Source organism: Diceros bicornis, chromosome 32 (assembly GCF_020826845.1).
Source record: "Diceros bicornis minor isolate mBicDic1 chromosome 32, mDicBic1.mat.cur, whole genome shotgun sequence".
In the NCBI taxonomy this organism is placed as follows: domain Eukaryota; kingdom Metazoa; phylum Chordata; class Mammalia; order Perissodactyla; family Rhinocerotidae; genus Diceros; species Diceros bicornis.
Genome location: NC_080771.1, coordinates 9,993,321 through 10,136,209, shown reverse-complemented (window position 1 = coordinate 10,136,209; position 142,889 = coordinate 9,993,321). Strand labels below are relative to the sequence as shown.

The 142,889-nt window shown below is 43.7% G+C and overlaps 4 protein-coding genes and 1 long non-coding RNA gene across 6 annotated transcripts; 2 read left to right on the top strand and 3 right to left on the bottom strand.

Annotated features, from left to right (window-relative positions):
* Positions 1-440: 440 nt before the first annotated feature.
* On the bottom strand, positions 441-1,362 carry LOC131396354 (metallothionein-1B). The gene is made up of 3 exons (XM_058528615.1): positions 1,255-1,362; positions 882-947; positions 441-671 (listed from the first exon to the last, which is right to left on the bottom strand). The coding sequence occupies exons 1-3, from the start codon at positions 1,280-1,282 to the stop codon at positions 580-582; spliced, it is 186 nt and encodes a 61-aa protein (XP_058384598.1). The 5' UTR covers positions 1,283-1,362; the 3' UTR covers positions 441-579.
* A 10,938-nt stretch (positions 1,363-12,300) lies between these two features.
* On the bottom strand, positions 12,301-13,878 carry LOC131396017 (uncharacterized). Its single transcript, XR_009216417.1, has 3 exons — positions 13,690-13,878; positions 13,383-13,448; positions 12,301-12,541 (listed from the first exon to the last, which is right to left on the bottom strand). It is a non-coding gene; the product is annotated as an uncharacterized LOC131396017 (long non-coding RNA).
* A 54,833-nt stretch (positions 13,879-68,711) lies between these two features.
* Positions 68,712-94,936, top strand: BBS2 (Bardet-Biedl syndrome 2). Of its 2 annotated transcripts, XM_058527852.1 has the most exons (17): positions 68,712-68,912; positions 73,782-74,009; positions 78,742-78,867; positions 79,163-79,225; positions 80,271-80,348; positions 83,110-83,214; positions 83,298-83,384; positions 86,360-86,495; positions 86,740-86,879; positions 87,764-87,908; positions 87,996-88,167; positions 88,801-88,930; positions 89,882-90,013; positions 90,501-90,638; positions 91,319-91,431; positions 93,590-93,738; positions 94,450-94,936. In XM_058527852.1, exons 1-17 carry the CDS (start codon positions 68,796-68,798, stop codon positions 94,554-94,556), a joined length of 2,166 nt encoding a protein of 721 aa, XP_058383835.1. In that variant the 5' UTR covers positions 68,712-68,795; the 3' UTR covers positions 94,557-94,936. The 2 variants fall into 2 exon arrangements, with proteins under 2 accessions (XP_058383835.1, XP_058383837.1); XM_058527854.1 differs by lacking the exon at positions 73,782-74,009.
* Positions 94,937-101,096: 6,160 nt separating this feature from the next.
* Positions 101,097-125,179, bottom strand: OGFOD1 (2-oxoglutarate and iron dependent oxygenase domain containing 1). Its single transcript, XM_058527855.1, has 13 exons — positions 125,011-125,179; positions 122,999-123,144; positions 119,249-119,295; positions 116,644-116,744; positions 113,174-113,290; positions 112,484-112,575; positions 112,157-112,285; positions 111,493-111,606; positions 110,023-110,102; positions 109,430-109,743; positions 102,502-102,624; positions 102,049-102,107; positions 101,097-101,558 (listed from the first exon to the last, which is right to left on the bottom strand). Exons 1-13 carry the CDS (start codon positions 125,162-125,164, stop codon positions 101,397-101,399), a joined length of 1,638 nt encoding a protein of 545 aa, XP_058383838.1. The 5' UTR covers positions 125,165-125,179; the 3' UTR covers positions 101,097-101,396.
* A 272-nt stretch (positions 125,180-125,451) lies between these two features.
* NUDT21 (nudix hydrolase 21) lies at positions 125,452-141,989 on the top strand. The gene is made up of 7 exons (XM_058527856.1): positions 125,452-125,681; positions 129,041-129,241; positions 130,105-130,168; positions 134,738-134,827; positions 139,552-139,627; positions 140,306-140,420; positions 141,714-141,989. Exons 1-7 carry the CDS (start codon positions 125,566-125,568, stop codon positions 141,733-141,735), a joined length of 684 nt encoding a protein of 227 aa, XP_058383839.1. The 5' UTR covers positions 125,452-125,565; the 3' UTR covers positions 141,736-141,989.
* The last annotated feature ends 900 nt before the right edge of the window (positions 141,990-142,889 follow it).

Below are 142,889 nucleotides of genomic sequence, written 5' to 3'. Positions count from 1 at the left end.
TAACAGCATCTTTCACCCCAGGGAGTTTGAGAACCCCAGGTAGCGAGTCCAGTAACTGTGGTGTTGGAGTCTACCCTCTTTAGATTCTATCAGGTCTGAACTCCATGAGGAACTTAAGTTGGCCTGGGAAATCAGAGTATGTAAAACGAGGGACTGAGAAGCTTCTGGTCCATCAACCCTTGACGTGAGATCAGAGGGGAACATGTTCGTTTGTGTTCTCTGGTGCCCAATGCCCTTATAGCATCTGGCTTAATACTCTTCCCTTTTACACATGAAGCTCGAGGAGGTAACCTGGCTTGCCTTAAGGCACTCAGTTTGTTTGAGACTAACATTTCAGTCCAGAACCCTGGTCTCTGCACTTCTAGTCCAATCTCCCACCCCAGCCCTGGTGGGCACAAAATCCCTTATTTCCGACGTACAGAAAAAAAAACCAGTCAGAATAAAGTCAACAACTTTTATTGTCACTCACGTATTTAATAGAAAAGGGAATGTAGCAATTGGGTCAGCATTGTATGAAAAAAGAAAAATGCAGTTTGCACACGTTGCTCTATTTACATGGGGGGCAGGCTCTCCCAGAAATCAGGCGCAGCAGCTGCACTTGTCCGATGCCCCTTTGCAGATGCAGCCCTGGGCACACCTGGCACAGCCCACGGGGCAGCAGGAGCAGCAGCCTGGGGAAGGGAAAAAGGCCGCAGAGATGAGCGCTTGGGACAAAAAAATGACTAAGGATTCCCTCCTCCCGACAAGGACCATGTGGAGGCGCCACCTTCCCTAAGAAAGGGGCGGCCACTGCCCCGTTTGAATTCTCTCAGGGTGGTGTGGAGGGTTGGGGAGGGAGGGGTTGGCGGTTAGGGGGTAGACCAAGAGGGGATTCCACTCACTCCTCTTGCAGGAGGTGCATTTGCACTGTTTGCATTTGCAGGAGGTGGCGCACGTGCAGGATTCCCCTACAAGGAGAAAAGGCAGACGTGAGAACGGTTCCTGGAGACTTGAACGGGAGAATAGGTGCTGGCAGCCAGGGTTCGAGTCCCAGTTCCATAACCGACTCCTGGGAACCTGGGCAAGCCATAAACCCTGATTTCCTTACCGGTAAAAGGGGGCCTCCGATTAATCTAGAGTAGAGGAAGGTACACCAAAACGCTTTGAAAAGGGGAAACAGTACCCTGAAGCTAAGTGATTAAGTAGCGGGAAGGGCCAGAAATTGCTTCCCCTAGTTCTACAAGAGACACCCAGTCCCAGCCCCAATCTCCTTACCGGTGACGCAGGAGCAGTTAGGATCCATGGCGAAGTGAAGCGGGGCCTGGAGTCTGGAGACCACGGCAAGACAAGCGACTGAAATCGGAGGAGGCGTGGCGGAGCGGAGAGCGCGGCGGGCCGCCTTTATAGCGGGACGGAGCCGGGACGAGTGCAAAAGCCCCCCACCCCGGGCGCCGCCTGCACACGCCCCGCGCTGAGTCACCGGCGGCCCGCGCGGCGCACGGGGCCGGGCGCACCGGCTGTGCACACGGGCCGCGGGGCTCCGGTTCGCAGAAACCGCCCCACGTGCGCCCGGGCGGCGCCTCGGCGCGGGAAGGGCCGGGTGCAGAGCGCGGACCCCGCGTGCCCGGCCGCCCGGGCTGAGTGCCGAGCGCCCTGCCCCCGCGCTCCGCTGTGTGCACAGCTCCCGCCCCCCGTGCCCTGTGCTTGACCCCGAGTGGTTAGAGAGCCGGTGTAAGCGGGTCCTGGGGATCCTGCTCGGTTGAAAAATCGGTTGGAAGTGAGGACAGATTATTAAAAACTCTGTACCTGTCAAGGCTTAATAATTGTGTAGCATGCTGTTAACCGCGGGGGGATGGTTGTTGATGCCGTATCCAGCCATTGTATATCGATTGCTTTTGTCTGCGATAGGGACTGTAGTAAGTCAATTATGTGCCAGATCTCATTTAATCCTGTAACCTGTGAGGTAAGGACTATCCCTTATCCCTTATTCCCATTTTAAAGAGGAGGAAATGGAGGCCCAGAGAGGTTAAGTAACTTGCCCAAGGTCACAGAACTGCTGAGTGGCAGAACCTGGTGATTCAAATCAGAGGGTCCAGCTGGTGCTGAAGGCCATCTAGGGGTAGACATTACTAATTAGGGCGGGGGCGGGGGCATTAAGGATCAAGAAGCCACAAGACTTGTGCCCAGGAAACTCGTAGTCATGGGGGCAGTCCCATGGGTACATAGGGAAAAGTGATAGCAGGGTCATGGCTAGGATGGGGGGTGCACCCAGGGGCAAGGAGAGCAGAGACGAGGAGACTCAGTGCAGCCTGGGAGGAGGTGGGCCGTCGCCTTGGGCCTGAGGGTGAGAAGGTCTTTGCCAGGCAGGGGAGGGGGGAGGGATCGTAGTCCAGCCTGCGGAGGAAGCAGCCGGCTGGAAAGCTGGCCTCGCGCTGGAACATTTGGAAGGGAAAATGCCACAAGAACTTTCTTCCAGTGGATGCTCAGGGGAGGAGCAGAGGGAGTGTCCCAATTCCTCTCTGGAGAGCCATATCCTGCTTCCCCACCTGCACGCATCTGGCCGCTGTGTAACGGGTCTTAGATCACCACCCTCGGAATGCCCAGAGTGTGTCATCGCAGGAGTGCGGGAAAGGATTACTGGAAGGTCCCTGGAGGGCTTGGGGGGTGCTGGTTGCTGCGGCGGGGAGTTGAGTGAGGAGGCAGGCAGAGGGCAGGCTGTTCTGGCTGCGTTTACTGTAAGGTCCTGTGGAAATGTCTCCAGAGCTCAGCTCAAGCGTCGCTTCCTCTGGAGAACACTTCCCAACCCCATGCTGGGTCAGGACGCCCTTGGAACGCACTGCTACACGTCCTGTGCTTTTCCTTCCTGGCACTTTCCATGTTTTTAATATGTAAGAACTTGTGTGATTCTTGGATTGAATCTGTGTCCCTCCCCAGCCCTGCCTGCCACTGAAAACTCCAAAGTCTTTGGCCCCAAAATGTGTCTCCAGCCCCTGGCACAATTTGCAGTCGGTGCTTAATAAATATTTGTCAAAGGAATGAATGAGGGTAATCCCCTCAATATCTCCTCCCTTCCTAGCCCCCACCTTGGGTTAGGGCAGATTGCAAAATGAAAGTAAAAAAACGTGATTTCACCTTGGGACCTGTGTGGTCACTCAAATAAAAACAACAAGCAGGAAGGGAGAGTTGAGCTGTGGGAGGGACTACATTCTAATGGTCACTTTGCTACCCTTTTGCTGAGTGACCTTGGGGCAGTTACATGTCAGGGCCCCTCTGAGCCTCAGTTTACCCATCTGTCGAATGATCAGATTGTACAAGAATTCAAGGGTTGCATGCAAACATACTCTGATTTTTACAGCTGAGGTCTCAGAAACCTCCCTGTGTCTGGCAGCCCTGTGGACTGAGAGCATTGAAGGTCTGCTCTCTGGCAGTGGGCAGATTTTGTTGTTGTTATTTGCATATACACACACATTATATGCAAAATTCCTGGTTTCTGTTAAATCAGATGGTCACTTGTCCACTCAGGGGAAACAATTCAACTCTGTGAAGAGATGATAGGGCTTGTTTTTGCCCTGAAAGTTTTGAATCTAACCCTGAGTTTGGGCCATCCGTGTTGGCAGTAAAAGTTGCTTCCAGGCCTCAGCTGTCTTTCTTGAATCATTTTGACTCTGCGAGGGGAGGGACGACCAATGAGCGAAGGTGAAGGGGGCCCGGTTCTGGTCTTGCTCATCAACATGCCCCTGAAAGCCTCGCTGCATTTGGGACAGAGGTGGAGAGGGAGGACTTTCTAATGTTGCATCCCTGCCATGGTAGAGGGTGAGGGAGGTGAAGCCAAGCAGCATTAGATGAGGAAAGACACCCCCCGGCAAATCTGATGTGAGTCATCAGTGTTACGGAATGATGTGGCCTAGCCTGCATTAATAGAAGTATGCCATCTAGAATGAGGGAGGTGATTTTTCACTTTCCTTTTAACTGCTGAGGTCCGTATTTATAGTTCTGCTGCCCAGCCGTCCATTCATCCTTCCCCTTAGTTTTCCTTTGTAGAATCACTCCTCTCGACTCTTAGTCCCTGTGGTTTGAATGGAATAGGCCCCACCTGTGGGCTCTCAGGCCATTCCACCCCCCTGGCTACAGTGATTGGCTCTGATTGGGTCATCCAGCCACAAACTAAAGAGAATCAATGAAAGTTTTGCTGGGAATACCAGGAAAATGACAGTTACTCTTTCCATCTAGCCTTGAAACTGAGAGGATGTGAAGCTGAGTTTCTAAAGCCTTTTGTCTTCATGAGAAGAGCCTGAAAATAAAGTCATCACAAAGGAAATGGAGCCCCGACAACATTATTGGAGCACCTGGATCCAGCTATGCCTGAAGCCACTGTGAGTCAATCATTTCTTTTTTGTTAAATCATTCTGGATAGAGCCCTAACTGGCTCAGTTGGGCAGACTGCCCTGAGGGCTGTGTTCAAAGCTGGACTTCCACTGTCCAGAAAACGGTAGATCACAATAGTCCTAAGACTCAAAATCCCATCGTGTGAGCAACAGCTGAGAGGGTGAGCAGGTTCAATCTGGAAGAAACAGTTACCTTCAAGTATCTGGACACTGGTTGCTCTGATTAGCTATAGCTATGCAACAAGTTGCCCAAAACTTAGCAACTTAAAACAACAACCATGTTACTGTCTCTCCTGGTTTTGTGGGCCAGGAATCAGAGCAGGGCTCATTCGGGTGATTCTTTTGTTTCGTGTACCATTGATGGGGGTCGCTTGGTGGCATTCAGTTGGTGGATGGGCTGGTCTGGAGGATCTAAGACAGCTTCACTCACTCGGATGGCTGGAGGGCTGAGCTCAGCTGGAACTATTGACCAGAGCCCCCAGGTGTGGCCTCTTCTGCATGATGACCTCGGGACAATTAGCTCAGGGCTCCAAAGGGAGAGCACCAAGAGACAGGAGTGGCAGCTGCAAGTCTCTTAAACCCTGGTGCCTGAAACTAGCACAGGTCACTTTCACCCCATTCTATTGGTCAAGCAGTCACAGAGCCTGCCCAGATTCAAGAGGAGATGACAAAGACCCCACGTCTTGATAGGAGGAATCAACAGATTTGCAGTCATCTCTAACCTGCCACAGTAGTCTTGAGGAATAATACTGAGGACCTGCTATGCACCAGGCCTTGTGCTCAAGACATTCTGAGTTTATTTCATTTCGACCTCAGCACAGCCCCAAAGGCAGATGCTGTTATTATCTCCATTTTCCAGATGAGGCAGTGAAGGGTTCCCTGGCCTGCTCAGGGTCACACAGCTGTAAGTGGCAGTGCTGAGATTTGATCCCAGGACCTTCTGACTCCACAACTACCCGTTCATGCCATGCTGAGAAGAATAAATTAGGCTCGTGCTCTGTGGTCCCCGGGGCAGAACCAGGCCGTGGGTGGGGGCTGCAGGGATAAAGATTCTGCTCCGGATGGGAGAGGCCTTCTTGCAATGGGAGATGGTTTCTCATCACCACAGCAATGGAAACAGAGGCTGGTGGGTTCCAGCATTAGATGGGGGATAGAAAGAGGTAGGTCCCTTCTTCCCGGGAGAGCCTGTGATTCTGTGGTTCTCATCACAGGTACGTCTGTCTGATCTTAGTTCTTCCTCCTCCTTCTACAGACCCTGCCTTCCTCCGGGGTGTGTTAGTTAGTTATGGCTGCACAACAAATGACCCCAAAACTCGCAGCTTAAGACAACACGCATGTATTATCTCGCAGTCTCTGTCTCTCAGGGTCTCTCACAGACAGCAAGTGAGGCGCGAGCCAGGGCTGCCGTCTCTCGGCGTGGACTGGGACGGGAGCTGCTTCCAAGCTCCCTCTTGTGGTTGTTGGCAGGTTTGGGTCCCTGTGAGCTATGGTACAGACGCCTCGGTTCCTCACACGCTGTTAGCCAGAGGCCTCCCTCGGATCCTTGCCATGTGGGCCTCTCCATAGAGCATTGCAACATGACAGTGATCAGGCAAGACGGCGAGAGGGAGTGTCAACAAAAGAGTGTGCACAAGACAGAAGTTACAGTTTGTCACCTAATCGTGGAAGTGACATCCCACCACTTTTGCAGTAGTCACAAGCCATGTAACAACGTTTAGGTCAATGGTGGACCACATGTATGACGGTGGTCCCATAAGGTTAGTACCATGTAGCCTAGGTGTGTAGTAGGCTGTACCATCTAGGTTTGTGTAAGTACGCTCCATGATGTTCGCACAATGACGAAATCGCCTAACGATGCATATCTCAGAACATATCCCGTCATTAAGCGACGCATGACTGTATTCTGTTCATTAGAAGCAAGTCACTGGTCCAGGCCACACGCAAGGGGAAGGGATTACACAGGGCACAGACAGCGAAGGCTGGGATCGCTGAGCACCATCTGAAAAGTCTGGCTACGTGGGGGCGAAGGCACTGGTATGTTGTCTGACTTCAGGCTCAGAATGCTCTCTCCACCTTTCTCTCCCCGTCATCTGTTGGGTGTCTGTTTAAAGGCCATTTCCTCAGAAAGCTTTCCTGTGCCCCAAAATAGGCTAAGTCTCTCTGTTACCAGCAAATGTACCCCTTGTCTGTAGCACTTATTACAATGGCCATTACTAGTAATAAAGCAGCGAGTATTTACATAGCTCATATCCTGTGCCAAGCCTTTAGTGCTTCTGACAGCCCTATAAGATAGGAACTGCTATCGTCCCCATTTTACAGAGGCAGAAACTGAGGCTCAGAGAGGTTAGGTAATACTCCTCAAAGCCACTTGGTAGTCAGGCACCAAGCCAGGCAGCCTAGCTCCAGATCCCCTTGCTTAGCCGCTCTGCTACGCAGCCTCTCCCGGCAGCTCATGCTGGATGTGGGTTTTTGTTTAATCCTTGGCTCCCCACCAGGCTGTGGGCTGTGTCTGTTGTGCTCACTGTCCTAGCTCTGGCACCTGGCACTGCGCCCAGCTCATGGTAGGTGCTTAATAATGCAGAGGCATGGAGAAAATTGAATCCTGCCAGCTGCCGGTTAGGAGGCTCCCTGAAGGGCGAGGCCTGCCTGGAGAGCCAGCTTTGAAAGCTCGCACTCAGGCAGAAGCTGAACCCCCTTTGGCATCACCTCCTTCTTACCAGTCTGGCCTCAACTTCCCTCTTCTCTCTCCAAGAACTTCTGCCCTAGGATCAGGGCATCCCATACCCTTCTCCAAACACTCTTGACACTTGAAACACCAGGTTTTTGCTCTCTCCTTACCATCCCCCAAAGCCCATTGCAAATGCTTCCTCCTCCAAGGAGTCTTCCCTGATGCCCCACCCTGGCAGGGTCTCTCTCTTTTTTTCTTTTGCCTGGGGAAGATTTGCCCTGAGTTAACATCCGTTGCCAAGCTTCCTCTTTTTTTGCTTGAGGAAGATTCACCCTGAGCTAACATCTGTGCCAGTCTTCCTCTACTTTGTATGTGGGTCACTGCCACAGCATGGCCACAGTCAAGTGGTGTAGGTCCGTGCCCGGGATCTGAACCCATGAACCTAGGCCACCAAAGTGGAGCGTGCCAAACTTAACCACTAGGCCATGGGGCCGGCCCTGTCTCTCCCTTCTTAAAGCTGCCAGAGCTTTTATTTGTACCTTCCCTCCCTCCCTGGGCCTCAGTCTCCCCATCTTCAAAACAAGGAGAGCCTGGGTGCCATGGTCTGTAAGTTTCTTCCAGCTCTAAAGCATCCAGGGTTCTACTCCGGATGTTCTTGCCATGGTTTTACCCTCCCCACCAGTCCATGAGCTCCTTGAAGGGCAGAGACCTTTTCTTTTCATCTCTCCTCAGTGTCTAGAACACAGCATGGTGATTTTTAGGCATCCATAAATATTTTTGCAATGAAATGGTTTGGAGGGCTGGGTTGAGATGGCAGACTCAGTGGAGATGTGTGTCTCCTGTGCCTGCTCCAGATCCCACAGAAAGACAGAAAAGATCATTCATTAAAAGGCCAAATGATGGAAAACAATAAGGAATACCACCAGAAAAAGAGCAAAGTAGGAGAACTTACACCATCCAATTTCAGAACTTACAATAAAGCCACAGTAATCAAGACTGTGGTGCAAAGATAGGCATATAGATCAACAGCCTCTCTGCTGTTTCTTGTATACGTATTAGACACACTCTTGCCTTAAGACACACACACACACGTATATATAACGTGGAGTTTTAATTTCCCTTTTTATGTAATTAGCATTATACTATATGTACTGTTCTACACCTTGGTTTTGTTTTTTTTTTTCCCCCACATAATGATAAGTTATGGCAGTCTTTCCATAGCAGTACCCAGAGCCTTACATCATTCTCTGTATTAGATGTTCATTATGACCATTTTTATACTTTCCTATTGAAGGATATTTAGCTTGTTTCCAGGCTTCTGCTGATACAAATGATGATGGTACAGTGAACTTCCTGGGTTGAAGGGATGTACATTTTAAATTTGAGTAACAACTGTTAAAATGCCCTCAAAAGGGGCTGTACCAGTTTACACTGCCTTCAGGAGGGGATGGGAGTTCATCACCATTCCCCTATCCTTCACTATCAATAAAAAGTAAGTCTTTTATCCTTTTGCCAAACTGGTGGGCAAAATGATATCTTAATTTGCACTTCCTTGATAGAAATGAAGTTGAATATTATTTCATTCATTCTTTGGCCTTTCGAGTTTATTTTTCCATGAATTGCTTATTTATATCTTTTGCACAATGTGTAAGTTGGGTTTTCCATTTCTTGTCAATCTGTACGAACTATTTATCTATTGTAGATATTGATCTTTTCTCGCTCTCTCTCTCTCTCTCTCTCTCTCTCTCTCACACACACACACACACACACACACAGTCTTAGTCAGCTCTGTCTGCCATAACAAAGGGTGGCTCAAACAACAGAAGTTTATTTTCTCACAGTCCTGGAGGGTAAATTCCCACATCAAGGTGCCAGCAGGGTTGGTTTCTGGTGAGAGCCCTCTCCCTGGCTTGTAGGAGCCACCATCTCACTGTGTGCTTACATAAGCTCTTCTTTCTGTGTGTTGAGGGGGGAGGGGCAAGAGAGAGCTCTCAGGTGTCTCTTATAAGGTGGCTGATCCTAATCCTACCCTATTAACGCCCCACCCTTATGATCTCAGTTAACCTTAATTATCTCCTTACAGGCCGCATCTCCAAATGCAGTCTTACTGGGGGTTAGGGCTTCAACACGTGAATTTGAGAGTGGACACAACTCAGTCCATAGCACACACATATAGCAAATATTTTCTATTACCATTTAGCTTTGTTTATTTTTATTTATTTTTAATCATGGTAAAATGCACATAACATAAATTTTACCATCTTAACCATTTTTAAGTGTAGAGTTCAGTGATGTTAAGGATATTCAAACTGTTGTGCAACCAATCTGCAGACCTCTTTTCATCTTGCAAAACTGAAACTCTGTACCCGTTAAACAATTTCCCATTCCCTCTCCCCCCAGCCCCTGATGAATACCATTCTACTCTCTGTCTCTATGGATTTGACTACTCTAGGTACCTCATATAAATGGATTCATACAGCATTTGTCTTTTTGTGATTGGCTTATTTCACTTAGCATCATGTCCTCAAAGTTCATCCATGTTGTAACGTGTCAGAATTTCCTTCCTTTTAATGTCTAAATAATATTCCATTGTATGAATATACCACATTTTGTTTATCCATTCATCTGTCAATGGATACCTAGATTGCTTCCACCTTTTGGCTATTGTGAAGAACGCTGCTATGAACATGGGTGCACAAATACCTCTTTGAGACTCTGCTTTCAATTCTTTTGCTTATGGTTAATTCTATTTTTAACTTTTTGAGGAACCATCGTACTGTTTCCATAGTGGCTGCACTATCTTATATCTCCGCCAATAGTGCGCAAGGGTTCCAATTTCTCCACATCCTTGCCGACACGTCATTTTCTGTGTTTTTGATAGTAGTCATCTGCTATGGTCTAAATGTTTGCATCCTCTGGGACCCTTGGGAGGTGCTTAGGTCAAGAGACCCCAAAGAGCTCCCTAGTCCCTTCCGCCACGTAAGGATACAACGAGACGTCTTCCACCCGGAGGAGGGCCTTCACCTGACCCTGCTGTCACCCTACTCTCAGCCTTCTAGCCTCCAGAACTGTGAGAAATAAATTTCTGCTGTTTATAAACTACCCAGTCTGTGGATTTTGTTACAGCAGCCCAAACGGACGAAAACTCCATCCTAGTGTATGTAAGATGATTCAGCTTTGTTTTGATGCTTTTTGTCACACGAGACAAGCCAGAAAGGAGAAAACAAGCGTGGTTAGGTTTAGGGTCTAGACTTTACTCAGAAAGCCTGGGTTCCAATCTGACTCTGCCATATTCTAGCCACGTGACCTGTTAAAAGCAAGACAACAGGCCCGAAATGGAGTCTTATGCTAAGCCCCACGTCACCAAACTGAGACTTAACTTAATTACAGTTTCGGCTCTCCTAGAAATAGAATCTTAAACCAGTCAATTAGGAATCACCTGACCAGACCAGTTAGGTTATCTGCCTGATAGACACCTGCCATTCCCTAAAGGAAAGTAACTTTGCAATAACCAATCTGTTTTCTTTGCCTAGTATAACTTCCTTGTTCCCACTCCCTTCTGTCTATAAAAATCTTTCATTTTGTGCAGCTCCTCGGAACTCCTTCCGTCTGCTAGATTGGAAGCTGCCCAGTTCAAATGGAGTTTTGCTTAAATAAACTCTTAATTTCAATATGCCTCAGTTTATCTTTGAACAGACCTCATACAAATTACCCTAAGAGCTATTGCCCCATCTGTAAAATGGGTGTAATAATCATACCATTCTTCTAGAGTTTAAGGATTAAGATAATGTACCTGAGAGGACTTAGCACAACAATCGCACATTTATCAATCTTTTCTCCTGTGTGTCTTACGTAAAAGAGTCACATCCACCCCAAAGTAATAAACATTCTCCTGTTTTCCTCTTCCAAATTCTTTTATAGCTTTGATTTTGCTCCTGGGTGTGTAAGTCAATTGAAAATTATTTTTTATGATATGCAAAGGGTAGCCGATTATTCCAACACTTTTCTCTGACTAGTGTATCGTTTCACCACTGAGCTGATCATCTCTTAAATCCAAAAACAGCCCCTGTGTAGCTGGACTCTCTCCCTGTCCAGTTGATCTCTTCCTGAGCCAATACCACTTCCTGGAGCTTTAGAACAAGTAGTGCTAGCAGGTTAGAACAAGCCTTTTTTGCTGTTCCTTTCAAAATTGGCTTGGCTTTTCTTGCAGTATATTTTTCTAAAATCAGCCTATTAGGTTTAAAAAAAAAAAATCCTGGGGGCCGGCACAGTGGCGCAGGCGGTTGGGTGCGCGCATTCGGCTGCGGTGGCCCGGGGTTTGCAGGTTTGGAACCCCGGGTGCGCGCAGGTGCACTGCCTGTGGAGCCATGCTGTGGCGGTGTCCCATATAAAGTGGAGGAAGATGGGCACGGATGTTGGCTCAGGGCCAATCTTCCTGGGGAGGGGTGGGGGGGGACAAAAAGGAAGGATTGGCATCAGATGTTAGCTCAGGGCTGATCTTCCTCACACACACACACAAAAAAATCCTGGTGGGCTTTTGAATGGACTGTCCTGAAAAACTAACTTGGAGGAAAACAGATGTGTTTAAAGCCTTGTGTCTTCACACTGGGAAACTTTTCTCTTCCAGAATCCTATTTCTCTCTTCTCAGCCAACCCAGGTATATCTGACAGTTCTCTTTCATCAAGGACTGGACCACAGCCCTCGAAGATAAAAGCTCTTATTATCCTACTTCCCTTTAAAGAAAGGAGCTGGAGACAAACTACCAAATGAGAAGGTTTGAAAAGGAGCTGAACAATGTGTTTCGGGGAGACAGGTTATTTAGAGCGGTGACCTTGGAAACGCAGCTGCCAGTTTGCCAAGACAGGCCCCCGGGCCTCCTGGACTCTCCTCTGATGACTAAAAACAGGCGGTTTTGCAGGAGCAACTAGACAATTCCAGAAACCACAGGGCTTTGGGGCTGGGGGCTGGTTTTAACTTCCCCCAACCCTATTGTACAAATGAAGAAAGTTGAGAGGTAGGAGAAAGGGACAAACCTCTGTGGATCTGGTTTCCCCTTTCTCCAGAGTTGAGCAGGAGGACCAAGTGCCATCTGAAGGTGAGGGGAGGATGTTCTCCAACCCCAGAGCTCCATCCCAGCCCCAAAGAGACCAGGGGCCAAGTCTCAGGATTTCACTTTTCAGCTGGGCAGTTCCCTCGGATTAGGCACCGCCTACCCCCCTCCCCCCACGTCCTTCCCCTTTAAGAAGAGACCAGTCCTTGGCTTATGCCATTCATAGGATTTATTGTCACTTGCCAGCGGCTAGCAGGGGAAGCGGACACACAGCCAAGCCTCACCATGGGGAGAGGTTGCCCGGGGCCAGCCAGCACTATTTACACACGTCACACAGAGGGCACGGGCACGTCCTCATTGGCAGCAGCTGCACTTCTCCGCCTCCGCCCCCTCTCCGCCTTTGCACACACAGTCCTTGGCGCATTTCTCACACTCTGCGGGGCAGCAGGAGCAGCAACCTGTAGATGAAATAGGGGGCACCCAGTCTGATGGCCTCCCTCCCCCTCTCTGTCCCCATCAGAAAGGAGAGGGAACAGGAAGGGTACTGGCAGCTGGTCACTGCCCTCATCCTAGTCTCACACCTGGTCTGACTCAGCATCTCTGGTGTGTCAGGTACATGCTGGGCTACCACAGGAGACAGGTACCCACTAACTAGCCCACAGCCCCTCGGTGAGTGCAGGGGAGTCCCAGGGATGGCGGGGTTAGGCTGCAGTAGTGCTGGGCCTTAAGGAGAATGCATCACAGGGTAAATGGCCTTGGAAAGGGCCTTGAAGGATAAACTTGGAGGAGCAGAGATGGTACAGGCATAGGGGGTCCAGGAGATGCGATGGGGGATCCACGCCTAGTCTTACACATCAGGGAAGAAGGGAGCCTTCCTCCCACCTCCTACTCCCCAGGCATATTACACTGCTTCTGGGGGGAATTGGGGGGAGGTCAAATTAAGGGGACCCACAAAGGCCTCAGAGGCGCCAAGGGACCCGAACTCCAGAGCTAACCCCCATCCTCACTAATGGCTTCCCCAGGCACTGGAGGTTTTGAGGGAAGGGGCTGGACCAAGGTCGCAGTTCTCAATCCCAGCTGCTCATTAGAATCTTCTGGGAATTGACAAAAACATCTTGCCCCAGGCCTATTGTATTAATCACTGGGGGTGGGGCCCAGGTGACTGTGTCTTAAGGCCTCCCCAGGTGGTTCTGTCCCAGCAGGAGTCAGAAGCAATGGAACAGGGGCCCTAGGGGTGTCTCTGTATTGTGCGGACAGGGGGTGACCAGGGGCAGAGGCCGAGGGGGTCCCCACACTCACTCTTCTTGCAGGAGGTGCATTTGCATCCCTCACACTTGCAGGAACCAGAGCAGGTGCAGGAACCACCTAGAGAGGGAGACGCCACAGGAAGGGTTAACGTGGTAAAGCACTAGGTCCCAGGCCTAAGAGGAGGAGGCGGATGCCAAATCTCCGCGCCGTGTGGGATGCAGCCATGCCCACCCTTCACGAGGTTAAAAATGGGAAATAAGTGTTCCTTCCCCCAACGTCCTTGAGCGCAGGCGTAGGGAGTAGGATTCTTTGCAAGTAAAGGGGCGCGCTGTGCCGCAGGATGGGGGCGGGGGCTCACCAGTAGGGCAGGGGCAGGTCTCTGAGTCCATGTCGAGAGGAGCTGCCGCTGGAGGAGGTGAGCTGACTTCTCCGGCAACTGGACGCACTAGTGGCAGCAGGTGGCGAGGCTTTTATAGCCCCAGGCGGGGGCGCGCATGCACAGCCCGCTCGGCGCACGGCGCCCCCTCTCTCCCTCTGGGCGCACAGCCCTGGGTGGCAGCGCGCATTGCGGCAGCGGTTCCCCCCTCCCCTGCCGTGTGCACGGCCGGGGGCGTCCCCCCAACTCCGCTGCCCTGTGCATCGCCGTGCGCGCGCAGCCACCCCTCTTCCCACCGTGTGCACAGGGCAGGACACTCGTCGCCCGCCCGTGTGTCCGCCGCCGTGTGCAGGGCTGGGGACGCGTGCCCCGCTGCAGCCGCCTCTGGCAGAAAAGCTCGCACTTCCCTCCTCTGAAAATGGAGGGAGAGAAAGGGGCTGTGTATTTCCCAGCCCTTCCCTGCCGCTCACCACCCCCCCTTATTCTAGGATTCTCGGGTGCGCCAGCTTCATCCACATGGGGTGCTGACCAGACTGCTGCTTTAGGACTCCGTTCCCTCATCTGTCAAATGGGAAGAAAAGCATACCACTGCTGGAAGGGCCTTGCAAACTGGCTTTGGGCGGGGCCTGCTCTGGGGGCCCTAAAGGACAGGGCTGGGGTGGCTAGTGGGAGTTAGGGGGTCGAGGAGGGGTGGTGGTGTTAGGTGGCTGTGTCCCAGCGTCAGAGGGAAACAGCTCTTCTTTGATCTGTTCCTTCTGCTGAGTTTCTCCGAGTCCCCTGTGGCTGTGGTAGGCCGAAAATGGCCCCCAAAAGGTATCCATATCAAATCCTGGAGATCGTGACTATTACCTTGTTTGGAAAAAGGGTCTTTTCAGATGTAATTAAATTAAGGATTTGGAGATGAGATCATCCTGGATTATCCAGATGGGACCTAAATCCAATGACGAGCGTCCTTATAAGAAACACAGAGAATAGAGAGGAAGAGGAGAGGGTGATGCAACCGCAGAGGCAGAGAGTGGAGTGATGCAGCTGGCAGCCACCAGAAGCTGGACACAGAACAGTTCACATTCTTCCTATAAACCTCGCCGTCCTCTCTCTGCAAATACAGACACTTAATCCCCAGGAAGCAGAGGCACAAAGGGAAAGCATTAGACAACTGGCCAAGGGCTCTAGAAGCAGAAGAAAGGATTGCTAATGGAGGCCTTTCAGACAGGCAGTTGCATGGTGACCCCCCTGGGGAGGCCTCACTTGCTTTTCCTGCTTGTGGTGCAAGCACTTTTCACATAGTTGCACTGGGCTTCATAGGGCCAAGGCTTATCTAGAGACAGAGTAAGAAAAAGAAAATACCTGCAGTAAAATGTCTGAAAGGTGGAGGTCAGAGGGGTTAGCTTCCGGCATTTGGTTGGAACACCCATTGCCTTCCCAAGAATGGAAGTTCCTCAACAAGCCCTCCCAAAGGGCTCCTGTCACCTCTCACACCCCAACATCCACTTCCCGTAAAGAGATAGCCCCTGGGACCTGCATCCCTCCCTCTTTGGAGGTGCTTCCAAGGCTGCCTCCCAAGGAAGGCAGGTCCGACATCTCCAGATGTTGGTTTTGCTGAGTGGGGGAGACTGAGCCTCGCAAGGAGCGACAGCACTGCTCCAGATTGTCCCCCATGCAGAGCTGAGCCTCTGTTTGCCATCTGAGCTGCACACGCGCTTTAAAATGTTGGCTGGAAACCCCCCTCCCCCAGAATATTAACTGCCCCGGGAGCCTCCAAATGGCCTCCACTGAGGGCTGGAGCTAGCTGATTTCTCCAGGTTCTTACAGGTTGCACCTGTGTTGGTCCATGAGTGTAAGTTTCAGTCAAGTTGAAGGAAAAGAAAAAAAGAGAAGACTCAAAGAGGAGACGATATCTAATATCTCAAGGTATTTAAACATGAAGTCCAAGTTGGTTCTTAACATTGGCTTATTCAGTTTCAGATTGCAGAGCTACTCTGCAATCTAGCGCTACTGTTTGTTTCTTGTTTGTTTATTTTCGTTTTGCCTAAGGGCGCTGTGGCCTCAGACATCTCTGGCCTGGGCCCTGAACTGCCCCTAGGCCTCAAGGCTTCATATCTATGATTTTCAGGGCCAAGTGAAGTGTGCACGCCAACACACTCTCCCGAAGCTGCCTCCCTCCATGCCCCCTCAGGCCTCTTAGATTTCCTTGGGATTGAGGCTTTCGAGCAGGGAAAGCAATCTCCCCCCACCCTATGTTGATGGGTAATTGTATGTGTCAACTTGACTGGGCAAAAGCGTGCTCGGATAGCTGGTAAGACATTATTTCTCAGTGTGTCTGTGAGGGTGTTTCCAGAAGAAAATAGCATTTGAATTGGTAGACTAACTAAAGAAGATGGCCCTTACCAGTGTGGGTGGGCATCACCAAATCTCTTGAGGGCCTGAATAGAACAAAAAGGCAGAGGGAGGGCGAATTTGCTGTCTGCCTGAGCTGAGACCTCCATCTTCTCCTGCCCTTGGACACTGGTGTTCCTGGTTCCCAGGCCTCTGGACTCAGACTGAATTATGCCACTGCTTTTCTGGGTCTCCAGCTTGCACACCACAGGTTGTGGGACTTAGCCTCCATAATCATGTGAGCCAATTCCTATAATATATATATGTTTACATATGTTTATTATATATATATATAACATATATATAATATATAGCTCATATCAAGATCCATCGATCGATCTATCTATCTATCTATCTATCTATCTATCTATCTACTGGTTCTAATTATCTGGAGAACCCTACTAACACCCCCCGACACACCCAAGGATGGACAGGATATTGAGGGATCTGAAAGGCACAACATCCCTCTGAACTGCCCCACGCCCTGTTCTTCACATGGCTGGGCCCCTCATCCTTCAGTTCTCAGCTTCTATGACCTCCGAAGCACATTTCATACAGGTGTGTCCCTCCTGAGGGTCCCCCTCACCCCCACCTTTATTCCCCTCTGACCCCTTGCTAATTCTCACAACCTAAAATTATTTTGTCCATGTCCCCTTGGCCTCTGATGCTCCTCCCCCAGATATCCACATGGCTCACTCCCTTCTTTGCTTCTGAGTCTTTGCTCAAATCTCACTGTCTCCATGAAGCCCACCGTGATCACGCTATTTAAAATCGCAACACACACTTCAAACCCCCAGGACTCCTGACCCCCATACCTTGCTCTATCTTTTCTTTTTTTCACAGCATTTAACACCTTCTAACACACTGAATAATTTACTTCTTTGTAAAGCTTATGTGCTCTCTCCCCCTGCTAGAATTTAAGCACCACGGTCCTATAAGGGACAATTGCTTTTGTTCACTGTCATAGCTGAAGTGCTTAGAATGGTGTCCCATAAATGAGAGGGATGCAGGACACATTTATTGAATGAATGAATGACTGAATGAATGAATGGCTCTCAAGTCAAGCTGGCTGGGTCCACAGTCTGACTGCCACTTACCGGTAACGTGACAAGCTACCAGCAAGTTGCTTAATATTTCTGTCCTTGGATAGCTCAAGGGTAAAATGGGAATAACAGTGGTTCCCACTTCCTAGGTTGTCAGGGGCTTACATGGGATGGGACTTGGAAGCACTCAGAGCAGGGCCCTGACCGTGTTGGCTTGTACCATTTACAAATGAGTCTGAGACTGGGGAGGTCAGGTGAGGACTCTGTGGCGAGCCTGGGATCCCTAACAGCTCCTGCCTGACACCAGCTCTGTCATCGGCCTCAGCTCTGTGCTTCCTGAGTCACACACACAGGACTGCAGGTGTCAGCCTGGACCAGCTGAGTCACAGCCATCGGTCCTCACCCGGGGCCCTGCACCCAAACCCAGTGCTTCTTGGGAGAAGGGAGTTCATGGAGACTTCTGTCTTTTCAACAGATTGGGGCCCGAAGGCAGGACCAGGTAGGCTGAGGGGTGAGATCACTCAGGGTCACACCAACTAATGGATGGAAAATCCCCAGATGACCTCAGAAAAAAGCAAGTAGCCCAGCAAGCCCTCCCCCCCGGCCCTGGTTGAACTTCCAGTGCCGGATTAAGACTGTTGCATTGCCCTCAAAGGCTTTCCCAATTTACTATCCTGGGCCTGAACGACTGGCCAGGAGTTTAGGAGCCTGGGTGAACAGTAGTGTACCAAAAGAGTTTGCAAATACACTTATCTGCAAATGAAGTCATTTCTTGGAAAGATCTGAATTTATTAGTAGAATGGATGTCGACTGGGCAATTTTGTCCAGGGGCAGTTGAGGCTGGAGAAGGGGCACTGGTCTAGGAGCCCCATGGTTTCCAGTTCCAGCTCTTCCAGTAAGTAGCTTTGTGAACTCAAGGAAGTCTCTCTCCGGTTTGTGCCCCACTGTTCACGTGGGTTGACTGGATGACTGCTAGTGGCTAATACGGATAACATCCACCACTTGCTGGGTGCACACTATGCACCAGGCACCATATTGAGCACCATGTGGATGGAGCTAAACACTCCACATATTATCGCACTGACTCCTTCCAATAACCCTCATGGCAGGCACCGTTAACCCATTTTGTGGGTGAGGAAACTGAGGCTCAGAGAGAGTAAGTGATTTGCCCTGGAGACAGAGCTAGGACTTGAATCTAAGCACAATTCTCTTCAACCTGCCCTGATACATTTAATTAAATTTGCCGTGAATTCCAGTTATTAGGAACCTCTTATGTTCCAGGCTCCTGGATAGCGATAATGCTGCGACACCCAAGCCAACTTTGTGGAATTGCAGAATCTTCAGGTCTGCAACAAAGAAAGTCATGCTGGCTTCTCTTTCTACCCACAAGGTAGGCCGAGGCCCCTGATAATGCCCCATTCAGGCCCTCCGTGACTTGCAGTGGCCCTGAGCCAGCCCCTAGCCTGGCCTGCAGTGCTGTAGGTAGTTTTCCACACCTGAGCACACTAGGAGGCTGTCAAAACCCTGACCCTAGACCTCCTAGTGAAGGTGGACTCTCCCTTGCCTGGACCCTTGCCTGGACCAGGTCCCACCCCTACAACATCAGGGGTCCCGGCTCTTATCTGCAGGGGACCAAATCTCTGAGTCTGGGGCAGTCATAGGGAACTGCAATAACTAGGTTCTAGGCGCCTAAAGTCTAGCCTTTTGTGACATCTGCTTCCCAAGTGCCACCGGACTATTGATGCCCTTGGGGTCTTACCCTTGATTTGGCTGAGTGCCCCTCCCCTCCCTGTCCTATCCTTGCCCCACTCACCCCAGGGTTTGAGCAGTGATTCTGAGACTCCTCCCAAAAACCTAGGCCATGGGTACCATTCTGCCTTCTTTTAACAGATGAGGAGACCCAGAGACAGCACGGGTCTTATCCCAAGTCACACAGCACAGTGGTAGTGAAGCCAGAATCTGAATGACGTCTCTTGACTCCAGGTCTGACTCCACTGGCCCAGCTGCCCAAAGTGAGATGATTTTATAAAATAACCTGAACTCACAGAATGACACGGTGACTGTCCTTTCCATTCTCTGTCAGTCTTCCTGATCACCTCCAGGAGACGCAGCCTGGCGCTAGGATGAATGCACTGCCTCTCCCCCATGTGCTCAGCTCTTCCTTTTTCACAGAGAGAAGGTAGGGAGTCAGGGAAAGGACGGGGGGCAGCCTCAGCGTGACACAGAACCTTCGCTAGAAATCTAACAACCATGCTTCATTTCCTCTCCGTCTCCATGGTTACCCCTGTTATGGCAAGTGATTCGGTTTCTCCCCTACGGCAGTGATACAAGATTTCCTTTTAAAATAGATTTAAGTATAATAATAGATGAGGTGATATGAGATTATGACTAAAATTGCACAGATGATTCTGGAAGGACAGCAGTCGGGGAAATATTGCCCTACACCAGGCTGACCCCCCCGAGTGCTCAAATCCAACTCGGCTGCTGGTTCTGTCTCCTCTCCCCTCCTGCGTCCTCCCTAACCAGGCATCAGTACCTTTGTGTGCGTTCTAAAGGCCACAGGAGATTTTGCTCTGCTCTTTGGCCGGTGGTGGGATGGGGGTGTTGGAGGAAGGAGGTGGGCCTCAGCAACCATGCCAATGTCTTGGTTTCCAGGGTTTACTCCTAGCTCTACGGCTCGTAACGTAGAGTTTTCCCCAAGGGGCTGAAGCTCCTGAATAGCATAGAGACACAGATGGTCTGCCGTCTCCTTTCAGTGAGGGGCGTGGGAGAGCAATCTTTAAACCCTGAGCGAGTCATGGGCTCAAGCTGAGGTGATTTGAGCATTGGTGGGTTGGGGTTCAAGGGCCCCCCTGTCATGGAAGTTCTTGTGCATGGCTGGGACAGGAGCTCTGTGACTTGGAGGGAGGGAGTTATGATGGGAGAAGGGTCCACTTTAGCTGGGGCACCCGAAGAAAGCCCTCAGGGCTCCTGAGCTGCTGGGACCACTCCAGGGTGTCTGCTGGTCTCCCACAACAGGAGCATAATGGGGGTCCCGCTCTGCCCACATTCCCCTAGACCACCCTGACATTACTGCCAGAGTCTTCTTCCTAAACGCAGTGAGTGGAGACAGAAGTTCTTAAGAGCAGCTGGCTTTGATGTCAGACAGACCTGAGTATGAATCACCCCAGTTTCCCTCCGCTATTTGATGGGGATAATCTGGTGACCATTAAATGAGATTCTTCGCGCAGATTACTTAACATGTAATAGGTGCTCAATAAAATGAACTCTTCTCTGTTCAGAAATCCTCCAGGACCTGGAACTAGCAAATGATGGCCTCCAGTTCCCCTTGGCTTACTTTTCCAAACTCTCCATGGTCTAGACCTCACCTACCCTGGCAACCAAATGTAATCCATGCTAACCCAGAAATATACCCCAAGCTGTCCTGCCTCCATGCTTCTGCTCATGCTGTTACTTCTTCTTAAAATGTCTTGCCTACAATGTCCACCTGCTTAAAATCCTATGTATCCTTTGAGGCCCTGCTCCAATGCTGCCTTCTCCAGGAAGTCTTCACTCCTGCCTACAGTCAGATGTAACCGCCTTCCTTGGAACTTCTATGGGGTTTTGTCTGGATATTTTCTTCACTGTAGGAGAGGGGACAGGGTAGTCTGACAGCCTCCCCGACAGACTCTGAGGTCCCCAAAGACAGGGGCTGAGAGAAGCCATTCCTTCCTCTCCCCCCTTCTGTGCTTAGCAAAGCTCCCTGCATCCCTGAAGTGTCTTCGAATGTTGGGTGCATGAATCAATGTGAGAACCAAGAGAGTCTGACTTTGAGCTCACTCTTGTGGGACCTCGTGAAGGCTGGGTCAGGAAAAGAGCCAGGCTGAATTAAATATGTATTGATGAAGTTACCCTGTGGCCCCCAGCACCGTGCTTTGCCTAATGAGTAACATGGGGGTGACTTCTCTCATCCCATACCACAAATATTTATGAGCACTGTGTCAGTCCAAACACTATGGAGGCAAAGATGAGTGGGACAATGTCCATCTTCTCCAAGAACCCGTAGTCTGGGCCAGGAGCCTTTTAATAAAAAATCAACACATAGTAAGATAAGTACTTCTAGAAGAGTGTGTGGAGTGGTAGCACTCATGCTTTTGTACGTAAACCAATCTCCCCTGTGTCCCTTCCTTATTAGATCCCCCTCCCCACCAGCCCAAGTCTGGGGACAGGCAGCATCGCCTTCTCCCTGGAACAACCCTGGGGCAGCTTGACCTAGCATCAAAGTTCCCTCTCACACCTCACCTTACTTCACTGGTCTCAGCTGTGGGCAATTTTGCCCCCCCCCCACGCCCGGGGACATATGGCAATGTCTGGAAACATTTTTGGTTGTCACCACCTGGCGAGGTGGGGAGGTGCTACTGGCATCTAATGGGTAGAGGCCAGGGATGCTGCTGAACATCTACAATAGACAGGACAACCTCCCAAAACAAAGGATTATCTGGCCCCAAATGTCAATAGTGCCGAGGTTGAGAAACCCTGCTTTACTTTATCCTATTAACAACCCTGAGATGAGTTTTAGCTGCTCAAACACTTAGGGAAGGGAGTCAGGGGAATCAAAAGACCTGCTTTCCAATCCCTTATCACCATCTTGCATCTTTGGACCTCTGGTGCATCCTCTGTCAAGTGTGTATGGTCATGGTAGCCCTGCCCCCTTGATGCAGGTGTTGGGTGAGTGAGGGAGGTGGGGGTAGGGGGTGGGGGCTGAATATAAGAAAGTGAGTGAGAGCAGTTGCCAGGGAAGGTGGATATTGAGGCTGGGCTTGGAGGGGGAGGGAAGCTTCCATTTAGCTGATGTCTATTGCAGTCACGTGGCTCAAATTTTCCAAGACAGTTTCAGTTTCAAGCATGCTGTCTTTTCCTTGTCTTCAAAAATAAATTGGACAATTCAGGACATCTGTGCCTTAGATTCAAAAACACCTGTGCCTAGCTCCCCCCCCACCTCCCCCTTCTTTCTTTGGTTATTGTAGAAATTTTTGGAAAATTTTAAAAAAACATATATAATCCTTTCAAATATAAAAATAGAAGCCTATGGTATACACTGACTTATAAATGACTTTTTCCTTGCTTATCAGTATATTATGAAATTAATGTCCATGAAATTAGTTTCACTTCTACAATTTCATTTTAGTAGATCCATTCCACAATTTATTTAACCAATCCCCTGCTTTGAGACATTCATGTCGTTTCCCAGTCTTCACTATTATAATCCATGCCGGGATAAACATCTTAGTAGCTTTTGTGTGTGCACATTCATGATTTTTTTCCTTAGGATACAACATGTCTTAAAGTAGAATTTCTGGCTCAAAGTATACATAATGTTTTCCTTTTCAAACATTATTTATTTATTTTTAAAAATGCTACTTCAGTAAATTTTGGAAAATTCAGAAAAATAGAAAGAAGGAAAAGTAAAAATTATCTTTTATCTATGATCTGAACACAACAACTGTGGACATTTTAGTATATTTCATTTCCATATTTTGTATTCTATGTGGCTCCTTTTTAAAAAAATTACTGCATAACTAATTTGTAGCCTAATATTGGTTTAAGATTTTACCATAATCATTTCCTGACTTTTGCATTTTTAATGGCTGTATCATATCCTGTTGTGTGCACAGGACGTAGCTTACTTCAACAATTTCACAGACTTAGATTTGAAGTTGTTTCCAGTTTTTCACAATTTTAAATAGTACCTCAACGAACCTTTTTGAGTGAGCGAGACTTTTTTTCCCCCTGAATTTGTGGTGAATTCCTTAGAATAGATTTCCAGACATGAAACTACTGGGCCAAATGGGAAGAACATTTTTATGGTTCTTTGATGTACATTGCCTAATTATTTTAAAAGCCTTATGCCCTGTGAATCTGGGTGGCTTACACATTGTGAAGGCCTTTTACACCTAAGGCCTAATCGGCCCTGGGAGAGCTGGTCCTGATTTATCCTCCCAGCAGCGGTGTCTGAGGGGTCTAGGCCTCTTCTGGGATCTCTTAGTCCCCAAACGCACACAGACTCAGGCGGGAACAGCCTCCTCAACCCACGTGCCATTCTCCGGGGCTCAGAGATTACTCCTGTGCATCTGCCTCTGGGCCTGGAGCGCCCCCTGCAGTCTACGCAAGGAACTTCCTTCCTCGTCCTATGACCTGCGCTCTATTTCTGCCCCACCAAGCCCTCCTCTGGTTTCCACCCGAGTTGGAGCATGGCCTGGGCAGTTACAGAGTCTGTCTCAGCCTCTCTGAGGTCTCTGTTGTTCCTTAGGCAACACAGGAACACAATCCATGATGTGTCAGCCTCCTGACACAGCGCTTTCCTGCTCCAGGTGGCTCTGCCCTGAGAAAGCTCTTCTTTTTCTTGACCTAAAATCTGTTTCCTTGGGGTTTTCTTGTACTGCTCGTTTTACCCCTCAGGGCCACAGGTAACCAGTCTGCTCACTTTTCTCTTCGGCCTTTTCCCCAGCTCGTGTTCCCTCATGGTCTTCAATCTCCTCTCGCAGCTAGTCCTGCCTGAGTTTGGGAAGAGATCCCTCACTTCTCTGAGCCTCAGTTTCCTCTCCTCCAGAATGGAGATAACAATCCCTATCCTGCAGGGTTGTTGCAAATGTTAAAAATAATAACAATGAAAAGTCTAGTCCAGTCTTTTGGCTCAAGACGGTAGGCCGCGCATATGCATTTACCTCTCTTTCCTCCTGGAAAATCCATTGAAAGAAACTAAAGAAAGACAGAGAGGGAAAATAAAAACTAATAAAAGAGCTGAGAATCGGAGTGGGGGAGGATGGCTTGGACAGCGCTTCAATGGAGCAGAGATTTTAACATTTTTCTGGAACACTGAAATGGGTCAAGTCACATTTATGGGTAAATGGGAGCAGAGAAAGCCACAGCTCAGAGCAAGAAGGAGAGAAGTCTGTGGGGCTTGTTTTATTCTGTTTTGTTTGGGATGGGGGCATCAGGCTGGGAGAGCAGAAGAGGAAGGAGGTGTGGAAACCAGGGTGGTGACTGCTGGAATGTATGGTAGTAGAACTGCCATGTGATCGTCAGGTGGGCCTCCTTCACCTCCACTTGCACAGCTCCACCATTTCCCCCTGGCTGAGACTGCGGGATGGTCTCCAAAGACACGGAGTAACCAGTCTAGGAAGGGCCAGGGCTCCCAGAGGAGGGTCAGAGGAGGGCCAGACCTGCCTGCCAGCTCCACGCATGGGCAGGCTAAAACCAAGCCTGCCGGTTAACAAGCCCCGCTCACACCCGCAGAGCCTGCTTTCAGCTCGAAGAAGCAGAAATAGTTCAAGAAGGAGAAAACGTAATAAAAATTAAAAATCCTTTAACTCATCAGGGAGATTCAGGAAATGACTCCATTCAAAAAATAAAAACAGGATATTATGATAAAGAAACATTCAGAGAAGAAGTTCTTATATATGAAAATACGACTGACAAAATTTAAAAAGATCTAGCCAGCCCTGATGGCCTAGTGGTTAAAGTTCTGTGCGCTCTGCTTTGGTGGCCCGGGTTCGGTTCCCAGGCATGGAACCATACCACTTGACTGTCAGTAGCCATGCTGTGGCGGCAGCTCACACAGAAGAACCAGAAGAATTTACAACTATACACAACTATGTACTGAGGCTTTGGGAGGGGGGGGGCAGGAAGAAAAAAGGAGGAAGATTGGCAACAAGATGTTAGGTTAGGGTGAATCTTTCCCTGCAAAAAAAAAAAAAAGAGCTCCTTCCAGCTCAGGCTGAGAACTGTATCTTAAAAAAAAAACTTTCAAAAGATCAATAAAAGGATTAGAAAAAGGCTGAGAAATTTCTCAGAAGCTTCCAATGAGAAATAAAGGGCGGGTTATGTTAGTGTTCATAGCAGCAGTGCTGAATGTTAGAAGACAGTGGAATAATGCCTTCAAAAGTGCTAAAAGAAAATCATATTGAACTTAAAATTTGATATCCAGCCAAATTATCAATCAGGCCTGAGAGAAAAATAAGGTGTTTTCTGGCATTTAGGGACTCTAAAAATTCCTCCTAATTCATCCTTTTGGTAAAAAATTCCTTGAGGATGTACTCCAGCAAAATGAAAGAGTCCAAGATAGAGAATGATGGGGGATCCAAGAAGCAATGGATCTAACCTAGGAGAGCAATGGGAAAAAAGATCCCAGAATGACAGTTGTGCAGAAGATCAAGAAAGAAGGCAGTGTATATTAGACCATTCCACAAACAGAAAGGGGGAAAAGGCAATTAGAAACACCAGGAAAAACAAAAGCTCTGCAAGACAAGGATAGTGCAAATGTGAAACAAACTAAAATGTGTCCAGATTCTGAGCAAGTCTTGGAAGAGAGCATCGCTCTTACCTTCTTTCTCCTCCAAGTAGCCCAGTTATAGTGACGTAGAGTTACATATTCTTTTTTTTTTTGGATCCATTCACCTTTAGTTCACGGGAAAATGGTATTTATGTAATCATAATATTGTAAAAACTTTATTTTATTTAAAATGTCATAATCAGCTACAGACAGAGCGTGGAAGACTTAATCATAGTTACGCAATGTATCAGTTAGATTGCTCTCAGCTGCACAGTGGCTTACCCAAATAGGGAGTTATTTTTCCTCGGTTCCAAGAAGGCCAGAAGTGGTCAGCCCAGGGCTGAAGGAGCCCTCCAAGGCCATCTGATTTTCTTCACTGACAGCTTCACTGTCCTATATTATTTAATTCCTTAAAAATTTAATTAAATTTTATTAATTATTTTCATAGAAATAAAATTATTCATAATTCTAGAATTCAATGTCCATCTAGTTGGCAAAGATATATAGTGTGTCACAAACTTAAAAGTAATATGAATTGCTTAATATTACAAAATATTTCTCAGTTGCATCGTACAACTTCTGTAAATAGCATAAAGTCATGAATATTCTGGAAACACAAATTGGAACATGAAGAAAAGTAAGAAAAATTCATGTGTCACACTCACGGGAAATGATACTTTGTGACATGAGAATCTATTGCATTCATGCTTGTTGAGAAGAAGGATTTCATGTCTTTTCTCTCATTTCTACCCTCAACACCTCCTCCTACGCTTTGAAAGTGGTTTCCATCTCTGACATTGGCATTGGAACAATCTATAAACCTTCTTGGCTTTCAGATATAGTCACTTTTTAAAAATAAGCTTTATTTTTTAGAGCAGTTTTAGGTTCACAGGAAAATTTAAAGGAAGGAACAGGGATTTTCCACATACCCCCTGCCCCCACACATGCATAGCCTCTCCCATTATCAATATCCCCAACCAGAGTGGTACATTTATTACAACTGATGAACCTACATTGACACATCATAATCACCTAAAGACCCTAGTTTACATTAGGGGTCACTCTTAGTGTTGTACATTTTTTTGGGTTCAGACTAATATATAATGATATGTATCCACCATTATGGTATCATACAGAGTAGTTTCACTGCCATAAATATCCTCCGTGCTCTGCCTATTCATCCTTCTTTCCCCCTTAGCTTCTGGCAACCACTGATCTTTTTACTGTCTCCATAGTTTTGCCTTTAACAGAATGTCATATGGTTGGAACTAAACAGTATGTAGCCTTTTCAGATTGGCTTCTTTTGCTTAGTAATATACATTTAAGGTTCCTCCACGGCTTTTCATGGCTTGATAGCTCATTTCTTTTTAGTGCTGAATAATAATTCCATTGTCTGAAGGTACCACAGTTTATTTATCCAGTCCCCTGCTGAAGGACATCTTGGTTGCTTCTAGATTTTAGCAAGCGTTAATAAAGCTGCTATAAACATTCATGTGCTGGTTTTTGTGTGGACATAAGTTTTCATCTCTCTTGGGTAAATACCAAGGAGCACGATGGCTGGATTGTATGATAAGAATATGTTTAGTTTTGTAAGAAACTGCCAAGCTGCCTTCCAAAGTGGCGGTGCCGTTTTGCCTTCCTGCCAGCAAAGAGTGAGAGTTCCTGTTGTTCCACATCCTCGCCAGCATTTGATGTTGTCGGTGTTCTGTATTTTAGCCGTTCTGATAGGTGTGTAGTGGTATCTCAGTGTTGTTTTAATTTGCATGTCCCTCGTGTGGAGCGTCTTTTCACATGTTTATTTGCCATCTGTGTGTCTTCTTTGGTGAGTGTCTGTTAAGGTCTTTGACCCGCTTTTGTTTTGAGGACATAGAGCAAGAGCGGGAGAAGGGTGTCCCTGGGGGACAGTGTTAGTAACAAGAGCAGAGGTTTAGGATGACTTGGTCACACTGCACCAAATACCAGATCCTGAGTGATGGAGGCCCCCACGTATTCTTTGATAAATTTCTGTTTTGTGTGTTTGTGATATGCAGGCTTTCTAAAGCACAAGGCCCAGGGCAGGGGCCTTTTATGCGTGGGTCTGGGGCACTGTTACCTGCAGCCTGCTCTCTGCCCATCCATATAGCATAGGCAGGGGCACGGCCTCTACGTCAGGCAGACCCCAGCTCAGGTCCCAGTTCTGCCCCTTACTAGCCTCATGACTTTGAGCAAGCCAGTGGATCTCCCTAACCCTCAGCTTCCTCGTCTGTGAAGTGAGGGTTATAACAGCTTCTTCTCCAGGGTCGGGAGTGCAGGCCTGCGCCGAACATTCGCAGGGCCTGGGCAAAAGCAGAAATGGAGGGTTAGCCTGCAGTTCCTCTCCCTCTCTTCTCACCCCTGGCTCCATTCCACACTGTGTAGACATCAGAACTTGAGTGTCCAATCCCTGTCTATACATCCCCCCACCCCTGGAAACAGATGCCCTTTGGCCATCCCTCAGGCCTGGGAGTACACAGACTGACAGCATTGTGCACCCTCAGGCAGGACCGACCTGGGGAAGAGACCCACACCGACTCTGGAATTGGGCTCTGGGGTCCCAGGTGCTCAGAGCATTATCTAGATGGTGGGATGGGAGAGGGGGAGGAGGGACAGATATGAGTGCTGGGTGGACACATCCCCTTGGGTTCTCAGACTCCTCGCCTGTGGGGCGGAGTGTCAGGGACAGACCCTCTAAGGCAGGAGGTCCATAGCAGGGCCTGGATCGTCCAGCTCTAACATGGCCCTGATGGTGCAGGGCCCGTGGGATAATGTTTATAAATTGCTTGGCTGCTGCTTGGCACAAGTGACGTGCTCGACAAATATTAGTGATTGGTATTATTATTAAAGTGAGACTCTGAGAGCTGACTCTAGCTTCCAGGCTGTGATAGGAATAGAGGAGATTGTTTGGGTGAAGCATTTGGATGAGATGAGATGGCATCCCCGTGGGTGCCGAGGCTGAAGTTGCAGGGACAGTGGCCAGCCTGCCTGTTGGAGACACAAGGGACTGCTCTGCCCCCTGGAAGGTGTCATTGCCAGCATCGCATCCTTCCCAAGGGACCCGAGAGCTCTGCAGTCAGAGAGTGACTTGGCGGGGGCCTTCTCAGAGATTAATGAACAGAAGGCTAAGAAATGCTGCAGCCCTACTAAAATGCCTGTTTATGGAACACCTACTATGAGCATAGACACTATGCTACGGTGTCTCCCTGTGAGGCAGCTACACTTCACAGAGAGAAAATGAACCTCAAGAGGTAAGTGACTTGGTCAAGGTCACGTAGTCAGAGAGAGCAGAGTGTCTGACTCCAAAGGCCAAGCCTTTCCATTGCACTATGATGCTGCATCTAACGTGCACCTCATGCACGGAGGGTGAGAACCTTCCAGGGAAGCCCCAACTGATTTCTGAACAGGGATAATAACAGTGCAGATTATGAACGTGCCCAGGACCAGGAAACACATAGTAAATCCTGCTCCATGTTTTGCCAACTGGGCCCAGCTCCACGGGACACCCTGGAGCTGTCCTGTGACCTTGGAGAAGGCTCCATTCTCACCCACTCCTGCCTCTGACGTAGGTAAGGGGAGGAGAGGGCTGCTCCCGGTCTCTGAGGGGCCCTGGCTTCAGGCCCCTGGTGGCATGAATGGAGACCATCCCAGAGCCTGAGTTTCCCTTCTGCTCTGTTGAGGGCGGTGGTGTGGGTGAGAGGTGGACTGAATCTCCCCCATCCTAATGCAGTCTCCAGGGGCTTCAGCCTGCACAGCCTTCCATTTAGGAGGTTGTTTCTTAGGAAGTCTGTTTAGGAATTTGTTTCTGCACCTCCACTTGCTCTCAAGTGCGTGGCTCTGGAGTCTATCAGACCTGAGTTCAAATCTCAGTTCTGCAAACTAGCTGTGTAGCCTTGGGCAAGTCACTTAACCTTGGTGTACCTTGGTTTCCTCATCTGTGAAATGGGGTTCATAATAGTACTGACCTCATGGGCCCATGGTGTGACAATTAAATGAAAATAAGGCATGAGAGGTGTTGGGCCCCATGCCTGGCGGGTAGTAAGTGCTCCATATTTTAATCTATCATTAGACTACTTTGTTCTTTTAACTAACAGATACTGTGGACCATAGATGCTTAACCAAGGTCTCCTGCAGGCTCCAGAGATGGCTCCAGGGGGCCTGTGAATTCCCTAAGATCATATGTAAAATTGAGTGAGGATATTGGTGTGTGCATTTTTAGGGAGAGGAAGGCCCATTGCTGTCGGTGAATTCCCATACGTATTTATGACCCCTGCTCTGCATGGTCCCAGGCACAGTGCTAGGCTCAGTGGGCCAGAAAAAGACTGAAAGACTGAGTCACAGGCTCAGCTGTATTTGGCAGCTCGCTGATGGTAGAGGTTTGTGTGGAGTTTTCTCTTTGTCTCTTATATTTCTTTAACCATTTTGTTTCATCCATTTTTTTCTTGTTTTGCCACCTTATTTTTCAGTCGTTTAATCTTTTTATTTTTCCTTCTAATTATTCTTCTCTCTTAAGTGGAAGAAAGGACTTGATGGAGAGTTTACTGTATGAGGGAAGACACTTACCAAGGTTCCCAGGGTATGTAGTACACTGCCGTGTGTGTCGTGTGTGTGTGTGTGATGCTGTGTGTCATATATGCTTGTCCAGGCATGGAATACCCTGGAAGGTTACACAAGAAAGTGGTTACTGTAGTTGTCTTGGGGAGGGGGAACTGGGGCACGAAGGTGGGAAGAAGACTTATACCCTTTGTGTCTTTTGTGTTTTATACATTGTGTGTAGACCTATTTAAAAATAATTCATTTTTTAAAAATCAAGGATTCCTCCACCTCACCCACCCCTCTGCAGGGCTACCGTAGGGATTAAATGTGAACACATGTAAAATGCTTAGCACAGTGGCTGGTGCATCGTTAAGTGCTGCATAATGGCCGCTGTTATTATCATCAAACTTGGTTGGAATTGTGCTGGTGTAGCAAAAGCTCTGATCCGTATTCAGCGATCTGGGGGAAATAACCAGCAGATCTCAGTGTCTCTTTACACTGAACTTCCCCTGGTCCCTGTCTGCCCAGTCACCAGTCCTGAAGGCTGGCCCAGTAACCAAACCCGGGCAGCTAATGCCCTTATTGCCTTGGCCTTCGGGCTTTTCCTTACATCCGCACAGACCTTCTGCCTGTTCGTGGCTGATTCAGTGCTCAAGTCCCTTAAACAGCACCATTAGCACAATGAGGCATTCTGGGCCAACACTGTGCCAGGAGAGCCCGGCTAAGATCGGGATACCCCCAGAGCAGACCCTGTACAAATATCTCTTAGGGTGAGGATCCCGGGAAGCACTGGTGGGAGAATGGAGAAGTGAGGCAGGGAAGGAAGGAAGTCAGTATGGCGTATGTTAATGAGCAGGTTACACCAGGGGCTTTTGGAGCTCAGTGTTCCTGGGGACTTCTGGGGACGGGGTAGAACACATCTCAGATTTGTCCCACCGTTAAGGGTAAAGATGCTGGGGGTATTTATCCACCAACTCCTGTTTGTCATGGGTTAAGGGCTGTTTGCAGGGGTGTAGACTCCCCTGTACTCCCGGCCTGCCCCGTGCATGCATCTGGCAAGCTCACACAGCAGGAGAAAGCCCTCAGGCAGAGTTGTAGGATTGTGGGGTTAGCAGCCGTCTGCAGAAGGGGTGCGGGCTGGTGCCTACCATATCTGCAATGGAGTCAGCCCTTCTTGGCCCTGCTGGGTTGGGGTAAAACAGTGCTCTGAGCCACCAGACAACCACGAGCAAAAATTTTATTGCTCCAAGCACTTTACATGAATGTCACCAAACAGCAAATATATAAAAAGCACTACCTATTGTACAATCATTCCAACTTCTCGACTAATACACTGTACAGATGCTTCCCAGGCCTCGCCCCCAGCACGATGGATGCATATCAGGGGCAGCAGCTGCACTTGTCCGAGCCCCCTTTGCAGACGCAGCCCCGGGCACACTTGGCACAGCCCGGGGGGCAGCAGGGACAGCAGCCTGAAAGGGGCAGAAGATGGACAGATCAACTTGGGGTCAACGCTGACATCTTACCTCTTCCCTTCCCACCACTTAGAGGAAGTAGAAAAGAAGAGCATGTCACAGGCTTCAATCCACTTCAGCAAAAGTCCTGGGACAGGAAGTGGCGGGATGTTAGAGCTGGAAGGGATCTCAAGAGTCATCCAGAGTCCATCAGAGGCCCAGAGAGGGGAGAGGTTTGCCCAAGGTCATTGGACAGTGGCAGATCCGAGACTAAATCTCAGGGCTCATGACTCCAGGCCAGTGCTCTATCCCCTTCACCACTGCGCCTGCTAGAACCGCCCCTCAGCACTCTTCCTGCTCCAAACACCTAAAACACCATGGGCCCCTCATCCCCAGGTGGGCTGCAGCCCTGGGGAGGTCAGCTTTCATCTCAGATCTCTCCCAGATGGGTCAAAGGCCTCCAGAACCCCCACAGTCCCACCGTGGCTGGAGGGTTGAGGATGAAAGGAACAGGCTTTCCCAGCTCCTGGCCGACTGTGCCCTGGTCACCAAAACTCACTTTTTCGACATGTTTTACAGTTGCAAGTTGTACATTTGCAGTTCTCTCCACAGATGCAGATTCCTTCTAGAAGAGAGGACAGAGCCACAAACGTGAGGACTGAGGTGGCAAGGGGGACACAAGACAGGCCGCAGACCGTCATGGCGGCAGGGTTTCTGGGCTGTCCTGGGCCAGTGGCTGGACAAGGGGGTGAAGATGCTGCCGAGCGTCTCCCCAAGAGGTGAGGACCGGCCAGTGGTTCCCAGTCACTGTCCACGGATGGAAACTGGGGTGACTGCATCACCCCCTCCCCCTGACACCGGATACTCATTAAAATACAGGTTCCTGGGACCAGTCCTTGAGATATTCTGATTCGTAGGTCTGGCTGGGGAAAGGGAGTCAGTTTTTTTAAAAAGCAACCCAGATGATTCTGATGTACAATCAGGTTTGAGAACCACTAGTCTAGGTCAACTGCACCTAGCCCAAGGTCCCCTGGGGACTGTGGAAGCCTTTTATACCCTCCTCACCTTTCCCAGGTATCAGGCAAGATGGAAACCCTGAATGGATAGGAGAAACAGCAAAAGGCATAAACAAGCCCAAAGTGAGAGCCACAGCCATAGCTTGTTTTCATATCATAAAAGCCATGTATACTTAAAAAAAAATTAATCCCATCTATTGTTTTGAGTTTCAGAAGCTTCTGTCTCTTTGGCAAGTTTTTGGTACAGACATGTCCTGTTAAGGCCCCAGGAGGCTTGTAAGACTTCTTGATACCATTTCCCAAGGCCATAAAACCCAGGATGGCTCTGAACCCCAATCTCTCTCCTCCTGGCCCACATGCTTCCATGGAATTAAGGGGTTTCAGAGACTTGGGAGTCTGCATACGCTTGTAATAACTCCCTGGACATCTGCAAGTGCTTTTTGATTTTAGCACTTTCACAGAAACCCCAGGAAGTGGGCAGCTGGGGATGAGTAACCCTAGTTTTCAGATGGGGAAACTGAGGCCCAGAAATAATAAGTGGCAGAAGTGAATAGCAGCAGTGGACCGAAACCTGGTTGCCAGGTTCTGGGCCAGAGATCTTCCCCCCGTGACCCGGCTGCCCCTAGGGGCCTGCTGCTAGGTCCTCTACAGTCATTCCTGAGCCAGACCATCAATTCTAGCAGATCAGGCTGGTAGCCAACAGAGAGTGGGAGCTGGCCCAGAGGTTGCCAGTCTGAGACAAACCCGTTGGTGGCTCCTAATTGGAGAAAGAGAAGAATTAATCAGAATGCTGCAGGCTCCTTGTAAAAAGCTGGTGTGAGGTCCCAGGACCCCTGGGTGGGCATCCTTACTCACTAGACATGCAGGAACATTCCCTCGGGTCCATGGTCCAGCGGTCAGAGAGGCTCCGGTACTGTCACAGCTGGGAAGGGAGGCTGAGCGAGCAGCCCCTGGAGGCTCCCTATTTATAGCCATGTAGGTGTAGACTTCGGCTCACTCCACCTCTCCCTGGGGCCAGACGCCCTGCACACGACCCAGCCAGACACCGCAGGCTGGGGGTTGGGGAGAGAGGCAGAAGGAGGGAGAGGAGAGGGAGAGCGGTACAGTTGTTCTGGTAGCTTTTCTGAAGGTGGCTGTACCCACCCACATGCCCACCTGCCAAGTGGGGGTGTCAGGGAGCCCGGCTCAGCTCACATGGTACTTCAGGTGCTCAGATCGGCAGCAACATCCATCCAGTCTCCAAGTCCTATGCATTCCATCATCTGCCATTTCTGTTCCCTCCTTCACAGGGGCTGCTCCGGCCCTGGCTCAGAGCCTTGTTCTCCCTCCCCTGGGTGACTATAAAAGCCCTTACCACGGGCAGGAGGGGGCCCTATCCTGGACCCTAGCTTTAGAGGGCTCCACTCAGGTTCTCTCCTGGTCTCCAGCCCCCATGGGTGAGAAGGCCAAAAGTCAGGGGCATGTGCCCACCCAGAGCCTACAACCTCTCCTTCTAGGCCACACATGGAGCACCTTGCATTCTGGAGTTTTCTGTCATCCCAAGCCCACTTGCTTCCAAGGATTTGTTCAGTCCTTCTCCCCAAGCACTCAACGGTGGGCGCGCAGCCAGTGTGTGTCCCTCTAGACCTGAGGGGTGGCTGGGGGTGGCTGTTTGAACTCTGTTCACACCCCGGGTGTGCACAGGCGTATGTGAGGCCTCTCACAGTGAGGGAAGGAGCTAGGAGTGGGAAGAGAAGGGAGGTGGGCCACAGATTGGGGATTGGGGCACGGGGCAGATCTCCTGGCGCCTCCATGCTCCATCATGAGGATCTAGAATCATACATTTGAACTTGGCCCTCCAGGTTGCTATGAAGCTTTCTTTGTCAAGGTAGGAGGATAGAATGTATTGTATTTGTTTGTTAATTTGATTTATAACTTTTAAATATTTTAGCCAGGTGTTATGTGGGCCTCCGTTGTACTTTTGCTCTGCCCCCCTAAACATCACGAAGGTCCTGGAACTAGTATCCTGTGATCTTGCCTCCTCCTCTTCATTCTCCACACAGATACAGCCCTGAAAACAGCATTGGCCATGTGACTCTCTTGCTTGAAACCTTCAATGACTCCCCACCCTCTGCTGAATGAAGCCCAAACATCTTAGCCTTGCATTCCAAACTCAACCTACCTTTCCAAGCTCTTTGCCTGCTACTCCCTTCTACCTGCTCCACCAAAACCTAAGTCTTCCAGGCTCCCTGTACTTGCCTGAACTTTCCCACCTCCAGGCCTTTGCTCCGTCAGATGCTCGTCCTTTTCTTATCGCCTTGAGTCCAAACAAATCCTCCTCATTTACTGAGGCATCAGCTCAAATGCCATTTCTTGAGTGGTAGATGCAAGAAAGGACTTGGAGGAGATTTAACCACACCCCCATCTCCATCATAACCCCGTTCTTTGACCAGGCAGCTGACGGCTTTTCAGTCTTATGTAAAGTCCCCTCCAGATGACGCAGCATCACGCTTCCCCCACGAGCTCCATCCTCACCTGCTCTCCACATAGAAATTCCGGAGCTGCCGCTGACTAAACTTCCTGCAGGAAGCTCCCTCTGATCTCTCCCTTTCTCAGCTGGAAGAAATACTGCCTTCTGTGGCCCCTCGGTGATGTGTTTCTACATTTCTCATGACATTTACTACTTTCTACTCTGCTGTATGATCATTTGTGTTCATGGCTCTGATACCTCTCACCTCCATCTGGGAACTCTCAGGGGCAAGACCTGTGTCTGAAGCATCTCCCTACCTGCACAGTGTTCTGTTTAGTGGATGTTGAATGAATGAATGAATCAGATGAATAGTTGAATAACTGAAGACATGAATGAGAGAGTGAGAGAGCATGTAAGTGAACAAATGCATAAGTAAGTGAATGATGAAGGCATGAACTTCCTACGTGGGTACTGCCAACTTCTGCTGAAAAATGCTGTCATCATTCAGAAAGGCAAAAAATGGGGCCTGGCCATGGCTAGTGGAGAGAGTTCCTCCCAGTTTCTACGTTAGTGGGGTCTCCATCACTCATCCATAAGGACCACTGGGGCCTCAGTCTGAACCATGGAACCGTGAGTTTGAGCTGAGAACTTCTAGTGAGGAGAAAGGGATTCAGCCCCATGGTCATCAGCGGGGCCCTGAGGAGGTGTAGGTGGGAGCAATATTGTAGCTATCCAAAATGGTCCCTGCCCAAAAGGAGGTCATAGCCTAGTAGGGAATCCAGGCACATTCATTCATTCAACACCTTTCAAGGGCCAGCACCGTGCTGGGCACTGGGGAGCCAAGGGAGACTAAAAACAGAGCTTGTAGTTCAGAAGGTTAGGAGGACATCTCAGCCCAGGAAACCCACCACTAGGCAAGGCTGCTCTGAGAGTCCACAGGCTGGATCCGTCTTCCCAGGCCTGCATTCCCAGCCCAGTCCCAGCCCATCCCTTGGCAGGGCCAGCTTCCCCCACCTGTCGGGTGTGCCCCCTAGAAGATACTAATGCCTTAGAAGGTCTGGCCCAACCAGGTGAGCCGGGAGAGAGGAAAGGGTTTTCCTTCACCCTTATCTAAGCCATCTTTCCACCCTCCTCACTCTCTGAGCCAGGAATTGCTTCTTCCTTGGGTGGTTGACATTGCCATGTTGCTCAACACCCCAGTTGAATGATAATATCAAAATCCAATCCCCAAGCATGAAGATATTTCCCAATTCTGGGCTGTGTGGATTGAGGCGACCATGTGTAGCATCGGGCAGTCGAGTCCGTGCTGAACTACGCCCAGGCTGTCCATTTCCTTTTGCACAGTGCTTCCCCTAGGACCTGGGGAAGCCCATCCACCCTTTTTGCCCTTGTGGCCGTCTTCTGGGCCTCAGCTCCTGATCTCTGCGGGGCAGCAGGAAAACAAGAACACACATGCAACCCCAGGAACGTGCCATGGCTGGCGGGCACAGCTTACACTCGCACTTAGAAAATAAACATTTCTTCAGAGAAGTGATCCTTAGCCTTCTTGGGGAATTCAAGGAGCCCTTTGAAAATATGATAAAAGCTCTGGGCCCTCTACCCGGAAAAAGTGCACAAAGACACATTTTCCCCACAAGTTCAAGGGTTTTGTGGATCTCCTAAATCCCATTAGTGGACCCCCAAGGGGTCCTGAGTTAAGAGGACTGCAAAGAGGCAGTACTGCCTGCAGCAACTCTTCTATTATCACCCTGCAGTGGTAGCTCCTTTGAGTCACTGAGCCTTAAATAGCTCCTCCTCTAGTGATGGCCTTGACTTGACACGTAAGTAAAGTCAAGTGGTTTTCTGAGAACAATGAAACAGGTTATTCCAAAGGAGCAGCTAATGCTTCACCTCTCACAAAATAAAATGACAGGGTTTGCATCTTCTGCTCTTCCCATAAAGGTAAAAACTAAACCTGTGCTGTTCCTGTGCCCAGAGATTCTGCCAGAAAGAAGTTTCTGGAACTCATGGCCTAGAATGGAGGTTCAGCCATGTGATGACGGCAGAGAAAGGTCCTGCTCCATGACTCCACACCCTGGTCCATGTTTTGCTCTTGGGATCGCCATCCTTTCCCATACAGGGACCCTCTGGACATATGCGTCTCCCCAGGAGCAGCCTGGAGCCCATCAGTTTTATTATGCTGGTTTATAAACTGACCCTTCTCTCTAGACCATGAGCTTCTCAAGAACAGAGGCTGTGCTTATTAATCTCAGCATCCCCGGGGCCAGGCACACTAAGTGCTGCCACACAGTGGGTGCTCAATGAATATTTATTAGCTGATGATGAATAAATGGCTCAATTAACAGAGTTACATCTAGGCCGTCTTCTCTGGCTCTCGTGGAAGAGACTTAGAGGACCTTGTCACTCCCCAAGAGGAGTCAAGACCTTGAGATCTGGAGTCATGCTGCCTGGGTTCTAATCCAGGCTCTGCTCCTTCTCTGCTGTATGATTTGGGGGAAGTTGCCCGACCTCTCTGAGCCTCAGTTTCCTCATGCGCAAAGGCTGGCTAATGAAAATGATAACCGTATGGCACCATCATTGTGTGGGTTAAATGAGACAGTGCATAGTAAGTTCAGAATCTGTCACATAAATATTATTATTAATATTATTATCATTACCTGCGCCTATTACAACTTGGCAGATTGGTTCAGCCACACACCCGTTTATGTATTTTAGGCTCATAGACTATTCTTCAAACGGTCCCGGGATCCTGAGCAGGATGCATTCATCAGCAGTAAATACTGTGAAGACTTTTAGTCTCTAGGTTCCCTGCTTTTAAGCTCAGCCTAATTCCTTTGGTCTCCCAGGGCCTGGGGACTGAGGGGCTCTGTCCTGTCTGAACCCCCTCTCTACAGTTTCCATCTGTTTGGAGGCAAAGCTAGCCTTCCACCTACAGAGCCCTCTTATGGGGTATTTCTGGCCTTATCTGTAGGACAAGGCAATGAGAAGTGGCGGACAAAATTAGAGTAGGTAGGGGACCTATGGGGCACCAGTTTGAATCCTGGATGGTCAGCACTGGAAGAACCCTGAGAAGTCATGGGTCAGCTTCTTGTTGTCCAAATGGGGAAACATGCCCAGAGAGACTGGGTCAACCCCTGGTCACTGAGCTCAGGTTGCTGGTGGGGGGATTTGAACCCAGCTCCTCAACACGTTGCCAGCACCCACGCTTTAGGTCTAAGGCACCCAGGACAGAACTGTTCAGCATTTGGAGCCTTGCGGTCTTATAAACTGTTTATTAATTAATGTTGTCATAAAAAAGTTCAAACATACTAAAAAATACGAAAAGTAGTATTACAAACAGCACTGTATGTACCACCCAGAATTAACAGATGTCAACATTGTCATATTTGCATCAGCTCTTTTATTTATAAGAAATAAAAAATTAACAGGCTCATGGCTTTAAACACCGTCTGTGCTCTGGTGACTCCCAGTTTACATCTCCATCCCGGGCCTCTCTTTTGAACTCCAGACCCATGTTTCCGGCTGCTACTCAACATCTCCATGTGGATGTCAGATAGCATCTCAAACTCGACGTAACCTCAACGAGCAACTGTTCTCCGCCTCACCTCCAACCAGGTCCTCCCACAGTCTTGTCTGCCTCCACCACTGCCACCTGGTTTGAGCAATCATCTGCCAAGAAGATTCAGCACTGGTTTCCTAACTGGCCTCCTTGTGTCTGCCCTTGCCCTGGACCCTTATACCACATTTTCCTTATTATAAAAATGCTGCAGGGAACATCCCCCTTCATGTCATGCACATGAGTGTACAAGACTCACTCATCCTTACAAGAGGATGGCTAGGTTGTAAGGAGCAATTGCTCTCCAAAGGTCCTATACTAATTTACACTCCCTCTGGCAATTTCCGAGCATCCCCATTTCCTCACCTCCTCCTCCTCTGATACTTCCTATGTTCAGACTTTGAAATGTTTGCCCATCTGATAAGTGTGAAGAATTGTAATGGTATCTCACTGAGCTATAATTTGTGTGTCCCTGCCTCCCAGCTTCATCGTCCATTAACAGCCAGAGAGTGAGCCACGGTCTAGTCATCTTCACACCAACTGTGCACATCTCATCAGCCTTTTACACTCTAGCAAGAGAGGGCACAGTGAAGATCATGGGCTGCAGTCCTTCACACACAGTTCCAATTCCAGCTCGTCCATCTGCTTGCTGTTCAACCTCAGGCAAGCTCCCTTATCTCTGTGGACCTTAACTCTAAAATGAGGATAACTGGGTCTACTTATGGAGTTGTGGGGAGGATTAAGAGAAAATGAAGAAGATCAGGCATTTAAAACACAAGTGCTCGAAGGATGGCAGATATTACTAAGATTTCATGTTTATTATGGAGTAATATGTTTACAGGCAGCTCGATTTGGAGTCAGATATGCCTGGAGTTCAGCCCTAGTGCTTTGGCAAGGCATGTCACCTCTCCAAATAGCATTTGTCATCTTTGGAAGGGAGATGATAGTAAGTGGAAGGAGCAGAACAGGAGATAACTAGGGCAGAAACCTCGAAGGAGAAATAGGAAACCATGAAGAACATAAAGGACAAACATCTTTGTCACAAATCTGTCCATGGCCTGGCCTGGGGGAGCGTGGTGCAGAGGGGTAGACACCCACACGGAGCCCCAAACCGTGACGGGCTGGGTTTTGCGGTGGGAGCCTGGTTGAGTGGAGCACGGGTAGCGTCTCCTACCCCATGTACTATTTACTCCTCCCCTGCTGGGCTGAGGAGAGGCTTCTCTTTTTGTGGTCCAAGTTCTGATGGCTGTGCTGAGGGAGATTTAAAGACCTCATCAGGAAGAGTTTCTGTAGATTTTGATAAACTGTAAGGTTCTTCACATTCCTTTAAATATATTTTTCCTGGAGATTTGTTCCATACACATCAACATGTATCTGTGTGTGTGTGTGTGTATGTAAGAGAGACAGACAGACAGATTGAGAAAGCTGTACACGCCAGGGAGGCTGGGCTGCAGAGAGCTCAGGATAGTTCTAAGAAGGCCTCTCCCCCGACCCAAAACATACATACACAGAATTCTGCTTTCCTGGCCCCTAATTGCACTCATGGAGCTCTGATAAAGAAACCCACAGCTAGTGAGTGACCAGCCTCCGAGGTGGTGGGTCCCAGAGCTGTGGATTGTAAAAATCAGGCCAGGGCTCATTAGGAGCCACCATGCTCGGTGCCCAATCCCCTGTGCATTCGGCGGCACTCACAGACTCCCCCAGGCTCGCTGCTGCTGGTTAATTACATAGGACTCCAGCTCCAAGCTGTAATTCAGTACCCACTGGGCAAGTGAAACCCTCCACTTTGCACACGGCCCTGGAGGAAGAATGAGTAAAGCCGAAGCCAACAATTACCTACACTTATTGCCCCCAGCAGCAAAGTGGCTGGTCCAGCTTGGCTGGCAGCCCAGATTAGGGCTGTGGGGAGGGAGACGGAGGCTCACATTCATCTGTCTTTTCATCTCCTTCCTTCCTTCCTTCCATCCTTCCTTCCCTCCTTCCTTCCTTCCTTCCTTCCCTCCCTCCCTCCTTCCTTCCTTCCTCTCTCTCCCTCCTTCCCTCCCTTCCTTCCCTCCTTCCTCTCTCTCCCTCCCTCTCTCCCTCCTTCTTTTCCTCCCTTCCTCCCTTCAATCAGTCATTCAGCAAATATATTCAGCACCTATTGTGTGCTAGGTTTCTGGTTAGCCCTCTGGATGGGGTAAGTGAGCCAGACACAGGCCTGGTCCTGGGGAGCTTGCTTTCCAGTAGGGGCAATAAGCATGTCGATTGCTACCAGAAAAGGAGAAAGCACTCAGGGTTTCTGTGAGGGCACCCAAGTGCAGGGCGGCACGTGAACGACCCTGACAATATCTCCCTAAATTCTGTCCCGAGATTGTCTCACACTAATATCGGCCCTTTGTTTCTTCTGGTCTAGGTAACCTCTGGGTTCCTCATGGAATGTTGGGGCTGGACTAGGGATTTTCATGTTGTGTCATGTGCTCAGAGCCCCCCGGGGTTCATGCAGGTGTATTGCAGGGGCTTCCACAGATGGGGTGCTAGGTCCCATCCCTATCCCCCTTCCCCTATTTAAATGAGGCAGTTCTTCTTTTTATTTATTTATTTATTTGTGTGAGGAAGATCAGCCCTGAGCTAACATCCATGCTAATCCTCCTCTTTTTGCTGAGGAAGACGGGCTCTGAGCTAACATCTATTGCCAATCCTCCTCCTTTTTTTTTTTTTTCCCCAAAGCCCCAGTAGATAGTTGTATGTCATAGTTGCACATCCTTCTAGTTGCTGTATGTGGGACATGGCCTCAGCATGGCCAGAGAAGCAGTGTGTTGTGTGCGCCCGGGATCCGAACCCAGGCTGCCAGTAGCGGAGCGCGCGCACTTAACCGCTCAGCCACGGGGCCGGCCCCAGTTCCTCTTTTTAAAATCTGTTTTGTCCTATGCATCCCACCTCCCTACCTCTCACATAGTCATTTTATCTGGAGAGGGGCATGCTGCAGCTAGAACCAGTTGGAAAGCCACTGAACACAAGCCCTGCCTTTAAGGTCAGTGGCCTTGCCCAGGGAACAGTGGGAGGTTGCAGATCTTCACCTGGAATCCCAGTGGGAACTCTGCCCCAATGCTCTTCCTTGTTTTCTCTGTTGCCAATCCTCCTCTTTTTTTGCTTCAGTAAGATTGGCCCTGAGCTAACATCTGTGCCAGTCTTCCTCTGTTTTGTATGTGGGTCACCGCCACAGCACGGCTGATGAGTGGTGTAGGTCCGAGCCCGGGATCTGAACCTGGGAACCAGGGCTGCTGAAGTGGAGCATGCTGAGCTTATGCCATGGGGCCAGCCCCTCATTTCAGTCTTTTCAAGGAACAAAACAGAGTGGAGCCCCCCTGTGTAAACGTCCCATTTCTCGTCCTTGCTCTGCCACCAAACCCAGGAACCAATTCCATGAAGTGTTTGTCATGCCCACACATGTTCTTCTTTTACTACCTACATGTCTATAAAAATTACAGTCTTGTTTTACAGGTTTATAAACCTTATATAAAATGGCATCATTCTCTATGTAGCCTTTTACAATTGTTTTTGGCTTTTTTTGCTCAGCATTTTTAAATTTATGATTTTAACTGCTTTATAGTATTCTATTATATAACTTTCACAGTTTATCTTTTTTGTTGTTGATGGGCATTTAGATGTTTCCACTTTTTCATTATTATCAACACTGCTGCAATGAATATCCATGTACACGTGTTTCCTTATGTGAAACGTGCCCGAGTTTCTCGAGGGAATTTACCCAGCAGTGAACTTGCTGTATTGAAGGGAACGTGCTTATTTTACTTTACTAGATATTCCCAAGTTATTCATCACGGGGGTTTACGCTCCCGCCACCAACTTACTCAGGTGCCCAGTTCTCCACGGCCTTGTTAACACTTGGTATTGTCAGACTTATTTTTTATCAGGTGGACAGATATGAAATGGCACTTCCTAGGTCGCTGATTTGCATTTCCCTAATGATCGCTGAGGCTGAGCATACGATAGTAAGATTTTTGGCGACTTGAGTCTCCTCTATGTGGTCCAGTATTCTGCCTAACATGCTGCATTCCATGATTGCTCCATGGGACACAGCACTAACCAGTCCCACTTTGAGACCAGTTTATATCATTTTCTTGGACACACAGCATGTCTCTGTCTTCCCACATTCCTGGTTTTTAACAATTTCCCTGTTCAGGGGGCTCAAAGTGATCTTGGGAGATGAAGATGAACATCCTGGTATTATCCCCAGGAAGGCCACTCAGGTCCGGTGGGGAGTGGAGGGGTGGCCGGAGCTGCATCCTCAGCCTTCAAGTCCTCCACCAGCAGCACTGAGCCCACGGGGGATGGTCAAGTCAGCAAAGTTCATCTTAGGCTTCTGTACTTTATCCCCTTTGTTTAGAAACCCTTCCTTCCGGGCCGGCCCCGCAGCTTAGCGGTTAAGTGCGCGCGCTCCGCTGCTGGTGGCCCGGGGTTCAGATCCCGGGCGCGCACCGACGCGCCGCTTCTCCGGCCATGCTGAGGCCGCGTCCCACATACAGCAACTAGAAGGATGTGCAGCTATGACATACAACTATCTACTGGGGCTTTGGGGGAAAAAAAAAAATAAAAAAAAAATTAGAAACCCTTCCTTCCAGTTGAAATTGACTCACAGTAAGGAGTTCTGGATTTGCTCTGCAATGCCTCTCAGGAATACTTGAAGAAGAAGGCGGGAAGCAGAGGAGCTACAAGAATTAACATAATTCTGGAATGCCAGAGCTGTAAGGGCAACGATGCGGTCCAAACCTTCTCTCAATCCCAATCCCATTTACAGACTGGGAGACTGAGGCCCCAGAGGGAAGTGCCTTGCCTATCATTCCACCCCCAGTGCATGCGGATCAGCTGGGTGAAGTGATGAATTGGGGAGGAAAACCTCCCAGGGCCTTGGAAACCTCTCAGGTGACTCTGAAGTGTGGCCATTCACAGAACCACCTGCTTGGATTAAGCAACTGCTCAGGGCCCCACACGGTGCGGCACTCCTCACCCAGGGGCACAAAGAAGAAGGTTTTATGGTGTAACTGGGGAGCTGAGACACCAGAGAAGAAACCATTGGCGAGCGTCACAGAACGGTGTGCTTGGAGGGTGCCCCCGTGCTTGTCTCTCATCTGCCCCTTCTCACTCTCCACCCCTCTCCTTCTTGTCTTCCCCCCTCCTCCTCTCTCCTCTTTTCTCTCACTCCCCCTTTACCCTCTCACATTTCACTCTTTCTCGTGTCTTCTTTTCTCTCTCCTAGGACAAGAACACCAGCCTGGGACTCACGACAACCGAGTCTCTAAACTCGCTCCCTGGCATCACTCATTCACAAGCCCACCTCCCTGCCGCAGGCCTCAGTTTCCCCCAAACAACGAGGAGGTGCCCGTAGCTAGATGACTAGCCAGGCCCCTCCCAGCTCTGATTGGGGTGCTGGTAAAGAGACAACCATTCGGAGGATGCCCGTCTCTAAGACTTCTAGAGGGACAACCCCCTCAGCCAATGTCCCAAAAAAGCTCTTTGTATTTAAATCATTGGGATCAAAGCCACTTTCTCTAAAACTTCACTAACCGTTAATTGTCTGCAGGGGCTTTTTGGCTGTGCTTTTCCTCCAAAGATGTGGGTGTGAATTCAGCAGCTCAGGCCCTGCAGCCCCCGCAGTGTGCTCTCCCCACAGCAGGCCCACCAGATCTCCAGTGTTTCCTCCAGTTCCGAAATCCTGGGCCTATGGGCTTCTGTTTGAACAGCTCTCTCAGCTGGAGGCACCAAGGCTCAAACCACAGAGCCTTTCCCCACCTGTCAGGGATTTCACTAATAACTCACAAGCCTAGTGCATTAGTTATTTAACTTGTTGATTTCTCCAGTATAAATACATAGTTCTCTGAAAATAATCAGATCATCCCCAATTTTAAAAACAAAGATGACAGTTTGAGGGTTGTATAGGAGTATAATTATGTGCTGCAGTCGCTTCCTCGGTTGTAAAGGGGTTGATGACAGAGCTTGTTGCCCTCCCAGCGCCTGTGGGGTTACTGACATAATGTCTTTGTGCAGCTCAGGTCTGGGAAGCCCAGTGTGAGAATGAGGAGGGGCAGCCACGACACCCCAGCTGGGCATGAAAGCCCAAGTGTGCTAGAATTCCTGGGCCAGATACAGGTCTGAGTGAGCCTCAGATGGACATAGATTTATGCTGCCACTGCTTTGATTCCATCTCCCGCTCTCTCTCTCTGGCTTTGGGCAAGTTGTTTGACCTCAGTTTCTCTGACAATAAAATGGGGATAATAATACACCCTTCTAAGGGGCCAATTTTTGCGAGGCACTTTGAAGAAAATTGCTGTGAAGATGTTCTGCTGGCCCATTGGTGCAAATATCAAACAGACGAGGATGGCCAGAGTGCTGATTCCGGCACTCCCAGCTGAACCATGTTTCCCAGTTCAGTTGGAAGGGGGGGAGGGTGCTGTGATCACAGCCTGGGCCTGCCTGGAATATTAAAGGCACAACCCTTCCTTTGATGCCTGCGTGCAACGCTTGTTAATTTTAATAGGAAGCGAGCAGAGGAGGGAAGTTTCTGCCTGGCAGAAGAAAACAGGTCGAGGCCGAAGAGGATGAGTGCCAGCTCCATTTGGATCTCGTTTGGCTTTGAAGTCCTTGGCCCAGTGCTGGTGTTATTACGGATAACTCCGAGGTCCACAGCGTGGGAGGCAGGGGGCTGGGGAAAGTGTGGACCTAAGAATCTTGTCTGGATCCTGTTGCTTACCGTTCATGCCGCCTCATCCCTTTGCCCTCTTAAGAGAACCCCTCTATTCTTCCAGTGTGAAATGCCAAACCTGAATGTTTATTTCTACTTCAGTTTCACCATCTCCTCCCTGTACCTTTACCTGTGGCTCACCCTCTTCCAGTGGCTGACCCCCAAACCTGGAAGATGAAACTTTTCAACGTGCGTCAGGTACAGCTTGGAGACACCAAAACCATCAAGTAAATGATCACTTGCACTCGCTTAGCCCCGCACTCTTGGTTTGACCAGGATCTGGTGAGCGCTTAGGGAAGAGGAATACTGCTCCCTATGATAGTCATGCCATCACTTATTCATTCAACATCGGCCAAACGCTGCCTCCAGCCCAGCCTCAGCCCTGTCACCTAACCGTTTGAAGCTTCTTAAACCTGTTTGTATTCTCGGCTCATCCTACCTCTTGGGGTAGAAAACATCATCAGGTCCTTCTGAGTAAAGTAGGTTGAGGGAAGTGGCTTTTCTTTGCCTTAAACTCTTTTAAACTTCAAGGGAGACCTCTCCTTCTTCTAATAGTTGAGGTTGGGTGTCCATCATCCCTCCCCAAAGTCCCACTTTGGCACTTTACAGATTTAATTCAAGCCAAGCCTTCTCTCCACCTGGAAGAAGCCTCATCTTGTAGCTCTGTCATCTCATCCTCTCTTTGATCGCTGTAGTCATCTGTACTTGCCTGACACATGTACCCAGGTTTGAATGCAACACCCCTGAATGTTTCACTCACCTGTCATCCCAGGGCTTCTGGAAAAGGGAACACATGTGCCTGCAAACATGGGCCTGAGTGGATCCCACAGGGAGGCTGGGAAAATGGCATCCTCTCACCAACCCCACAGGAAGACAGAGATGACTGACCATTTGTCATTGAATGGACACCCATGAGCCTGGCAGAGTCCCACTCGTGCATTCATTCATGCATTCATGCCACAGATATTTACCAACTTCCTAAGATGTGCCAGGTTCTGGGCTGCAGGCTGCAGATGCAGCAATGAATAACACCAAGCAAGTCCCTGTCCTCCTGGAGTTTATGTTTTAATAGAGGAGACAGAAGACAAACAAATAAGCACGCCCATGGATAGTTACGAATCGTGATGTGTCATGAGAGATAACTATAGATGTATTAAGCGGAACCCAATTCAGACAGATGAGGTGACACTTCAGCTGAGACTTGTGGAGGGAAGGGTATTCCAGGCAGAGAGAATAGCATATGCAAGGGCCCTGTGGCTGGAAAGAGCTTGACTTTTTTGAGAAACCCAGAGAAGGCCATTGCAGCTAGAGGTAATGACTAAGGAGAAAGAGATACTTCAAGAGCTGTGATTTAAAGGCCCTAGAGGGTTTAGCAGTTTTCATGAATGAGTGAAGGGACAGGGTCAGAGACAAGAGGGAGCACTGGGGACTGTGGCAAATTGGCAAATACATGCCCTGTGTAAAAGAGGCAGCCGCTGCTCAGCTCCAGCCAGCCTTACACATGTGGAGATGAAATCTTTGGGACCAGTGTTGCCAGACCTTTCGATCTTTCAAGAGAATCCTCAAATCTAGATTTTTATACAAAATCTTCTATTTTTAAAAAAACATGGAGATCCTTGCAATACATGTTTGAGGGCCAAATGTGGCCTGCCTGGGTGCTGCCTCTTTGTAACCTCTGAGGTTGGTAAATCCAACCTAAATCCAACAGTAGAGAATTAAGGGATTGTAGAGCAGAGAGTGTCCATCACTCATGTGGGTAAACTAAGGCCCAAAGGACTCTCAGCTTCCAGCTCTTGTTCCATTGGGTGGTTTCCTGAGGAATGAGCAGCCTTTTAGGCTGATTTCCTCTTTGGTCCCAGGCAAACTTTACTGTGGGGCTCAGTTTCCTAACTTGCAAACAGGAGAGCTGAGGCCAAGTTTAGTGGCTCCCTGGGGCTACAATGCGAGGGGTCATTAGGGTTTGAAAATGACTTTGAAGCTTCAAAGTGAGGTACCCAGCAAAGTTCAGAGGGGATTTCAAAGGGCTTTTTCCTTAAAGTGCCACCCTGTATATGTCCCACCCCTTCCGCATCTCCAGGGAGCCTTCCCCAGAAGGGAAATGAACAGGCGGCTGCCCTCTGCTGTGGGAGTCCACGGAGCCCCTCAGTACATCCAGGTCTGCCCCCCCCGCCAGCCTGTCCTTTCCTTCCTTCCCTTCTCTTCCCTTTTCTTTCCTTTCCCAGGGATCCCCTTCTACGTGCCAGTCACAGTGAGTCACAGTGCATCCTAGGAATGCATCCACGAGGAGCTTGCAAGAACAGGGAGCCGGGAATGACATGTGCAGTGTGTGTTACAGGATGGAACCTTCAGGGGGTCATAGGAGCAAATAACCCATTCAGGGGTTCAAGAACCCCCACCCTCCAACCCTAGTAAGTGACGCTTCAGCTGAAACCTGAATGTTGAGCAAGAGTTAGTCCGAGTGGAGAGAAGAGTGGGGGAATAGTCAAGGTGGGGGGAGCTTCCAGGGTCAGAGGCTGGAGGAGGGCAAGGGAACTCTAAGTGTTCATAGGTCTTAACTGATGCCCACACTTCCAGGAGCCCAGAGCAAGGCTGAGTGATGGATTGGTGGCTGGGAGGGGGACAGCCCCTGCCAGCTCACACAGGCCCAGGAGCCAGGGCAAGGATTTTTTTTTTTTTTTTTTTTTTACCTTGAGGGTAATAGAAGTTGCTGAGTTTCAACCCAAAAGGAAATATTAGTATTTGACTGCATTTTTTCAGAACTCAGTGGTTACTTCCTTGGTCTCACCTCCTTAGAGGAAAAGCCTGGCCAATGCATCCCTTCTAGTTCTGCTCTTCTGTGATCTCCAAATCCCCTTTCTGCACTTTTTCTGCATCCCAAGACACCAGCACCTTACTTGCAAAGTAGCTGCTATTGTAAATCCATCGTCGGGATGAGAACACTGGCTCAGAGTGGTCATCTGCCAAGGTCATCCAGCGAGGAAGGGGTAGAGCGAGGATTTGAACCCCCGTCTATCTGGTTCAAACCCTGGGCTCTGTCCATAATGCGGGCATGATCTAGATAATGACTGACAAGCTGGAAATGACCCGCCTCAGCCAGGTCCCCAGGTAGAAAAAGGCCCTGTCTGTGGAGATCTCCTTGCAAACGCTGGAGGGGAAAAAATCCCACCATAGAAATACCGTATGATCCAGCTATCCCACCACTGGGTATTTATCCAAAGAACATGAAATCCACAATTCAAAGAGATTTATGCACCCCTATGTTCATCACAGCATTATTCATAATAGCAACCCAAATGCCCATCAAGGGATGAATGGATAAAGAAGATGTGGTATATATATACAATGGACTATTACTCAGCCATGAAAAAAGACAAAAATCGAGCCATCAGTGACAATATGGATGGACCTTGAGGGTATTATACTAAGTGATTTCACTCATATGTGGAAGATAAACAAACATGGATAAGGAGAACAGACTAGTGGTTACCACTGGGGAAGGGAGTGGGCAGAGGGCAAAAGGGGTAAAGGGGCACATATGTCTGGTGATGGATAAAAACTAGACTATTGGTGGTGAGCACGATGCAGTCTATACAGAAACTGATATATAATAATGTACACCTGAAATTTACACAATGTTATAAGCCAATATGACCTCATTAAAGTAATTCCAAAAAAATCCCACGTCTAAAATCAACATCGGCACAGAGCTGGGTCGGGGAGCTCGGAGGAGCAGAAGCCCTGCTCTCCGTGTGTTTGCATACTAATGAGGCAAGGACCCCAGTGGCTAATTAATGAGAGCCTGACCTCCAGGGGGCTTAGGATGCCAGCTTTTGTCTGGTCTTTTCTCTTTCAGGGAACACTGAGCTGGTTCCTGGAACAGAAGCAGCACAAAAGGGCCTTTCAGGGCCTCCTTTGAGCATGTTCTATTCCCACCACAGCTTTTTAAAGACATGGGGAGAAAACAGAAACCCAGAGGGACTAAGAGGTGCTGTTACTCGGGGGTGGGCGTGCTGCAAAGTCCAAATACAGGCCTGCCATGGGATAGGCACCGCAGCCTGCTGGTGGGGGAGCGCGGGCTGCCCTGGGCCTGGGCAGAGTCACGGTCCCAGCTCCGGAGGTAAATTATTGCCCTCGGTTTCCGGCCAGAAAACCCGAAGGGACACTCCAGTCATTGGACATGGCTGTGGTCCGGATGCAGCAGGAGATCAGATCCTCTTCTTTTCAGCCCCCAGAGGAGTCGAAAGACGGCTCAGCCTGAGACGAAAGCTGTGGGTTTCCCCGGGGGAGGGCTGGGTCTGTGGTAGAAAATTTCCACCATTCATGTAAGTGAAGGGAGAGATGACAGAGAGAAAAAAATAATACAAATGCCTTTTAGAGCAAATGATAAGATACTCATCTACGCTTATAATAATAGAAATGCAAATTAAAACGACAACCAGATATCATTTTAAAAAAACATCTATCTGATTAGCAGAGATCCAAAAATATGAAGTGCGCTGAGTGAGGAGGCTGCAGGGAAACAGGCGTGCTCAGACACGGATGGTGACGTGCAAACAGCAGGACAATCACCACAGCCTCCGAAATGTCAAAGGCATATGTGCCTTCCAGAAGCAACTCCATTGTGGGAAATTATCCTATGCCTTTGTTTACTCATTGTGCACAAAGAAGTGGGTGTAATTGAAAAGGTTGGAAAAGGACTAAATGCCCATGACAAGGGGGATTGGTTTGATGAATTATGACACATCAATGCAATGGAATTCTAGGCGGCCCTTAAGAATATGAGGTGGTTCTATGTGTCCCAATATGGAAGGATCATGATATAGTGTTAACTGAGGGAAAGCCAGGTACAGAATGGTGTGTACAGCAAGCCACAGGATGCCACCATTTGTGAGGGGTGAGGAGGGGAGAGGCTACCTCAACGTACATGTTTGTATATGATCAGAACACACCTGCGAATAGACACAAGACACACGGAACGATGTGGTTATCTCTGAGAGGGGGACCAGGGAGCTGAGGGTCCGCTCAGCTGGGAGGGAGACTCACACTGTGTTTTTTTAGCATTGGAACTATTTTTACCATATGCCTGTATTACTTTTCCAAAAGAAAAAGAAAGAGAAGGAAGAAACAAAGAAAAGAAATCATAGGCACGCAAAAAGAAAACTCAATGACAATCTCACTACCCAGAAATAAGCGCTAAGATTTTGTCTCATATCTTTCTGTCATTTTTGAATTAATTTCAAACTTAAAGAAAATTTACAAGAATAGTACAGAGAGCTCTCATGTACCCTTTACTCAGATGTGCATTTTGCCACATCTGCTTTGTCATTGTCTCATCTCTCCTTTCTCTCAACGTATCTATATATGTATTTATATATACACATATTTACATATCTCTATAAAATTTTTTTCTCTGAACCATTTGAGAGTAAGTTGCCCCTTTGCTACTAAATACTTCATTACATATTTCCTAAAAACAAACAAGGATGTTAATTTACACACCCATAATACAGTTAACAAAATCAGGAAGTTTAATATTGATACAGTATTATGATCTAGTCTGCAGACCTTATATAAATGTCACCAATTATCTCACTAACATCTTTTTTTTTTTTAATTTTTTATTTATTTCTTTTTCCCCAAAGCCCCAGTAGATAGTTTTATGTCGTAGTTGCACATCCTTCTAGTTGTGGGACGCGGCCTCAGCATGGCCAGAGAAGCGGTGTGTCGGTGTGCACCCGGGATCCCAACCCAGGCCGCCAGAAGCGGAGCACGTGCACTTAACCGCTAAGCCACGGGGCCGGCCCTCACTAACATCTTTTATAGCAATTTTTTTCCTGCTCTGGGACCTAATCCACGACCTCATAATTACATTTGGTTGTCGCGTGTTTTTACTCTCCTTCCATCTAAAACCGTTCCTCCGCTTTCCTTTTCCTTCACGACCTTGGCATTTTGGGAGAGTACAGGCCAGTCCTTGTGTAGAATGCCCCTAGGGCCGGCCTGGTGGCTTAGCAGTTAAGTGTGCACGCTCCGCTACTAGCGGCCCGGGGTTCAGATCCCGGGCGCGCACCGATGCACCGCTTCTCCAGCCATGCTGAGGCCGCGTCCCACATACAGCAACTAGAAGGATGTGCGACTATGACATACAACTATCTACTGGGGCTTTGGGGAAAAAAAAACGGAGGAGGATTGGCAATAGATGTTAGCTCAGAGCCAGTCTTCCGGTCTTCCTCAGCAAAAAAAAAAAAAAAAAAAAAGAGGAGGATTAGCAAGCATGTTAGCTCAGGGCTGATTTCCCTCACAAAAAAAAAAAAAAAAAAAGAATGCTCCTCAAGGCTTGCCTCGTGTTTCCTTAGGATTAGATTCAGGTTCTGCATTTCTGGCAGCAACACCATGGAAATGATCCTGGTTCCTCAGTGCATCCCGTCAGGAGGTGCATGATGTTGGTTTGTCCCGTTATTGGTGACATACATACATACCTTCCTAAAACATAAAAAAAAAAAAATGATTACATTAAACAAGCTACTTTGTAACCTTTTCCCTCCCCAACCATATGCGGTGATCACCTTTATTAAAAAATTTTGGTTTTATTTATTTATTTTAAATAGATAATGTAGTCGTATGGTTCAAAATTCCAGGGGAACAAAAGAGAAAGCGGTGAGTAGTCTCGCACCTTCCCTGAGCCAGCCGTGTGATTCTCTCTGAAGCAACAGCTATCCCCTGCTTTTTGTGTCTCCTTCCACTAATATTTTATATAAGCATCTGGTGAGAGGCCAGAATATGGTGACTGTCTAATGAGCAGCATGTGGGACGTCCCCATCCACACCGTTGTTTTAGGAGGGCGGGGTCTGGACCTGCTGCTTCCCAGGATCTCTTAGGAAGCTCCTTTGATCCCTCTAGAAACAGCCAAAATCTCCTGGAGCCCAGCCTGGTGGATGACTGGGCCAGCCCTTTGGGGTCAGAAAACAAGCTCTGGCTTTTAAGACACGCCGTGAGCATCTTTCTGTGGAGAACAAATATACTTCCACGTCATCATCATCTGAGGCAGCCTATGTCAGCCCTGTTTCAGGGCTGTGAAATGCGGCGTGAGAGAGGGTCTGGGGGTGCCCAGAGCAGGCTGGGGTTCCAGCCCAGACGCCCCTGCTAATCAATCGGCTCGGTGATGCTTGGCGAGTCACTTTCTCTTTCCAGGCCTCTGTCCCCGTCTGTAAAATAGGCGTAATTCCACCCACCACGTATGGTTGTGTTGAGGAATAAATGCGCTGCTCTCACAGGAAGCCTCTGCACTTAGCTGGTGCTCAATAGAGGAGTTACCCTTTCCCGACCCAGCAAGGACGGCAGAGCCACACCAGCAGAGACCTTTGGGGGTCTCCCTGAACCCAACACTCACCACTTTCAAAGCCCCACTGAGTAGCAGCCCCACTCCCATCCCCCAGACTTGCCGAAAGGCATCCGTTTTGATGATAGCTTCACTTCCTTTGATATATCATTAGTACTTCTAGAAAGCCCCAAAGACTGGCTTCCCTTGGAGTCACAGACTGTTCCCTAATAGTCCCCATTCCTTCGAAATATTAAACAGAAGGCAATGATTTCTTTGGTCCAGGATTGTATTGGCTTTTCCTGGGGTGTGGGATTCTAACCCCGTGAGGGAGGCTATGAGATCCAGGATTTATTCAGTCATTCCGTTCATTCAAGAAATTTTTATTGAGGACCAGACAGTCTTCCACCTAGGGGCTTGGGACACATTAATAAACAAAACTGGTGAATATCCCTGCTCTTGTGGAATCTACATTCTCAGGGAGGAGCAGGAGGAAAAAAAGAATAAACATAATCAATCAACTGATCATATAGTTTGTTAGGTAATAAACGCATGGAAAAAAGGACAAGTAGAGTAAGGGGGATTAGAAGTCGCTGTGGTAGGGGACACGTGGTGTATACAATAGGATGGTAGCGTATACCGTAGGGCGGTCAGGGTAGGCTCCTTGGGGAAGGTGCACAGTCCCTCAATAGCTCTGTGAAGTAGTCGCCCACTTCACAGGTGGTGCAGCTGAGGCAGAGAAGAGCTAATTGCCTGAAGTCACACTCCTGGGAAAGGGCAGGTCCTGGATTCTAACCCAGGCCAAGTGGCTTCAGTCTGTGCATTTCACTACCTCACATATAAAAGTTGCAAGGAATCTGGGGATGGGGAAACTGAGGCCCAGAGGAAGGAAAAGGAACTCCCTAAGGTTGTGGAGCAAGAGGAAGAGTGGAATTAGAGAGTTCTCTGCTCACCAGGGAGACAGGTGCTCCAGGCTGGGGTTCCCCAAAGGGAGAGGCTTTTAGATGGTGTGCGGACAGACTATTGTTTTTTGTGGTTTTAGCAGTTTTAATGAATTTTAATGCACATTAGAAAGAAATGCAGCTAGCACATGGAACTTATAAGTTTACAAAGGTTCATGCTTAGGATGAATAATCTTTAAGTGAGTCAATGTAATGAAAAGACTAAGTAAATTACAGGACAGACAGAATGCAGTTATGGCAAAATTCAGGGGAGAGTGGTTCACGAAAGACTGAAGTTGGGGCAATTCTGCCCCAGATTGTGGCCTCTTCTGGAAACTGGAATCTCAGCCTCTCCTGCCCAGGAATTCGTACCTTGCTCATACACTGTCATCACCACAATCCTCTCTGCCTGCAACTGTGGGAATGGGCCCTTTTTATAGGTGATGTCATCTTTAAAGTGCTTTTGGCTTGTTAACTGGCTGCTGCTTACACCAAGCTGACTACAGATCCCAGACACTCCCCAGGGAGAAGGGCTGACGTGATCAGCATTGGGAAGACCTTGCCAGGCTGGCTGGGCCTCGGCTCTGAGTTAGACGACCCTGGGAGAGAATCCTGGCTTCACCAATTTAATGCATCTCTGAAAGCCTCAATTTTTTTCATCTACGAAATAGGGGTGATAATAGAGTTGTTGGAAGTAGTCAACATATCAAGTGGCTGGTGTGGCACAGCTGCTCCATAAATGCTGTTTTCCTTCACTCTGAGATGTCACTTCTTCCACGGGACATTCCTCACCATCCCTCCTCCAACCTCCAGAACAGTCAATATGTTCCTCTTTTCTAACATTGATCAGTTCTCCGCCTTGCATTAGGGTGAATTGTGCCCCTGTTATGACGTTAACTCCTTGAGGGCGGGGCTTATGTCTAAGGCATCCTTATATCCCTCTCAGTAGGAAGTTGAGGACTGGCATGAGATTCAATAAATGTCTGCATGCCTGAGAGGCAGCATGGCTGCGTCGTGAATAGGAGCAAGGCCCCTGGAGCCCCACTCTGTGGATGGAGTCCCAGTTCTGTCTGTCACTCACTAGCTAAGCAATCTTGGGTGAGTTACTTACCACTTCATGCCTGGGAGTCCTGACTGGTAAAATGGGAATAATTGACAACAACACCTACATCATAATGTTGTTGTGGGGATTAAATAAGTTAATGTGCATAGAACAGTAGCTGCCGCATGGAAAGAGCTTTATAGCTGTTGGCTATTATTATACCAGCATCCAGCAAAGGACCTTTTTCCTGGTGTGGCCTCCATAAATATTTGTTAAGCTGAACTGAAAAGACTGTATCCCCATCCTCTTCTCGTGCATGCACACACTTGGCAGGTTTCTAAAATTCTACCATTCTTAATTCATTCTTTGGAGTTAAGGCATTATACCTTATTAAAATGCAAGGTTGTCATCTTCAAATAGTAGTTGAACACTTTCTGCGTAAAAGGGTTTGTACAGGAACACACTCTGTGGCCTTAAAAGAAAAATGAAGATGCTTTTCAAAGCAGATTGTTAAGTGCAAAAAGCCAAATATAAAACTGTGTGTCTAGGGGCTGGCCCAGTGGTGTAGTGGTTCAGTTTGTGCACTCCGCTTCTGCGGCCAGGGGTTCACAGTTTCAGATCCTGGGCGCTGACCTACACACCGCTCATCAAGCCATGTTGAGGTAGGCGTCCCACATATAAAATAGAGGAAGATGGGCACAGATGCTAGCTCAGGGCCAATCTTCCTCAGCAAAAAGAGGAGGATTGGCAATGGATGTTAGCTCAGGGCCAATCTTCCTCACCAAAAAAAAAAAAAAAAACCTGTGTGTCTAGCATGCTGCCAATTACGGAGTAAACAAAAGCTAGGGAGAAGGGTATACATAGGAAGTTACCTGTGTATCACAGACCAACTTCGGAAGGAGACCCGGGAAGCTGGTCTCAGAGGGGTCCCCAGGAAGGGGATTTTGGTGGCAAGGACACGGGTGGGAGGGGGACTTCCTTTTCGTTGTATACGCTTTTTTAAAAAATATATTTTTTATTGTGGTAAAATATACACAACATAAATGTTACCATTATAACCACTTTTAAGTATACAATTCAGTGGCATTAAGCACATTCACAATGTTATGTAACCATCACCACTATCTATTTCCAGAACTTTTTCATCATCCCAAACAGAAAACTAAACCCATTAAACAATAACTCCCATTCCTCCCTCCCCTCAGCCCCTGGTAACCTCTATTCTACTTTCTGTCTCTATGTATTTGCCTATTCTAGTACCTCATATAATTATACAATATTTGTCCTTTTGAATCTGGCTTATTTTGCTCAGCACAATGTCTTCAAGGTTCATCAATGTTGCAGTGTGTTTCAGTACTTCATGCCTTTTTATGCCTGAATAATATTCCACGGTGTGTAGATGTATCACATTTTGTTTATCCATTCATCCGTTGATGCACACTTGGGTTATTGCCACTTTTTGACTATTGTGAATAAGGCTGCTGTGAACATTAGTGTACAAGTATCTGTTTGAGTCCCTGTTTTCAATTCTTTTGGGCCTATACCTGGGACTGGAATTCTGGATCAGATGTTTATTCTATGTTTAATTTTTTGAGGAATCATCATACTATATTCCACAGTGGCTGCACCATTTTACATTCCCACCAATGCGCAGGGTTCCAATTTCTCCACATCTTTGTGTAAATGCTTTTATGGTATGATATCAAAGTGTTACCTATTCAAATAATAAATATTTTAAAAAGACATTGTTGGGGCTGGCCCGGTGGCATAGCAGTTAAGTGTGCACGCACCACTTTGGTGGCCCAGGGTTCACAGGTTTGGATCCTGGGTGCGGAACGACGCACCGCTTATCAAGCCGTGCTGTCGCGGTGTCCCATAAAAAGTAGAGGAAGATGGGCACAGATGTTAGCCCAGGGCCAATCTTTCTTAGCAAAAAACAAGAGGAGGATTGGCAACGAATGTTAGCTCAGGGCTAATCTTCCTCACACAAAAAGAATAAAAAAATAAAAAAAATAAGATGACCTTGTGCTAAAGAGGTTAGGGTGGGTGAGTGACAGGACAAGATAACAATAAAACAAAACGCAGCCCTGATATTCAGAAGAAGCACATGACTGAGAATCTGGAGAGTTGAAATTTAGTCTCGATTCTGCAATTAACTGGCTGCACTGTCACACCCCCATGGGACTCGGTTTCCTCAGGGGTCAAAGGAAAGGGTTGGCTAGGCGCTCCTGCGTTCCCTTCCTGCTCTATCAGCCCACATAGATAGGTCATAAGAGCAGTGTGGACAACCCCCCCTCCAGGTAGATTCCTGGTGTGCATCTCCCACCTCCCTTGCCCACTGGTGTCCATTGGCTCAGGCGATGCAGGAGACTGGAGGGTAGGAGGAGAGAGCAGCTGGGGTCTTTATTGCCCGGCTCCCTCCTGGCATTGCCACCTTTGTGAATACAGCTCCAGCCAAGCGCCCCCTCACTGGGCTCTGGTGACCTAGTTTTCTTCCCTTGTGACTTTAGGCCTAGGGCTGGTGTGTTAGTTTGCTACGGCTGCCACAACAGAGTACCACAAACTAAATGGCTTGAACAAGAGAAATTATTGTCTCACAATTCTGGAGGCTTCAAGTCTAACATCAAGGTGCCAACAGGGTTGGTTCCTTCCGAGGGCTGTGAGGAAGAATCTGTTCCCTACCTATCCCTCCCTTGGCGAGCAATCTTTGGTGTTCCTGGGCTTGCAGAAGCATCACCCCAATCTCTGCCTTCATCTTCATGTGGTGTTCTCCTTGTGTGAGTCTATGTCCAAATTTCCCCCTTTTATGAGGACACTAGTCATATTAGGTTATGACACCCTAATGACCTCTTTTAACTTGATTATCCCTGCAAAGACCCCATCTCCAAATAAGGTCACATTCCAAGGTACTGGGGTTCGGACTCCAGCATATCTTTTCTGTGGGGGACACAATCAGCCCATAACAGGTGGTCGTAGCTGCCACTGTAGCCTCCTATCTCTTGTTGGTTTCCCAAGTCCTGCCCACACCCCTGTCATTCGTCCCTTCATTCAGTTTCTCACAATCCTAGTTGAGCGTGACTTCTGTGTCCTCCAGGGACCCATCAAGCCTTAGCACCTTGGCCTGTTTGCTTTTGTCTATGTTTTAAAAGATAGACTTGATCTTTATTTCCTGGTGTCTTCTGCTGGCGAATTCCTCGGCCGCCGTACACCCCTGTTGTCTGGATTATACTGCTGTCATCACCTCTGGCTTACACCTGGGAAGCTTGAGGCAGGTGGAGGGAAAGGACTTCTGGGTGTGTGGGGGGAGCTCACAACATAGCACATCTGCTTTAAAGTTCTGTTCCTCTCAGAGGAGCCTCCTGAAGGAAGAAGCAATGGTAAAGTGTGCCCAGGTGGGTAAGAGAAACAAGAACTCCATGCCCCTACCCTGGAACCCTTGAAGGTTCCACCTGGGAGTGTTCAGCATAAAGAAGCCATGGAGGGAAGATGATATATCTTCAAACACCCCAAGCGCTGACATGGGAAGAGTGCTGAAGTCAATCTGTCTGTTTCCACAGAGAGACTGATATGTGGCTCAATATAAGCAAGAGATATCTGAGAATCATGTGCAAAAGTTGTGTCCTCCAGGTGAATCATGAGCCATCCATTCATGGGAAGTATTTGAACAGGGGCTAGGTGGGGATTCTTGCCTTGTTCAGAAGCCCAGGCTGGTGATCTCTCTGGCCCCTTCCTACTGGGAAATGCCATGCTTGTAGAAATGGAACTTGGGATTTCCTTTAGCCTGCTCTGCCCCCTGAGGATATGATGCTCAGGTCCACAAAGCTGCACACCACTTTCAGCTATGGGAATTCATATGAAGGTGGAAAACCTCAAACCTTCCAGACCAGGTGCCCAGAGGTTGGCTTTCCGCCCAAATAGGTGGTTACTAAAGCTGAGGCAAGCCTAGCCAGCGTCTGATGCTGCCCACACCCAGCCTTGGCACCAGGGGGCTATAAAGAGCCCTTGGAAACCCTCCTTGGAAACTGGAACACAGTCCAGCCATCGGCTTTGATCTGAATCCTGGGGGCGGGCTGGGCCAGGAGCTGGTTCCTCTGCTCCTTGGGTGCTGGGCTTACCGCATCCGGCCGTGGCCACCTCTAATTTCAGAATCATTTGAAGACTCTTGGGACGTCGTTGCCCTGGCAGAGCCAACTTGTCATTGTCAGTGCGTCTCTGGTCACGCCTTCCCATCAATACCATTTACCACTGAGGGCTTGGCAGCTGGAGATGAAGTGGGAAGAGTTTTTCACCAATCATAGCAACAAAATGATGAAGGAGAGTAGATTTGTAGATTAAAAAAAAATCACAATTTATGTAAGTTATATAGGTATTTCAAAATCAGAAGCTTATGCCTAAAATCGGCTAATATTAGAAAGAACAACATCAACAAAAATTAATCAAAGTGTGTTTCTGTGAGTGAATTGTTTGGCAAGGCTATTATGATATTTGAATCCTGCTGGACCAAATCTTTTCTTATTTTCCTAGAGAGTCTTTAAATGTAACTTACTGAATAAGTCTTGGAATAACTGAGGCTGTGATGCATAGCAGCGCTTTGTCATGGTTTATTAAAAAAAAAATTAAGTCCTGGTCCTTGTATGTGTACAAATGGCAATCATCCCTCGATGGCTTCCCTTCTTCACTCCAGGAGTCTCTGGCTCACCCAGAATCATGAATCACTCTTAGAATCATGCCCAGAATCTCAAGCACGGTCTTGTGAATCTCATGGTGCAAAACAAGAAAAAAAAATAGGCACCACTTCTCAATGCTTCTTAGTGCAAAACGCTACAACCTATTTTGAATTTTTCACTGGGGGGAAGTTATGTAGGCCAATCCTCCAGGGCGGGATTGATAAAGCAGGGTAATGGGAGAGAGACTGAGGGCTCCGGGCAGGCCTCTCTGAGGAGGGAGCATTGATTGACACATGGGAGCCAGGCTTGAAAAGACCTGGGGGCTGAGTGTTCCAGGTGGAAAGAACTGTAAGGTGGTGTGGTCAGTCCTGCCAAGCAAGTTATTTACAAGGTGATATTGATTTATTTGAATTAGACCATCATTCATTCACCAAATATTTAAAGAGCACCCAGTCTGTGCCCGGAACTGTTGAAGGTGCTTAGATGATGTTGGGCTGGAATGTGTCTTGAGGAGGGAGCAAGAATATTGCATAACGGTCCTGGTGTCTTTTGCCTCTGCTGCTCTGCGCTTATTCCCGGGGTGTGCAGCTCAGCTTCCCCTTGAGAGCTGGCCTGCCTACTCCCAGATGGGTGACAAAAGAGGCCTGTCCCAGGATTTGGCCTGTGTTTTCCAGTGATGGACAAATCTCCCTGATTCTGGCATTCGTGATTAGGAATTTCATTTTCCAGCAAATAGAAGTCACATTCTCCATTATCAATTCTTACCAGGGATAAAGTAAGACTTGAGCTTCTGTCTGCTTGACTTCTATCTCTGGGGGTAGGAGAGGTTACTAGCATGGGGCTCCCCTACCAGAAGTGGGCAAGACACTTGCCAAGCTACATTCTAGTGTGGCGAGACAGACCAAAAAAACAAGTAAAGAAACAAATAAACAAGATAATCTCAGAAAGAGATAAATGCAATGAAGAAGAAGCAGGGTGATATGAGGGACAGAGAGCTGGGCCACAAGGTTGGCCTCTGTGAGGAGGGAGCTTTGAGCTGAGACCTAATTGACACGTAGGAGCCAGACTTGACAAGATCTGAGGGCAGAGCACTCCAGGTGGAGAGACTGTGCAAAGGTCCTGAAGTGAGACTCTATTTGGTATGCTGGGATGATTCACAGACATCAGAGTTCTGTAGGCCAAGTTAGGACTTTGGATTTTATTCAATGTGTAAAGGATTTTATGTATGGGAGTGACATGATCTTATATTTTGATTTAAAAAATTTTTTAAAAATCTGCTTCCTAGAGGCATAATTTACATACAATAAACTTTATTATTTTAAATGTACAGTTTGATGAGTTTTGACAAATGTATACATCTATGTAACCACCACCAGAATCAAAATATATAACATTCCTATCACCCCAAAAAGTTCCCTTGTGCCCCTTTATAGTCAATCCTCGCTCCCATCACCACCCCAGTCCCCAGTCCTAGGCGAGAGTTCCTGTAGACTGTTCATCCAGCTCCCCCTAATGTTATCATCTCACATAACCATGGTACATCCATCAAAACCAAGCAATTCGCGTTGCTACGATGTTACTAACCAAAATATAAACTCTAATTGGATTTCACCAATATTCTCACTCATGTCCCTTTTCTCTTCCAAGATCCAATCCAGCATTGCATTTACTAATCATCTCCTTAATCTTTTCCATTCTGTGACCGTGTCTCAGTTTTTCCTTGTTTTTCATGATCTTGGCAGTTTTGAGGAGTACTGGTCAGGCATTTTGTAGAATATTCCTCATTTTTGGTTTATCTGATGTTTTCTCGTGGTTAGACAGGGTTTATGGGATTTGGGGGAAGAAGACCAGAGAGATGAAGTGCCCCACATGATAACATGACTTACCACTGGTGATGTCAATCTTGATCCCTTGTTAAGAGGGTGTCTGCCAGGTTTCTCCCCTATAAAGTTACTATATTTTCTTTTCCATACTCTGTTCTTTGGAAGCAAGACATGAAGTCCAGCCCACCCTCAAAGGGGAAGACAGTTAAGCCCTGCCTTCTGGAGGGGAGTATTTACATATATTAATTGGAATTCTGTAGGGAAGATGTGTCCCTTGTCTCCCATTTATTTATCTATTCAATCATTTACTCATAGAGAAAGAATTTTTCAGATGGGAGAAATAATAGCATATTTGTATGTTGATGAAAATGATCCAATAGAGGGCAAAATACTGTGAGAGTTTCTCCAGTAAGAGTTGAAAATTTTTTTCACTTTTAGAGTTTCCACCAGGCCTTTTTTCATGTGTTCTTTTTAATCTTCATAAGATTTTATTTAACTTGATATATCAAAAATACTATCAATTTATCATTTCAAAATATAATCAATATAAAAATATCAACCAGATATGTAAAATTATTTTTATACTAACTCTTCAAAATCCAGTGTGTGTTTTACACGTAGAGCTGACCGCAGTTGGAACTAGCCACATTTCAGGTTCTCAACGGCCACACGTGACTCGTCGCCACCTTGAAGCCAGCACAGGGCAGGGTGGTACCCTGGTGAGTGTGCACTTCATTTTTCAATCTCTTATCTCAGCCATCTTTGTGGTGGCTCTATGGCTATAATCCTGAAAGTTCATGTTGAGAAGCACCTTGATCTCTAAATTTTGAAGTGCTGGTTTTGGATCCTGATACAGCTGGGTGCCAGCCCCATGAGTACCTGGAGTGGTGACACCAGTTCTACTCCCTTCCCAGCCTGGGGATTTCAGAGGCATGTTTTCTTTCTATATTTTCTTCAGAGTTCCTTTCATGCTGCTCCCGGACCCTCCTCTGTTCTTACCTTGGAATGTTTTTAAATTTCAACTTCTTCTTTTGAGATAATTGTAGATTCTCATGCAGTTGTAAGAAATAATAGAGAGCCCACGTACCTTTACCCAGTTTCCGCCAATGGTATTGTCTTGCACAAGACCTGCTCCTGCAACTCCTTCTCCCCCTCCCTTTCTCCCTCCTCCTTCTCCCCTTCTCCCTCCTCCTCCTCCTTCATAACGATGCTTTGGCTGCTGTCGGACAGCATAGAGACAGTTGGAAGGCTATTGCCATTGGACAGAGATTTGTACCAGGAGACAGTGTGAGGAGAAGCTGGATGGCATCCTTCCGGGACAGAGGTGGAGGTGTGTTGTACCCACTGGACCCTCACAGAAAACACTGATGCTCGAGTCCAGTGAGAACTTCCTTCACCGAGACTAAGTCAAAATCTCAGTCTGTATGTCAGTCAGGTTCCAGCAGGAAAGAGAGGGCGCAAAGTGTTTACAGGAAGAGAGTTTAATGAAGGGGACTAGGTACAGAGGTGTGGGCAGGGCTAAGGGACACCCAGGAGGGATGATAAGGCACCCGGAGACGGGCACGGTGGGAAGCTGTCACCCCCCCGGGCCGGGAGGAGTGAGAGAAGGAGCGGGTCTTCCCAGAGCCACGTGAAAGCATAGTTGAAGCCAAGGAACTGCCCCACAGGAGCCATGGCAGGGGGCAGAGGGACGCAGCCACTGCCCAAATTACACCCAGCAGTGGGCGAGGAATCAAGATTCTGACCTTTCTCTCCTCCCATCTCTGATCTCCCGGCAGTGCAAGGGAGCCTGGGTCCAGTGCAGGTCTGCAGAGCTCAGCCTCCCGGGGCACAGACCAGGGCAGAGGAGGGAGAAAATGGATCTGGAGAGACAAATGGAGAACAACCAGCAACACAGTTTCAAAAACTCAATAGTGGACGATCTTTGGAAACAACTCTTTTACGTGTACAGGACAAATTCTAAATCCACAGTAATTCCATTTTAATGCAAGTGTTTCTCACTTAGTCTAACTTTTAGCATCTCCTCCTGAGATTATTCACAGACTTCAGCTACAAGCATCTGGGAGTTTTTGTGGACCCTGGCCTCACCTGGCGGATGCAGCCAGAGCCCCGAGAGGAGGGCATGATGCTTCAAACCTGGGCGCTGGGATTTGTGGCCTCTCCAGGGAGTTTCAAGTCCCATGGAAGTGTCAGAGAATCCCCCACAACGAGAGGCCACAGGGAGCTTGGATGAGGGTATTGGCAGCAACCACAGGAGACTGGAGGTCAGATACCCCTCTCCCCATTTTACGGCATTGCTAGGCCCCCCTGGTTCTGATGGTTCTCTGAGGTGTGAGTTGGGGTGGGGGGATACCTAACACGGACTTTGTTGGCATTTCCTACCAGTTCAGTGAGATGCATGGGTGGGGGTGGGATGAGGGGGCAGGTAGAGGAAAATTGGAGTTGAAATTAGTTTCTGCATATGTAAAATGGGCATAATAATATTACCTATCTTACAGGGTTATTGTGAGGATTAAGTGAGATAATAATACGTACAAGTAAATAATTTTGCAGTCTGGCACATAGTTCAGTGCTCAACACATGTTATTGTCTATTAGCAGTAGCAGTAATAACTTTTCCCCATCTACTGACCAGAAGGCAGTTGTTTCTGTTTTTTCATACATGACATGCTGCTAAGTGGCTTTAAAATATGATTCATTTCCTCCTTTCTCACATGGGTGAAATGGGCTGACAGAAGAGACCCACATGGGCGGCCTCACCCCCACGGCCGCCAGCAGACGCATCACCGAGTTACCAGGGAGGCAGGTGAGGGAGGACTGAAGGATGGGGCACTTGGGAGGGCTGCTTGGGAAGCGTTCTCACAGAGCTGGGCTCTCTGTTGCCTGCTCTGCTCCAGTGGGCTCCCGGCCCCTCCGTGGACTGGGGAGGATCTGAATGGCCATGCCCCTTAAGTTTGGGGAAACTTAAGACTGGGGTTCTCTATAGGCAGGTTCTAGGGCAATGGGGTGAGGAGAGGCTGTGGATCTGGATCTCTGAAATTCACAGACAGCCCCCACCCTCACACTACTTATTTTAAAGTTGCATGTGTGTATTATAAAAGTAAAATGAACTTGCTGTAAACACAGCAAATACCACGGTGCATAAAGGAAAAGGCAAAAGTCCTTCTCCAGCTGGCCCCCACCCCAGTCCACTCCCCAGAAGTCAACCCTGCCACTGTTGGAGGCCTCCTGTCCTGGGCAGCCTCTCACCCTACCCCTCTCCAGACCTTTAATCGGGAGTCCCGAGGTGTACGATCCTCTGTTCTTTACTCCTGCACACCCTCTAGTGGGGGTGCTTTGTACACGCGAGGTGAGGACACGGAGAGGTCGGGGCAGTGGCGGGACGTGGCCTAAGGTTCCCCTAAGGCAGGATCTAAGTTCTTGGTCTCACTTAGTCCCGCCAGACCTTGACTAGCCAGGTTGGTTTTTCCAACCCCAGGGCTGAGGGAACTGGGAATAATACTACTTGCTAAAAAAAGAAAAAAGACACCAAATTTATTACAATAGTAGCCCTAACCAGTCAAAGGCAGCCTTTTCACTTAGAGGAAATAATAATAACCACAAAATAACAACAATAATAACCATTTATGGGCGCCCTTACTAAGTGCCAGGCATTGGTTTAAGTGCCTTATTTATATTAGTCTGTCTAATTCTCATAACAACACTCCTCAGAAGTAGTACTATTAATATGTCTCTTTACTAGAAGAGGACACGTGCTACGGAAGTTCGCTGCAGGAGACGGTATGTGCAGTGGTTAGGAGCTCAGGTGACCACCTGGGTTTGCCAGTCTGGTTCTGCCACTTACCAGCTGTGTGACCTTTGGCTTATATTATATAACCTCCCCTGACTCTGTTTCCTCTCCTGTAAAATGGGGATGATGACAGGATCTCCCTCAGAGGGTGGCTGTGAGGATTAAATGAGTTAGTGTGTGTGTCAAGTGCGTGGCACGGAGAAGGCGCTCAATAGATGTGAGCTGAGGGACCCAAGTCTCAGCTAGTGACTGACGGATGAGGAATTTGAACCCAGGTCTGTCGAGGCTTGTGGGCTTACCCATTGTGTAGTGCTGCCCACCTAGAGCCCACCAGCTCCTTCTCTCAAGTCCTGGGTCCTCAGGTGCCCCAGCTCCCATTGATGTGAAGATGACAGGTGTCCCCTCTGAAGAGCCTAGGATTCCTGGTGGGTCATGGGAGGTAGAGAAGACTCTGGGACTATTGGTAAGGAGAGGGTCAGCTCCAGGCCAGCCTCTCCTGGCTGTCATTCCTTCCTCCTCAGAGGAAGGCCTCCATCTAAGTTCACTGCCCTGATCAGTGCTTGGCAGAGAGGATGGGGATTCTCTACCCTTCTGGAGATCCTTGCTGATCCTAATTAGAGTTGTGATCCAAAGACTCAAATACCCTCAACATGGCCAATGATATGACTGCCGGGGGACCGATGAAAGCACAGAGGAAGGGCGGCTACCTCCTAAGTGTGGTAGCAGCTGAGAGAGAGGCCGTCAGACATGACTCTCTGGAGTGGTGATGTCCAACCTGCCCTCAAAGATGGGAGGGAGTTATAAAGCGAGGAGGGAAGCCCATTCCAGGCAGAGGGCTAATGTGAGCCAAGGCAGAGAGGCTAGAGACAGCATATGAGAAGGGACTGAGTTGGAGGCAAGAGGAGGCAAAAGACGAGGCCGCGGAGGCCAACAGTGGTCGGAATTTGGAGATCTTCATGTAATTTGTCAAAGAGCTTGAACTTTCTTTGGTTGAAAATGGGCAGCCAGTGAAGAGTTACGAAGGGAGGAGGTGACACTGGTAGAGCTTTGTCATCTTAAAATGGGACACCAATAGTACCTACCCATAGGATTATTGTAGGACTGAGTGAAATGATCTATATAAAGTCCTTGGAATGGCATCTAGAAAATGCTCAATAAACATTAGTGATGCTGCTGCAGATTGTAACATACTGTTAGAAAGAGCAACCGCAAAGTTGCAGGCCACCAAGGCAGTACACAGGGTGAGCGGGGCTTGGTCAGGTGGATGGAGGCCAAGACCAGCCCTAAGAGGATATCCAGTAGGCCATGGACTTGTCTGCCTGCTAAAGAGTAAAACTCAAGCTCCTCGGTGTGGCTCACAGCTCTAGGTGATGCGGGCCCCGCTGACCTCTCTCTTTGTCGCTCAGTAGGCTCCAGTCACGTTGTCTTCTTTCTGATCTTCAAACATGCCCGACCTGGGCCTTTGCCCTTGCTGTTCCCTCTGGAACAGCATTCTGGAACATCTGGAATGTCCTTCCCCCATATCTTCTAATGACTGCCACTTTCTTATAAAGCCCTTGGTTCAAATGTCATTTTCTCCAGGAGGCCTTTTCTGAGCCCCAGCACATCACCCTTATCTCCAGATAAAATGATCTTATTTGCTGTCATGTTTAACGTCTGTCGCTCCCTATCCCTTTGTTATGGGCTGAATTGTGTATCCCACCCCCAAGTTCATTTGTTGGAGTCCTAACCCCCAGGACCTCAGAATGTGACTGTATTTGGAGATAGGGTGTTTAAAGAGGTGATTAAGTTAAAATGAGGCCCTTAGGGTGGGCCCTAATGCAGTCTGACTGGTGTCCTTTTAAGAAGACGAAATTTGGACACAGAGAGAGACACCAGGGGTGCATGCAGAGGGACAATCATGTAAAGACACAGCAAGAGGGAGGCCATCTGCAAGACAAGGACGGGAGCTTCAGGAAAAACCAACCATGTTGGCATCTTGATCTTGGACTTACAGCCTCCAGAACTGTAATCACATCAACTTCTGTTGTTAAAGCTACCCAGTTTGTGGCATTTTGTTATGGCCATGTATTAGCAAACTAATACACTCCTAGGATGTAAATTTCATGAGGGCACAGATTGTGTCTTTCTTATTGACTGCTGTATTCCTAACTAAATACTCCCTAGCACAGAGACCTTCAATAAATGTTTGTCAGAAAAATGAAGAGTGTGTGATGACCTCTATTAGAGATTCATTTCTTTCAAGCTGTTCTGGGAGAGGCGGCCTCTGAAGCCTTGTGATCAGCTGTTATCAAAGTGGAGCGGATTCAGTGAGGCGATGACTTCGTGGAGTTAGAGTCTGGGGGCTGAGGGGAAGGGTACTTCAGAAAACAAAGTTCCGATGGACAAGTGCAGGAGGACAGACCCAGGGCAATTCCCATTACAGGGCTGGTCAGGGAACTGCTACAGGACCGTGGGATTTAGACAGGTGACAGCAGACGGAGTGGGGCAGAAAGGTGCTGGGAGAACTCAGAGGCAAGGCCTATCAGAGGGGAACTGAGGGGCCATTGGCTCAGGTCTTACATTCTAGCAAGGCCCTCAAGTTTAGTCTTTTGACATTATCTCCAAAAAAGGTTACAACTAGTCACAGACACACCAATAGACTTGAAAAAAGATGCTCATCTGTACAGCTGTAATTACAAAATGCAAATATCAATAATATTCTAGAACTCTTCTTTCAAGACTTACCTACAGCATCTGACACAGGTATTTTCCTCCTCCTGGCAATCCTCTCTTCACTTGGCTTCCAGAACGCTATCCTCTCCTGGTCCTACTTCCTCAATGGCTGCTCCTTCTCTGTTTCTTCTGTTGGTTCTTACTCATCTCATCCCTCACCCCTAAATGTCTATTTCCTGAAGGCAGCCAGAGTGACCCCTTGGTACCTTTGCAGCTGAAATTCCTCTGTTAGAACACTCTTCTTCAGGGCGGACTTCCTCACTTCCCTCAATTCCTTGACTGAATGTCATTTTCTCAGTGAGGTCTCTTCCCTACCACCATGTTTAGAATTGCTTTCCCTTCAATCCTTTATCCCTCTTCCCTCCTTTAACCTTCTCTGTAGTGCTCACCACCAAATGGCCTACTACATGTATTTCTTGTTTAGTGCCTGTGTCCTCTGGCTAGTATGTCAGCTCCCGGAGAGCTCCAGGAGAGCAGTAAGCTAGTGTGTTTACTACTATATCTCTATTGTCCACAACAGTGCCTGACACATAGTGGGCCCTCAAGAAAGATTTGAATGAATGTCAAGAAGTGTTTCCTGACTTTTCATTTTTTATTTATTTATTTTTTTGGTGAGGAAGATTGTCCCTGAGCTAACACCTGTGCCACTCTTCCTCTATTTTGTATGTGGGACACTGCCACAGCATGGCTTGATGAGCAGTGTGTATGTCCGCGCCCAGGATCTGAACCTGCAAACCCCAGGCCACCAAAGCACAACGCACGAACTTAACCACTATGCTGCCACCAGGCTGGCCCCTCGTGACTTTTTAATTTCACGTTTGCATTTAAAAATATATAGGGAATCTTACAAAAGGCGGTAGACCATTTAAACGAGAGTCTAAAGCATGATATTTTTTTTTTTTTTTGAGAGGATTGGTATACTTAGTGCAAGTAACTACTATGGTTTGCATCAACACAACAGCTAAAGCAAAGGGCAGAACCGGCATTCAAGACGGAGGAGTGGGTCAGTTACACTACCAACTTGAACCTCAGCCAAGCGCAAGGCTCCACTGCGCAGCTGCAGGAGGAGCTGGGCGGAGCCTGCGCAGTCGCAGAAGGAGCTGGGCGGGCCTGCGCAGCCGCAGAAGGAGTCGGCGGCCAGCGGGCTACCTCGGCCTTGGGGGTGTTTCGCCCCAGGCCTGAGGCAGGGCCGGGCTGCTCCGCGGGGCCGGGCTGCTCCCCGCGCCCCTCGCCGCCGCGGGTGGGGGCGGCTCCACTGCGCCAGGCTCGGGCCGCCAGCCCTCCTTCCCAGAGCCGCCGCCATCATGCTGCTGCCCGTGTTCACCCTGAAACTGCGCCACAAAATCAGCCCCCGCATGGTGGCCATAGGGCGCTACGACGGGACTCACCCGTGCCTGGCGGCCGCCACCCAAGCGGGCAAGGTAACCGCTCCACCCGCTCGGAGCCCGGGCCCCTCGGGTCCCCGCCCCTCGGTCTCCGACCCCGCCCCCAGCCAGCGTTGCCCGGCAACCGGTCGGCAGTCGCCCTAGCTCTCCATCCCGCTCGGAGTAACCAGGAAGAGTGGGGTCTCGCGTCACGGCTTATCTGAGCAGTTAACTTTGTCTTCAGGCATTAGGCTCGGACAGTGTCGGAGTCCCTGCACAGATAGAGAGCTTAGGGAAGAGAAGTCCCCAGAGGGAAGGGGCTTGGTCGGGCCTCGGAGTAGTAGCAGACCGCAGATTCGAGCCCAGGGCCTCTGCCTTTCCCTCTGAAACTCCTTCCACTATCTCAGAGAGCCTCTCGAGCCAAGCAACTTTACCGAAAAAAAGGAAAACAAAAAAACCCAAAGATCCCTAAATTAAATGATTCAAATTGCACCTTTGGTCTTTGTCCATGTACACTCACGTCTTTTCCATGATTTATTCACTAAGTACCTGTTTATTTGCCAGCTGCTGTGCGAGGTGTGGGGGTCACAGACGTGAAAAAGACATGGTCATTCAACAGTCACCAGACTTTTACTGAACACCCCTTTGTGCTAGGTGTTAGGGATTCAGAGATGAAGCTAGAGTCTCTACTTTCAGAAAGCTTATAGTCCGGAAGGACAACAGACAGGGCAAATCAAGGCACTGTGTATTGAGGGAGGCATGCCCCAAAGACATGGGATACAGTGACAGCAGGCGTCATAACTTCTAACAGGTACACAGCCTTACTACATTAATTATCTCAGCATCCTTGCTGCAGTGCCAAGGGCAGCAGCGTTAGTGCCTACTAATTTCATGACCTTGGGCAAGGTACTTAATAATAGTATCTACAGCATAGAGTTGTTATAAGGACTAAATAAGTTAATACGTGTAAAGCGCTTGGCATATAGAAAATGGTCACTAATTGTTAGCTGTTATTATTTTCTTTTTATTACTCCCACTTTACTGACTAGAATAGCGGTTCAGAGAAATTCAAGTAATGCTAGAGGTCACTCAACTAGATTAGAGGGCATGTTCTCCCACATAGTGTCTATTTAGTAACATTTATAATTTTTTTAAATTTTATTTATTTATTTATTTTCCCCCCAAAGCCCCAGTAGATAGTTGTATGTCATAGCTGCACATCCTTCTAGTTGCTGTATGTGGGACGCGGCCTCAGCATGGCCGGAGAAGCGGTGCGTCGGTGCGCGCCCGGGATCCGAACCTGGGCCGCCAGTAGTGGAGCGCGAGCACTTAACTGCTAAGCCATGGGGCCGGCCCTTAGTAACATTTATATAATGATTTACAGTTTTCAAGACACTTCCACTAGGGCCGGCCCCGTGGCTTGGTGGTTAAGTGCGCGCGCTGCGATGCTGGTGGCCCGGGTTCGGATCCCGGGTGCACATCAAGGCACCACTTCTCCGTCCATCCTGAGGCTGAGTCCCACATACAGCAACTAGAAGGATGTGCAGCTATGACATACAACTATCTACTGGGGCTTTGGGGGGAAAAAATAAAATAAATAAAATCTTAAAAAAAAAAAAGACACTTCCACCTATCTCGTATGTCATCTCGTGTGATATGCCTTGGGACACATAAGTAAAAAAGCAATGATTCATTTTCATTTAGTAGTATAATGAAGTAAAGCCCTTAGCACAGGGCCTGGCACCTAATAATGTTAGTTGTTATTGTTAAGAGGCACTGACAAATGCTGAAAAGTAATTCATATTGATTCTGCTGTAGATGCTTAGCAGCTAAATAAATGGGCTGTAAAGGTCCCATTGACGTTAGCTCAGCCCCTAATTTATTGAGGGCTTTCTATGCTGGGCACTGTTCTTAGCTCTGCAGGGGCAAGGGTGAATTGACAAACAGGTCTCACTCACTCGGAGCTTACATTTGAGAGGGGGAGCCAGACAGTTAACAGAAAAAAAATCTATCTATATCACACATACAAAGACAATGTTTCCATAGGAGAAAAACAGAGTAAGAGGTTGGGGATGATGGCAGGTACTGTTTTAGACAGGGTGATCCTATAGGCCTCTGATCAGGTAACTGTGGATCAGAGATTTGAAGGAAAAGAGGAAACAAGCCCTGCAGATAGGTGGGCTAAGTGCCTTCCAGGCAGAGGGATCGGCAATGGCAAAGGCCTTGAGGTGGAAATATGCTTGATGTGTATCAGGAACACAAGGAGGCTGCTGGGGCTGGAATGGAATGAGGGAAGGTAGCCAGGGCCAGATCATATAGGGCCATGATAAAGACTTTGGGTTTTGGGTGATGGGATTTGATTATGCTTTAGATAAAAGATAACTGGCTGGTACTGCAACAGAGATGCTGGGAGGGGAGTGTAGGAGTAGAAGCAGGAAGATCAGGCAGGGGTTTCTATGGAAGCCCTTTCATTCGAATGTGACCTAGAGTGGGAGGCAGGAACACTTGATTCTAGCTAGGTCTGTTTCTGAAGATGGCAAAAAAAAAAAAAAAAAAAAAGAGAGAGAGAGAGAAGGTCCTATGTCCTGTATAATTGGACACTTTATGTTGAGAACTTTAAACAAATTTGAAAAGTTGTGACCTGATCTTTTATCTTGAGACTTTAAAAAAAATTGATAATACTTTATGATCCAAGTAATACTCAAATATATTCTCCTTTAAAAACAATTAACCGTTCCAGGTAAGGCTAAAGCCCTCCTTGACCATTGGTGCCTGCATCTCTAGAAACAGGGTTTTGTCATTGTAAGTGGGACTCTGTTGTGAACGTGGAGCTGACTTACTGGGATCTGGTCTCTGAGCCTGAGCTAGGATATTTTTAAAAGGGGTTTCTTGCAAGATGAACATTTGTGTTTTTCTCTGGGGACATTTTTCCTCTCCCCATGGAGCTGAGGGGCCTAGTTGCATTTATATTGTCAACAGCACCCCCTAAGCTAGAACACATGTTGTGTGAACGTCAGCCAGTCCTTTGGCTGAAGGCACTGGGAGTGATCCATTTGTTGTGTGACTGAGCTTCCTGAGGGACAGGTAGGTCTCCTGGGGACTCGATTTCTGTGTGCAGAGAACAGCAGGAGGGGATCTTGGGAGAAGTCAGACTCCTGGGATTTGTTGCTCTTGCCAACAAACCCCAAACCCTTTCCATTCCTATTACAAGGAATATGAAGTCCATAAGTTATTTCTCTCCTGTTCTTGCTCGGCATGTCTAATTACTAGAAGATTCCAAAAGAATTCTTTTGTTCAGGACTGTTATAAAAGGAAGTAAGTTGTGGCGGCTAGAGCTTAGGGTCTGGATACAGACTCCAGGCTTCCTGTCAGCCCTGGCACTTATCAGTCGCCAGACCTTGGGAAAGGGCCTTAACCCTCTGACCTCATCTGCAAATCAGGTCATGTTGTGAGGATCAAATGCAGGGACTTTTATAAAAGCATCTTGTAAAGTATTACACAAATGAGAACATGAATGCGGTATTCAGTAGCTACACACCTTTTCTATGTATTTCTAATCAATTCTTTTGAAAATTATTTTTTTGTGAATAGGCTGTCTTGTTTAGGTAATAGTTTAAAATTAACTCTTTGGATTTATACCAAAGGGAAGAAATACTTATTTAAAATTAGCGAATTTTAGAACTAGAAGGGGCTTAAAGGATCTCTAGTCCAGTGTTTCTCATCCTTTTTTTTTCATACTGCCCCCTTGTGAAACTTTTTTTAGACAATGAAAATTTCCCTAATGAAATTTTAATACCACAGATATACTGTGTAGTGTTTTTGTACTGCAGCCCTTTGGAGGTCCACAAGCCATTCTAAACAGTTTATTTATTTATTTATTTATTTTTGTGAGGAAGATCAGTCCTGAGCTAACATCCATGCTAATCCTCCTCTCTTTGCTGAGGAAGACCGGCTCTGAGCTAACGTCTATTGCCCATCCTCCTCCTTTTTTTCCCCAAAGCCCCAGTAGATAGTTGTATGTCATAGATGCACGTCCTTCTAGTTGCTGTACGTGGGATGCGGCCTCAGCATGGCTGGAGAAGCAGTGCGTCAGTGCGCACTCGGGATCTGAACCCGGGCCGCCAGTAGCAGAGTGCGCGCACTTAACTGCTAAGCCACAGGGCCGGCCCCACAAGCCATTCTAATATCTAAGATTCCCCCACCCCAAACCCAGTTACCCCTTTTGGGAGCAATATTGCCCCTCTTGAGAATCCATGGTATAGGCCAAACCTCCTTTTTACACATGAAGCCCAAGGAAATTGAATGATTTGTCCGGACACTCAGGGGATTACATTTATGATAGTTGAAACTGCAAAGTTAATTAACTTTGGGCTAATTATTGAATTCTGTTTTACTAGTATAGACTATGAAACCCTTCAAGAAGCCTGATTTGTGTGACTCAGTTTAAGTTTGTAAAACAGATTTACTAATTACCAGACTTTAAAACTACCTGTTTTAAGGGTTAGGAAGTAAATTTATTAGGTGCTTGGATGAAAGATACTAAAGGAAGTTTTTATTTTGTTTTCTGTGATCTTTCTTGGTGTGTGGCAATCACGTGGGTAGCTGGTAGCAGCTTCCTTTCAGTTAATCAGGAAAAGGCTGGTTTTTAAAAGTGCTTCGATTCCCTGCTGGTGGGTAGCATATCAACTGCCCCGGCAAGCAACAACTAGATCTTGTTCTTTACAAGGCTAAGAACCACTGAATTTCCACAATTCCTGGTGATTGAAAGCTAGCAGTGCACAGAACTGTCCATTAAGTGCATGAGGTGATTAAAGTGACCTCTTGTTAATGTTGATACCTGTTAATAACTTGGGTCTTTTAAAAAATGTATGTTAATTTTACATTTTTGGTATTTTAAGAGAATGTAATTAACTGTTTTTGTTTTAGGTTTTTATTCACAATCCTCATACACGGAGCCAGCATTTCAGTGCATCCAGGGTCTTCCAGAGCCCCTTGGAATCTGATGTTTCACTTCTCAACATTAACCAGGCAGTCAGCTGCCTGACTGCAGGAGTACTGAACCCAGAACTTGGCTATGATGCCCTTTTAGTGGGGACACAGACTAATCTTTTGGCTTATGATGTCTACAATAATTCAGATTTATTCTACAGAGAGGCAAGTATACCCCTTTATAACCATAATATTTCCATTACCCATTAATGCCCATTGGTTTTTAATGCTGGAAAGAGATCAGACATTTATTTTATTTATTATATGGCTGTTGTAGTGTAGTTAAACAGCATGGAGATTTTGCCGTTTACATCTGCTTTATCTATTTGACATTTATTTATTTGGTCATGGTTGGTAACCACTTGGTGACACTCCACCTTGTCTCTCATGAAGTCTATCTGTGATACCACCATCTGTCAAGATCTCCTATTGAGAATTCAGCCAAGAGTGAGGAAGCCAGCAAACAGGTCTCCTGGTGGCTTTGCATTAAAGTTTAGTACAGTAGTTTATAGGAGAAACACTTACTATTGCCTGCCATCTACAGGCTACTTCATCTTTAATACCCAAGTAATTCATATTTATTATAGAAAAGATAGGGAAGCAAAAAGAAAAAAAATTACCCATAATTTCTTCATCTAGAAATAACACTCAAGTTCATTTACCCAGACTTTTTACTAAGTGAAATTTTTTTTACAAAATGAGACCATACTATATATATGTAGCCTTTTACTTTTTTCTATAATAGCTTTATTAAGATATAATTCATATACTATATAATTCACCCATTTAAAGTATACAATTCAGTGGTTTTAGTTTATTCAGAGAGTTGTACAACTATCACCACAATCAATTTCAGAACATTTTCATTATCTCAAAAAGAAGCCCTGTACCAGGTAGTAGTCACTCCTCATTTTCTCCCAATTTCTCATCCTTAGGCAACCAGTAATCTACTTTCTGTCTCTATAGATTTGCGTATTCTGGACATTTCATATAAATAGGATCATATGTGGTCTTTTGTGACCCATGTTTTTTTTATTAGCATAATATTTTCCAGGTTGATCCATGTTGTAACATGTATCAGTACTTCATTCTTTTTATGGCTGAATAACATTCCCTTGTGTGTATATACCACATTTTATTATCCATTTATCAGTTAATGGATATTTGGGTTGTTTCTACTCCCTGGCTATTACATGTGGCCTTTTATTTAAAAATATATTGTAAACATCTTTATATGAAGTTACTATATATCTATGCATCATTCTTATTGGTTCTATAGTATTTAATTATGTTAATATATCATAATTTGTTTAATCAATTCCATATTGTTGCGTATTTGTGTTATTTCCATAGTTTCTGTGTTACAATTGATACTTTGATAAGCATATATATGTTTGCCAATTTCTCTGATTATTTCTTAGGGATGAGTTCCTAGAGATGCAATTACTTTTTTTTTTTTTTTGGTATTTTTTTTTTTATTGGGGTAAAATGTACATACAGTGAGATGTACAAACCTTAAGTGTATACAATTCAGTGAGTTTTGATCCCTGTGACCAATACAGGGATCTGTATTATAAAAAATATAGATAAAAATATGGAATATTTTTATTTACCTGATATAAATATGGAATATTTCCATCACTTCAGAATATATTGTTTTGCCCCATTCCGGTCAATTCCTATTCCCCATAGACATTCGCTATTCTGATTTCTGTCACCCTAGATTAGCTTTCCCTGTTATTGAACCTCATACAAATGGAATCATATAGAATGTACTCATTGGTGTCTGGCTTCTTTCACTCAGCATGTCCGTGAGAGTCATCCATGTTGTTGCACATAACAGTAGTTCTTTTTTGTTGCTAAGTAGTATTCCATTGTATGAATATGCCACAATTGGTTTATCCATTCTTATGATGATAGATGTGGGATGGACATTTGGGTTGTTTCCAGTTTTTGGCAATTATGAATAAAATTTGCTATAAATTTTAGCTATAAATTTTAGCTATAAATAAATTGCTATAAACATTTTTGTACTAGTCTTTTTGTGGACGTATGTTTTAATTTATCTTGGGTCAATACCTAGGAGTGGTTGTACCATTTCACACTTCCATCGGCAATGTATGAGAGTTCCATTTGCTCCACATTCTTTGTCAACATTTGGTGTTGCCAGTTTTTTTTAATTTTAGCCCTTTTAGTAGGTATAAAGTGCTATCTTATTGTGGTTTCATTTCACATTTCCCTCATGACCAGTGATGTATAATGCTTTTTCTTGAGCTTATTTTCTATTTATATGTCTTCTTTTGTAAAGTGTCTGAGTCTTTTGCTTATTTTTTATTGCTAGTTTGTATTATTGATTTTTAGATGTTCTTTGGATATACAGTCATATGTTGCTTAATGATGGGAATACATTCTGAAAAACGTGTCGTTAGGTGATTTTGTCATTGTGCAAACGTCATAGAGTATACTTACACAAACCTAGATGGTATAGCCTACTACACACGTAGGCTGTATGGTACTAATCTTGTGGGACCACTGTTGTATATGTGGTCTGTTGTTGACCAAAATGTCAGTATGCAGTGCATGGCAGTACTGGGTACAAGTTCTTTGTCCTATTTATATAGAACAGATATTTTTCTTCCAGTACATGACTCATCCCAATAAGTAGGTGGCTTTTGGTGAGCAAAAGTTTTCGATTTTGATGAAGTCTAGCTGTTCAGTTGTTTTCTTTAATGGTTAGTGCTCTTTCTGTCTTTCTAAGACATCTTTGCCTATTTCAAGGTCACAAAGATACTCTTCCTGTGTTTTTGTACAAGACTGAAATTTAGTTTAGGACTGTATTAGGGTTCTCCAGAGAAACAGAACCACTAGGATTTGTATATATGTATAGAGCGAGAGAGAGGGAGTGGAAAGAGATTTATTTTAAGGAATTGGATCATGCGATTGTGGAAGCTGGCAAGTCCAAAATTTGCAGAAAGGGCAGGCAGGTTGGAGACCCAGGGAAGAGTTGGTATTGAAACTCGGGTCCAAAGGCAGTCTAGTGGCAGAATTCTTTATTTGTCAGGGGAGATAAGTCTTTTTTCTCTTAAGGCCTTCAACTGATTGGATGAGGCCCACCCACATTATAGAGGGTAATTTGCTTTACTTAAAGTATATTGATTTAAATGTTAATCTCATCTAAAAAATACATTCACAGAAACATCTAGAATAATGTATGACCAAATATCTGGGTACCATGACCTAGCCAAGTTGAGACATAAAATTAACAATCACAAGGATTCAGCTTTACAGTTGCTGAGTTAAAAACCTTTTTTTTTTTTAATTGATGTTTTCATAGTTTATAACATTGTGAAATTTTGAGTTGTACGTTTTTGTTTGTCCATCACCATATATAAGTATCCTTTCACCCCTTGTGCCCACCCCCTACCCCCATTGCCCCTGGTAACCACAATACAGTTTTCTCTGTCCATGTGTTGGTTTATATTCCACATATGAGTGAGATCATACAGTGTTTGTCTTTCTCTTTCTGGCTTATTTCATTTAACATAATACCCTCCAGGCCCATCCATGTTGTTGCAAATGGGACGATTTTGTCTTTTTTTATGGCTGAGTAGTATTCCATTGTGTACATATACCACATCTTCTTGATACAGTCATCAGTCGAGGGACACTTGGATTGCTTCCACTTCTTGGCTATAGTGAATAATGCTGCAATGAACATAGGGGTACATAAGCCTCTTTGGATTGTTGATTTCAGGTTCGTTGGATAGATTCCCAGTAGTGGGATAGCTGGATCATAGGGTATTTCTATTTTTAATTCTTTGAGGAATCTCCATACCATAAAAACCTTTTTTTAAATGAGATTTTTGATAGATATTGCTCAATTGATCTGTAGAAAGACTACTGTTTTTTCACCTCCCCTCAGAATATGAGAGTGCCTGTTTTATCACACTCTAACCAACGATGGATACTATTATCATTTTTCGTCTTTGCTTATCTGAAAAATAAAAAATGATATATTGTGAGAATGAACATTTTTTATATTTGTTGGTGATTTGAATTTCTTGTGAATTTCCTGTTCATTTTTTTTGCTTGAGGTGTTTACCCTTTTCTTATTTATTTGCTTTTTATTAACTCTTTTATTAACAAAAATATTAACTCTTTGTCTTATATATTGCAGTTATTTTTCCCAGTTTATTATTTACATTTTAACTTATTTTCGATTGATTGGCCATTTAGCCATTTTGATTTCTTATGAATTCTTTTCTTTCGTTTGTGGCCAATCTTTTTTTATAGTTTTCCTGCTTAGATTGTATAAGTAAGGACTGTTTTCCTGTATAATAAACAATTAGTGTTTATAAAGATGTCCTCGAATCTTCCAAAATAAATTAAATTATGCTTATGTACTTCATTCAAGAAGTCTGGGACATTAATTCTGGATGGTGGGGATATAGATGTTTGTTTTATTATTATTTGTACTGTTTAGTAACTTTATAATTAAAAAGAGTAGTAGTAAGAGAACTGAGTAATAAGTATTAAAAAGATTTCCATCCACAGTGGTTAATAGAGATTACAAAAGTTTGGGTGTTTTGAAGGCATAAGTCTTGATTCTCTGGAGCATTTGGCCTTTAGAACCTCGTGGTCCTAGAGGGCCTTGGATTTTGTAGCAGTTGATTGTAGCAGATTAGAGTGAGGCCAAGGGCCTGAATTCACCCTGGCGCTGTGCTCATCCTTGCGTAAGCACACATAAGCCCCAGAGACTGTCCTCAGTGGACGGCCCTGGCTGCCTCTCAGGAGACCACGTGGCTTCTCACAAATGATGACAGAGGAATTCGAGTATCCAAATAAAAATAAAGATGACTGTATCTAAGATTTTATGTCTTTTTTTTTTTCTTCTTAGGTAGCAGATGGGGCCAATGCAATTGTGCTGGGGACATTAGGAGACATTTCCTCTCCTCTTGCAATTATTGGTGGAAATTGTGCTCTGCAAGGTTTTGATCATGAAGGAAATGATCTCTTTTGGACGGTATGAAGAACAAAATGTTCTCTTTAGTACCCTTAAATGTTTTACTTTTAATGTTCTTTACATTTTTTGTTTTTTTACCGTTGACTGTAATGAATGAAAAAAACCAAATAGAACCATATTTATAATTCTGTACATTATAATTCTGTACATGTAATTCTGTGTATTAAAAAACGGATATGTGTAATTTGAATAACACCCATTGGTGGTTTGTATAACCCTCTTTTTCATGTAGCTAATATATTTGGATTCAGTGGAAAAAAGATAGTTTATTAATGATTTTTGGTTTTATTTTCAGGTTACTGGAGATAATGTTCATTCTTTGGCCTTGTGTGACTTTGACGGTGATGGGAAGAAAGAGGTATGTGGGAGAGGAGGTACTTCTCTTGTGTATTCCGCTGAGTAATTTTCCCATGACAGTGACAATAGTGTTGAGAGAAGTGTTATCTTCTCGTATTTGATTCTGGTGCTCTGTTGCCTAAATGATGAGGTAACTGGCCTCATTTGTCTCTCTCCTCTCTTTTGAACAATAAATCACTTGTGTTTTTCTAATACCAAAGATCAAGGCCATGATGTTTCTTTTTTTTTTTTATAATTTTATTTATTTATTTATTCCCCCAAAGCCCCAGTAGACAGTTGTATGTCATAGCTGCACATCCTTCTAGTTGCTGTACGTGGGACGTGGCCTCAGCATGGCCAGAGAAGCGCTGTGTTGGTGTGCACCCGGGATCCGAACCCAAGCTGCCAGCAGCAGAGCGCACGCACTTAACCGCTAAGCCACGGGGCTGGCCCAAGGCCATGATGTTTCAAAGACACAGGAAGGGGAGAGAGGGCAGAACAGTTGATGGGAGCACAGTCATAGTCACAGTCTCATCACTTGCTTCTGGTGCTTTGAAACATATTAGTAAGTCATTTTCAATTTTGGCCAACTTTTTCAGGAATTTAAAAGTTTTGTAGAAGTCCTCTTAGCCTTTGACGTTGTTCTAATGGTTACTTTGGAAGTGAACTTCTTGAGCAGCCAGTGAAGTGCTGTGTTGGCACTGACTTACCCCTCTCTCGTCCATGGATACCGGGCTCTGGTATCTGAAACAGGGCTTCCATCTGCAGGCAGAGAAAGGCACCGAACCAGGGAGCGTTTTCAGGTGCTTGGTGAAAGAACATGTTCTGGCTGGGTGTGCAGCCCACGTGGCAGGATGCAACCTGTAGTAGTCACTTTTTCTTCACTGACTGAATCTGTTGACCCTCCCCTTAGAGGGAACCTTCGTGAGCATTGGATTATTGGGAGATTGAAAATCTTGGATAGCAGTAGCAATATACAAAGTATTATGCACTTTTTGGTTTTATTTATGAAAATTTTACCGTGTTCATTTGCTTAATGAAATATGCACGATTTTTTTTCCTTTCAGCTTCTTGTTGGATCTGAGGATTTTGATATCCGTGTTTTTAAAGAAGATGAGATTGTGGCAGAAATGACAGAAACAGAGGTAAGAAGTGCCACCTCAGAATTATGGTAACCTTGGGCAAGATAGATCAGCACAGTCACATGTAACATCAAAGGAGAGTGCTGGGACATCTTCTCATGACCCAAACAGTTTTAGGGTGAAAACGGTGCGGATTGAACAGACCTGTACGTTACAGAGAAAGAAGCATTTAAAAGTCCTGTATCAAGATATATTTTGAAAAGACTGATTAAACAGAGAAAAATTATGGAGCACATAAAGGTGTTTCTTCTAATGAGTTAATACATATTAATGATAATAATAATAATGACAACCATTTATTGTGCACCTAATGTATGCCAGGCACTGTTCTAAGGGCTTTGCATGAACTAACTTGTTTAATCCTACAACAACCCTTAGAAAGGTATTATTATTATTCGCATTGTTATCAGTTTCCATTTCTTTGTTAAGTTACTCACACAAGGTCATGGTTGTTAAATGGCATGCTTAGGATTTGAACTTTTGTGCCTTCTCCTCCTCCTTGTCATCATGTTTATTAAATGGGGTTGAATGAAGTGTGTAAATGAGATTTCATACGTCTTCTCATCATTCAAATTAAGTACTTCCTAGGCACATTTCTGTAGGTAAACTTGAAAATTAGATGTCAGAGAACTTGGCTAGTTTCCTTATGATTAGAATTACTCATGTAATTGAACCTGAGATGTTTCAAAGAGTTTAAACTTCATTTTTTTTAAAGCAATGTCCAGAGATCGCCCTTACCCTTTGTAGTTTTGGTATTCATAGGATATTTATTTGCTGCTGGTTTTCCAGGATTGGGCAAGATGGAAACAATTAGGATAGTCTGAATTAAGGAAGGAGAAGAGGATAAAGGAGCCATGGCCTGTGAACATTGTAAATGGATAGGGGAAAACAAAACAAGAGAAAGGAGTCTTAGAGATCAGAATGGTGGGATTCTGCAAAACTTAATCAGGTGGTGTTTGGGAGTCCGTATCAGAAAAGCTGAGGGCACTGGCTGAGAACCCAGGTTGGCCCCTTGTCCTTACCTCTCACTGCTTACAAAGCTACACAGGAAGTCAGGCTTCTGTTCCCCTAACCAGAAAAGGAGACCAAAAAGCAGATTTACGTATTGATTTACAAAATGTTGTCCTTGATTTTAACTAATTTCCCTTTATCCTATAGCAAGAGTCATAGATTTTTACTTAGCCCTACTATTTATATATTTGCAGTTATTATGACTGTAAACTGACAGCTGTGGAGGGAGAAAAATGAAGGGGAGAAGTGAGTGCCAGAAGCAGCCGTCTGAAGACGTGTGTCTGCACACGGGGTTCTGTCTTATGTGTCTGTGCTTAGTGTGTTCTTCTGGAGAGAGGGTCCTTAGCTTTCATTAGATTCTTAAAGGGGTTTGCCACCCGTTATTCCCCCCTCAAAAAAACCAACTTGAGAATCACTGGCCTGTAGGTGCTGTGTCCTGCATTATCATTTCCCTTTCATTCAAATTTTTAGTAAATCTTTTCCCATTTGGTGGGAATCGTTCAAGTTTTGTTGAATTTCTGTTTATTGTCAATATTAGATATGAGGAGAGTGCGTTCTTTGCAACACCTTTTTCCTAAATCCTCGGAAAGGACAGGAACGTGAAATAGAGCTAGGGATTTGAGGTGACTGTCGATCCTCTAGTCCACAAAAGAAAGAAACTAGTGAACTAATGAAGGACTAAGGGACCTAGGGAATCGGGGGCTAAATTTATGAAAATGTGGACTTTATAAAATTGTTCATTTCAGGGCCATTTTCCTATCCCCTTGGTTTGATTTTTCTCCTAGCTCAAATGTCTTTTCGCAGATCAGCAAAATTATAATTCGTTTGGCAGTTGAACAGTACTAAGTATTGCCAAAAGAATGTCTTGAGCTAAATAATTCTGGAATTCTACACAGCACTTTGTATTCAGAGTTAAGTGAAGTGGGTGGTTTTGTAGAAAAGCTGTAGGTGTAGAGGAAATTACATAACTATTCTCTGCTTTATTCAATTTATTCCTTAATATCTCTTGTATTAGTTTCAGAATTAGCAAGTAGATCTGCAGGATCATAGATATCATTAAGCTTTGGTTTTAACTTTAAAGGATAATTTTGTTCAGTGTCTAAAATTTTATCCTTTTCAGGATGTTAAATCCTCGAACAGACCTATCAATATTTCTGTATAGTATATGCATTCGGTGTATTGTTACACACACACACAAATCCACGTGCTTGGATTTTCACTTTCAAAGGATTATGTTTTCTTCTAAAAAATGTCTTTCATCTCTAGCAAACAATAATGTCGTAGAAAGAAAAGTATATACATAGGATATTCATTTGTGGATTTTACAAGTCTTTAAAATTTAGACTATTGGATATTATAAGTTAGGGAAACTGGAATAATCTCTAAAACATTGTGAGTTTAGTGTGTATAACTTCTATTGTACAAATTCTAGATCTTGTGTACTCAGCTTATTTTCTCCTTAATCCCTCAATTTTATTGTTTTTTTTAAAGATAATTTGCTGAAACTTGTCACATAAGCTTGATCTAAAACAGCAAACTTTGTGAGTTTATTTACTTCTGATTATCCAACTCTGAAATAGATGACATGGGTCATAGGGAAGAGGGATACATTCGCCACTAATGGATTGAAAGTGCATTTAAATCTAATTTTAACACATTTGTAGCAAGGCATGCAATTTTCTAAAGCCATACTTCGCATTAAATTGAGCTTTAATGAAAAGATGTTGTATTTTTATGCATGATTTTTTTGCAGATAATCACCTCTCTTTGCCCCATGTATGGCAGTCGATTTGGTTATGCCCTTTCCAATGGCACAGTTGGAGTTTATGACAAAACAGCCCGATACTGGAGAATTAAAGTTAGTATGATTCAGCCTCTGATATTCAGGGATTTTATACTTATTGAGAGGCTTCTGTACTAATTGTTGAAATTCCTTTTCAGTCCAAAAATCATGCTGTGAGCATTCATGCTTTTGACCTTAATTCTGATGGAGTGTGTGAACTGATAACTGGTTGGTCCAATGGGAAGGTGAGTTTAAATAGCAGAGTTCAGGTATAATTCAAGGTAACAACTGAGATATATTGGCTATGGGACTCAGAACAGTAACATGAGGGGCCGGCCCGATGGCGTAGTGGTTAAGTTCTCGCGCTCCACTTCTGTGGCCTGGGGTTTGCAGGTTCGGATTCCAGGCGCAGACCTGCGCACCGCTCGTCAAGCCATGCTGTGGCAGCATCCCATATAAAGTAGAGGAAGATGGTCATGGATGTTAGCCCAGGGCCAATCTTCCTCAAGAAAAAAAGAGGAGGATTGGCAACAGATGTTAGCTCAGGGCTAATCTTCCTCAAAAAAAAAAAAAAAGTAAATATTTGGGGCTGGTCTGGTGGCGCAAGTGGTTAAGTGTACCTGCTCCACTTTGGCGGCCCGGGGTTCACAGGTTCGGATGCTGGGCGCGCACTGACGCACTGCTTGTCAAGCTGTGCTGTGGCGGCATCCCATATAAAGTAGAGGAAGATGGGCATGGATGTTAGCCCAGGGCCAATCTTCCTCAGCGAAAAAGAGGAGGATTGGCATTGGATGTTAGCTCAGGGCTGATCTTCCTCACAAAAAAAAAAGAACAGTAACATGAGAATATAAACTTGCATTCTTTGGCTCTGCTTTCAAATTTAACTTCATAATCTTTCCACATTTTTTCTTCCTGCTATAGTTGTCAACACTACAGAGTGAGTGAGTGTCCTTTCAGTCTTATAAGCCCTATTTGGGGGAAAATCTTCAGGAAGATTCTTTCTAAATCTCTTCGTTGAAGGAATAAGAATCAGTGTGATCAGGTTGATCCTAGGTGTAGGCCAGTAGAAAAAAAAAAAAGGAATTTTAATAAGCTAATAATGAACTGTTCATATAGCTCTTTTCTAATAAATCTTCAAGACTGACTGAAAACTTAAAATTAATGGGAAGAATCACATTATATTGTTTTCCCAGCTATAACTTCAAAATAAAATCTTTTTGCTTCCTTTCCTTTTTTAACTTCAAATCAGAATTTTCTGCAGTCTTTTGGCAAGTCAGGATTGTCTTGCTAGAAACTGCCTACGTAGCTGCCAGATCTCCATGGATACCATTTGCCCTAGCTTTCTTGTCTGTCAGTGCTGGATTGCCTGAAGGAGATCAGCTAATTCCTATCTTTTCTTCTTTGATTTTTCTTTACTTGTGGCCAGGACATTTGTAACCTTCCTTTGGTGTTGTGTGAAGAACAGATTTTAAAAAACTGTTATGTGGTTCCTGCTTCTCTACTTGGTTTTGTTTTTGGTATAGGTATTAAAAATTATAAGGAAAGATTGTGTAGTTGCTTATTAAGAAACTTAAAAATCCATAAAATCGACCATATTCTGGGGGAATATAAATTATTATGATTGATTCAAGAATTAGAAACTACTAGACTAAAGAAGTTATTGAAAGTTACCTTCAAATATGACTCTGGACTTAGATGTTTTTATAGTTAAATGCTTTCAAAATTTTAAGGAATTTCTGTTATATAATCTGTTCCAGGGCGTAAAAAAAGATAAGAAAATGACACAGTTCATTACATAAGTAGAAAAACTGATATCTACACTTAAAATAAATAGCATAGAAAAGGAAAATATACGGATCCAACATGTGAATGTAGGTGCAAAAATACTAAATAAATGCAAGTAGCCAGTTAACTTTGTCTTTAGTAGGTCACTTGTTGAGTTAGAGGGCCATCCTCTCCTCCAGGGCAAAACCTCCAGGTTGGATAAAGCAAAAGAGCAAAATATCCACAGAAATATTAATTTGTAGCCCTGCTTCTTAGTTAGCAAATGAACCCTCTTGTTTGCTAAATATTGTGGAAATGCAGTGGTGAAGGCCATTAAGTAGCCAGAAACAAGCAAGTTCAGTTCAGTGAGTTAGAAGGTTGTGTTAATGTGCTAAGAGCCTTGGTAAAATACAGGCCATTCATTACTCCACAGGCTTTAGCATCTATAATTTTCAGGCTTACCTGATGTTGCTATTAACAGCATGATACTTGAATGTGATATATTCCAGACAAGGGGTAGGAGCTAGTAGTAGGCTATGACCTAAATTTATTTTTTCGTTGCCAAGTTTTGCCCAGAAGGATGTTTATGAAAAGACAAAAATAGTGAATGGCATTGGTCATTGAGATGATTGCTCTACCAGATTTTCTATAGCTAGCCTTTTATTGATAATACATGTGTTCTTGCTTAGAACAAAATCGTCATCTTAAGTGTTGTTTTTGAGATGCATTTGTTTCTGATCGGACATTTGTTTGCCTCTCTCAGGAAGAGGAGACTCACAGAGGACAGGAGGGCTCTCTAAGGTGTCTGGATAGTTTTCACATGGCAGAGGGACTCTTAAACAGGGTTATTACAAAAGGTTATGTGGTGGAAGATTGGGCTAGCCTGGCGTTTTTCAAACTTTAGGTATAAATATATTGTATACATTTACACATAATGAAGATGAACTTTTTATGTGGAGGTCATGTTTCTTGTACGCTTCTCTGTGCCACGCCCTGTTGTAAGAGCCCCGAGGGGAAGGTACTGTTACTTTCCTCGTGTTCTTGTTATTGATCCCCAAATGAGGAGACCAAGCACAGAATGGTTAAGAAACTTGCCCAAGATCGCATAGAAAGTGAGTGGCAGAGCTGGACAGTTTAGACTTTTACACTACACTGTATATACCGTACGTATTGCCTTTCACCCAGCCCGTTTCTCTGAATGAGATATTATGTAGAGGCCAATACGTGAAACAGCCTTTATTTAAAAAGAAGAAAGCACAGCTGGTTGAGGCCTCTTATGGTCCCCTCGGGCCCCAATGGTCCTAGGCACCTCCTGGGAAGCCACAGGGCTCCATGGAGTACTCTTGAAAACTGCTAGGCTAAATGACCTTTAAAGCTGATTTTAACTTTAAAATTTTCTGTTTTATAAAAAAAACACTAGCGTAAGCAGTTTTTCAAGTTCTTGTTTTATTTTTAGGTCGATGCTCGAAGTGACCGAACTGGAGAGGTCATCTTTAAAGACAACTTTTCTTCTGCAATTGCTGGTGTGGTAGAGGGAGATTACCGGATGGATGGCCACGTCCAGTTAATCTGCTGCTCAGTGGATGGGGAAAGTAAATTGGGATGGGAAAAATCCTTGAAAAGTCAGATTTTCAATTTGATTAGGTCAGAATACCAGGAAATTCCACTATAAAGTGTTTGTAATGATATCATCTTGTCCTGGTAAATTCATCTAAGTTAAGAAGATGAGAACTTAGGTTTTTGGTTTTTAAGAACCAGGTAATTGATGACTTAAAAGTGACCTGGCTATATGTGGGATATTCTTCAGTCTGGTGAGTGTTTTTTCCTTCTCTTCAGTCCGGGGCTACCTGCCAGGCACAGCTGAGATGCGAGGGAACCTCATGGACACCAGCGTAGAGCAGGACCTGATCCGAGAGCTGAGTCAGAAGAAACAGAACCTGTTGCTAGAACTCCGTAACTATGAGGAAAATGCCAAGGTAGGTCCTAATGTGAAGGGGAAATGGGAGTCTGAAAAGTTGAGAAGGACCAGGAGGATTGGCAAATGTGAAAGAAGGATAAGGGTTTCGATGTCTGCCATGGTGTGGGCTCCCTCCTTCCCACTGGTGGAAGTGTGGATTGCTTCCACCTTTTTGCTAGTGTCGGAATTAAGAGGGTATGTATCCTTTCATCTAGAAATTCCACTTCCAGGTAGCTAAAATATTTGCGTGAGTGTTCAAAGGCATTTACTGCAGCACTATTTGTAGCAGTGAGCAGTTGGAGCAAATTAAATGTTGATCAGTAGTAGGGAGTATGTGCTGGGGAATATTAAGCAGCTCAAAAGAATCAAGTGTATATGCTTGGACTATAGGGAATGATATCTGTGGTATTACTGAGTGAAAGACAGCAAGAACAATGTGCATAGAGTATCTCTTATCTTTTTGAAAAACAAATAACATAAAAATGGACAACTACAAAAACTCGGTGTGTGTGTATATGTGTATGTTTGTATACATGTACCTACCAAAGTGGCTGGAGGATGAGCTGGGGAGTAGGACTTTCATTTGTCCTGTCGTGCGTACTATATTTGAGTTTGTTATACTAAATGAGTTTCTTTTGTTATTTAAAAGTACAGTACAGAAAAATGTAAAGGGCGTGAATGGGGTACAGTGGACCCTAACCACAGAAAGGGACAAGGGTGTTTTCCCTTGGGAAAAGGCCAGTAGAGCAAGGGGGCACTAGTGAGGTGAGTCATCTGAATTCCGAAGGATCAGCTTAATAAGATAATGGGGAGTCTGCCATTTGAAGCTGAATGGCTGCATTATTTAAAATTGGCATTAGTTCACTATTTTGGTGACTCAGTGGATGGGTGGGTGTTTTGCAGGCGGAATTGAGCAGTCCACTGAATGAGGCTGATGGGCATCGGGGCATAATCCCAGCCAATACCAAGCTCCACACTGCCCTCTCTGTCAATCTGGGGAATGAGACTCAGGCTGCTCATGCAGAGTTGTGCATTTCTACTTCTAATGGTAAGAAATTATTTATAGCTGGCATTTGTAGGCACCTGTGCCATCTTGGAGTGGTTCTTGCACTGCTATTTTCTCTCTTCCGTACAGACACCATCATCCGAGCAGTATTGATTTTTGCAGAGGGGATTTTTCTAGGTGAAAGCCACGTGGTACACCCCAGCATTCACAACCTCTCCAGCTCCATCCACATCCCAATTACACCTCCCAAAGACGTCCCTGTGGATCTGCACTTGAAAACCTTCGTGGGTTACAGAAGCAGGTGACCCTTTGCAAGTTACAGTTCACTTCCAGACAGCACTTAGAGGAAAGCAAAATGTGTAGATTTTCCATTATACCGTGGATTCTGTGGGGCCACAGAAGCCACTTAATGGTTCTACCCACCCAGGCAAGCCTTCCCATGATCTTTTATTTCCCTAATTTGAAATCTTTCAAAAATAAAAAATAAAGGGTATGTATGTTTAAGATGGTTGTTTTCTGGTTTTAGTCTGATGATCTTATCACAGAAGTTCAAAAAATACGTTTAATTGATGATTCTAGCTTTGGCCACTAAGACGAAAAGGGTTAGGATGCACCTTTATATTAGAGTTCAATATAACCTCAGCTAGTGAAGAAAAACTGCCAGATCTGCGGAAGATAAAAGGCTTTTCACAGCCCTTTCAGGGTGTTTTAAACCCTTGGTGCATGTATGTCTGTCTGTAGACTCGTGTTATCTTTAAATCCCAAACCCCATTACCGTAGTACTTTAACTCTCAAGTTTTGGGGTTTTTTTCCTTCAGTGAAACCCTTAAATATCAACTTGGTGACACAGTAATGACTTTATTTTCTGGGCCTTGCATTTTGAAATAACATTCTATGCAAAACAATTCTCTTGTGTTCCGTTGGTTGGCCTAAGCACCCAGTTCCATGTATTTGAATTGACAAGACAGCTCCCCCGCTTCTCCATGTATGCGCTGACCAGCCCGGACTCTGGCAGCGAGCCACTCAGTTATGTCAACTTCACCATTGCAGAACGGGCACAGAGGGTGAGTGTCTGGCTTTTTTCCCCAATACTCTGGCACTTCAGAATCCTTTGGATGTTATTTCCTAGAAGAGGGGAATGACATGAATGAGTTATTTGGTAACAGTAATTATAACATGAAAGAGTTATGTAGCTTGGAGTCGGCTTCTAACCTGTAACAAAAATATTGCTAAAATATCTTCTCTCACTTTGAAAAAATACACACCTTATTTACCTGGGCAATCTGTGAAGTGCTATTATTATTAATACTAAAATTTATTCTTTACTTATCGTGTGGATGTACCTCTGTGTCTGTGCTGTGTGTGTACTCATACTTTAAAATTTTTTTGAAGAATGGAATGGAAAAGTTTTAAGCAGACTACGTTGTCCAGTATATAGTTAGAAAAGAGCTATTGTGTAAACAGAATTAGCATCGTACCTGAATCGTTTCAACACTGCATATTAGATTATGTCTAAGTTGAAAATGCTATCAAATCATGCATGCTATTGGGCCAGACATAATTATAAACATTACTTAAGAACATGTATAAGGTGCGGGCCGGGCCGGTGGTGTAGCGGTTAAGTTCGCCTCCGCTTCGGTGGCCTGGCAAGGCAAACACCAGTTCTGATCCTGGGCGAGGACCTGTGCACTGCTTATCAAGCCATGCTGAGGTGGCGTCCCACATAGAGCAATTAGAAGGATGTACAACTATGACATACAACTATCTACTGGGGCCTTGGGGAGAAAAAACAAAAAAAGGAGGAAGATTGGCAACAGATGTTAGCTCAGGGCCTGTATTCCTCAAAAAAAAAAGAACATGTATAAGGTAAGAAAAGGGAGCGTGATTAGTGTTTTCTTAGTGGGGGCTGAAATATAATTCTTTGTTTACCAAACAGTAAAACTAGAAAGAAGGATAACTCTTAAGAATGACTGTACTTTAAAAATGGAAGTTCATTTCATTCTGTTCATTTTAAGGTTGTTATATGGCTCAACCAGAACTTTCTGTTACCAGAAGACACTAACATTCAGAATGCTCCATTTCAAGTGTGTTTCACATCCTTACGGAATGGTGGCCAGCTGTATATAAAAATAAAACTTAGTGGAGAGGTAATGTTTACTGTCGTGGGCATAGATTTCTCATGTAATGTTTACCATTCAGTGCAAAGTGAGGTGGGTGACACCAGTCTCAAAGCCATAAAATCACGTGTTTCAACTTTATCTGTTGGTATTAATCGTCTTAGACTCTGAGGTATAATCTAGAACAGCGGTTTTCTGCCTCCCCCTCCTTCCCTTCAACCTTTCCTTGCCTAATTTGGGAAGGATTGAGAATACAGAGGTAAACAAAAGCATTTTCACTATTTGAGTGATTTTGTTGTTTAGTTTATAAGGCTAGAGGATTGATCCTATAGCCTGCTCCTAGAAATAATGAATTGGTTTGTAGTTTCCTTGAGGGCTAAACTCTATCTTCTTCATCACCACATATAAATTTATGCTCAATAAATGTGTCGAATGTGGGAAAACTGAGGTACTGTTTCAGCTAAGTTTGTCTTTGAGATCTGAGGATGCTGAACTTGTCTCTTTTTTCTCCACACAGATCACTGTAAATACTGATGATATTGATTTGGCTGGTGATGTCATCCAGTCGATGGCATCATTTTTTGCTATCGAAGACCTTCAGGTAGAAGCAGAGTTCCCTGTCTACTTTGAGGAATTACGAAAGGTGCTAGTTAAGGTGAGGGCACCTACTGGATGCATTTGTGGGAACAGGGTAGTCTTAATGTTTGAAATGTTTCTCTTAGGAGATTAATGATACTACAGATATGTATGTTATATGATAGTCATGTTTTAAAGAATTTTTGCAAATTCTTAAAATCAAAATTGAACCTAGTATTGGAGAGTTCACTAGTTGAAGGATTTCTTTTATAAAAATGAGTTAGCTCTTGACTACCCTGCTTTCTTTGTTTGGTTTAGGAGGATACTTTTAAAAAAATATATCATATTAATATTTTCCTTTGCTAGCCCTTCATCTTATCTGTTGTGTCTACATTGCTCTTTGGTTTAGTGCTTTCCAACACCCCAAATTTAAAAGAAAAAAAAACAACGATTGTGATTGGCCCCAAATTATAATAACATTCCTACCCCAAATCCCTAAAATGTTAACATGTGTGTTGCTAGGGCTCCCAATGCTAAGATGTGGAAAGAATCCAAATGGAATGTCATCTTGAGTGTTGGAGGCAGCATAGACTAATTATTTCATTGATGAGATGAAATCATGGGAGATATTTAAGATGGTACAAGTGAATAGGAGAAATAAAAGGGCCTTGGTATGTGGTAGACAGTGTCTTCTCAGTCTGTCTAGTTTTCAAGAAGTTTGTGAGGCCTTTTTAATTCCGGAGTGTTCATGGTCTCCAGGTGGATGAATATCATTCAGTGCATCAAAAGCTCAGCGCTGACATGGCCGATAATTCTAATCTGATCCGAAGTCTGCTGGTCCAAGCTGAGGATGCTCGTCTGATGAGGGATATGTGAGTATTTACCATGGCTAAGACAAGTGTGAGGTTAAAATTGTCAGCAATATGGAACAGCAACTCTCAGATGCTGCTGGTAGGAGTGTAAATTGGTACGATGACTTTGGAAAATAATTTGGCATTATTGGTAAAGTTGAAAATGTGCATAACCTATGACCCAACACTTCTACTCCCGGTTTATAACCTAGAGAGACTTGTGCACATATAAACCAGGATGTTTGTACGAGAATGTTCACAAAGGCATTGTTCATAAGAATCCTAAAGCGTAAACAATCCAAATTAGCATCAAGAGTATAATGGATAAATCAAGATTATTCATACAGTGGAATACTATATGCAGTGACACTGGAGCGTGTTTAAGTGTTGCTGGCATTAGGCATTTGACTGCTAAGCTGGAGAGAAGTGACCAAGAGCCTCTAAATTCCCTTTTTCCTGAATTACTTACATTTTCATTTAGAGACTCTCAGATGTATACATTTGTTTTTATTTTTTAAAGTCAAGTTAGTTGATGTATAATTTATAATATACATGCAGAAGATTCACCCTTTTTAGGCTTACAGTTCAATAAATTTTGAGGAACTTATACAGTTGTACTGCTACTCCCACAATCAGAATGTAGAGGGGCTGGCCCTGTGGCCTAGTGGTTAAGTTCTGCACGCTCTTCTCCCGTGGCCCGGGTTCGGTTCCTGGGCGCAGACCTACACCACTTGTCGGTGGCCATGCTGTGGCAGCAACCCACATACAAAATAGAGGAAGATTCGCACAGATGTTAGCTCAGGGCGAATCTTCCTCAGCAAAAAAAAAAAAAAAAACAAGATGTAGAATATGTCCATCACCCTTGTGCCTCTCAGCATCAGTACCTCTCCTAACCTCTAGTTCCTAGCAAGCGCTGATCTGATTTCTCTCCCTACAGTTTTACTTTTCCAAAATGTCATATAAATGAATCATACAACATATAGCCTTTTAAGTCTGGCTTCTTTCACTTACCATAATGCCTTTGAGATTCAGCCATGTTGTTGCATGTATCAGTAGTTCATTCCTTTTTACTGCTGAAAAGTATTCCATTGTACGGATATACCATACTTTGTTTATCCATTCACCAATTAATTGACATTTGAGATGTTTCCAGCCTTTGGTGTTTGAGAATAAAGCTGCTATAAATATTTGCATACAGGTTTTTTGCAGACATGTTTTCATTTCTTTTGGGTAAATACCTCAGAATGGAATTGCTGGCTTGTATTGTAAGTGTATGTTTAAGTTTATAAGAAACTGCCAAATCATTTTCTGAAGTAGCTATACTGTTTTGCATTCCCATCAGCAGTGCGGGAGAGTTCCAGTTGCTCCACATCCTTGTCAGCATTTGGTATTATCAGTTTATTTTATTTTAGTCATTTTCATTGTTGTGTAGTAATATCTCATTGTGGTTTTAATTTTATGCCTTTGTTTTTAAAACTTTGATAAAAGGCTTGATATGAAGCTGAATCTGTTATTTGTCTAAAAATATTAAGAATAGGTCTATTTTGTCTAATGAATATTAATCTGAAACTTGGAAGATAGCATATCACCTTGCTCACTTTTCCCTACCCACCCCCTGCACAGTGGGCACATGATAATTCTTGGTTCCTGAATTCAAACAAACCATGGGCCAATAACCACAGAAGGCCACTTGTCTTCCATTTATTTGAAAGAGACAGAATATATATATATATATATATATAGTGTGTGTGAGGAAGATCAGCCCTGAGCTAACATCTGTTGCCAATCCTCCTCTTTTTGCTGAAGAAGACTGGCCCTGAGCTAACATCCGTGCCCATCTTCCGCTATTTTATATGTGGGATGCCCACCACAGCATGGCTTGATGAGTGGTGTGTAGGTCCGCCCCCAGAATCCGAAGCTGCGAACCCCAGGCCACTGAAGTGGAGCACATGAACTTAACCACTGCGCCACTGGGTGGGCCGGCCCCGAGATAGAATATTTTGATAGGAACTTCTTAATGTTTTCAAAGCAAACTTTAGCAGTTACACTGTTTTAATAACAATACAGTTAAGAATCTGGTGTCTTCCTGTCTTTTTGTGTCTGAGAAGTTTGCAAGTTTTTTCATTTAAGCCTGCCATATTGAGGTACAGTGGTGTTGAATTCCTATTGATTTACACAGGAAAACAATGAAGAATCGCTATATGGAACTCTATGGCCTTAATAAAGACTTGCTAAATGGATATAAAATTCGCTGTAACAATCACACAGAGCTGTTGGGAAACCTCAAAGCAGTAAATCAAGCGATTCAGAGAGCAGGTCGTCTGCGTGGTAAGTCTCTTTTCGCAGCGCTGTAATTGGTCTGCAATTTTGGGGTGAGAACCATTGCAGATGGTGTAGCTTCAAGAATTCATATCGGGGCCTCTATCTGTAAAGACACCTTTAACACTCAGGTTGGCACCAGTCACTTGAGTTTCAGCCAGCCTGTTGTCTGGCTGTAGCCAGTCTCCAGATTTGAAAGGGAAAGACTTTCAGCTCCTTTTCTTAGATCTTGCTGCAAGGATCCTCTAAAGAAAAACCTAGTGACATACACCCAGGAGGAAAGCCTTAACTACCATTGTTAGAAAAAAAGGGAGACTGAAAATTAATGAGTGTGGCCAACTTAAAACTTAGAAAAAGAAAAAATAGAATAAACCAAAGGAGGCAGAAATATAGCCAGAGATTTATACCTGAAATCTATTTTAGGTCAGTGCTTTGACTTCCTTTTAGAAATAATCTTTGTGAGGTGGATATGAGTTTTGATCCTTTTCTATAAAACTGACTTTTGGTTTCTAAGTTTGAGATGGTCTCTGGGTTAGGTTTGTGATAAATTCCCTCACAAAGGAATCTTTTTTAGGGAGTGGTACCAATAAATTAGTTAAATTTGCACTACCTATAACTCTTTCTACCCTAGTTTTTATGTTGTTTTAAAGCTGGCTTCTGATTTATAATTTCACTTTTAATCTTTCCGATCATACTGATTTGATGTTTCTTCTCGTATAGTTGGGAAACCAAAGAACCAAGTGATCACTGCCTGTCGGGATGCGATTCGAAGCAACAACATCAACATGCTGTTCAGAATCATGCGGGTGGGGACAGCATCTTCATAGGAGAGGAAGAATAGGAAATGAAGTTCCCAGAAAGTGTTTTTCCCAAAAAATGTAGGCTGGTTTGCTTTGGATCACATCCTGGTGAACCCAAGGTGCTGAGAATGAAAACAACCTTGGTGAGTTGTACAAATGAAACAAAGCATTGCATCTGAAAAATGTATTCATTTTCTGCTTTTAAAATCAGTCGTACTGTTGCCGAATAATACTAGGTTTGTATGGAGGAAGGTGAATGCTTTTGAAACATTAGGGCTTCAAAGTCCAGTTTTTCTGTATGTATGTAAAGTCGGTGTATAGATACATCTTTTCTCTTGAAATTGTAATTGAATTTGTAATTTTAAAATAGATTATCTACTTTTTCATTAAAATTTAAAGGTATTGTACTTTGTGTTGACTGATTATAAAATCACCACCATATCAGAACTGCATGAACCATTTGTATTATGTGGAGAAAAACAATGTGGATATTCAATTTGTGTGCTTTCTTTTTAATCACTGAAAGGTGGATGTAAACAAATTTATATTAAGACGATGTGTTAGTTGGAGTAATGTTAGCTGCTGAAGCAGACAGACCTCAAGATTCATAATGACTCATTTACTTCTCATTTATGTAAGGATTTCTCTATAGTTACTCAGGGACCCAGATTCCTTTAATCATGTACCTGTGTCATCATCTAGGGCAGCCTTTCTCAGCCTGAGTTTTCTGGAGAAATAAGCATCAGGAAAGTGATTTGGGTGACTATTTTCACATTCATCGCATACAGTGAAGACCTTATGGCATTGGGGCTTAATTCTCTCACTTGGAACCCTATTTCTCAAAGGGTTGTTCTAGGGCCTTGCAGTTATTTATATCCAAGCTGGCGGAAAAGGAAAAGCTTTTTAAAGCTGTGGTCTGGAAATAGCACAGGATCATTTCCACTCACATTCCATTAGCGAACATGGCCGTACCTCACTGCAGGGAGGTCGGGAGATGTCATCTAGCTCTGTGCCTGCAAGGAAGGGAAAGGTGATGTTTGTGCCAACAGGCAGCAACTCCTTCCCTAAGAGTTAAAATTTTGCCTTAAGGTAGATTTCAGGACTGGTTTAACGTCTAAAACATTAGTTTTCACATCTTAATAGCATTCATAAGTAGTTGGGGGAGAGGGTCTTTCCTCTGTGGTAAATTAATTTTACTAGTTTTCTCCGTTTGGCCATTTAGGATTACCTCTTCTGTTTCTGAAATGTGAGCTTTATGGAGTCCTAATTTTTATGAGACTGTGCCCTGTAATACCTTTGTTCTTCGTTTTCAACCTATAAGCTCAAAAGACATCCACATATATTGTTTTCAGTAATCTCTGAAGTAGTAAAGTATCTTATATCTGCTTCAAAGATGAGGAAACAGAGGTGCAGGGATTCATTACTTGCCAGAGTTACAGAGCTACTGGCAAGACTCGAGACCCGCTGTTGAGTCTTGTTCTGTTTTAGCCGTAGTCTAACCTGTACCTTTAGAGATTAAAATCTCTAGTTGGTGCTGGTTTTAAATTGTATGGCACTGTTGATTTTTAGGGACCCTAATAGAATAATCTCATCAAAGGTCATTCTGTTGTTCTCCAGCCAAAAAACTTCCTTCCTACACCTAAAAATATTCATGGGCAAGGCTTGCAGGGGTTGACCTGCAGGAAGAGATCTTTAAATAGTCCTGATTTATAGGTCACAAATAGGTTATTTTCACATTAATTTGATCCTCTTGATACTACTGTCTCTGAGCTCGGAGAGGCAGAATGTTTTCTACAGGATCCCACAGCTTGTCAAATTGCGGTGTGAAGGTTTGAAACCAAGTAGTCGTGGCCCTTTCTGCTTTTCCAAGCTGTCCCAAGCAAGTCAAGATGGGATGAGATAAAGTGTTCATAAAACATTCAATCACCTTGTCTGTCCACTTAGAAGTCACCATGTTCAACTTAGGGATGAGAAAACTGGTTATCAGTTACCTCTCTCTTGTTGCCATATTTTTCTGTTCTACTAAAATCTGAATACCTTCTAGAAGCTATAGCTTAAACTCTTATTTCGTTGCTGAATTTTTAAGCTTTAAGTGAACACTCAACCTTCATTTAAAAGCTGATCTTGAGGATTCTGGTATCTGGGAGAAAGCTTTTTAGTCATTTTTTGAGCATCCTCCTTAAAAAGTCACCCTCCATCCCCAGATTCAGGTACTCAATATTTTAGAGCGAGTATGGTTTTTATTATTTCCTACCATGTCTGCCTATCCAAATACATCAAAGCTTAGCTCAAATGCTCTTTCCTCAGGAGAGCTGTCCTCTCCCATGTCTATTCCGTAACCTTCATTACATTCTATGTTTATATAAATCTTAATCCCCTATTAAGTGAGAACAAGGGCTGCGTCTTAATCAGCTTTATCCTCCCCATGGTGCTGAGCCAGTGCCTTGTGCATAGAAAAGCATCTTCTGCTCTCCACGGGACTGTCTGTCCTCAGTAAGCCTGTCAGTAGCTTCAAAAATCAAAGAACTAGAACTTTACAACTATTATGCAACCCTAGAAGTGCTTTACAAGAATGATTTTCAACATTATTATTGTTTCAGATTTTATAATTAGCAGTTATAAATCTGCCAATGCTGCGTCCTGTGATCACAGAACTAAATTGTCTCCAATTTCACTTTGAAACTAAAGTACAGTAAGACCCCCATCGCAGCCTGGTGTTGTGTGTTTTTGCCTCTTTCCCATCTGGCCCCTGCCCACACCACATGCTCTAGCTCCTGAGTCATCTTGTTATTTGTATGGTACAGAAATCTGCTTTTCCTAAAACGATGCCACATGGGCAATTCCCAAGTAGTTTCAGACTGTCTATGTGGACTGATTTTGCATCAATCAGAGAAGGAATCGTCTGTTTTTGTAGGAATGTCCAGTTTATTAGGGCTAGAGAGCCTGCCTCTGTTGCCACTCTCTCTCTCAAGGACCCTTTTAACAGGGTTTGTATTTTCTCACTCAGTTTTAGTAGTGATAAGTATATAAAGGTATTGAAGAGGTAATGCAGCCAAAACTTCTCGTTGAAGAAATACTGGTCTGGGGGAGAGAGCCCAAGCGTTGATTTTTTTCAGTACTCTGCAGGAAAGAAACCACCATATTCAGTGGAGGTTGGGAGGCAATCAATGAGCAGTAGAAAATCCAGGTTCCAAACCTAACAGCCTTTTTCTCTTCCAGGCTTCATTTTCCACATCTTTCAAATGAGGGACTAGGGCCACCCGGGTGGTGCAAGCGGTTAAGTGCATGTGCTCCACTGTGGTGGCCTGGGGTTCGCAGGTTCGGATCCCGGGCACGCACCAATGTACCGCTTGGCAGGCCATGCTGTGACAGCGTCCCATATAAAGTGGAGGAAGATGGGCATGGATGTTAGCCCAGGGCCAGTCTTCCTCAAGAAAAAAAGGGGAGGATTGGCATCAGATGTTAGCTCAGGGCTGATCTTCCTCAAGAAAAAAAGGGGAGGATTGGCATCAGATGTTAGCTCAGGGCTGATCTTCCTCAAGAAAAAAAGGGGAGGATTGGCATCAGATGTTAGCTCAGGGCTGATCTTCCTCAAGAAAAAAAGGGGAGGATTGGCATCAGATGTTAGCTCAGGGCTAGTCCTCCTCACAAATAAATAAATAAATAAAATGAAGGACTGAAGTTAGATTATTTATAGTGACCTTCCTTAAACATTTTATTTTTTCCTTCTCTTAACAGAGATGCTAATATGCTCTCAAATGTTAATTTGCATCATGGTTAACATATAAAGGGGATTTGACCTTACAGTTGTAGGAGGTGGTGAAGTCTCTGTTGTCTCTGTAAGGCTGCATTCTCTCGTCTGATGCTGGAACTTGAAGCCCAGAGGGCAGGCAGTCAGAAAGGATGTCAAGTTGGGAAGAACAAGAACAAGCTGGAACCCACAGGCACGAGCTGGAGCCCATGAAGATGTATCCAAATCTGTGTCAGTTCTTGCCTCTGACCTTGATGGTGTGGGCTTCCTGCAGAAACTGAGACCCTTGATCAGAGAAGCTGAAGGAAGATCCAGGGGAAGGTGGAGCAGCTGTAGGCCCAGATGCTGACGCACGCCATTGAGTGAGCCAGTGGATAAGCGACTGTGTGAGCTACAAATGGCTACTGCTTCATTTTGGCCCTCTATATTCTGCACAAGAATTTGTGACTCATCCTAACTGGAGACACAGGGAAGGGAATTCTGGGAAATGTGGTTCAGGCTAGCCAAGTTTATAAAGCACCACCATGGTTGTCAGAGGATGGTGGGATTCCAGTGACCTTTACTTGATATTTTTACACATTGTTTTAATTCTTCACAATGAACATGTATTACTTATATAATCTGAAAAAATATAAAGCTATTCTCTTTGGGGAAGAAAATCTTCCTTTACTAAAAGGAATTATAAGAATTGGAGGTTCACTATTAAGAAATGAGAGAAGATGCCATATATTATATAGGTGAATAGCATAGCTTTTATCTGAAAGTATAAAAAAGATGCCCATGTTTTAATTCCTCTTTTGTCACTTAATAGCTGTTGCCATTGGCTCCAGGCCCTAGAAATCAAGACGAAGAGTGAAGTAGTGAGGAAGTAGTGAGGAAAAGCAGCTTCTCAATCACTGGGTATGTTCAGTGCAGAAAGGTGACCTGCAGGTCACCCCATCTGTCACAGACTCAGAGGTGCTGCTGGAGATGATGTAACTGACAGCAACATCAGAGCCTGGCGCTCAGGGATTCTCTCTCCTCGGACACCGAAATCTTTTTTTGTACTGTATGGACTATTCTGCTGTGTTGATAGACCATAAACACACTGAGATTAAGGAGAAACTAATGTGCACATTTTAACACTTGTGTAGTATGCGAAGATTTAGACTCGGCACTCCAGAACTGGAAAAGTTGGCCTCCTAGATGTTACCTAGAGCCATGAGTCTTAAACTATTATCCAGGCTTGGCACACATGAGTTTCACCTGCCCAGCATTCTTCCCTGGGCATCCTGGGGCTATGCCCCTGACAGGGTGTTAACTAGAACCTCCCCCGCCTCCCTCCACTCATGAGAACATCAGAAAGCAAGTGCGTGAAAGTCATATTATAGGGATGACCTTCAGTCCGCCAGAACTTAAAAGGCAAGCTTTGAAAATTTAAACCAATAGTGACAACGTAGTTGTAATCCCACTTCAGCGTCACTACACTATGGTTAAAAAATTGTGGTCTCCAAAATAGTATGCATGTAAAATGGTCCATTACCATGTGGGTGTGGGAAGACAGTATTAGAACTAGTTTTAGATATTTCTTTTTATCTCATCCTTTAAAAATTAGTGTTTGTTTTATAACAATACTGAATATTAGTACATGTGTAAAATTTATAGAAAAATATCCATATAATGGGCAATTATGCTAAAACATTTTTTACTGACTGGGGTCAAAATCAAAAAATTTTTGAAACCATCAACCTAAAAGAAAGTGAAACTCATTTTCTTCATTTAAATGCAAACTTTACAAAAGGGTTAGTACTCAAAGTTTTAGGAGATAAAAGAAGAGAAAAGCCCAATGCTGTTCCTATTAATTAGTAAAACCCAAAATAAAAGCTACTGCATTAGCTTTAATGTCAATTAAAGCTAATAATTAATAAATGTCAAAAAGAGAAAGGAAACAGACAGTATTGGAATGGAATGAGAATAACATCTTTCAACTAAAAGATGCAATGATACCTATACTCACCAATGCACCCCCCACACATAGGTAGTAGTTACCATAAAACCTCCAGAACAGTTCAGGAAAAAGGATGTAACAAAATGGACAGCCTCTTGGCATTTTGATTTGGCTTTTTGGCATTTGGTCTCTTAAAGGAAAAAAAGGCAACTAATTTTATAGTTGATCCTACAGTATTTAGGAAAATGAAAGCCACATGTGATGCTAGAATCATTTAGTTATAAGGAGCCACAACTCCAGGATGAAAAGCAGTGGGCACCTGGAAACCACTACATAGGACAGAAGCAGCCATCTTCTTTACCACCCAGAAGTGTCTAGGGGCCCCATGGTTATAGGCCAGGCCTTTTCCAAGGCAATACTACTACACAGCACCTAAGTCTACACCGTTCTTGGAGAGGCACAGTAGAACAAACCCATAGGCAATGGAAGGAAGTGTAATGGGCCCAGCATGAACAGGATGGAAGGTTCTATAATCTTCTAGGCCAGTGTGATTAGGGAGGGCAGAATCTGCAGTCACTTATGAGTATTAAAAAAAAAAAATCACTGGAAACATGGATGACCCTTGAAGACTTTATGCTACGTGAAATAAGCCAGTCACAAAAGGACATATTGTATTATTCCACTTATATGAGGAATATGAGCAGTCAAATTCATAGAGACAGAAAGTAGAATGGTGGTTGCCAGAAGAGGGGAAGGGGGAAGTGAGGATCAACTATTTAATGGGGACAGAGTTTCAGTTTGGGAAGATGGAAAAGTTCTGGAGATGGATGGTGGTGCAAGTTGCACAACAATGTGAATTTACATAATGCCACTTAACTGTACACTTAAAAATGGTTAAAATGGTACATTTTATGTCACGTATATTTTACCACACAAAATTATTTTTAAATCACTAAAGAAGTCAATGTGGAAAATGAAGAACTGAATGTTAAAGACAAAAAAATATTTTTTTAAATTAAGATCTAGATTGAAGACAATCATTATGAGTCCTATGCAAGGACAACCACACACCGTTTTAAGAACACTGTCACACAGGTCACCTTGTAGCTCTGCTTCACTCGACGCCCAGCTCTTCCAGACTTCCCAGTACCAACGAAGGGTCCCTTTTTCTCAGCTTTTCCCGGCCATGTCATTCATAATAGATAAATGAAAAGTCCCAGAAACCTGTTCTGTTTGGAAAGGTTTTCTTTTGTTCTAGGCTTCGGTGGTTAATATGCTTGACAAATTTCAGAGTCTCTCTATCTCTGTAGACCAATGCCAAAGAATTGTTTTCTGGATTCACTGTTAGCAGCTGAAATAGGCAAATACAATGACACATCAGAACACAAGCTTATTCTCAACTCTCTCCTTCAGTGCTTCACCATTGCACAGATGGTCTCCATATCGAGTACTCAGACTGGCGACAGGGGGTCCTTTACTAGGAAGAGCTATTGCTCTGGCTGTCAAGACATTTTCCAATAAGCCCCATTCCAATACATGCCCAGAAAGGTTTTACCTAATGCACTGATTTCTTGCTACGTTGAAATTCATGGGAATGCACCATGTGGCTCTTAATTTATTTGGAATTTTTCAGTAGGGTAGAATAAATGCTTAGTGATCATCCCTTAGCATGTTTATTCTATGCTGAGTACTTTCTGCTAGAAATTAGAACCACTGGTAGGCAGACCAACATGGATTTATCAGCTAAAGACTCTGGCAGAAGGTCATAAAAATTGGGTCTCTGAAGAATGAAAGCTTCCTCAAGAACTAGAAAGCATAGTTTGCTGTCAGAAGCAACTTACCTCTTCATCTTCACCTTTGGCAATGTAGGAAGTAAAGCCACCATACTCTGGCTCCCAGCCTTACAAAGGGAAAATAAACAATCAGAAAGCTCTCACTGCAAGAGTTACATCATCTGCTTAAATCAGTGATCCCATGCTGCTTAAAACTGAGGGATCTGGGAGTTCAGTAGTCACCAACTCTATGACTTATGAGCCTGAATTTACCATTCAATAGGGGTTATTGGAGGGAAATTATGGTTCGGTCCATCTCCCATACCTTAGTCACAGATACAATTTTAGCCTCTGAAGGCTGACATTCATGACCCCTTAAGATCCCTTCCAACACTGAGCTCGTGTAATCTGAGGTCCTGGTCAAGGCAAATTACTTCTGAATTAGTTCAGCTGGAGAGGGTCACTCAGGAGAGACTGCCGCTTTTAAGGAAACAATTCACTGCTTTCCTTCCTTTCTCTTACCTTCACAGCCACAGTAGAGAAGTAAGTCCAGGGCAAATTCAGTCTTGCTGTTGTCATGGATTAAAGTGTAGTGACCGGTCTTCCAATGCCTCAGTTCCCCCTGGCATGTGGGAACACTTGATTCTAAGGAAAAACAACAGAAGGCCAGAAAAATTTTAAAATAACCTTGATACCACTGCTAGATTCCAAGGGAATGATAATTAGGCATGATACAGCACAAAAGGGAAACAGCTGACCTATTGCTCCACCAAACCAGCCTTATAGTAACTGTCAGAAATGTACCATGTCTGACTATTTGGGGTAAAAAAAGCTATTTCTCTCTTCACAATAAATTAATATAGATGGACTACAGATTTAGCTGCCAAAAATAAAAAATTATCACATGAATATTATTATTATTATTTTAAAGAGACTTTATTTTTTAGAGCAGTTTTAGGTTTACAGAAAAATTTCCCAGAAAGTAGTTTCCATACCCCGCCCCCGCCCCCCAGTTTCCCGTTATTTACATCTTGTCTTAGTGTGGTTCATTTGTTACAACTGACAAACCAATGTTGATACATTACTATTAACTAAAGTCCATAGTTTATATTAGGATTAACTTTTCTGTTGTACATTCTATGGTTTTGACAAATGTGTAATGTCATGTGTCCATCATTACAGCATCATACAGAATAGTTGCAGTGCCATAAAAACCCCCTGTGCTCAACCTATTCATCCTTCCCTTCCCCAATCCCTTCCAACCACTGATCTTTTTCCTCTCTCCTTAGTTTTGCCTTTTCTAGAATGTCATATAGTTGGAATCATACAATATGTAGCCTTTTCAGACTGGCATCTTTCACTCAGTAATACGCGTTTAAGGTTCCTCTCTGTCTTTTCACAGCTTGTAGCTCATTTCTTTTTAACTTCATCCTGTTGTGGTTGGAGAAGATACTTTGTATGATATCTATCTTTTAAAATCTATTGAGCCTTAATTTGTGGCCTAACATGTGGTCTATCCTGGAAAATGTCCCATGTGCACTTGAGAAGAATGTGTATGCTGCTGTTGTTAGGTAGAGTGTTCTGTATTATGGCTGTTAGATCTAGTTGGCTTATTGTGTTAAGTCCTCTGTTTTCTTACTTATCTTCTGTCTGGTTGTTCATCCATTATTGAGAGTGGGGTACTGAAGTCTCCAACTGTTATTTTAGAGCTCTTTATTTATCCCTTCAATTCTGTCAGTTTTTGCTTCATATATTTTTATATTCTGTCATCAAGTACATAAATGTTTATAATTGTTATGTCTTCTTGCTGTACTGAAACTTTTTAAAATATATAATGTCCTTCTTGTCTCTTGTAATCTTTCCTGATTTAAAGTCTGTTTTGTCTGATAATAGCATAGCCACCTCTGCTCTCTTTTGGTTACTATTTGCATGGAATATTTTTCTCCATCCTTTTACTTTCAAATCTCTTTGTAAAGTCTTTGGATCTAAAGTGAGTTTCTTGTAGGTAGCATATAGCTGGATCATGTGTTTTTATCCATTCTGCCAATCTCTGTCTTTTGATTGTCAAAGTAATTACTGATCCAGAGGGACTTAATTCTATCATTTTGCTATTTGTTTTCTAAATGCCATATAGCTTTTTTGTCCCTCATTTCCTGCATTACTGTCTTCTTTTGTGTTTAGTTGATTTTTTGTAGTGAAATGTTTAAATTCCTTTCTCATTTCCTTTTGTATAGCTTCTATAGCTATTTTCTTCGTGGTTACCATGGGGATTACATTTAACATCCTAAAGTTATGACATTCTAATTTGAGTTTATAGCAATTTAACTTCAATAACATACAAAAACTCTGCTCCTCTACAGGTCCATCCCCACCTCTTTCAGTTGCTGATGTCACAAAGTTACATCTTTATACATTATGTGCCCGAAAGCATAAACTAATAATTCTTTTAAATGCATTAGTCTCTTAAATTATGTAGAAAACGATATGCGGAGTTACAAACCAAAGCTATAATAAAACCAGCTTTTAGACTAACGATTTTAAAAAAATATATTAGTCTCTTAAATCACGTAGAAAACAAAAAGTAGACCTACAAACTGTTGTTATAATAATACTACCTTTTATAATTGCCCATGTATTTACCTTTATCAAGATCTTTATTTTTCCTTATGGCTTCCATACTGTCTAGTGTCCTTTCATTTCACCCTGCAGGATTCCCTTGAGCGTTTCTTGCAGGGCAGGTCTAGTGGTCACAAACTTCCTCAGCTTTTGTTTATCTAAGAATGTCTCAATTCCTCCCTCACTCTTGAAGGACAGTTTTGCCGGATATAGGATTCTTGATGAGCAGTTTTTTCTCTTAGCACTTTGAATATACTGGCCCATTGCCTTCTGGCCTCGAAAATTTCTTTTTTTTTTTTTTAATTTTTCTTTTTTTTATTTTAATGTTTTCAAATGAAAAAAACTTTTTTTTGAGGAAGATTGGCCCTGAGCTAACATCTGTTGCCAGTCTTCCTCTTTTTCTTTTTGTCTCTCCAAAGCCCCAGTACATAGTTGTATATCATAGTTGGGGGTCCTTCTAGTTCCTCTATGTGAGATGCCGCCTCAGCATGGCTTGATGAACAGTGAGTAGGTCCACACCCAGGATCTGAACCTGCGAACCCTGGGCTGCCAAAGCGGAATGTGTGAACTTAACTGCCACGCCACTGGGCTGCCGGCCCCTGCCTTGAAAATTTCTGATGAGAAATCTGCAGATAATCTTATTGAGGATCCCTTATATGTAATGATTTGCTTCTCTCTTGCTGCTTTCAAGACTTGCTCTTGAGCTTTGGCTTTTGAAAGCTCGTTTATAATGTGTCTTGGTGTGGGTCTCTGACTTCATCTTACTTGGAGCTCACTGAGCCTCTTAGATGTTTATATTCATCTCTTTCATCAAATTTGGGAAGTTTTCAGCGATTATTTCTTCAAATATTCTCTCTGCTCCTTCTGGGACTCCCACAATGTGTATATTGGTCCATTTGATGGTATCCCACAGGTCCCTTAGGCTCTGCTCACTTTTTTTCAATATTTTTTCTTTCTGTTCCTCAATCTTTATAATTTCCACTGTCCTATCTTCAAGTTTGCTGAATCTTCTGCCTGCTAAAATCTGTCTTTGAATTCCTCTCATGATTTTTCTCATTTCAGTTATTGTACTTTTCAGCCTCAGAATTTCTTTTTGATTTCATTTTAGGTTTTCTGTCTCTTTACTGATATTTCCATTTTAATCATAGGTTGTTTTCTTGACTTTCTCCATATCTTCTTTAGTTCTTTAAGACATTTTTAGTTCTTTAGCTTCCTTAAGACAGTTGTTTTAAAGTCTTTGTCTAACATATCTGCCATCAGGTCTTTTTCAGGCACTGTTTCTATTGATTTCTTCCCTCTGAATGGGCCATACTTTACTCTTTCTTTGTATGCCTTGTGATTTTTTTTGTTGAAAAGTGGACATTGGAATCTAATAATGTAGTAACTCTGGAAGCCAGATTTTCCTTCTTCTCCAGGCTTTGCTGTTTTTTGTTGTTATTTTTTGTTTTTGTTTCTTTGATTGTTGTCGGGTATCTCAGTGCTGAAGATCAGCCTGAAGTGTAAACTTAAGGTCTTCTCAGGTCTTTTCTGAGCTTTTTCTCTGGGCATGCATGGTCACTTTCTAATTTTTCCCATATATGCTGTTCTTTATAAATGTCCTAGTCTTTAATGTCTGGCTCCCAAAAGGGGGAAAAAGAGAAAAATGAAGGAGAGGAAAAAAAAAAAATGACACTGGCCCTTTAAGTCCTCTGGAAGTCACTTAAGCCAGATAGGGAGGGGCTTGCAGCAATGCGGGGAAGTGCAACAACAATGGCTACCGTCTCTTTGCGCCTCTAAGATCAAAAGCAGCAGTCAGAGCACAGATCCCCAATATTAGGAGGACAGGGTCCTTTTTGCCTACCCTGGCTCCCACAAGCTGTGCTCAGCTGCCTGCCACATGGCTGAGGATGGGGGATGGGTAGCTGCTACTGTGCTAAGAGCTGAAATTGATCAAAATTAACCACAATTTATCATCCAAGCCTTCCCCTGGAAGTTGCAAGCCTTTAAGAGACTCCCGAGTTCCAAATAGTTACATCAGACAGACTCTACAAGTGCACTTGTTGTTTAGGCAGGGAGACAGACTCCCAATGCTTCCTACTCTGCCGTCTTTCCAGAATCCTCTGAATATTATTTTATCTAATCTTGGAGCAGGAACAGATTTCTAAGCATGTCACCACCAAAAGCAGAAATGATGAAAGGCAAATATAGTTCTGATTACTAAAACATGCTAAACAAAATAAAAAGCAAACTCTGAGATCATGTAGGACAGAGAGTTAATACTCCTATATATAGCATTTTTTACAATCAGTAAGAAAAAACAAAAAGCTCAAAGGAGAAACACACTGAGATCATGAAAGGCAATTCATGATAGAAAATCAAATAACCAATAATAAATACAGGGAAAAATATACAACCATTAATCAAAGAAAGGCAAATGCCACTTTTACCTACAGAATAAATAAAATTGGAAAACATAATTAGTTTCTCAATGAAGAAGGAAAACACCATCTCATACAATACTGGTGAGAGTGCAAATTGATACAAATTTGGGGGAGGGCAATTGCCTTGAAATTTTATGCAGTCTTTGAATAGCACTTGTACCTCTAAGAAGGTATTCTGAAGAAATAATGGATGCATGATTGTTTTATGATAGTGAAGAACTGTGAACAATCTAAGTGCCCACCTCGGGACTGGTTAAGGTCATTTGATGAACTACCTCACAGTCATTAAAAATTATGCTGCAGAACAGTGGTTTTCAAAACTTTTTAACTATGGAATACATTCTTCAAATGAAAGCTTCTAGAAATGCAATGTTGGAAAGAAGGTATACCTAAAGCTGCTTTGGTTGGAGGAGGCAAGGACTTCTTAACTGAGGGGTTGTGCAGACTGTTATGTTGCTATATAAGGATGTAAAAGAACAAAAAAGAACTTCATTAAATATTAAGTGGAAAAAACACAGATTACAGAATATATATGGTATACTCCCATTGAAAAATATATGTGCATAACAAACACCTCTATATGTGCATGTATGTATAGGCCTACATAGCAAAAAAAAAGACTGGAAGGATATATTTCAAATGTTACTAGGGCCACCTGTAGGTGACTAGTTTCCTTTTACTGATTTATGTTCTAAACATTCTGAAATTGACATGTGTAATTTTTTATTAAAAAAAAAACCCAGGCACTTAAAATTGTCAGGTCTGTAATGGTTCCAGTTATCGTACTGGATGTGTCCTAGCTTTGCCAACATTTAACACTGCTATTACATGCCTCAGCAACTTGATAGCTTTTATTAAAAAATAACGTTTCTAGGGGCCAGCCCAGTGGCATAGTGGTTAAGTTCACCTGCTCTGCTTCAGCGGCCTGGGGTTCGCAGGTTTGGATCCCAGAGGCAGACCTATGCACCACTCATCAAGCCATGCTGTGGCAGCATCCCATATACAAAATAGAGAAAGATGGGGACAGATGTTAGCTCAGTGCTAATCTTCCTCAGCAAAAAGAGGAAGATTGGCAACAGGTGTTAGCTAAGGGCTGATCTTCCTCACCAAAAAAAAAAAAAAAAAAAGCGTTTCTTTAAGATGGTAAACTTTGTAAATAGTGACTTTTCTCATTTACCCACTCTGCTTTGGTCCAGAGCCTTGCATACAGTAGATGCTCAATAATAGAATAAAGCATCTTTTGGTTGCCGCACAGATTTTCTTTCAAGTTGCAGGTTCCCATAAAAAAGAAAGCAAAAAGGAATAGACGTGGACAAATACTTTTTCAAGAAGCCCTTGAGGCCCCACGGATCTTCACCTGATTCCTTTTAGGGTCTAGGTATAGACACTAGTATCAATTATCAAGGAAAACCAACCTTCAAAAGAAAGGCTGTCTTGTGTATGGAATAGCACAGAAAAAGCCACCTGGGTCAAGGTTTTCCTAAATATCTGTGGTGACCAAAGTGACAGGTCGGTCAGCTTGGGAGGCTGCGGAATCTGAGTTCCATTGCTTGTGCTGGTTTTGTTTCCACGGACACCCACCTCCCTGTCTTTGCTGTTCTAACTGCACAGGGTCCTGCTCCAGAAATCAGAGTGGGAGGCGGGAGAGCAGAACTGAGGAGCAACTGGTAGCAGGTTTGGAAGGTGTGGAATTTGGCAGGTGTGGAAACATTTAAGCTCAACTTGAGGCTGCTCAGCTGACTGTGCCAACATTTCTACAGAAGTGTTACCTCTTCAGTTTCCTAATGTTTCTCTTTTCCATCTTGTCTGTAGATAATTAAACTTCCTCTACTTTTAATAAGTCCCTTCTATCTATTTGTCCAAATTCAAGCAAGTTTTTCCTAGGCTGTTATTGGTCCTTAGCAGAAATAAGCTGTGCGTCTTCCTCTCCCTTATGTTCTTGTGTTTCAGAGTAATTTTGGGCAAAGCCAGTCATATTTCTCTCCACAATTTGTACTATTATTAGCCCAATAAAATGTATTAACTGTTCCTCCTACCTAAAATGCTCTTCCCACAGATCCTTCTTGTCATTCAGATCTGAGCTTAGATGACAACTCCTCACATGGGCCTTTTCCAGATTGCCCATTCACCAAAGAGGCCATCCAGTCACTCCACAGCACGTAACCCTATTAGAATTTTCTGCATAGCACTTACCCATTACATGACGTTTTCTTGTTGGTGTATACATTTAATCTCTGTCCTCTCCTACTAGAATGTAAGCCCCAGGGGAGCAGAGACCTTGTCTCTTTTGTTCTCTAGCTCCTGAAACAGGGCCTAGCATACAGTAGATGCTCAAGAAATATTTGCTGAATGAACAAATGATTGAATGGTGAATGCCTAGTGGAAAATAAGGACGAGTCATAACAACATCTTACCTTTCTTTGCTTCGTTTTCCTCTGGCTCTAGGTCTGTCTGTTCATTGCTCTGTTGGCTGTTGTTGCTGACGGCCACCTGATTATTCTCTGGCTCAGAGGAGCTATGGCTAGGCCCTTCTTCAGTGCTATCAGCAGCAGAGGCTGCTTCGCCCTCTTTTTTGTCCTCAGTCTCATCTTCTTCTGAAGGGGCCAGGAAGTGAAGTTTCAGGCCTGTGAAGTTGGAGAGCAGCAAGAACAGTGCCTCGGAGCGAAATAATTCCATGCAGTCCTTCAGTATTTTGGGAAGCGTGCTCTCTTCAGCTTTCTCATAAAACCTGAAAAGCAATGATGCCAAGTTGTTCATCAAAGCCACAGATGTAAAATTACTCATGGAATAAAAGCTGATCATTAGCTTTGTACCTCTCTGCCCAAATCTTGGCATAGCATACTAAAGCACAAGTTTTTACTGTAGTGAGATTTTGTTAGGGCCTGCTGCTGGATGTCCCTGGGAACAAAAATCATTAGGGCAAATGTCCTATTATTGGAGGTGAACCTAGCAGACAAATAGGCAGGTGCTGAGTGCAGAAGCAAATACCTTGGATGATGGGTTCTACCTTTTGTTAGGGGGACCGCGGCTGCTCCATTCCACATCTCCTTTCTCCAAAGCCTCACAGACCTCTGCAAATTTCTCAGGCTGGAAAATCAGCAAATAAAGAAGCAGTTAGCAAATCTCCCTGTGATCCCACACTGGTCTTGCAGGTATAGCAGCTCTGCAGAATCATTCTGGCTGATCCTAAAAGAGCCAGCTGACTCTCACTCCTTTCACACAAGAGCCCCGAGTCCTGACACGATGAAGCCAGAGCAAAGACTGGATAAATCGTCAGCATGCTTCAGCCAAGAGACCCGAGTGTCAATTTGGGCCATTTCCTTAAGTAGTTGTCTATCTTTTGTCAAATTGCTAAACCTCTCAAATTCCTGCATTTATAAAATGAAGATCATAATACAGACTCTTTAATTCATAAGATGTGAGAAAAAAAATTAAACTAACAGTCAATGTCATTAAAATGAAAATCTCTGTATAACAATACAGATTTTCTAGGCCTCAGCTCATTGCCGTATTTAATCAGCATTCTAAAAAGTCAAGCGCAGTACAAGAAGCTGATTAATCTACTGAAACATTCTCAAGAGGCTTCATCTGTACTTGTTTAATGCACTTTCCCAAGGAGTGTTCTGAAAACAGTAGACCTATCAGCTATAAATAGGAAAAAGGAGCCCAAAGCATGGTTTAGGTAAGCTGAATTAAATAGGGTTACACAAGTTTATTTATTACAATACTTCTTAAATTCCTTAATGTGCTTTGTCAGTTATAAAATTCCAAGAGAGAGACAGTATGTGGTGTCTCGCAACCTTCTTTTCTTGGAGGAGCAACTCTCGGGACTGTGCGTCTCCGGGACACAGGGTGCACTGGGAAGCCGCACGCCAGCACACGTGGTCTCGTGTGGCCCTCACAACCACTCTTTAAGATGGGCAAGGCGGGAATTACCCCAGTTTAATGGATGATGAAATAAAAGCTCAGAGAGATTTAGTGATTTGCTCAGGTTAGTAAAACCACAGGGCCAGGACATGAATGTAAGTCTTCCAACTTATGATCTAGTTCTCTCTCCACTGTAATGTGCTGCCTCATCATTGCCAAACAATTGTTAATAGGGATTGACCAATTAGTAATCTGTCTATACTAAAAGCAATAGTAAGCACCGTATCCATCAAATGAATAGGAGGTGAACTACACAGAACTCCCTCTCAGTGCAGAAGCTTCTGTGTGTGTGTGTGTGTGTGTGTGTGCCAATAAGATTGTAGAGAACTGGGGTATACCCAAGGGACTCTTAACCCACTAAGCATAAAACTGATACCAGTGTTAGCTATTATCATCATTCCTATATTTTATCTGAAGTAGAAGACATAAACATTTTAACCAGGAACAAAGCAAAAAACAACAAAAACTCTCTTAGTGATGCCTATTCACCCACCCAAGAAGCAAGACTGCATGCCAAACAAGATATATCAGACAGAATATGCTGGCCTACCTTAAGGAACTCCTTTAAGAGAATTTCAGACCTTTCTTCAAACTCGTCTTGAATCTGAACTTGGTAATCCATGTCCAGATACGTGGGGTTGATCCAATCATACAAAATTTCATGCTTACAAAGAAGCAGCAGATGCAAAAAGTGAGTTAATAATTCCTATTGCTTTTGTTCTGACATCATTTCACACTAGTCAAATATATGCACATCCTCACTTTATAATTTTTTCCTTGTTAAACATAAAGTGCTAGAAAACTCTGCCTGAGAAAGACACTATCAAGTTTACTTAAGAAAAATGGAAGAACAAGCGCAAAGTCCAGTTTCATTATTAGGAACAGCCACTTGTTGTTTTAATTTCTTTTTACTGAGGTCACACTGGTTTATAACATTGTGTATATTTCAGGTGTACATCATTATATTTTGACTTCTGTATAAACTATACCGTATTCACCACCAAAAGTCTAGTTGCAATCCATCACCATACAAATGTGCCCTTCTACCCCTTTCGTCCTCCCCGCCACCCCCGCCTCTGTTAACCACCCATCTGTTTTCTGTATCTATGTGTTTGTTGTTGTTGTTAGGAATAGCCACTTCTTAAAACCAGAAAAACAAATGATGTGCTGCAGCTTCTAAGATAAGAATCCCAGCAACAGGAATTTATCCTTACGTCTTGCGGGATGTGAGGGCTCCGAGGTATGAGAGGTTCAAAGTAGTTGGGAGGCCTGGTCAGTGAAGGACCATGAAACCAGCCACTTATAGACAAACGCGACTTTTCTTCAGACAAGACTTCAGACACCTGGAAGGACAAGACCAGCAGCACATCAACACAAAGAATAAGGAGGAAGCCAACACGCGCTCATTTCAGGATCCTTCACACTAGGTGTGAAAACAACCTGGCCACATAAGTCCAACAGGAAACTGTCACATTTAGAAAATGGGTGACTAAAAAGCATGATCCTTAGTACTCTGTATATTTGTGGCTTACAATTTTTACCTGGTGAAAGGATACTGGAGACACTTCAAAGAAAACCAGTGTGTTCCACGAAGGGATAAGAGACTTGACAATCTGCTTCGGCTGAAAGTGTTCTGCACCAGGAGAGAACACATCCATAAATGTGGTTTAATCGTCATTAACCACTTCCAGGCTGTTGTTTCACCTTCACCATTCTCAAATTTCTAAAGGTATCTGGATGTACCCTTCAGATCCCAAAATACCATCTCTTTCCATCTGTTTCACTCATACTTGTTAGTTCTGCTAGGTGACATCTGTTCTTACTACATTATCCATCTATTACTGATGAGGGCTAGAAGTTGTTCTGCAAGTTTTATGAAGTCAACCTCTGGTGTCAGTCATTAAAAAAAACAAACAAACACTGACTTCCTGTCAAATGGACTGGTCCTGGGAGATTCATAGCCACAGGCAGCTTTATATGCTCTCCACCCTTCCATGGTCAGTATTCAGAAGCAGAGTCTGACTATTCCTGATCTTAAATTGACTCTCATTTATCTTTGGAGGAATGATTATTTCAAGTACAACTTAGAGAGGTGGTTGTCAGGGCTGGCATTAATTCCTCCTGTGGTAATCACTGTAATGAATGGCTTCCATCTCCTTTGAGGAGTACAGACATCATGTATAAGAATTCAGAAGCGGCTACTGGAGTTGAAGAGTACACAACTGTGTTACCATCAACGTCGTACAGGTCCAGGGTGCCTCCCAAGCTCCTGTCCCAGGAAGGAACCAGGTAAAGAATGAAGGCGATCCTGCGCCCTTCCAGCTCATCATCATGGCAGAGTAGGGCATCTGCGAGAGGTGAATGCAGACCTTAGAGTCCCAGTGCAGACAATGATATCTGACCCTGCATTTAACATCAGTCCATCTGATATTCATCTGTAGTGTCAGCCCCTCCAGGTTTAAAATGACACTTATTTCTCCTCTTTTATAATTATAGAAATAAAACTGTCAGTATAGGAAACTCTAACAACACTCAAGAGCACATATATACATAGACCCAGAAATAATCACTAGCAATATTTTTACACATATTCTTCCAGTATTTTTCCTACACACATGTATTTGCTTTTTAGAAAAATGGTATCCTACAGTGGTGGTTTTGTGGCCTGCTTTTTTTTTATTACATGGCAAGTGTCTTTCCATATCAATATACATACCTGTCATCTCTTTTACGGCTGCATAGTTATTGTACTATATAGATTATGAATTACTTCCCTTCCCCCTTTAATCAACCTTCTATTTGTTAATTAAGTTGTTTCCTATTCTTGTCTATTATAAAGAATGCTTTAATGAACATCATTGTACATAGATCTTTTTGTACTTGTTCCCATTAGTTTCTTGAGCTAAACTTCTAAAAGCGTTAGGTAGCGGGGAGCAAGATAGGCATCTGTGCAGGGTGGGGGACGGAGGGAATGCTATGGTAAACTGAGATCGTTCACACATGGAGGGACTGTTTCGATAAATAAATATATGGAAAATAATGGTAGCCAGGTTTCTCACTGTTGAAGAAGGGAATCACAAATATGGAAAAAGAGAAATCTAGAACGAATCCTATGGAACTGGAGGAACCAATGTGAATTCAGTTTCCTATATATGTATCTATACAGATATTTAGGTAGATATCTAGATATATAGATATAGAAATACATACAAATGTAAATGCATGTGTACGCATACGTGTGTACATGTACATGCACACACACATTTGCTACCTCCTTCCACTCAGAGGGCTGGGAGCAGTAATACCCTAACACTAGAGTCCAGATCTTGATTTTTAAGTATCATTCTTTGCTAAAAGGAACAAGGTTCTTTGGAAGAATGGTCAATTCCAGGCCTAGAGCATGGGAAATATAAGGTAAGCCTGGAAAATCTTGTTTTGCCAGAAAGTAAGATATATTAAGAATGATGAGGACAATCAAAAAGACACAGAAGTCAGTTTAAAGGGGCTTCCCTTGATCAAATTAGGGACAATATGAGCATCAATGTAATGAAAGTAACTGATGATAGCCCATTACATAAATAGCAATCCATAAATCCACAGACATAAATAAATAAATGAATAAATAAATGAGGAGTGAGGAAACCCTTTACAGTAGAATGACAACTAATAAGTATAGAATAAATGATTTTATTATAAAAATTACCTTTGGCAACCTGCAAAGTCATAATTTAGCAAGAAATATCAGTGGATGCTAAAACAAGTGAATCAAAGCTTGATCAGAAATGGGATATTTACATAATCTTAAAGTATCTCTCCACAAAATACTTATTAATTTACAGAGAGAAAAAGAACAAGTTTACAGTGGAAAAACTTGATGCTAACTACCACCTTAAGTGATCAGTTAATATCACTAGTAATGTGACACACAGAAACCGTGTACCACTTGATAAGATGCAGTAAAAAGAACACATAACTAATTCTGTATTATTCCTGCCAAAAATGCATGGCTTGAATCTAATCATGAGGCAGCATCAGACAAACTCAAACTGAGGGAAGTTTTACGAAAATCTGTAAATCTTTAGAAGCATCAAGATCATGAAAGTCAAGCAGAGACTAAGGAACTGTTCTAGATGGAGGGAGGCTAAAGAGACATGACAACTAAAGGCAATGTTTTGATCTTTTTGCTATAAAGGACCAAATAATGGAACTTGAATGGAGCCTGTGGATTAGACGGGAATAACGTTATCAATCTTAATTTCCTGATTTTGATGGTTTATTACTATTATGTAGGAGAATGTCCTTGTTGTAAGAATTACTGAAGTATTCAGGGGTCTTGGAGTATCGTAAGGGGAACCTATTCTCAAGTAAAATAGGAAAAAATTATTTTTACTATGCTTGCCGCTTTTCTGTAAGTTTGAAATTACTTCAAATTAAGAAGAAAAAAAGAGGGGCCAGCCTGGTGGTGCAAGCGGTTAAGTGCACACGCTCCGCTGCAGTGGCCTGGGGTTCGCCAGTTCGGATCCTGGGCGCGCACCGATGCACCGCTTGTTAAGCCATGCTGTGGCGGCGTCCCATATAAAGTAGAGGAAGATGGGCACGGATGTTAGCCCAGGGCCAGTCTTCCTCAGCAAAAAAGAGAAGGATTGGCATGGATATTTGCTCAGGGCTGGTCTTCCTCACAAGAAAAAAATGAAGTTAAGAAAGGCCATTTATTTGTTTATTTTTATTATTTTTTTTGAGGAAGATTGGCCCTGAGCTAACATCTGTTGCCAATCTTCCTCCTTTTTACCTTTTTCCTCCCCAAAGCTCCAGTAGATAGTTGTATGTCATAGGTGTACATCCTTCTAGTTGCTCTATGTGGAACGCCGCCTCAGCACGGCTTGATGAGCGTTGTGTAGGTCTGTGCCCCAGACCTGAACCAGCGAGCCTCGTGAACTTCACCGCTATGCCACCGGGCCGGCCCCATAAAAAATGCGCATTTAATATGACTCTTCATGTGAATCATTAAGTTATTCTCAAAAAGTTGTGACCTATTTATGCTTCCCCAGGACAATGTAGGAGACTAAACCCAAATCAAAATTTTATTTAGTAAAACAAAACACTTTTCCTTCCAGCTGAAACACCAAACATGTTTTCAGAAAGACATTTCTATGCTCAGAGAGGGAACTGGAAGGATACACCCCAAGCTGGTGACAGTGGATACCTCTGAAGAGAAAGGGGAGGCAAGGAGAAGGGGAAGGAGACTATCATGGTTTACACTGTATACTTCTATATTATTTGAATTTTTTTCCTTAAGAATGTATTCACTTATCACAAATTATTAAAATTTATATTTTCAAAAAAAATGGCACTGAGGGAAATATTTGTTCTCTAGGAAGTCTAAGAGTAGAATTACAATATCACCTCTGAATTTCCCGATATTGTATGCAGAGTTAGTGTGTATGTGCAGCATCAGCATTTTTCTGAAAGTATGGTCAATAGCTTTCACCATATTCTCAAAGAGAACCACTGCCTTATACCTTCCAGTAAGATGGGCACCTCTGTATATGAGCTGGGTCAGATCTTCCTTATTAAGAAGATCCTAATGCTATGCAGGGACACATGGTCTAGGATTTTGGTACCCTGACCACCACCAATCTTTCCACCATGGTTTAGTTAAAACCTTTAAATCTTACAGACATCAGGGCTTTATCTTTCTGACCTGAGAATTCATATTTAGCACAGGACATGTCGATGGTTGATTCCAGGTCAATCTTGGAGATGTCAGAAAGCCAAGCCCGGAAATTTTCAAACAGAATTTTCCTAGAAATGTAAACAAAAAGATAACTTGTTATGCCATAGTGTGGGCTCCATTTGGATCTATGCCTCAACTATTCTTTTCCTGGAGGTTGTGGTTTATTCAAGAGATCCATTCCTGAGAATGTTCCTCACTTTAAACTTGCATAGTTTAGGACTAATATTCCCAGAGAAATAAATGTAAATTTATTTACTGTAATATATTTTTCCTCTACTGTTTCATTTTATTTTCTTCCTCCTAAATTTATAGTATGCCCTATCATGGCAGCGATTTGGCCTCTGTCCTAACAATTTATCACACCAATGTTCCATTCCCAAGTCACTGATTTTTAGACACGTCTTTCAGCACCAATACTAGCACCACTATTTAATGAACACTTGGGTGCCACTGTTGTAGATTAAAAACTTTAAACCGCAATAATGGTGAATATTATGCTAACTGTGCAATAATCAGTAAAATCTTTCATAGAGGTTCTGATGCTAACAAGCTACCAGTAAAAGATGGTGAACATTTCCATGTACCAGCTAAAGTGGCTCTCTGTATAGAAATCACTTTTACACAATTTGTAACTCACTGAGCCAATCAACTTGAAATCACATTAACCTTGATGAATTAAAAACATTTTTAAAGGGTTTATGTTAGTTCAAATTTTACACATAAAGAGACAATATTTTTTGGATCATCCTAGTCCAAATGCATATAATTGAATTTCCCATAAAATGCAATTATGCTGTTCATAACTAAATATCAAGTCTCCAAGTTGATACCCTAAGATTTTAATGCCAAATACCTTTTTACACTGTACACTACCCAAACCATAAAACAGTGTGCTCAGTTAGTCCAACCAGAAGTGCCATGTAACTTTTACAGGCAGAGTTGCAAATTATATAGAATGGGCCAGCACAGCAAACTGCTGAACCAGGTGTCCGATGTGTGTGGTAAACACTTCTGCAAAGTCTTGATGCTTTAAGCAACTCATATTATCAAAAGCTTCTACAAATTTATTCTATAAAAAGCTCTTCTAGTCACATTATGAAAGTGTCACAAGGACAGGGTTATTTTCTGTCATCATTTTCATTTGTTAGTTACATTCACGAGAGAAATCACAGAACCCAGCTGGGAAATAAAAAGATCACCTTTTGTAAAGACCAAGGAATTCCATCTCTTACACCATCTAGCTGCCACCCTTTGGGTATAGAATGTAACTCAGTCCCACAGGAAATGCTTACCAGAGGGGTGTTGTGAACTAATGCTTTAAAGCATGATAATCTCTCTTTGGGAAGAAAAAAAGTCTAAATAAATATGAAATATTACAAGTTACAGTTAACATATGAGCAAAACTTCAGGATTTAGAAGAAATAACAACCTGTGCAGGCTGCCACCACATATGGAAACATTGCAGAGAAAAAAAGAGAATGAGAAAAAATAACTTGTACTATATAGATGGAAAACAAACAGCTATTACAAAGTAACATGTGCTTATTGTAGCAAAACTAGGAAAAAATCCTGTATAAGTAAAAGGAAACTGATAAACTAAAATCTGTAATCCTGCTAGCCAGATTTAAACATTCCCTTCTTCCAAGTCTTTTCCTTTGTACACACATAGGTAGCCAAATATATGACTCTTTTTTAAAATGGGATCACACTGTACTGTTTTAACTTCTTTTCTCTTTATAAGTGTATTTCATCAAGCCTAATAGGCCTTTGCCTATAAGAAATATCATTATTTTATATATCACTTAAAAAAATGTTGCCAATTAAACTTGGACACAACAGTAATTGCCCGAGACATTGGATCTCAGAGATGTTAAAATGAAAAAAAAAAAAAAATTTTAGAATTGATGAAACAGGGTATAACTTTGCCCTATGTTAAAATTCACACACATCATATTCAATGATTGTATAGTTTTCCACTTTAGGTTTTCTACCATTATCTATATAAATCTCAATGGATGGCCATTTAATTTGTACATAATTTTTCACTATTATAAACAACATTACAACAAACAATTTTGTATGGAATCTTTGAGGACATCCTTAATTATTTCCTCAGGATAAATTCTTATACATGGAATTACACTAAAACAGATAAGCATAATTTTAAAGGTTTTGATACATCTTTCAAAACCATCTTCTAAGAAAGACAGCAGCAGTGTATAAAGGTATCTATACTTCTGTCAACACTGGACTTTTTGTTTCTAATATTTGCCAACCTCATATGTAGAAAAGGGTACTTCCAGTGTTAATTTGTTTCCTTGATTACTAACAAGGTTGAACATTTTATCACTGAGAACCTGAGCCTTGGAATCAGACAGACTTGGGTTGTACTTTAGCTTCCTCGATTTTTACCCTGGTAGCCTTGAAGAAGTTACTTAATTTCTCAGTCTGTTTCCTCCTCTACAAAATGGGATAATAACGTCAACAAAGATTACATGACATAACACTTAAAGCACTTAACTACTCTGCCTGGCGTATACTAGGCACCCCACAAAGATGATTACTTGTTTACCTTAAAGCACAGATGTGAGGTTCTCTTCTCTTCTTCAGATCATCAGACTTGGTCAGGAAAAAAGACAAAAAGGATTTCCTTCATATATCAGACACACACAGGAGAGTAGTTTAGTGAGCTCGCTGGCAGTATAGCATTGTGCTTAAGAGCCTGGACTCTGAAGCCAAACTGCCTAGGTTTGAAGCATGGCCCCTCCATTTGGCAGCTCTGTGACTCAGGCAAGTTACTTAGCCTCTCTGTGCCTTATTCATTCAACAAATACTTAAATAGTTATTACAGTGGAAGTTATATTCTTGTTGAGGAAGAGAGACAATAAACATTAAAAAAATCAATTATTAGTATAAAAGAAGGTGATAAATGTATAGGGAAAAAAACAGCAGAGTAAGAGGGACCAGGAGTGCTGAGAGTGGAGAAGGGTTTGCCATTACAAATAGGGTGGCCAGGGTAGACTTCACTGAGATGAAGCAAAGACTTGAAGGAGGTTGGGAAGTGTGCCAAGGGAGTACTTGGCAAAGAAGATCCAAGGTCCTGAGTGTGAAGAATGCCTGGCCTACTCAAGAAATTGCAAGGAGACTGTGTGGCTAGAGCAGAGAGAGTCAGGCGGAGGGAAGTAGGAGATGAGGCCAAAGAGGCAATGGGGGCCTTAGAGCCATCTTAAGGACTTTGGCTTTTACTCAAAGAAATGAGGAACCATTAGAGTTTTTGAGCAAAGGAGTAATATGATCCCCTTTACAATTTTTAAAAACTGAGATAAAATTCACATAACATAAAATTTACCATTTTAACTATTTGAAAGTGTGTAATTCAGTGGATTTTAGTATGTTCATAATGTTGTGCAACCATCACCACTACCTAATTCCAGAATGTTTTCATCACCCCACAAAGAAACCCTGTACCTTTTAGGCAGTCACTCCTCATTCTCCCCTCCCCCTAGCTCCTGGCAACCACTAATCTACTGTCTCTATATATATGTATTTGCTGGTCATTACATACAAATGGAATTATACCATACGTGGCCTTTTGTGTCTAGCTCCTTTCACTTAGCATGTTTTCAAGATTCATCCATGTTGCAGCAGTATTAGTACTTCATTCCTTTTTTCCAGCTGAATAATATTTCATTTTACAGACATACCATATTTGGTTTATCCATTCATCAGTTGATGGACATTTGGGTTGTTTCTACTTTTTGGCTATTATAAATAATGCTGCTATGAGCATTTGCATACAACCTTTTATGTGAACACGTTTTCAATTCTCTTTGGTCCATTTACATTTCAAAAAAACACAATGGCTGTGATTGTGCAGGTGGGCAAGGGTACAAGCAGGGAGACTGGTTAATACACTAAAAGAATAATCCTGGTAAGAGACAAAGATGGCTTGAACCAGGTGTTGGCTGTTGGCAGTGGAAGTGGAAAGAAGTGGGTTTTTCTAAATATATTTTGAAGGTAGAGCAAGTGGAATTTCCCAATGGACTGGATATGAGGCATGAGAGGAATCAAGGACAACCTCGGGTTTCTGGCCTGAGCCACTGAAAAGAGTTGCCATTAACTGAGACGGGGAAAATTGCAGGTGGAGCAGATTTAGGGGAAAGAGCAGGAGTTTAGTTTTGGACATAAGCGTGAGACACTTTATAGATATCCAAGAGTAGAGGCAAAGCCACGAGACTCCCTGGAAATCTGCCTGGAAGTGGTCCAAGGGCTAAACAAACTATCATCAAGAAGTCAGGTACAAAAGGAAGACCTACCAAAGGAGACTAGGAAGGACTCACCAGTGAGGTAGAAGGAAAACCAAGAGAGCATGGTACCCTGAAAGTAAAGTGAAAAAAATGTCCCCAGGAAGGAGGAGTAACATAGTAGGTCAAACGGTGTTGGGACGTCAAGTAAAACCCGACCTGAAATTGATGACTGGATTTACTAATGTGGAAGTTGTGAGTTACCTTGACAAGTAGTTTCAGTGGAGTGTAATAGGTGAAAGCTGAATTACAGGGGCCCTAATAGAGAATGGGAGAAGAGGAATTTGAGACAGTACAGACAACTCATAAGGAATGCTCCTGTCAAGGGGAGCAGAGGAATGGGTGGTAGTTGAAGGGGAAAGTTAGACCAACAGCACTTTTTTCTTCTTAAGATGAGAAGAACTAACCGTACCAGCTTTTTTTTTTTTTTGTATGTTGAAGGGAATGATCCAGAAGAGAAGGAAAAATTGATGCAATTTCTTCATCTGTAAAACAGGAATAGTAATGTATGTCCTTCATAGGATTGTTGAGGATTTAATGAATTAATAAATATAAAGCACTTAGCATGGCATAAAGCATGCACTCAATAATGCTTGCTTTAAAATACATACAGAATATCAGGCTACTCCTAACGACAAACTTGGTTAGGGGGATTGGAAGATGTTATAGGCCCAATTATCAAGTCAACTCAGTACAAACAAAGAAAAAGAGATATAGGTGAAGTCTGAAGGGACAGGAGACTAAAAACAGGTTCTATATTTACTGTCTCAGGATGAAGTTCAGTCCCAAAGTGAGCAGAGTGAAAATTATTCACAGCAGTGCAGAGTTTCACCAAGCACCCATGGGGATCTAAAGTAATGGCTCCCTTGTTTTCTTCCTCACCACCCAGGGCCCTTTTTATTATTTTGCCTCGCACTGACTTCATAGCTAGAAGTATTTTCATCTACCAAATTGTATTAAGTAAAAACCACTTTGATTTCTCAATTTTAGTAATCAGAGATGCATATAGCCCTAAATCAACAAGAGGCCTAGTGTTACCAAAGTTGATACAATTACAAAGGCAGACAACTATGGTTTTTAATTAACCTATGCAACTTTACTATGGATACAAGTTAATTTTCATTAGATTTTCTGAATTATTAAGAATCACATCATTTGTGTATTTAACCTGGACTAATTCAATCATATGTACAAGGCCCAAAGATAGACAGATTGGGGGACACAACCAGCTGACCAAACAGTCAGCTCTGGAGATAACGGAGAAATCCATCATTTACTCTCTTACTCTAGATAAAGAGAAATCAAAGAAAACAAAATAATTCTTCACCTGTTTCATTTTTATTTTTCGTGATTTTAAGGGCTGCTGTCCTTGAGGTTTTATAAAGGATTTCCAAGAGTGATATATACCATGTACTGAAAGATATTCCCCCAAACCGAGGAAACCAATGACCTGTATTTCTATACCTAGACTGGGCCTGTCTTCTAAGAGTAGAAAAACTAGCCTTGATTTTGAGATAGTCTTTTCTGCCAAATTAAATTGGCCATCAAAAAAAGAATGGATCTAACTCTCTACAAGACATATTGCAATGCAGAGCATACTGCAATACACCAAGCTACCTAAAACAAAGACATGAACTCAAAAATCTAAATGGTTATTATCTTCTAATGTACAACTCTCTTCATTATACCACTCCCAAAAATGTACTTAACCCCTTTATTTCTAATGTACTTAATTACTGGCTTACTGTATTTCCTGACTATCTCATCATTACTGTTACCTCTATAAAGTCTTACAGGGTGGGAACTGGCAAAGACTCCCATATAATAATTATAGCACCTAACACAGAGTTAACACTCAGTAAGTTTATGTTAAATGAGTGAATGTTTTTAACAATGTCAAGGCAAGGACCCACCAAGGCAAACCCAACCTAACACACCCCAAGTCTAAAGGTATTGAGTGATTTTATAGATGCTGAATTTCTGAACTGGAAGAGCTGATGTGAAAGGGGCATAAATACCTGCTGGAACTTATATAAATCGTTATACTTTTCATGGAAGTCCAAGTTCAAAAGTTCCTTCTGCAGCCCTTCCAAGAAGTTTTGGCTTTGGATGAAGTTTGGGATCACGCAGTGAAGAAAGGGGTCCATGTCCATGACAATGGCTTCTGTGGGAAGGAAAACATGATCTATGGCTTTTTTCCTTTTGTATTTTTGACCCCTAAGTAGCACAGTAGAGAGAATACCAAAGGGGACGGTCATGAATTTTCTTGGGGGAAGAATTATACGCTCTTCTCTTTTTTCTTTACTGACTCAATACTACTTTGTGTGTGTGTGTGTGTGTGTGTGTGTGTGTGTGTGTGAGGAAGATCAGCCCTGAGCTAACATCCATGCCAATCCTCTTCTTTTTGCTGAGGAAGACTGCCCTAAGGTAACATCTATTGCCAATCCTCCGCCTTTTTTTCCCTTTTTCTCCCCAAAGCCCCAGTAGATAGTCGTATGTCATAGTTGCACATCCTTCTAGTTGCTGCATGTGGGACGCGGCCTCAGCGTGGCTGGACAAGCAGTGCATCGGTGCACGCCCTGGATCCCAACCCGGGCCGCCAGTAGCGGAGTGCGCACACTTAACCGCTCAGCCATGGGGTGGCCCCTGACTCGATACTACTTTTTAAAGATACTGTGCTTAGAATATTAGCCCATAAGATGAGTATAGGTGATGCCACTAAATTAAGTTTCCTGCTCTTTTGGGGGTTTTTTAATTCAATGATTACTTATTGAATTGAATGTATTTTAGATTAATTCATTTCCTCCAAATTTAAAATAAGAGCAGCAAATTAAAAATGAGAATAGCCATACTGCCTGGCAATTTTTCCCCAACCCTTTTCCTTTCCCCAAGTTACTATCAGAGGAAGTTACAACATACATACTTTTTTTTTTTTCTTTTAATCAGTTCAGGCATAACCTCCTTTAATTTGTTGATTTTTACCTCAACATTTTACCCACTGCCTCTGGCGGGAAGATTATGCACCTTTGCAATAATAATCACCACCACCACCACCTGCCAGGTGCCAGGCACAGTGGGGCTTTACATGCATTATCTCATTTAATCCTCCCAACAACGCGAAGGTAGACATTATCACTATCTTCATCCTACAAATGAGGAAATTGAGAAGTCCCTGAGTGGACAGAGCTTGCACTTTCAACACTAAGCTATCAGTTTCTATGTGCATCCAGAGCGCCCATGACTCTTCAAAGCACTTAACCGCTGAAACAAAAATCACAGCAAACTTGAGAAGAGGAAGCGTGATATATTAAGCAGAGTTCTTATGTATAAGGTGATATTTGAAGCAGAGGCTGGAATCCTTCAGTGTAGGCTCCTTCCCTCAGCCCACACACGTTTGCTTGCATGGGTCATGTAGTCGAACTACAGGCATGTAAAAACGAGTACGTTCAGGTGCCTGCTATCTGGCAGCTCACAACGTGCTCTGGCTACCCTATCAGAGGACAACCGAGCTTCACCCTCGGAGGAAAAATCGCATAAGCCACTCAAATACACGTCCAAAGGTTTACTGGTCTTTTTACTCAGGGAAACATTTATTGATGCATACATGCATTACCTTATTAATCTCATTCAGCATCTTTCCGAGGTAAACACTATCAGTTATCCCATTTACACAGGAAAGAACTGAAGTTTAAAAAAGTTAAACCCATTGCCCAACGACGCACCATCAGTGGAGAGGATTCTAACTCAGTAATCTCTAATTCCAGAATTCCACTATGAACTTCCATGCCCTCTACTTCCTGAAACTCCCTGGCCTACATGTCTTCCCTTCTCAGGTTTCTAAACCCAAACTGAACCTGGAATGAAAGGGGGCAGCAGGCCAGGCAAGAGGGTCGCAGGTGGCCAAAGTCACGCTCTCTCCAAGAGCCTCTTCCCTGGCGGCCCCGCTGCTCAGGAATCGGCTCGAGCGCCAGGACTTATTCAGAGGCCCCCAACCCCGCACAGAGGCTGCCCCTTCACAGCCCTCGGTTACCGTGACGGAACGGCGTCCTGCGGCTCCAGGCCTCAGCCACCTGCTTTTTCAAGGTTTCCTCCGTGACAGCGTCCGAAAACTCCGCCATCACCTCCTTCTTTCCCTTTTTCCCCGCCCTGCCCGGGCCGGGCTCAGCCGGCCGTTTCCCATTCATCTCCTCCTAGGCTACAGACCTCCGCCACGCTGATCAAGCAACTCTTTTCCTAGGGAGACTACAATTCCCAGGATGCCGCCTTCCAAGGGTCCCCGACGCCACCCAATAGGAAGGACCAAAGTAAGAGGAGGCGGAATCCATACCGGATTTACCAATGAGAGCTCCAGATATTGCGGCCGTCCCACCAGCGATTGGCCTAATGGCATGGCCGGCCGTTGCCTCTCTACTTCCTGCCGCCAGAGGCTGCGGATGCACTTCCGCCGTGCGTACGCCTCCTCTTGCGCTCTCCTGTTAATGGCGGGTGGCGGCTGCTGAGTGGGACGCAGTTAACCGCTGCTGCCACAGGGAAGGTCTCCCTGCCTCCCCCTTTCCGCTCGCTGCCAGTGCTCGAGCTCGCCAACATGTCCGTGGTGCCGCCCAATCGCTCGCAGACCGGCTGGCCCCGGGGGGTCAACCAGTTCGGCAATAAGTACATCCAGCAGACCAAGCCCCTCACGCTGGAGCGCACCATCAACCTGTAAGTGCGGCCTGGTCTCGCGCGCTGCCTTCGCCGGCGTCCCCTTCCTCGTGAGCGCGCCTCAAGACTCCAGTCTTCTCCTTCCGGCGCGCCACCGGCCCTCGGCGGGCTCCACGCTTCCCCGCACCCCCACTCTCGCGACTTTCTAGCTCCCGCAGGCTGTTTCCTTGTCCTCCAGCGCCAAGGGGTTCGAGTCGTACTTGAGAAGCTTTTCTTTTTCCAGAGAGATTTGTTCTCATGTCCCTGTGTTCAGTCATTGTAGGAACCCAGGTTTGCTTTGCACTCATCCTTTCTCCACCTCTGCAGAGATAACCAACCTCAAAACGTGGTGCTTATCCTTCCCGTGCATTGTTGATGCTTTCGCATCCCGTGTATGGCATCGTTTTGTGTGTTTTTATTTGATGGGAGTGGTATAATGTAGTATCGTTTTTGCAGTTTTCGCTCTTTTTCTGCCAATGAGCTTGCGAGATCTAGTTATAACGCGTAGGTTTAGTTTTTTCCCGTTATTGCTATATTGCATTTCAGCTCGTGAATGCACCACATTTTATTCGTCTGCTTAGTGCTGTCTGGCCTGCCCTGTCTTCTCTGCCGCAGCAGCAGCTTCCAGGCACCCAGTAGACCCCCGCATGGGAGGGTGGATGCTGTTATCGTTGGGCTTTCAGACCGTGGAGGGGTCCGGAACGTCGCCCCAGGGAACCCATTGAGGGCTGCGTTTTATTGTCAGCACCTTTCTGTGTAAGCCCTTTAAGCCGTTGCATTTCGAGGTCACTCAAAAGTAGCCTCGCTGTGGCAGGTAATTGGCATTTGGGCTCCGTCATGCTCAAGAAATTGTCAGTGTGCTTTTTTATCCTTTTTGAGAGGTCGTGAGGCACCGTGGTGCTGATCCAAAGGGAGGAAAGTGGTCAGTTAATGCTGGTCAGCGTTTAAAATGCGCAAGGATTTACTGATACTGGTATTTCAGTAGGACACTTTAGGTGTTTGTCTGTTTTATATTCAAGTAAATGAACTTTTCCCCCCCAAAAGCGATTTGAAATGGAAAAGATGGTTGTTATTGTTTTATTTGGCAAAACAGGTGCTGGCTTGACAGATTAGATAATAAGAATGTTGGGTTTATGAAATCTGGAATTAGTAGGTAGTTGTGTAGATACAAGTTAATATCTCTGTAGCTGCTAACGTAATTGCATTTTAATTTCATATCACTTCTTGTAAAAATCCTTTATAGATTTACATGAAGTGGAAGAGGCAAATGTTCTTTTAAAAAATGTGAAAGCACAGCTTCTGGATTACTTTCAGTGGTGATTAGAACTAGGACTTATGGTTTTCCCTCAGTTTGCCCTTCATTACTGGATCAGTTTGCATTAAGCCAGCATGTAGAATTAAGTTGGTGAAAATGTTTTCATTTTTGCTCCATTAAAGTTATGAGTTGATGGATTTACAATAGTTTTCCTCTCCTATATAAATATAGTGTTCAGAAATAATCATTGTGTTGTGAACTCAGTTCACCTGGGTGAGTAATGATCTAAATTGAAAACAAGTCCTCTCTCCCCAGTGTATTTTCTTTTAGGAAATACTGCATCAATGCCTACTTTGTACCAGGCACTGGGCATAATGCTGGGTATACAGTGGTGAGGAAATAAGCTGTAGTCCCTGCTTGACAAAGCTCACAGTATGATGGAAATAGTATGCATGTATCTGGGCTGGCACTCTGTTTTCACAGCTGCAGATTCTTACATTTCATCTTGATGGCGTCTCCTATTGATGTGAGAGCTGGCTCTTGCAGCAGAGATGTGTTATAGCTATCCTTAATTCCTTCTAACTCAGGTTATAAGAATTTGGTGTTAATATATATAAAGCGTTTTTTAAAATTGCCGGGCGGATAGTCCTGTGTGAGATTGTTGCTGCTAAAGACTATGTTAGATTCAGCATTGGGTCTTCTGGGGAAGACCTTTCTACAAATCTTTAAAGCACCCTGAAAATGGTGTATTTTATTTTATTTATTTATTTATTTTTTGTGAGGAAGATCAGCCCTGGGCTAACATCCATGCGAATCCTCCTCTTTTTGCTGAGGAATCCTCCTCCTTTTTTTCCCCAAAGCCCCAGTAGATAGTTGTGTGTCATAGTTGCACATCCTTCTAGTTGCTGTATGTGGGACGCGGCCTCAGCATGGCCGGACAAGTGGTGCGTCTGTGCGCACCCGGGATCCGAATCTGGGCGGCCAGTAGTGGAGCGCGCACACTTAACCACTAAGCTATGGGGCCGGCCCCCTGGAAATGGTGTATTTTAGAGCTGCTTCATTTATGCCTAGAATTTGACTTCTGGAATTAAAGTAATATTTTAGGTTTTGGCAACCTTGATTTGTTCCCCTTTCAAGCATAGCCGAGTGGATTAGTTATGTAGTTGTTGACTTTTAATGTCAAGGCATTTTGATAGAGTAGATACTTTGGGGATAGGCAAGTGTGGTCAAAGCATTCTTCTTACTCATAAGCTTATAATCAAAGGCTTTTTATGGTAAGGCTTAAGACCGAGGGGTTACAAGGTGGTACATGTGGTAAAATAGAACTATGGTATTTTTAACTATCTTCAAGGAAAAATTTGATCTTTACCAGGTAAGACAAAAACTACCTTCAACAATACGAGCCACGTTTTGAATTCTTGATAAAGGAGGAGAGAATATTCAGATTAGATATGGTGGGCAGAAGATTTGAATGAAGAGAAAGGAAGAATAACGATACTGAATAAAATAAATGCAGAAGGCTAAAAAAGATTTAGAGGGGAAAGAAAAGTTAATCTGAAAAGGAAAGGGTTGTAGTACCTGAAAAGTCTGAGGATAGTTGACTGGGAGAAATAGAAAATAACTGGAGAGATAATGGAAAGTGGTGGCTCAGCTTGTAGAAAAAAAGAGATTAGCCATTAGCTAATCTCTTAATTAATAGAATTAAGAGAAGAGAATTTTACTAATAGAATTTCTGGTTAGATTAGTAGTCAGAGGAACCCAAGGGGACGTTAGGTAAGTTGGCAGTGTTAGTATAGCGGCCATGATCTAAAACCAGGGAATTACCAGATATCCAGACAGCCACTTCTCGAAGCATTTAAGGGCCTTAAGGATAGTGTTATTGACACTTGAAATTCAGGTATGGATTAGCAGCTTGATCTGATGGAAGCTCTGGCCTTAGAGTCCAAAGAGCGGGATTCTAATCTCTGCTGTCTCATTAACTAACTGTGTAACTTTGGACAAATCCTATGACTCTTGAGTACAGTATATATACTTTTTACCATGGTTTCTTTATGTACGGTTGCTATCTGTTGTGGTAAATTATGGTTTTCAGTTCTCATGTTAGATGTTTGTCTTTGGATCACAGGTACCCTCTTACCAATTATACGTTTGGTACAAAAGAGCCCCTCTATGAGAAGGATAGCTCTGTCGCAGCCAGATTTCAGCGCATGAGGGAGGAATTTGATAAAATTGGAATGAGGAGGACTGTAGAAGGGGTTCTGATTGTACATGAGCACCGGCTACCCCATGTGTTACTGCTACAGCTTGGAACAACTTTCTTCAAATTGTAAGTATCGTTGGAAATTAACAGCGAGACAATTTTTAATAGGATTGCTGTTTTATGCTGCTTTGGAATACAGTTTTAGCCCTTAGTCATTTATCTCAACAAACACTGCTGTTAATAAAGTCTTTAGAAAGATAAAATCACAAGTAATTTTCTCCAGGGCGGTGCTCATTTATTGCCTAACTAGAAATCTGCATGTTTCTGTATTTTGTTCATGTTAATGACTGAGCTTGATAGAAGCTCTGTGAAACAAATTAGTCCAAGTTCAATTTCTATGTCATTGTAGCATTACTAAGAACAATTGATGATATTTCTTTCTTAGGAGAGATAATGCTTCCTATTCTTCAAATGGCTTACATTTTTATAGATAATTGTTTAGTTTTATCATTTAAGTTCATGAGTCTCTCAATGTACATTTAGTTCACAACCATTTGACTAGAGTGTACCAAAAGAAAAGTCTCGAATATTTAGATTGGAGTTCTTGAAAAATGCCCCATTCCTCAGACCTAAAAAATGTGGTCCATTGCTCTCTGGGCATTTCTAGACTCCATTATCGCCAGATAGCTTTCAGACAGAAGAGATGGGGATGGACTGGTGTCCCGCAATTATGTGACGTGTATGTTATGGTACATATTTTGTTTGTTTAAAACTAAGGTTTGTGTTAGTGTGGTGAAATACCATTATGAATTCAACTTTCTAGCATAATCTTCCCCCTTCCTTCGGTATTTGTTTGCTTTGATTGCCTTATCATGTGACCCTGATGTATGTGTTATTCAGTTACTTGATAAAAATAAGTATAATTGTGTTCTTCGTGTTATCTCAAAATTGTATTAAGTTGAAAGCTGAAATTCTTAACCTTTATACAGACCTGGTGGTGAACTTAACCCAGGAGAAGATGAAGTTGAAGGACTAAAACGCTTAATGACAGAGGTATTTTTCTATTTAACCCCTTTGACAGTTTCAGTATTGCCCATCTGAATACCATCAACTTAATGGATAATTAGGATTTTTATGTCTTGTGAAAAGGATGTTTATTTTAAATATTTAGTTTTCAGTAAATAAAATTTAAACCCCAGAGTGTTCATACAGTGTTTATTTTCTGCAAGTTGAACTTAAAAATACTTTATCTTAACATTTTTTTCCCTGAAATATTCATATAACAATAATGGCTAATAAAGGCCAACATTTATTGAGTACTTACTGTGCTAGGCACTGTTCTAAGTGCTTTACATGCAATAACTCTTTTAGTCATCACAACAGCCCTAGGAAGTGTAGGTACTATTATTAAACCCATTTTACTGATAAGGAAACTAGGCACCAAGTTCACATAACTTGCGTGATGTTAATACAGCTAGTATGTCTTGGAGCTGGAGGTTGGAATGCATGTAGTTTTGCTCCACAGTAGGCCTCTATAGAATTTTCACAAGAGAATTATTCCTGTTATACACCTATTGTCATTTTGCACGTATCTTTTAGGCTTTGCCCAAATTGTACTACTTTTTAAAAGTTATTCTGTGTGCCTCTGAAGATTTGAGGCTGAATGCATAGATGCTGAAAGTTTTTGAGATTATAGTTGTTTTCATTATTAAATATTTTTCTTTTTTAGCATGCAATTTCCCCTCCCCCCTTTAATTACAAAACTAATACATACATTCTGTGCAAAAACCTTGGCAAATACAGAAAAGTAGGAGAAACAAAACTAAAATCACCTGTAATCCTACCACTTGGACCTATTGGTTTGTCTTTCTAGTATTTTTTAAAAGGCGTTATAACTCTTAAATATTGTGCTGTGCTTAGACTCCATTTACATATGGTAGATTGAACCTACCTGCTTACCTCAGCACCTTCTTAAAATTCCAGCAATAAGGCAGTCAAGGGGTTTTAAAAAGATATAAATCCAGTAGGATTGAGGGAGTGCAAAATGAGACAATAGCAAAAAAAAAAATTTTAGAAGCTGGAAGGCAGATGGGCAAATTATAACTGACTTAGCAGAAACCTCCGCCCAGCAGGAGGGCAGTCCAGGACGCAGCACTGCAGAACACCAGAAAGGCTGAGGAGTTGGAGGTGACTGTGCCTGTGAAAGTGGGGGCGTGTGTGGACTGAAAACTAGATTGACTGACAGTCCATATAGAATATATTCCTAGATCATTTTCCCCACTCTACAGTTAGGCAAAGGCTGGCCGCTGATTGATTCTCTGAAGAGACTGACAGGAAATGCTAAGCACTGAAAAAGTTGAGATGGGGAGAGTAAGTAAAGGTTGACATCCTGGATAGTGAGACTTCTAGACTTACCTTCCTAGGCTGATAGAGTGTTGACAACCAGTTTTGCATACCCCAGGCTGAGGTTGAAGGTTTTGTTTCTGGAGAAAGCGACTAGTCTGAAAAAAACTCCAGATGATGATATTTGGGAATCTTCCCAAAGAAAAAGTGTAACTCTGTCACTCATGACACAGACGTGACAATTAAGCATCTTATTGCTTTACCCTTAATCGTGAGCAGATAACCAAGGATCACCAGGCTTTTGGAGAAGGCTTCTTAACAAGAAAGAGATCAAAAGAAGCAAAAGGAACTCAACAGAAACAGAAAATTCAGTGATTAACAAAATTATGATTAATATTCTTAGTGTGATAAAAGGAGATACTGCAAAAAAAAAAAAGCACTCATGAGTATTAAAAAAATGTTAGCAGAATGAAAAATTCAGTAGCGAGTTAAAAAATTGAGTTGAGGAAATCTACCAGAAAGTAGAATAAAAAGGTGGAACATAGGTAAGAAAAGATAAAATTAGTGGATCATTCTAGAAGGACCAATATAAACTAGAAATAAATAGAACAGAAGAAAAGAAAGAATTAGCAAAGCAATAATTCAAGAAGTTTCCCAAACTCAAAGAGCATAAGTTTTTAGACTGAAAAGACCTACTGGCCTGCCCTCTATAATGAATGTTAAAAGATCCACGTAAAGGCATATCATTATGAAGTTTTAAATCAATAAGGATAAAGAGAATATCCTAAAAGCTTCCAAAGGTGGAGAGGGGGGAGGGTACACATGGGTTAAATACAAAGCATCAAAATCAGAAGTGGTATTGACTTCCCAGAAACAATAGTGGAAGCTAAAAGATCATGGAACATGCCTTCATAATTCTGAGAGAAGATGATTTCTATCCTAGAATTTTCAGCCTAATCAAACTATAAATCAAGTGTGCAGGTAGTTATTTCCAGACATACAGAGTTTCCAAAAAAGTGATATCTCTTGTACCTTTTCTCAGAAAGCTACTGGAGAGTACTCACCACCAAAATGAAAGAATAAACTAAGAAAGAAGATACAGGATTCAGAATATAGAGAGGATCTAACAACACAAGAGAGAGGCAGAGGGAGGCCCTAGGACTCTAGCTATAAAGTAGGGCTGAGAGCATCTACAGACTGGAGCAGGATGATAGAAGAGTGTCTCTTAGAAAAAATGAGATTGATAGACTAATTGATATTTGAATTGAGAAGAAATTTAAGCTCTTGTAGGGACGAATTAGTGATAGTGAATGAAATGAAACAGTTAACTCCAAAGAAGAGGATAGCTGTACAAGTAAGGAAATTATATTTACTATACACTCTGTTGTGTCTGATTCACCTAGTCATATTAATTTATTTTTATTTTTCCTCTCTTTTTTTTGAGGAAGACTGGCCCTGTGCTAACATCCGTTGCCAATCTTCCTCTTTTTCGTTTTTTCTCCCCAAAGCCCCAGTACATAGTTGTATATCGTAGTTGTAGAGTTATAGCTCTTCTATATGGGATGCCACCTCAGCATGGCTTGATGAACGTTGTGTAGGTCCATGCCCAGGATCTGAACCGGTGAACCCCAGGCCGCTGAAATGGACTGTGTGAACTTAACTGCTACGCCACTGGGCCAGCCCTGTAGTCATATTAATTTAAATACTGAATAATGACTTAAATATTGACAATGGGAGGATGGTGGAAGAGAAAATATGAGTGGAGGATGTGGTTTTGAGATGTAAATTCTCATCCACAGTAGAGGGTGTTAATTGGTTTTTTTTTTTTTTAGGCTTTTAAAAATGAAAAGTAATAAAGCAATGGTCATAAAAGATGTTAAAAATGTAACTTTACAGAAACCTGACAAACACTACTTCAGCCAGGTGATAAGGTTGACATCAGTGATAAATCACGTTGATAGAATGTATCCTTGAAATGATCTGATGAGATTGGCACTTTACCTCTGTGATCTTCCTTCCTAAAGTCCCCCAAATACATAACCCCAGTCTAACTGAGGGACATTCTACAAAATACCTACCCAGTACTCCTCAAAACTGTCAAGGTCAACAAGAACAAGGAAAATCTGAAGAAACTATCGCAGTTTAGAAAAGCCTAAGGAGAAATGACAAGTAAATATACCGTGATATCCTACATGGGATCCTGGAACTGAAAAGGACATTAGGTAAAAACTAAGGGTATCTGGGAGCTGGCTCAGTGGTGTAGTGGTTAAGTTCTCATGCTCCGCTTCAGTGGCCCGGGGTTCGCAGGTTCGGATCCCAGGCGCAGACCTATGCACCGCTTATCAAGCCATGCTATGCCAGGCGTCCCACATATAAAGTAGAGGAAGATGGGCACGGATGTTAGCCCAGGGCCAGTCTTCCTTAGTAAAAAGAGGAGGGTTGGTAACAGATGTTAGCTCAGGGCTAATCTTCCTCACAAGAAAAAACAACTAAGGATATCTGAATAAAGTATGGACTTGAGTTAATAATAAAGCATCAGTATTGGTTCCCTAGTTGTGACAGATGCGCTGTACTGATGTAAGATGTTAATAATGGGAAATTGGATGTGGGATATATGGGAAGTCTCTGTACCATCTTTGCAACCTTTCTGTAAATCTAAAACTAAAATAAACAGTTTATTTTAAAATAAGAAGAATGCTTTAAAAAATGAAGGCAAATTTTTATTTTTTGTAAGTTATAGCTAGTGGGAATGGGTAGAGTAGAACAGGGAACTGCTTTTTCTCATTATGAACCTTGTAGAACCATTTTTAACCACTTAAAATGTATAGAGTATAGCTTTGATTAAAAATAACCTGTATAATGTTGTGCTACATAGATTCATAAAAAGGAAAATTGTGAATTTTGCACACATTTCTATAACTTGGCTAGTTGGGTGATTTACAGAAGCTACCGTTGATTTTAGAAAAACTATTGTATGCTATTGGCTGATGTCAGTAATTGATCACCTTTGGTTTTCCATGTATAGCCAGGGCCTAACAACAGATTTGTTGGTCCTCTACCATTATGTTGATTCCAGACTCCTAATTTTGAACTAATAGTGTATATCTTGGGCAGAGTGGCACAGATAATAACAAGAAATGACAGAAAGGAAATCCATATGGAAGGTATGTTAGCCATGTCTCTTTAAGGAGTGCTGCCAAAAATACTGTCTTCACTGAAGAAGGGTGTTCGTGAGTATATATATTTAGTTGTTTACTGGCTGTCATTTCTTTTTGATAGATACTGGGTCGTCAAGATGGAGTCCTGCAAGACTGGGTCATTGATGACTGCATTGGTAACTGGTGGAGACCAAATTTTGAACCTCCTCAGGTCAGTGTTCAGTTATATTTGCTGGGCATTTGGCGAAGTAGGAAACTGATTTTAATTCCAGCCATTTAAAAAGATCATAATAGAATTTGCCTTGAAATTTTCTTTTCTCCCTCCTTAATTTAGATAAAAGAAAAGACACTTGGCTTTTTAATTTTTTAGAGGAAAATTTCAAACATATACAAAAGGAGAGAGAATAGTAAAAGTAAATGAATCCTGTTACCTGTCATCCACCTTCAACAGTTAGCAACTCATGATCAAAATTCATCAACCCCTTCCCCCATCGCCCCATTCTCCCCACTCTCACCTTAGATTATTTTGAAGCAAATCCTAGATATAATTTCAATTGAAAATATTTCAGTGTGCATCTCTGAAAGATAAGGATCTTTTGAAAAACATAACCATAGTACTACTATCATACTAAAAATGAGAAATAATTCCATAATATCATTAAATGTGTAGTCACTGTTCACAAATCCTTGGTAGTTTCAAATTTTATTTTTATAATTTGTTTGAATTAGGATAGTCTCTTAAGTTTCTTTTGTATCTACTGATTGGTTCCCTGTCTTTTTTTCCTTGTAATTTATTTGTTAATGAGAACAGGCTATTTAAAGTCCTTAGTGTTTCCATTTCTGATTGTATTCCCCCTGTTGTCATGGAACATGTAGCTCTTTTTCCTCTATGTCCTGTAAATTGGTAGTTGGATTGATAGATTGGATTCCGTCTCAGTTTTTAGGGGAGGAGGGCTACAAGGCTTGTCATAGGTGGTATGTTATTTGTCTCTTGCTGGGTAATATATTACCCCAAAACTCAGCAGCATAAACAACAGAGATTTATTATCTTAGTTTCTCAAGGTCAGGCATCTGGGAGCTGATGAGCTGGGTGGTTCTGGTTCATGGTCTCTTGTGAAGTCATGGTCAAGTTGTCAGCTGGGATTGCATCATCTCAAGGCTGGACTGAGGCTGAAGGATCACAGGCTCACGCATGTGTTTTATTAGCAGACCTCTCAGTTCCTCCTGGGCTGTTGGACTGAAGGCTTCAGTTCTTGTCAGCTATTGACCCAAGGCCTCACTCAGTTGCCATGAGAGCCTCTCCATAGGGCAACTCCCAGTAAGACAGCTGGCTTCCCCCAGAGCGTGTGATCCAAGAGATAGAGACCATGACAGAGAGGACCCACGTAGGAAGCTACAGTCTCTTGTAACCTAATCTTGGCAGTGACATACCATCACTTCTGTATGCTGCTGGTCACACAAACCAACGTGGTACGTTGTGGGAGGGGACCACAAAGGTGTGGCTATCAGGAGACAGGACCATTGGGGGTCATCTTGGAGGCTGGCTACCACAGGTGGTATTGTGTATTTCCATCATGAATTTTATGATATCTGGTTGTGTACTTTTATAATGTCAGCAGCTCATTGATAGTAGTTTCCTGGATCTGTTACTTCATTAGGTTTGTGATCCTTACATAAAGAGAAACTTCTCTCATCAGCTATTTGGTTACCCTGAGGTATAGTTTGTGTAGGAAAGAATAGGTGCTGCTTTTCTTCTACTTACCAGTTTTCTGAAGAAAGAGTTAATTCCTTAGCATCCTCCCAAGACTTGACTTTATTCAAAAGAGAGAATAAGACAAAGACTTGGGTGCAGATGGTTTGTTTGGGAGGTGATCCCGGGAAGCAGAGTACAAGGAAAGGGAAACCTGAAGCAGCGAAAGTCAAAAAAGTGTACGTAATTGATCTCATTACAGCTGTGGGCAACTGGATTGATCGTGCTAAGGACTGTGAGGAACCATGTGGAATGCACCTCAGAATTGTCCATCGGAGGGATGGAAGACCAGGGACTCCTATCCCCCGGTAGATGAGGGTTGTATGAACTCCCTTGCTCTTTCGTGTTGAGTCTGAGCACTGGTTGAGAGACTTTTCAGGGCTTTGGAAATGCTTTGAGGCTGAAAAGCAGGAGAGTGGGACTGTGGGAGCCAGCAGGGAGCTTTCTGACACTTTCGAACACAGCTGCCCAGGAATCTGAGGTGGGATGAGAAACTGTGATGAGAGATCCAAAAAGCATCGGTTTCAGTGACCTTTTCAAGTGTCACGTGACCTCACAGATTTAAATATATTTCATGTGTTTTAATCCATTGTAATGACTGATAATGTTACTGATGTGCAAATTTTCCTATTTTTGACTAATGGGAGCCTCTTAAAGTTGGATCCTGAATTCTTTTGACAAGGCTCTATGATTTTGATAGCTTCTTTGCATGGCAGGATGTTCCAGGTTAAGAATTGCACAAAATATCAGCCAGGCTAAAGATTGTTCTGTCCTCTTCCTTCTGACTCCCTCGTATAGCTGACGGGTAGGAAGATAAGATGCTTTCGAAGTTGGTGGTAGTGCTCGCTACCTGAGAATTGTCTTGGATTTAATAAAGTATAGTTTCATCAAATCATGAAGTTCCTGGTCCAAAGATACATAGAACAATTATTGCAAACTTATCTTAGTTTCTTGAATATTCCTTGATCTAACTGGAAAATGGGCAGTAATAAACCCAAAGTTTTCCAGGCTACTTTCTGAATACCCTCATTCATCTCCCCTACCACAGTCCTAGGACAATTCCCTTAATCCACTGAACCCTAGGGTTGGCTCTGCTAGTATAAGATATAACATAAAGGTTGTCTGTTTGTTTAGTGAAACTTGGAGTTTGGTTAGGTGTCAGTGGGAAAAGAGCATGACACCATCTCCCTACCTCCATCTTTTTGTAAAAAGTGCAATTGGTTTAAAATAAACGCCAAGATGAGGACTGCAAAAGAAAGGCTTAAAAGAAAAGGAACATAAGCCTCAAGTAGAAGAAAATTGGGGTAATGCTAGTCATTTCGGTTTGGTAACTTTTGTTGTATGTGAACCACAGGTCTCTTTAACCTCCAAAGCCTGGGACAGTTGTCTTGATTCATTATACCCTAGGGATGGCTCTGGTATATAATTCTAACTTGAATACTGGTTAGGTGCCAATGGGATAGCACAGTGGGAAATAACATAGGCTTTTATAGTAAGATGTGTTGAATAGATACAGTTGGCATCACTGCTTAGCTGTGGCATCTTGGGAAAGATGCTCAGCCTCTCAGCCTAAGTTCCGTTCATGAGGTGGGGGTGATAATACTTCCTTTTGGCAACCTCTGTTTTTGTCTTACTCTCCCCTTATGTCTATTTTCTGCACTTTTTAATTTCCCTGCCCTCAAATACAACTCCAAAAGCAAAAGTAGATTTTCTGAATGTATTGTGGGGAGATGTAGGAAACGTTTTCATCACATACATACAGTAGAACAAAAAGAAATCTCTATCTTAGAGTTATAAAATTCTTTATGTTAAAATTCGTCTTTCTCACATAGCAACCTCTCTTCTCTAATTCTCTTCCTCCCTTTGAATTCTCCAAAATATTTACTCCATTTTCCTAAGCAGTCTGTCTCCGTCCAGCTCACAGAACTCTACTTAAACTGCTCATTTGGTGTTCCTGAAGCACATGTCTGGTGTGTGTGTGTAGTGGTTTCGGGGGAGGCGAGTCTTGTCAAATGCTTCACAGACTATACTTAAACTTTTAATATAGTAAACATGTCTACATCAGGATTCTAGAAAATCTAACTTGGTAATGATATTTATTTATTTATTTTTTGGTGAGGGAGATTGGCTCAGAGGTAACATCTGTTGCCAATCTTCCTCCATTTTTTGTATATGTGACACCTCCACAGCATGGCTTGACGAGTGGTGCAGGTCCGAACCTGCGAACCCCAGGCCGCCAAAGCGGAGCACACAAACTTAACCACTACACCACAGGGCCAGCCCCAGATATTTTTTTATAATTTTATTTTATTTATTTTTTCCCCCAAAGCCCCAGTAGATAGTTGTATGTCATAGCTGCACATCCTTCTAGTTGCTGTATGTGGGACACGGCCTCAGCATGGTCGGAGAAGCGGTGCGTCAGTGCGCACCCGGGATCCGAACCCGGGCTGCCAGCAGTGGAGCGCACGCACTTAACCGCTAAGCCATAGGGCCGGCCCTTTTATTTTTTAAAAGTTCAACTCTTTCTATTTTTTTTTTTTTTTAATTTTTAATTTGTTTATTTTTTTCCCCCAAAGCCTCAGTAGATCGTTGTATATCATAGCTGCACATCCTTCTAGTTGCTGTATGTGGGACGTGGCCTCAGTATGGCCGGAGAAGCGGTGCATCGGTGCGCGCCCGGGATCCGAACCCTGGGCCGCCAGCAGCGGAGCGCAAGCACTTAACCGCTAAGCCACAGGGCCAGCCCCCCCAGATATTTTTTTAAAAAACAACTACCTTTATAAAAAACGCTAATCAATATCAGACTTCATTGTGTTGTAAATTTCTCAAGCTGTAAATCCTGTGTTTACATATTTGTTTTGAATGGTTTACTACTTGTTATTTTATATTTCTTAAACATTTATTTATTAGTACATCTGTTAGGTACTTGATCCTGGGGAAGGAAAGACTAGAACAGATTCTATTTTTCTCAGCAGATTACACTGTATTGGGGAATAAACATGTAAAGAAATAAATGAAGCCACGGGATACATGTTAAAATAAAACTGTGTTGGGTTATGAGGAACTTGGTCTTAGAGGGTTCATATTTGAGCTTAATGTCTGAAATGAGAGAAATTGATAAATAGCAACATGAAAGTATAACAGATGTTTTGGCAACTACAAATTATTTTCTTTTGTTATTTTAGTATCCATATATTCCTGCACATATTACAAAACCTAAGGAACATAAGAAGTTGTTTTTGGTTCAACTTCAAGAGAAAGGTAAGTTACTTTGTTTTTGAAGGCAGCCATCTAAAAATTTTTGTAGAGTAGTTCCAAGGATACCTCTGTTTGTGTTTTCTCCAGGTTCCGTGACTTTTTGGATTTATTATAAAACTAAAAACGCGTACCATGTTTGTATAGAATTACCTAGTTTTCCTCGTAGATGTGCCAGTCATGCTACTGGGGGAAAAGTAAGTTTAACTAGAGCCTAAAATACCAGATTATAGTATTTTTAATAACTGTTCAGCTGCTAGTACTGATTTTCACATTGTGATAAACTGAAAGTTTTAGGAGGCAGATGAATTTTTTTTTTAATACCATCTTCAGGCCTGTTGTACATTTTAACAAGTAATTATTCCATTTCTTCCGATACTCTTAAAATGGAATCCAAAGTAAATTACAAACCCAAGATAGTTCTCTTCTCCCTTTTCTCCCAGCGCCAGCACTTATAAGGTGCTCTTCGTTGTTAATATCATGGATGTCTTTGGAGAGTCAGTCAGTTTCAAAGTTCTCACTATGAACTTTGCTTAAAAGACACAACCAAAATGTATTCATGAGAGTTATTTTTTTCTTCAAAAGTTTCTCAGATGTAAAATTGGTGATGACTTGACAAATGAAATGGAAGCAGTGATTATATGAGAAATTATACAAAGTGAATACTGTTTTATTTTGTTTTAGCCTTGTTTGCAGTCCCTAAAAATTACAAGCTGGTAGCTGCACCATTGTTTGAATTGTATGACAATGCACCAGGATATGGACCCATCATTTCTAGTCTCCCTCAGCTTTTGAGCAGGTATGGAAAGTTGAACCTTTTGTGATTGATTCATCTAAACTGCCAAATTTAAAATATTCGAGCCACTTGAGAAGGAATAATTCATGAATTTTGGTCTTTCAGGAAACTAAGCAATAGAGGGACCCTTAGGTCATGTAAAAGCCATAGATTAAATATGAGTGGCTGCAAGTGTCCCCAGACCCTTAGTTACAGCATGACATTCTGGTATTTGTGTAACTGCTCTTCCCCAAATCTGAAACTGTCTAGTAAAGTTTGAAGTCTTCATTCAAAGAAGAGATGGTAAAATAGTAGTCTGCAGTGAATAATAAATATGAGGGGAGTTATCTATATAAAAATGTGCAGATTTAATATCTTGGTGTAACATATTCTCTTTCCTTCTTGGAACCTACTGTATTTAGGCCCAAATTGGGACATGTGGGATCAGGTCTTGAATTTTTACACAGAATTTGATATATTTTTTTTCAGGCAGGTAGAGTGTTGAGAAATGCATTTTTTAAAAAGTTGACTTTTACTGGTTGAGGTCCTTAGAGCCAGCCATAGATAGGAATGGCAGAATAACACGGTGGGTAAGATGGATTCTGTGATCAGTGTTTGGATTTGAATTCCACCTTCAGTACTTCTTGGCAGTGTGACCTCGGATAAATGATTATACCTATTTGCCTCTTTCTTCATCTGTCAATGGCAGTGGTAGTCCCTGCTTATAGAATTGTGAGGACCAAGTGAAATAACACTTTAATATAAAGTGCTTAGAATAGTGCCAGACACCTGGTAAGGGCTGAGTAAATGTTAGTTTAAAAACAATTCCAGTAGTGATTTTGACCTTGTAAAGCTTGTTGAGTATGAAATTTGTCTTTCTATTTTGTCACACTAATCAGACTTCATCTTTTGCTCCTCTGCTTTGGTCTGCTGATGGGTTACAAGTTGAAGTATGGGATATGAAAAAGAGTCTTATTATTCATTTATTTAAACACCACGTGTTGGGTATCAGGAACTGTGTTGAATAGTCAGAATACAATGAGGTGTAACAACTTTTCCTTCCCTCAAGGAACTTATTAGTGGATAATTAATCAAATTTACACTCTTAAATTTTTTTTATTATTGTAAGTATTCAACAACGCTGTTCTTTAATGTGTAAGATGTGACAGGTGAGAGAAAATTGTGTTTAGGTGTAGAAAGTGCCAGAAATGTCAAAGGGGGGGCAAAAATGTCCAAATAAATTTCTTTATCGTCTAAGGTAGAAACTATGTAAATAATACTGTTTTTAATAAAGCAATTGTTCTTTTAAAAATTCAGGTTCAATTTTATATACAACTGAATTCCTGCACAGTGGAGAAGTAAAAGAAGCCGTCTCTGTGAGCACAGCTATACACAGTGTGGAATAAACATGGTAGAAAAGTTTTTTTGGTTTTATTTCTTTCCCATTCCCTAAATTGCCACCTACTTTCTATTGTTTGAATAGTAAAGTTAATATGAAGAACTAGATAATGGTGTAAACAAATGTGATAATGTTTAATTTACTTTTGGTTCTACTCATACTTTTTTGTACAACATTAAAGAAAGTGGACTTCTTTTCTATTTGTTTTTTTTTTTTAATTTCACATTAAACTTGTAAAATTCTTAAGGTGAGGATCATTCTTTCCCTCTCTCCCCCAACCCCGCCCCGGCTGATGAATGTTAAGAGATAATGGCGGCTTTAGGTCAGTCAAGTTTATGAGACCTTTGCTCTGACACCATTCTTGGGGGGACACTCCAAGACCATGTTATAGATCTTTGCAATAAGGATCTTCTATTACTTTTGGGAACTAGAAGTTGCTTGATTGAGTCCATGGGGCAACTCTTGTACCAGATTTTACACTCTAATGAGTTATATTATGGTAGAACTCCCAATATATTCCTGACTGGTACATTTTATATTAGAACAGCCAGACCTTAGTTCACAAGCAATGAACCTTAAGCACATGGGAAACCACTGAAATTGGCTAGGTCAGGGAAAATCATGGGGCTTGGTATAAAACAAGACTGATCTAGAGCTCATTTAGAGTTTTTTTTCCTTCACATAATGGGGGTATTACTTATTTGTGCCGTTGTGAAATTGTGTCTTAGTTATTCTTAGGACCATGGTCAAATGGTAATCTGTAAGGAAGTTTCTAAAAGTGGGTGTGAGGTTGAACTCCTGGATTGCAAACCTAGTTATTTCAATTGACTTGAAGTTATATCCACAGAGATGAAAATTTGGTTTTAGCAAGTGACACAAACCTTTTCAAAAATATTTTGGAATAATCTGAATCAACTGAAATCTAAGGACAGGGTAGGGGATAGATTTTGTCAGCCTGAGAGAAAAATACCAAATTTCAGAAACTTTTTAAAACTGCTAAATTGGTATCAAATTTGGAGGGATAAAAAAGAATCTTAGAGCAAAGGAGTTTGCTGGCTGTGTCATTGCTTAATGGTCAAAGGATATGGGTACGC

What these genes read in the sequence shown, in the direction of transcription:
- LOC131396354 (XM_058528615.1), bottom strand. Translation starts at nt 1,282, where the DNA reads ATGGATCCTAACTGCTCCTGCGTCACCG. An exon ending in TAACTGCTCCTGCGTCACCG is followed by an intron (nt 948 to 1,254) that starts GTAAGGAGATTG and finishes TTCTCCTTGTAG; the next exon opens with GGGAATCCTGCACGTGCGCC. An exon ending in ATGCACCTCCTGCAAGAGGA is followed by an intron (nt 672 to 881) that starts GTGAGTGGAATC and finishes TCCCTTCCCCAG; the next exon opens with GCTGCTGCTCCTGCTGCCCC.
- BBS2 (XM_058527852.1), top strand. Translation starts at nt 68,796, where the DNA reads ATGCTGCTGCCCGTGTTCACCCTGAAACTGCGCCACAAAATCAGCCCC. An exon ending in CAGATTTATTCTACAGAGAG is followed by an intron (nt 74,010 to 78,741) that starts GCAAGTATACCC and finishes TTTTCTTCTTAG; the next exon opens with GTAGCAGATGGGGCCAATGC. An exon ending in GAGAGCAGGTCGTCTGCGTG is followed by an intron (nt 93,739 to 94,449) that starts GTAAGTCTCTTT and finishes CTTCTCGTATAG; the next exon opens with TTGGGAAACCAAAGAACCAA.
- OGFOD1 (XM_058527855.1), bottom strand. Translation starts at nt 125,164, where the DNA reads ATGAATGGGAAACGGCCGGCTGAGCCCGGCCCGGGCAGGGCGGGGAAA. An exon ending in CTCCAGTATCCTTTCACCAG is followed by an intron (nt 112,286 to 112,483) that starts GTAAAAATTGTA and finishes TTGTCCTTCCAG; the next exon opens with GTGTCTGAAGTCTTGTCTGA. An exon ending in TCTCTACTGTGGCTGTGAAG is followed by an intron (nt 102,108 to 102,501) that starts GTAAGAGAAAGG and finishes TCCCTTTGTAAG; the next exon opens with GCTGGGAGCCAGAGTATGGT.
- NUDT21 (XM_058527856.1), top strand. Translation starts at nt 125,566, where the DNA reads ATGTCCGTGGTGCCGCCCAATCGCTCGCAGACCGGCTGGCCCCGGGGG. An exon ending in CAAATTTTGAACCTCCTCAG is followed by an intron (nt 134,828 to 139,551) that starts GTCAGTGTTCAG and finishes TTGTTATTTTAG; the next exon opens with TATCCATATATTCCTGCACA. An exon ending in CTCCCTCAGCTTTTGAGCAG is followed by an intron (nt 140,421 to 141,713) that starts GTATGGAAAGTT and finishes TTAAAAATTCAG; the next exon opens with GTTCAATTTTATATACAACT.